Here is a 144,179-nt window from a genome sequence, read left to right on the forward strand (position 1 = left end):
AGCAAGGCCTTTACAGAATCTGTAACATGAATCATTAAGAATTTCAACTAACGTGCCATTGACTAATCTGGAGCTTTTCCTCTCTTTTTGCTTTCTTCAAAATACTCCACCTGTACTGCATTGCCTAGAAAGTATTTGACAACTCACACTGACAGTATGGGTGTCCTAAGATCAGAGTCCAAACTTCTCTTTGCCCTGTCTATCTTTTTGCATTATCTACTGTCTCTTTATTCATATCAGAATTGTAAGAAATACTCATGTTCTGATTTCATGTGTATACAGCACAGTAATTACTATGTGCTTGTGGGGATGTCTCCAAGGTACCAAAAATGCAGACATGAAATTATAATTTTTTGTTTCAAAACAGTCTAAAGCAAGGTCTCTTAGAAGTTTAGCTGGAAAAATTATAGTTCAATAGTGTAAGGAACTAATGTTCTTTTACTCTGTTCTTCAATGAACAGATTTAGTTTTATTTATGATTTCCAGTTTAGAAAAAATGTTGTTGTGTACAAAAGATATTGTTCATTTTTAAACTATTTTATGTTATTTATCTTTCAAAATTATTTTACGTTGTTTTTAAAAATTATTTTATGTTCAATTTTTAAAATATCTTAAAAACAAATTAAAAGCTCCTAAGCTACTGTTCCCTTCATCAAGGGATAGGATTTTACTTATTTTTACTCAGTCATTTACTTCCAGGTGTATGTGCAATATTCATTATGTCTCTATCTATGAGTGTATATTTTGATATCAAATTATTTGTAGAATCCCACATGTTGACTCTGGTGTTACCAGCATCACATAATGCTGAGGGAAACTGAAATTTTCCCCTGAAATGTCAATTGCTTGCTACTTTTTCAGAAATTAAATTTTCAAACTGAGATGCTATATTATGTATGACAATATCAAACCATTGGGTCTGGGCTTTTTTTGTTTGGGAGATAGACTTTCAGAATTTTCTAGGATATCCCATTCAAAAGTTACATTGAAGAAGACAGATGAATAGACTAAGTTTAAGCTTCTATTGAGTCAGGGACTACCTTTCAGATAATCCAGAGTGTTCTCAAAACCTTAAGGAAATCTAGGGGTTCATTTCGGTAGATTTTCAAACAGATCAGTTATTGCACAAATACTTAGTTGTGGCAGTTCAAAATAAAACAGATGAAGGAGCTATGGGTGGCTGTTGTCTCATAACTAACAACTTAGAAGATGAAGATTTATCCATGAAAAAGTGGTTTTAAAATATCTTCTAGTTGAGGTAAAAATCAGGCAGTTCCCAGGAGACATACTTTAAATATTTGCCTGGTTTTTGTCAGGCACCACCTGATTCTTCTTCCATACTTTTCTAAAATTGTGCTATCACACAAGAAAAAAACCAAAAAGCAGAAAATGTTAATGTGCTGAAATGTTAACAAGCAAAAACATGACTCTTTAATGTAGGAGTAGTCAGACTATTCAAATTACAGAGAAGACAAATATTAATAGCTTCCAATGCCCTGGTTGCTCTTGATTTTGAATTAAAAGGCTTTAAAGTTAGAAATACAGAAAGCATAGAACCACAGAATCCTAGAATATGCTGAGTTGGAAGGGACTCATCAGATTCATCAAGTCAAACTCCTAGCCTGGTGCAGGAAAACCCAAAAAACCACGTCATGCATCCAAGAGCATTGTCCAAATGCTTCTTGTACTCAGACAGGTTTGGTGCTATGACTACTTCCTTGGGGATCCTGATACTTGGGCGAAAAACATTTTCCTGATATCTAACATAAACCTCCCCTGATTCAGCTTCATGGCATTTACTGAAGTCCAATCACTGGTCACAAGAGTGAAGAGGTCAGTACCCTTCACTTCCCCTCATAAGCATATTGAAGATCTCAGTGAGGTCTTGCCTCAGTTTCCTCCAGGTTGAACAGACCAAGTGACCTCAGCCACTCCTCATACACCTTCCCCTCCAGACCCTTTGCCGTCTCCATTGCTCTCCTTTGGACAGTCTCTAACAGCTTCATGTCTTCCTTATATTGTGGCACACAAAACTACCCCCAGCACTCAAGGTGAGGCCACCCCAGTGCAGAGCAGAGCAGGACAATCCCCTCCCTTGCCCAGCTGGCAATGCTGATGTCCCCCAGGACAGGGTTGGCCCTCCTGGCTGCCAGGGCACTGCTGACTTATTTTAAATGTGCCATCGAAGAGGACCCTCAGGTGCCCTTCTGCAGCACTTTTCTTCAGCCTCTGGTTCCCCAGTCTATATACAGAACCAGGGTTGTCCTATCCCAGATGCAGAATCCAGCGCTTGTTCTTGTAAAAGTGCTTAAAAATGTTTTAAGAAGCTGGACAGGTCTGAAGCCAGGAAGAGCACTAAATTTTCTGCTCTAATTTTTTAACAGAGAGTCTAAACACTATCACTGGATCACCGTAAAAAGTGCCTCTTTTTCCTCTTCTAGAATGAGCTGCATTTATAAGCAAATACAGTATGGAATTCATGTCTGAAATGTTCTGAATCGTTTGACATGCTGTATATTTCTTGTAATCACATCTTAAAAAACTGGGCACCTAAAAGGATGCCGTTTTCCTCTGCTTAGCTGTTTATTACTTTTTTCTGAAACTCTGACTGGATGCCAAGAGTCTGCATCTGCTGATATATATATTCCCTTAAGAAGATCAGATTGCAAGAAGCGGGGAACAATGGCGTGCTTAGGTAATTTCTGGGCATGGACCTACTGAGCAGAGAAAATGCTCAGCTTTTATTTGAGGTCTGAACAAGTAATTTTCTGTACCTGTGCACTTAGGGATTAACACTAAAATTTCTTTTATTTTATGGTCTGAAGGCTTGAAGATACAGAGTTGGGGGAAAGTATTTTTTGCATTAGTAGGCAGCATGTACCTATATCCATATTTGTTAATTCAATATACCTGACATTAGTTTATGACTGTGAGCCTGGCTATTCTGGAATAGTTTCCTTTTTCATTGTAGTGTCATATTCTTAACTTTGCTATGAGCCTCTCATCTTTTTCCTCTTGGGCATAAGGGAGATAAAAACAGAAGGACAATATTGATGCTTATAATGAACACTATTAAGCAGCTGGACCAGACCATGAAAACAATCTTTTTCAGGAGGTGTTTCAGTAGAGAATTTTATTTTCCTCTTATCATATCCAGAAGAAAGAAATAAACTAATGCAAATCTATATAAAAAAATAATTATATTCTGTGACTATAAATATTAATTTTCTTTCACGGCCAAAAATATCTTTGAACTTGAAGTGGTCTTTAGACTACTTCTCATATAAGAAGAGGTAAATATAAAGGCCCTAAATGCTGTATCTACAGCAGAAAAACTCATTCACCTTAGACTATTCTCTTTCACTGAGAACATCCACTGTCTAAATTGCCTCATCTTATTTCTCTTAATAGCATTTTATCATGTCAAAACTGCCTTTTGGAAATTATCTCTAAGCAGTAGTAACCAATGAGCCTCCCTTGGGATTTATCTAAAAAAGGTTTGCAAATCCATATCAAAGTTAAAATGCAAATTTCTTCTCCATATTATAAGTGAGAAAATTCTCTCAACTTAAAGACACCAAGCTTACATGCCTGGAAATATTTCTTGTGTTTGTTATTTCATCACTTTTGGAAAAAGAGATGGGGAACACAGGAGCCCTATTGTGAGTCAGAACTCAGAAGGGCTAAAACTCAACTTAATCTAGATAAAGCTGTCAAAAAGTTATTTTATAAAAATGTCAGCAAGAAAATGAGTGCTAAGGAAAATCTCCGTGCTTCACAAGTTGGGGGGTAGAATCATAATAACACAGGATGAGGAAAAGTCTGAGATACTTAGGACCTTCTTTGCCTCAGTCTTTACTAGCACAACAAATTGTCCTCAGGTTGCCCAGCCTCATGAGCTGAAATACAGGGAGCAGAATGAAACCCCCACAAAACAAGAAAGAAACAATCTGAGACCTGTTACATCTCTTAGATACATGGAAGTCTATGAGGCCACCTGAGATTCACCCAGGAGTACTGAGACAGCTGATGGAAGTGCTCACTGGGCCACTTTCAATCATGTACTAGCAGTCCTGGCTGATTGAGGAGGTTCCAGCTGACTGTACATTAGAAAATATGATACTCATCTGCAAGACCGTCAGGCAGGAGGATCTGGGGAACTACATGTCTGTCAGCCTGACCTTCCCTGTCAGTGAAGATCATGGAGCAGATCATCTTGAGTACCATCACATAGGATGCACAAGACATCTGATATACTGCCTGATCTACTTCCATGAAAGTGATGGAAAAAGTGATCCACTTGGTGGATAAGGGAAAGGCTGTCCAGATTTTATTGAAGTCTTTGGCATTGTCTCCCACAGCATTCTTCTGGAGGGTCTGGCTGCTCCTGTCCAGGACAAGTGCAATCTTCATTGTGTAAAAAACTCTCTGGATGATAGGGCCCAGAAAGCAGTGATGAATGGAGTTAAATCCACTTAGTGGCTTGTCACAAGTTCCCCAGCGCTCAGTATTGGGTCAAGTTAAAATTAGATACCTCTGTTCCTGGATGAGAGGTTTAAATGCGTCCTCAGTAAGTTTGCAAATGACATCACATTCATTGGGAATCCTGACCTGCTGGAGAGTAGAAAGGCTCTGACCTGGAGAGGCTGGATTTATAGGACAGAGCCTAATGGCCAAAGGCAATTGTCTGAGGTTCAACAAGACAAAGTGTTAGATCATGCCCTTGGACAGGCTGAGGGAAGATTGTCTGGAAAGCTGCTGGCAAAGAAGGACCTTGGTGTGCTGGTCGACAGTGGCTGATCATGAGCTAATGTGGGCCCAGGTGGCCAAGTAGGCCAATGGTATCCTGGCCTTCAGAGTGGCCAGCAGGGAGAAGGCAAAGGTCATCCCCCTCATCCTGTGAGGCTACACATCAAATCCTGGGTTCAGTTTTGAGCTCCTCAATACAAACCAGACATTGAGGGGCTGGAGAATGTCCAGAAAATGTTGGAGAAACTGATGAAGGAACTGGAGCACAGATCTCATAAAGAGCACCTGACAGAGCTGGGGTTGTTTGGCCTGGAGTAAAGAAGGGTTGGGAGGACCTTGTCTCTCTACAACTGCCTGAAAAGAAGTTAAATCTTGGTGGGTGTCTGTCTCTTCTCCCAAGTAAACAAACAATAGAATGAGAAGAAAGTCCTCAAGTTGTTTCAGGGGAAGTTTAGACTGGATATTAGGAAAAAGTTCTTCACCAAAAGGGTGGTGAGGCATTGGAGAAAGCTGCTGAGGTATATGGTGAAATCACCATCACTGGAAATGTTCAAAATGTATCTAGATGTGGCACTTGGAGTCATAGTTTATTGGTGAAGGTGGCAGCAGTATTTCTTGTGTGACTAGCTGTGTGACATGATCTGTGATCTTGGAGATCTTTTCCAGCTGTAAAATCTTTTCCAATTTTATGCTTCTATGTTTAATTTAGCTATACCTAAAAATGTAGGCAGTTCTCTAGACTTCAGAGAAAGCTGTGAATATAGCATTTCAACAAATATCTTGGCTGTCTTCTCTTACAGGTTTTCAAAAACTTCTTCACAAAATTCCAAACAAATATGAAGTTTTTTGATGGCTCCTTTGTCCAGTATTATGTGCAAAATGTGTCTCAAATTCAAGTTTAATATAGAGCTCCAAAATAATATTCGACTAACTATAAAAGTTAGTTTATAGTACCATAATGTCCTGGCTCTGGCCACTCAATTTAAGATTCAGTAACAAAGGGACGCTGTGTTCTTCCAAATAATAAGTATTATCAAGATTCACATACTGAGCAATTCTATTTTTACAGGCAAAAAGACAGAGATCTTGGAGAAAATATGACATTTATGGTCTCATTAAAATGGCATTGAAAAAACATATATGTATGAAAATTAAAGAATTATGAAATGAAAATGAAATAACTTTTTCTGAGTTTTGAGGGCTTAATGTGTAAAGTTAAGAATGTAAAGGATAGAATTTTGATTTTTAAAGTCATCATAGTTACATGTGCATATTCATGTAGACATTCTGGCTTATGTTATATTTTCAGATTTAAGTGAATAATATATTTTCATTTAGGGAAATTATGTATATACTTAGATTAACAATGCACTTCATTAAATCCAAATATCAAGGTATACAATAAACAAATGCTAGTGTAATATTATATTACCTGCTAAAAAATCTCAATTTAAATGCCCAGAACTAACAAATGAGGCCAGAAAATGATTGAGTCAATTAATGTACCATGACACGTTGGGGAAAATTGAGCATTTTCATGCTATATGGATGAAAGTGCTACCTATTGTAAAGATGCTAACATAAGCATTTGTAGAACATGCCAATATGAAGATTTTATCTTGTTCCTCATTCATGTGTTGAAACCAGTGCATAAGACATTAGAATCTGCTTTGTATTCTGTTTAAAGTTCTCTTTTTCTATAGCAGTTTGTTAAAGCACCTGTGATGTTTGTTAAAGCAGTATGTTAAAGCACCTGGGCTTATCTGCACACTAAACTGAGACAATATTTTTTATCTCTAGGAAAAAGCAATTATAGAAACCAATTAGCAGAAAAAAATTTAAAATAATGGATTTCCTAAAAACTGGGATAATTCCCATTTTTCAGGAAAGTAACCTATATTTGTTTTAAAAAAATTTTATAGATGAATTAGTATTTGTAGACGACAGCAATTTGTCTTGGGGTTTTTGTGAGTAATTTGTGAAAATCCATTCAAAATCTCAAATTTTAGATTAGACAGTGAGATCTTCAGAGAATATATAGTAAACTTTTGTCAAAAGATCCTCGAGGGCACAGCTTAAGTCATGATTTAAGATAGCTTTAACAGCTTCAGTTTTAACTTGAAAATAAAAGAATTATACTTAAAGTAAGAAAAAATCTCATGTCTTTGACTTTCTCATTTAAATTAACACCTCTGAAAATTTCTGAACAAGAACATATATAAATGCCATAAGTGAGATCAAACAAAACCACTTCAACTTCTATCATGAGGTGAATAATTGCTTCAGGATGGAGGCTTATTTCTGAATTATTGTGGATTCGTTTCCTGAAATCACACTATGTTTTATTTGAAAGGTACTTGAAAATATTTAATTAATAAATTAGCTTTTCATTTGGAGTATTTGACAGTAAAAAGGTTTGTGGGAAAATTAATGTGAATTTTTAATTCATTCTTAGTCTTTTCACTGCTTGAAAGAGGCATAGAGTAACTTGTTCAATCCCATTTTAAGTGAAAGAATGAATGAATAAGACATTAAATTTCTGAAAAACAAGAAAAAAAGAGTCAGGTAAGGCCAAAAGCATGTGTGTATATATGCATGTGTAAATTATTTATATACACAAACATATGAAAACTAGGAAATAAAATTATATATATGAAATGATAAAATACTTTAAGCTTTATATGTTTATGCATATATATTAAACACAAAGAGATGCAGCCAAGTACTAATGCATTCAGCATTGCATTTTTAAACCTTTTGGCTTTAGGAAAGCTAAGAATGCTAGGAGAAGAAAGCTGTCATCATGAAAGTGAGATGAAAAGGACTTGAGAATGAGAAAATACAATGCAGAAGAAATAAAGTTCTTGAGGAGATGACAGACATAATCACTCATATGAGGAGAAGGAGGCAAAAAATCAGCATTCCTATGGAAGAATGATGGAAGGACAGAGTACAATTATCCTTTTTCTTCTATGCAAGCAGCAAAATAGTGTTAACAAAAGTCTAAGGAAGTACAAAAAAAAGTTCACAGAAAAGAGTGAAGATGAAGAGGTCCATTACTTGGCCACACTTGGACTTTGATGACTTAATATATATGTTTGCCTTGTATATTGAGGCCAAATACATGCCATCTGGAATGGAAAATATAGAATTATAGATATTTGAGAGAAAAATTAATAAATATCTCTAACTTAAAATGGCATGAGTTTCTATAAATAATCAGAATTTTAACTTTATGCTTTACAATAGATACCACATTATTTCATTTCAACCTGTTTAAAAGTCTCTTTATCTTGAATTCTTGGCTTTAAAATCCATCATGTCTCTTACAGGATGTCAAATATAGCATCCTATTACCAAAAATTCTATAGATTTCCCTCCATATAATATAGAAACAACTTTTATAACCTTGGTACAAGTTCTGAGAAATATGTGTTAATTATACCAAAGCAACATCTAAGCTAGTTGCTTTTTACACAGATTTTCACTCCATTTGTGCCTTTTCAATTGTTCAGTAATATATTCCTAGTTCTTAAGCAGAAAGGAGAAAGCAAAAGAATAAGTCAGAGGCCCATTGAATTAAATACCAGAAGGTATTATTGAGCTGTGTGGCCTGAACTGCATTTTAATTTTTTTTCCTAGTTAATCTATAAAAAGCCCAATTAGTTGTAAAGTCTCAGAGTTTTTATCACTTTTGTTTTTTCCAATAAGAAGTCATATAAGGAAACTTCAAAGATGCTAGCTTGATCTGATGAAAGTCAATTTAGTCTCCTTGCTTGAAAGGAAATCAGACTCTCAAAAGACACTCTGAGGGAATAGAGACATCAGATTTCTGGCATTAAAATAGCATTTTCCAATGCAATGAACAGTTTTCATTGAAGAAGGGAGAGGGACAAGGAGGACAATGAGACTTTCCTTGCTTCTTTCCTCAATGACAACCAGATGTATTTAAAACCCAGTTGTGTGCTCATGCATGTGAACTGTCTCTCTGACACCTGCAAAAGGTTGGGCATTAGAATTACAATGCAGTGATGAGGAAACATTTATATTCTTGGCCTCAAAATTAAGTCATATAAATTGGAAACTATCCAAAAATTACTGGAGGAGAATGCAAAACTGTCACTGATGTACAGAACAAGGTAGGAATAGTTCAAGGATGTCATGCTTTAAAAAATAAATAAAATTGTGAGGTAATTTAGAAACAAATATGATCTTGTTTGCAGAAAAATAACCTAAGGAATCTTTCACTTTTCTTGAAGAAAAACAACTCAAGAGGGAGAATATTGATGTAGAATAAATCAGGTACTAAAGCAACATAAAAGTTATAGGCCTCTTAGGAAGAAGATTTTTTTTAAAATTAACTTAGTTTTGAAATGTCTTAAGAAGCTGATGATATTGCCTATCCATAGCTTTGTCTCATAGCAACTGTTTGCTTTCTCTTTCTCTGGCATTACTTGGCCTTTTTATTGTTTCTTTTATTCTTCTAAGGTTTTGTGTTATTTCTTGTATTTTCATTTCTTCATTCTGTGCTACATTGCATCAGATATCACAAGGTATATTCTGCCTGGTGTCTTAAACTTTGGGTTCTTTCAATTTCCTTATGATCAGGATATTTCTAATTTTTTCACGTGAATTTACTTTATTCTATTATCTGTAATTATTTTTTTGTTTGTTTTTGTTCCTATAACTATATGTATGTCTTAAAATACTGTGTGGTATAAATTTTTTTAACCTGTGCATTAATCCACATTTATTTTCTCCTGTGTTTGCATAGTGCTTGTCAAAATTACTGACTCCTTAGTCATGGTATAACATAACATATAAATTATAATATTAATAATATATTATTAGTAATACAGTTATAGAGAGTATGAGAGAGTATGTTATTATCTAATTAATAATATACTAATAATAAATTGCCTATGTATCCCCAAACATATGGAAAGAGACAGAGAAATATGTATTTTCATCTTCATTTTTTAACTAATAAAAGAGCAAACTGGGAAGGACCTTTAAATATGCTTTCTCCCTGGTACCAGAAAGAACACTCAAGAAACAAATTGTGGAATCTATTATTTGTACTCATAAAGCAAAAATAAGTAGGTCTAACTGATGCAATCATTTTGCACCTTTTATAGTTTTAGCATTTAACCCATCAAATATGAGGGCTAAATTAGTTTCAATTCCATCAATGTTTTTATTAAGTCTAAAATCATATGAACAGGAAATTGCCAATATAACTGTCTCATAGATCAGTTCTTATAAGTGGATTTTTTTCCTACATTACACTGACAAGGATACCCTTTCCTAAAATTTTTTCACAGGTTTTTAAGTAGCATTATGCCACATCCCAAAAGTAATAATTCTTACTAAATCTTTGCTTCCACAATCTTTCTTCCTGTGACATGAGTGTTTAAGCTGGGTTTATCTGACTATCGTTGAAGGATGTGAGCAGACACACGCAGAGTCCATGCTGAAGATCTGTTCATTTCCTAGCAAAAGTATTGTTTAAGAAATGAAGAGGCTTTCTCTCCACCCATAATACTGCAAACATTTATCTCTCCCAGATACACTGGAAGAGACAGCTAGCTTCCAAGAGGAGCAGAATATTTCCCAGTCTTCATATTTTGGTGCCCTGAAATAGAACTGTGTGGAATCAAGTCCACTGGAGGAAATTCGGGCGTAAACTACATTAGCCTCAGACTTTTAACAAATTCGCCATAGTCTGAAAAATGACAATTATTCATAATCACGCATATATTATATGTATAAACATATACAGATATATGTAAAATATATCTATATTATATATACCTATAGTATAGCTTGTGTGCATGGGATTATACATATGTAATTTGCAATAAATCAGTCTGAAAATTCATATATTGTGTTCACTGCGAGTTTTTCTAGGCTATTACAAGTGCTGCCATACAGAAGCCTAAGGAGAAGGTTCATCTATACTTTTCCTTTTGTCAGCTTTTAATAGATCTAATTGCCTAATTATCTGCTTCAGTGCAGTCGTGGAGTGCTGTAACATTTCTCCTCTCCCCCGGGGAATGTACACATTCTCTGGGAAGTTGCCATCTGCTTCCATTTAGAATACTGGTGAAACACTCATTTAAGCACTGAGGGTTTCCAGCTTCATCTGTCAGTAGGCTTCATTCAGAAAGGATTGACTGTTTCATTATTCAGATTCCTGTTGAAGTTCCAAAGAACATCCTGGTAAGAAAAACAGTTTATCATCAGAAGTGAAAATATGTATTTGTTACTGAAAATGACCATAATGCAAACCTAACTAAACACAGAAAGCAGTTCAAGTCAGATATTTCAGAATTATAATTTTCACTTTCTTGGTCCTGGTTTGATCAGTTGATGAAACACATATTCTAAAATGTGCTCATGACCATGTACAGCAGATGTGAAAACCATGCCAAAACACTACCCCCTGGAAAGGAAGCTTTCTTGTTTATTTACAGTGGGAAGTTCAACTCCATTCAGTAGTTCACCTCAATTACTGCTTGCAAAATGTAAAGGAACTCAAGTGCCCTAACAAACCATGTGATCTGATTGGTTTTACCTGGCATTACAGAAACCAGTGATGGTGTAACCTGCTTGTGCTTCTTCCAAGAGATTTCACTCCATCCTCTTGGTCTGGGTAACTTGCAAACATGGAGCATATAAACATTTTTAAAAGATTGACAGTAGAAGTTACGAGAACTTTTTTCTCTTTCTCTCTCTCTCTTTTTTTTTTTTTTTTTCCTTGAAGATCTCTCTGGCAGTTGAAAAGAAAAAAGTGCATAAGTGCACGTAAAGTGTTCTGCATAGTGTGCAGAACATATAGCTAGTGTTTTTGCAGAAAAAAATGAAAAAACAAGCAATGTTTAGAGAAAAATCAAGTTATTTTTGACTAGGTAGTAAATCTAGTAATGAAAATTTTGTCAGAATTTATATCATATTTGTAAGCTAAAAATCAGGTCAGTTTCTGACTTTCTAGCCAATATCTTGGGCTGTTTAATCATCTTTTCCAAGATAAATGCCTACTGACAGTGTACACTCCCATTTTTAATACTTTGAAGCAGTTCTAATCCTGACCTTTATAGCTCACTGTAGCACTTCCCCTCCAGTGTCAAAACAGAACTCCAAACTTTTTCTTTTTTAAGATATGCCTTCAGTGGTACACATTCTACACGGCAAAACCACCCAGCCGTTACTGCTATGGAACAACTGAAGCAAACTTGAGAAGTGCCATATTACCTTTTTTAGCTAAGGATGTGTTTTTAAAGTAAGCTGTAAAATGTTGGCAAAAATATTTCCTTAATTTTGTTATATGCTTAGATAGAAATGTAATGGGTAAGACAGACCTTACATTTATGAAGAGTTGACCACCATGGTATATCATATGTTCTTTCAAATACCTTTAATTAAAGTGAAATTAAAAACTGCTAAAAGAAAACAAATGTAATTCCTGGAGGGCATGGTTATATAATAACTTACCCTATGAATTCCACTGCAATAGACACTTTTTCCCCCAACACTTATATGGAAGTGATTAATTGCATAATCAAGTTACTTCAGCACCAAATTCTTCTAACAGGATGCAATTTTAAGTTGTTGATTTTTCTCCAGAAGACAAAATAATATAATTGTTGAAACCACAGGGTCTGTATCTTTATCACACCACTGCGTGTCTCTCTTTGCTAACAGTAAAAGTATGAAATAATGGCTAATTTTAATCATTTTGATATTAGTATCCTACTGCTGCTATGTGATGTTCATATAATGAAAGTCAGATAGGGACTTATGAAATCTCTTTTTAAATTTGTATTTTGAAAGCAGTAGAGAATCCTCATCAAAAGTGAAGAAGCTTACATCATGAAGCAGGAGCTGATGTTGATTGCATTGTGATTATCTGTCATCTTTCCGTGAATCCTGATCACAACTTTCCGTATAATTAAAGACCATTGAGATAAAAAAGATAGAAAAGGAAATACAACAAAACAAACAAAAACAATTAATTGAATTTAGTGACAAATTAGAAAGAAAAAATTGTCCCTAATTGCTTTGAAATCAAACTTCATTGTGAAACAATTATATCCTCTTTTCATCTTCTACTCCCAAAACAGCTGAACCAAAACTATCAAAACTTTATATCAAAATATAAAGGAAGTCTAATTTAATATTTCTTTTAAAATCAATATTTTTTACATTTTTGTAGCATCTTTCTCCAGATGCTTGTGTTCTATAATTACAAATGAATGTACTCAAAGAAAAAAGAGTGTAGTAAATCTTTGTTCCACCATGAAATGAAACTGTGATTATATACATATTAATTTTTAGACATCCTCATCCATGTATACTTATTCTCATCTTGATCTCTTTATGGAACAATGATTTGTACCCTTCATTTTCTGGCTTAGATTTTCTTCAACTTTACATGCAATGGTTTACCAAAGCAACAACTAGGCTGTATGGATACATCCATTATAGCTGCATCTACTTCATACACATGTACATATATAACATATTTTATTAGATTAACTGCACTAATTTAACCTTTTCAATTTTTACAATATCACCCATAGTATTTATCATTAAAATATTGTTCAGTTGTTGTTGCTTCTTTGTAACTGATTTCTGTTTAAAAAGAGAGTTAATTTCAGAACATGCATATTTCATTTGATTCTAGAGAATATATGCATTTGTGTATTTGGTCATTACTTCACATACTTTATGTTGCATCCAACTCTATCTCTTTACACTGAGTATTTTTGATATAAAAATCATGGACTGTATTAATGCATCAATAAAGTAAAAAATAAAAAAGACATCTGACACCTAGTCAAAATATTCCAAAGCCTAAAAGACATCTTCCAGTTTGACTTAGAAATCCTCAATGGTTTAATCTCTACATTTTCAAACACTTCTGCAGTCTCAGGAACTTGGTATCTGACTTCTATCTTACTCACTTAGGCTTCAGAAGATTGACATAGTGGTACTTAAAATCCTCAAAACCCAAATTCAGTAGTGTATCACTAAATTATCTACCATCACCATCATCTATAGGATCATCTGTTTCCACAGTGAATCTTGCCATCTACATTTTGAATTTATGAACATTGTGATGGCTCTTTTTCTGTAAGAGTTAATGGATAAGATTCAGAAATGTCTTTCAGGTTAGGGTCAAGCCCTTCACCTTCCCAAACAAATTTCTTTACAAGTCAAGAAAATCATTGTCTATCACATCTTGAATCCATGAATAGGTATTTCTTTACAAACAATGTCAGAAGGTAAACAAGAGGGTTTCAGAGTTTCCAGTGCAGTCTCTGCTATGACCTGAAGTTTAAAGTAGCTCTTATGAGAGAGAAGAAACATGGTTTGCATCCAAGTTGCCTATTTTCTGGGGAAGCATGCTATCTGCTGAGACTTTGGAGCTCCTCGGAGGCATTAATGACATCTTAGGCAGTGACTAAGATGATAACTGCTGCAGTAGGGTGGGAATTGATTCAATTGTATTGACTTCATAGCTGAATGCACAAGTCTAAGTGTAACTATCTTTAGCTGCAAAGTTGGCAACACCACTCATTTAACAAATTACTCTGGTGTTGCTGCTATTTTTTGATGCATCTTTTACTTTACATCTTTCTTTTGCAAATACACATTGTGTTTTTTCTCTGTTTGAAGTTCTATTGCCATCAATTGTTTTTTAAGAGTTTGAAAGAATTGGTCAGTCAATTAAAATTAAATAATTATTCTTGAAAGGCTTTCTTTAGGTACTTTGATTTTCTGTATTAACCTTTCTGCTGTATTTCTGGGAATTGCATATAGTCAGTACTCATAAAGAATATTTGCTGTTCAGTGTTTCATATTCTATTTTTCTGCAGTCTACACACATGTAAGTGTTTGCATTTCTTTAGATTCTGAATGTCCAAGATATATTTTTAGCATCTAGTCTTTTGTTACAAATTTGCCTGTTTTTCATTTATGGTGAGATTTGATGCCATGCAGGGTTGGTATCACACCAGGGTCATAGCTGCCATTTTACCTTTCTGAGATTAAACAAGATAACCAGCAAAAAGACTTAGATAAATCATTAAGCAGTTCAACTCTTCCGTAAGAGTAATACTTGCCTTGTAATAGCAGTTCACAGTCATGACATGTAAAATAGCTGTGGAGTTTAATGGATCTCTACTGGTTGTTTTTGGAGATCATAACAATGTGAAAGCTATTTATTTCACTTGTTTTCAATATTTTGTCTGTTACATAATAGACACAAGTTTCTTATAAAGAAATAGTTTGCCTTTAAGGTACAGGATAAAATTATAACTGGTATTCCTCTAAGATTGAGTTTTGATGATCACGTGATTGACATTGTATTTTCTAAAACTTGTAGTTACTTTAAAAAGCATCCAACATGGCAAAAAAAATCAATATTTTGCAGTAAGATTTCACATTTTAGTTCAAATGTCTAATGAATTTTAATATTCCATAACTCTTTTTTTTCAGTCTTCACCAGCAAGTAGTCCAGCCCCACAGAATTAAAAGGCAGGGACTGGGACAATAAAGTACTGCCCACTGTAGACCAGGTGTGAGAATGCCTTAGGAACTGGAAACAACACAAGTCTAAGGGATCTGGTAAGATGTATCCAGGGGTCCTGAGGAAACATGCAAATGCTAAGCCACTGCCCTTCGTGTTTAGACAGTTATGACAGACTGGTGAAGTTTCCACTGGCCAGAAAAGGGGATGCGTTTTGTGGTTTTGTGCTGTGGTCATACTCTAGAGGGAAGGGATGTTGAACTGAGTGACTTCAACAGGCTTGAGAGGTGGATCTGTGTGAACCTCAGAAAGTTTCTGAAGGCAAGAAGCCAAGTCTGTGGGAAACACTAAAAGTAAAAAGGATTTTCAGGAGCTGAAAAATCAGGCCTGAAACACAAAAAGCTGAGAACTCACAATCTGCTGTAAGTGAAAAGTTTGAAACTAGAAAAGATACAGTAATACAGCAAAAAAGGACATGGGAAACAAAGGCTGAGTTTATAGGATTGGCTTAAATATATTTTACACTACAGAAAATATATGCCTGACAAGATAGCAGAAGGTCCTAAACTTAATTAGGATATTGTGTATTGTTAATAGAAAAACATACAAATGAACATTGTTCAAATCAGGTGTACGTGTGCTATAATTAATTGGTTAGAACAAATAGAACAAAGCTTTAACAATACATTATTGGCTGAAAAAGTTCTAAGATGCTATGTAACAAAGAAATTTGCAGTTGCTGCTGGCAGACCATGACCTGCTGTCATCCTTTAGCTATACAAAATCCTGTAATGAGGCTGATGCTTCATTAAAGATTGAGAAAAGTTACCCCGGCAGCCTCGTCCCATTCCTGCCTGCTCCAACATACAAGTTCTGTATCTGACTCAGAAAAATCACAAATGTGGATTCACACTGGGCAAAAAGGAGATTGAGAGCAGCCTTGAGCAGTAGAACTTGAGGATACTGGTGAACGAAAAACTGAGTTATGAGCCTGCGATGTGCACTCACAGCCCAGAAAGCCGACCACATCCTGAGTTGCATCAAAAGCAGCTTGGCCAACAGGCCGGGAGGATGTAATTCTCCCCCTCTGCTCCTCTCATGAGACCCTCACCTGGAGTTCTGCCCCCAGCTCTAGAGCCCCCAACATAAGAAACACGTGGACCTGTTGAGGTATGACCAGAGGAGGGCCATGACATGATCAGAGACTGGAGCAAGCAGATCCTCTCTGAAGAGAGGCTGACAGAGATAGAGCTGCTCAGCCTGGAGGAGAGTCCAGGGAGACCTTAGAGCAGATTTCCAGTACCTAAAAGGGGTTAGAGTAAAGGGGCCATGTTTATCATGGAGTACAATGATAGGACAAGAGGAAATGGCTTTAAACTGAAAGGGAGTAGGTTTAGATTAGGTATTAGGAAGAAACCCATTAGAGGTGGTGAGACACTGAAACATATACAGAGGTGCCTTGCACCCATGGAAGTATTCAAGGTCAAGTTGGATGGGGCTCTGACAGTATGGTCCTGTGAAAGGTGTCTCTTCCAACCTTTCTAATATTCTAAAGTGATACATTTTCCTGAGAAGTGACTTATATAGCGATTGTTGAAAAGAAGATGCAAGGCTAGATATAAAATTTGTGTGGAAAAACTCAAGATGCTTTTACATGTTATAGGTTTTATCCTTCTCCAAATCCAAACTGTCTGTAGACTTACCAATGAATTTACCAGTGTACATAAATTCTAGAGACTATGGCAGAATAGGACCTTCAGTAATCAAAAACTCTTTACGTGGCATGTCCAAGAAATAGAATTTCCCCTTTTATTTTAAATTTTATATGGTTTTTATTTTATTCACTTTAATTCTTTGTTTTACCCAATTTTATTTTGTTTTGTGTTGTTTTAATTTCAGGGATAACACACACACAAAGGGGATAACATCACATGAATCCTCCATAAAGTGCTCCTGCCATTTGCTAAAATTTTACTATGACTAATTAGAATGGCTTTATTTGAGCTATTGCAACAGAAAGTACCTTGAAACTAATTCCAAACCTGTAGGATTCAAGTTATTATGAATGCTACTGGAATGCTTTTTTTAATTATCTTTAAGAAATAATATGACACAGAATTTATCAGCGTCAATGAATTGATTGAATTTGAAACCTGCAAATTATTTAGTCCTTCTCACATACCCTTGGTCACAGCACAGTATTCCCCTTTATTTGAACCAATTCTATGTTTTACAGACCAGTATGCTGTGCTGATAAAAGGTTGTCCCACAGTCTGCAGAGAACTCTGGTTTGTTTCACACTCCTGATAGACCTACAGAGTTACCAATCTGTTCACCCTCTATGGAGTCCACAAACAGATCCACAGTGCACTCTCAGTTCTCTCATTCCAAAATGTAATCCAGATTACTCCATCTCTAGAAATAAGAAATACTGCACTGAACCTGAATATTGCAGATAACTTGCATGATCAAGTGGAAAATTTTAATTTATTTATGTCCTGTAATTAGAAGTCCTAACACCCCTGAGACCTTTTGGACTTGAAAAAATATGCCTTAAAGGAAACTAAGCAACATCCTCTTGGCATCTAAAGGTTTAAAGCAAAGATTTGCAGGTAGTAGACTTACCCATGTGAAGTTATAAGTTGAGTGAAAGCAAAAAAATTAAGTGAAAGCAGAAAAGTTTTGACCTAATTATGATGTGATCAAGAAGTCAAGTCAGATTTCTGCATTTCAGAAACGACTGTTTGCTGTCTTTGTTATTAAGACATCACTCTAAAATTATTCCACCCATTCTACATGTTTAGATTTTAGAAACATTATATTTTCATAAATATTTAATCTAAGATTTTTCTTTTTACCTATAATGCTGGACAACATTAATCTATCACTTTTTTTTTTGTTCTAGAAATACAACATGAGAAGGTACTTTAAAGTTATTTTTTCCTAAATATATAATTGGAAAATAATTATAAAACTCTCTATATAGAATCCACTCAACTGGTAGATTTACTAGACAGAAGGCATATATTTACACCAGACTCTGAACTGTGTTTTAATGAGTGTCTACTAAAGCAACTTAATGCAAAACATGCATTCTTTTAAGATTATTATGAAAAGCTCAATGTTTAGCCTAAAATTGTTGTTTTTCAATTCTGTTCTTTCACAGAAAACTTTGCAACTTTTCCCACTGCATTGAACAATCTGTCTTCACTTGTGCCTCTATAGAAATCTTTTCAGTAGTCATCTTCTCCACTTAATCTAAATTTATCCCAGTTTACCGTTGTCCTTCTTCTAATGTAATGCCAACCTTGAATGCCCACAGAATTTATTTAACCATGGCAACACAGAAACCATTTTCTTTTTTGATCCAAGACATAATTCCTCTAGACATCCACTCGCATGCATCAATAAATATCAGTATCTTCTCCCTCAAACATGTTTCAACCTCACTTTTGGAATCATAAAACTTTAAAAAAAAAAAAAAAAAAAAAAAGAAAGATCAAAATCTATAAGACTTAGACACAAAACTCTACTAGAAGATTCTAGATCCTAGAGCCAGCAGTGTGTTTGGAAAACAGAGGACAAAAATAGTAATCATCTTTGTGTTTCTAAGAAACCATAACAATCTGTAAGGAATTTTTCCCTTGAATTCAGTGTAAGTTGAAGTCATCTTTTGCAGGACTTGGTTTATAATAAGCAAAAGCAAATGTAATCATAAAATTAACTGTCAGATCAAAAACTGTGACATGAAAGAAATATAAGTTAAAATGCCACATACACAGTGGGTGTTTTATCAAGTTTTCATGGGCTATTTTGAATCTTATTGGATTGGATTTTTTTCTAATCTTGTGGATTTCTTTTTTTTACTCTCATTAGAATAAGTCAAAATTATTCCAATATGACGTCTTGTCCAGTGCTTCTGAGACTGATCTGAGGTGTTCGCAGATGCAATGCTGTTCAAACACTGTTGCTAAGTGTCAATTTGCATAAAACTGAAAGCACTTTTATACACTAAGAATGCAAATAATCTGCAACATTACAGCTCTTATTAACATGACTGCTAGTTCTTCATAGTCGATAAATGTCTTTGGTGTTCTCAAATGGCAGATTTTACACATCACAAGAATTAGAATGGGACCTAAAGATCCTCTGAAGGCATTATAGATGTATCTCCCATTTTTGTTTATTTTCAGAATAAGCTAACTACCAGAAGCTGCCCTTCTGATAGCAATGAGATATCAGATACTAATAGCAAATTTTAAAAAAAAACATAACAGTATCTTATTTCTGCGTGTTTGTGTGTGGTTATGGATACTTACTCCTCTGAATTTTGTGTTGTATTTTATGGGAAGAAAAAATAAATTAAGATGTTTTTAAAGACCAAAATGAAGAAATGTTGTTGCGCTAAGAAATAAAGTCTAAAGAAAAAAGTGTCTTAGAAGTGCAGTTTATAGTACAGTGTGGTTTTCTTTTTTTTTTTTTCCCTCTTTTGGAAACCAGTTTATTGATAATGTAACAACCAATTACCTTCTTTAAAAATGCCACATTTCTGCATGTTGTGCAAACAAGCAAAGTTTCGAGTTTAAAACTGAGTTTTGAAAGTTAGCATTTACTTCCCTGGAAAAGTAATGAATTATTTTACTTTAAACTCTATAGTAATCCTACTGCTGAAGCATTTATTTTCCATTTATCACAATTCAGATTATTGTAATCTGATTTATAGAACAGTTTTCAAAAATTAAGAAATATTTTGAAAAAACCCAAACCTCAAGAGATTGGCAGAAGCATGCACATGCAGATGTATCTCTCTCAATGATAGATAGAGACAGAAAAAAAACCCAAAACCACAACTATTTAGCTATTTATTTTGTTCTTCAAAACATCTTGGATTTCACCAAACCTTTTAATAAACAGAAGACCATATCCAGCACAAGACTTAGACACATAAATATTTTCCAGAAAAACAACAACTGTAAAACAAACAAACAAAAAACCAACCAACCAAAAAAACCAACCAACAAAAAACCAAACCAAACCAAAACCAAAACCAAAAAAATCCACCACACATACAAACCAAACCAAATCAAACAAAAAATTTAAATAATCCCCAACAAAACACAAACCACACCATCAGGCAACACCTCCCAAAACCAAGCCAAAACAGCCAAACCCAGCCATCAACCAACCAAAGTAATTGGAAACAGTAAAGAGATTATTCATACTCCTGATTTTTTTAATTTATATTTTTTAAATATCAAAGCCTTGCAGACAGAGATGATAAAAGTAAATGTGTTATTTTAAAATGTTTAGGTAAAAAATCCAGAAAACATTCAAAAACTTAAACCAAATTGAGCAATAATTGAAAGAACTGTTCATATTGTTTTGATTTAAGTCTCAGCATCTATCTTTTGCAAAAATTTCAGGTGGAGAGGTTTATGAATCAAAATAGGCAAGTTCAGCTTGTAAAAGTCTTGCAGTTCAACTGCAGAAAATGGAAATCTAAGACTGATTTATACGTTTTGTAAACTCTTGAGTCTGGTACTTCATGCTAATAAAGAAAGACGCTTTGACAGTACCTGTGAAAACTAGCCTGTAGTCCCATTCTGTAAGATAGATGCTCACAACTCATCCTTCCAGGTAGGAAATGAAGTGTGACAATAAACCTAATGCATATAGGACTGCAAGATAATGATATGGCAGGCTCCTGATGAGTAATTTAAGCAATTCCCTAAAGATATATGAGCCAACAGTGTGTGCTGCACACAGCTTATCAAGAATAGTGCAGCTAGCAAGCAGGACTAAGAAGGGATCATCTCCCTGTATTCAGCAGTGGTGGGGCCGCACCTGGAGTGCTGCATTCTGTTCTGGGCCCCCCACTTTGAAAAGGACATTGAGGTGCTGGAGTGTGTCCAGAGAAGGGCAACAAGGGCACCACATGAAGGGTCTAGGAAATGTATCATACAAGGAATGGCTGAGGAAGTTGGGTTTCTTTGGTCTTGAGAAGAGGAGGCTCAGGGGAAATCTCACTGCTCTCTACAAGTACTTGAAAGGAGCTTGTAGCAAGGTTTGTAGCTGCTCTCTTCTGCTGTGCTTGCAGTGAGAGGACCAGAAAAAATGACCTTAAGGTGAGAACGGGGAAATTCAGTTCAGATATTTGGGAAAAAGTTTTTTCACTGTTTGGGTGGTCAGGCATCGCAATAGGTTGTTCTGGGAGGTTGCCACCTCTCTGGAGTCACCCTGCCTGGAGGTGTTTTGGATCTGCTGACGGGTCTTGTGGTTTAGTGGTTTAGGGAGTACTGTACTAGTGATGAGTTGATGGTTGTAATTGATGGTCTTAAAGGTCTCTTTCAACCCAGATGACTTGATGGTTCTATAATATTTGTATATGTTGCCAGGCTAAAGGAGGAAGGAGGCATGTAGGATTTGACTGCAGAAAGAGATAAAATCTTATGCAGATCTTGACATCTACAATCCACACAGACCTTGAGATGTCCTATTAAATTTTCATTTAAACTGGAATTCAGCCATAATGCAACATAAATAGCCTGATCATTTGTTCAAGGCAGAGAATCAAGACATTAGTTGCTCATAATTCCATACTTTTATCAGTTAAAATTTATGATGTCTTTACTGAGCTTAGAAAATTTTCAGGCTTTTGTGGAATAAGGCTGTGCTTTTAATTTACTAATGTTTGTCATATGTACTAAGTGTTAGCACTGGAGAAAAGCATGAAAAAAAAATCCAGACAAGCTCTCCAAAGTAGATGAGGACTGATTAGAAAATAGAGTTTTAATATTGATCTCAATTTGATCAAACAAGCAGGCAAAGCCTTTATAGTCTTCATTTCATAAAAGTCATGTTATAAAGTGTTCCTGTTTCTGACAGTGGGCATGTGCCATAAGGGATGTTTCAGAGGTGTAATTTATATTGCAGCTCTTTCCTAGAATAGAGATTTCATGTATTATTTCTTTCCTCTGGCTTGCAGTTTGAGCATGAAGTTCATTATAAAAGAAGCATTAGTAATCATGATAGTGCAAAATTATGGTACAGATAAATGTTATTTTTAGGTACTTGCCTGCAAATCCTAATAGAAGCATGGGTAGACTAATAAAAGTATAAAATCTAAAGGAAACAATGCAGGCAGACCCATAATTACAGTTGCTGGAGGGAAATGAGAAGAGAGAATTATAAAAGCCTAGCTCTTACAAATTGTCATACATTTGTAAGGGTGTTTTAAACGGGATTTATTTCCATTTTGTTTCATCATGTGTGACAGAACCTGCTAAAAAGATGACATGCTAAGACTAAAAAGTCAGCTTCTGGTTGGGATACATTATGTGATGACTGAACTGCAGGGCACTGATGGATAGCTAATCTGAACTCCCTGCTGTAAAAGAAAATCAGTCAGCAGAGGCCATAGAGACCAAATTTATCTGGTAATTAGTTGTGTACCCAGAAACTACAAAAGACATTTAAGATCTTCCGAAGGATACTCTTCTCTTCTGCCTGTGAGCTCCCCTCTTTTCAGACCTTTGATCTATATGAAATATATTTTACAGCTTTTTGACTGCATGAAAATTGTGAAAAATGGTTTAGTGTCATGAAGTGTTGCTATAATTTGTTCATAGTGCTCTGCTTAGATAATCATGAATTTCCATTCTAACCTGTGATCATCTGGAAGCCAACAGAATCTCTTCCATATAAGAATGAATTCTTGTTCTATAAAATGCAACAAAATAAGCTGTTATTTTATTATATCTCAGCCTCTGCTCTCAAAACATCAATTCATGCAGAGGTCCAGAGAAGCTGACTTTCCATGTGGTGGATTATGGTGGTGCATTCCCCCTGCCAGGCCTCTGGGTGTAGTGGTTTGAAAGTAAAATGAGTGAGAGGCTCCAAGCCAGAAATACAATTTAATGAGAAGAAAATGGAAAAAAGGTAAAATGAAATAAATGCAATAATACAAAAAGACCACTGACAGAATCAGAATACAACCTGAGCAGGGTGATGGAAGCAGTCCAGGTGAGGTGGTCTTCTCTAAGCAGTGATCTTGCATAAAAGCTCTTGTATCTCTGAGAATCCACTGAGTAAGAGCTGCTTGTGCTGTCCCAAATCCCAGATTATATCCATATGCTTGGCTCCTCCCCCTGGGTGGAGCATCTCACAATGGGATGATGAGTCATACAGAAGGTCCTTGATGGCCCATTAAAGAGAGAGAGATCCTGGAGGGAGTTATCTATGAGTCATGGGCAAGGCATTGATGGGCCATTAACTGAAGGCACTCCAGAGGGAGAGGGGCGGGGGAAGAACCCTGCTCCAACAATTGGATTCATCAGTTCATGGAGATGGTGATAGAATACATCCTATACTACAACCTAGGACACTGGGCTAAACCCCTCTTGAACTTAACTGAAACACTGTATGTGGCCCAGAACAGCTCCCTTAATTAGCACCTGCTATTTAATGAGCAGCTTTGAAAACTTACTTTTTCTTGCCTGAGTAAAAACCCAAGTGGAGTAACATTTTTGTTATTGAACATTCAAATAAAGTTAATGAGTCAAATTGAGGCCAGATTGGAAAACTATTAAGATTAAAGTCCACTCTTGGTTGTTACAAACAGTGGTCCAAAGTGAGACCCTTTGAGTTCTCAATGCCCAGATGATAATGGGCTAAACTGTGTCTCAAACACTGATAACTGGATGGCTGTGGAGTCAACCAAGGACTATTGGTATTAACACATCATAAGAAAGAACAAAATTTGGCTGGAAAAGGGGGTCCTGGTGGACAGAGAGGCCAAGCAGCACTTTTCTGGGAAAAGCATTATTTTTGTTGTTCCTGGAGATAAGCACAACACAATACAGCACAAGCACAAGAACTAGGCCAAGAAGTGAGCATGGGCTATAGAGCTGGATAAAGACTACTAAGAACCCTGAAGTCTTCTACTGATTTTCAAAGTGACTTGAAAAACAGACTGCACATGATAGCTACTTTGCATAAATCTCAAGAAACTTATCTTCCAACTGGAGAAATCTATCCATGAAAAGAATCCCTGCCCAGGCCTAGGTGGAGCCTCCAGGACTCTGAAGCAGTTAGCTTTTTTTCTCTCTTCTCCTCTCTTCTCTTCTCTTCTCTTCTCTTCTCTTCTCTTCTCTTCTCTTCTCTTCTCTTCTCTTCTCTTCTCTCTTCTCTTCTCTTCTCTTCTCTTCTCTTCTCTTCTCTTCTCTTCTCTTCTCTCTTCTCTTCTCTTCTCTTCTCTTTTTCTCCTTCCCTTCTCTTCTATTCTCCCTCCCCTCCCCCTCCCCCCTCCCCTCCCCTCCCCTCCCCTCCCTCCCCTCCCCTCCCCTCCTCTCTTTTGTTTTTCTCTTTTCTCGCTTTTCTCTCTTTTCTCTTTCTCTCTTTTTATTTCTCTGTCTCTATGTGAGGTTGTCTGAGTGCATCTCTCCCTCCTCTTCTCTCTCTCCCTCTTTGAATTAATTTCTTCCTTTCTCTCTTCCCTTTCACTCTAGTGCTTTATCCAAAACTTGCTTCCATGTACTTACATAATAGGTCAGGGACAAAGACAACAATCACATCAATTTCCATGTCAAGTGTATAATTTACTAGTAAAAAATTTCTGGTTGTTTTTGGGCCTTCTGAATTTTGTCATTCATTTCAACCATGAGCATTTATAAATCTTGAGCGCTTCCATCCCCTTAAGGGTGGTAAGCATACATGATTCCTCAAAAAAAATGGTGTTTAGTTTGGCAGCTTACATAGACTTATAAAAGCAAGTTCAGCCATGTTGATCCTCTGCTAAACTGTACAAAACTTCACTCACCTCTGAGTCTCACAGAAAATTGCCCGGAAAATTACTGAATTTCTTTTAAAAATATCAAGATGAGAGGTCATGTTTCTGAACACTTTTGAAGCATTTGATTCTCCAAAGAATATTGGTGTGCAGCCAGTAGGGTCCTTATTTAAGCAAAAAAAAGAATTTATGAGTAGACTAAGCTTTTCTTGATTTCAGCCAAAGATAGTCAAGAGCAGGATATCCATGAAATTGTTTAGAGGTTTTTATATGTTTGCTTCACTGTCTAATTACTTTCCCTGTCAACACTACTCAACAAATTCCAGTCTGTATCTGACTTTTATTACCCAGAGAATGTTTTGTATACATTAAAGGCTTGCTCCTTGCTGCTATATCTGAGAACAGGTCTGTCCACCTCCAAGTGTCCTATTCTTTTAATGATTGCAATTGACCAGGAGTATTTTTCACCTTGGATCCTCAGTTGTTGTCTCATAGTACTTTCAAGAAAGTTGCTATCAGACTGTGCTTTTATTTTTGGGTGTTTTTATTTTACAATCTACCACTCTGTAACATTTCAACAAAACTTCCCATTGATCTTGAAGTGAATCACACATTTCAGTGACTATTTTGTGTGACTTGAGATGGAAAGAGTAAAAAATCAAACCCTCAAGGTTCTTTCAAATTCATCAAATAAGGCAAAATCTGTCCCAGACTTGGTGAAAAGGCTGGGGGCAGGAGCAAGTGGATGCAGTGTGTGACACAACCACTTCTAGTGTTCTTTGACCTAGATCAGCCAGTGAAGTTCATTGAGTTTCAGATTTTTTTAAATTTGCTGAAATTTTTGAAACTTGAAAATTAAGTCTTTATCATAACTTTATAAAAGCATACCTGTTTTATAAAGAGAAGCATAGATTTGATTTAAGTGAACTGGCAGCCAAAGTGAAATTTTGGCTTTCTTCTGTCATTTACTGAACTGTATATATTTTGTATATATTGTGTAACAGTTTTGTATATATTGTGTAACAGTTTGGCCTGAAGAACTTCACAGTCATAGAAAACCTGGTGCTGTCTTTTGAAAGAGATATGGTAACAGCCATGTTAAAAGAAAAAAAGCTTCCTCAATTAGGTCCAGTCTACCTTTGGACAAGATCATTGGGATATTATAATATTATAATATTGAAATGTTTCAAAACACATTTATTCCTGGAATCAAGAGCAGCTGCTGCTTTGCTTCAGAGCTAGATGAGTCCACAGATACTGCAGCTCTCAGTGGATTATTTATAAATAAAAAACCCCAAAACAAAACAAAATAAAAGCCTCTGGAATTTGTTTAGCTTCTCCACCCCCCACCAACCTGAATGCACATAGAGGAGACATTCAGACACAGATTATGTATTTCTTAGGGGAAAATGGCATAGTCACAGAGTAAAGGCATACAAGTGCATGTTCAAGGAGCGCGCTGGTTGCTGCACACGTGGCAGCGGCTGCAGTGGTGAAAGGAGCCTCTTCTCCAGCCAAATGCCTACTGCCTCTCGAGGCTGTTAGGCTTCATTCACACTGCCCTGTGCAATTTAAGATGCAGATTATGTTTTCTAATAAATAAGAGCTGGTGTGGGTGTGGGATAATTAAGCACCTTCTTATTTAATTAATTATAGATACATCTGATTTTTTACATACCAGGTAACCTGCTGCAGAGGCAAGTGATGATAAAGGGAATATTTCAGTAAACCTTAAATCAATAAACAAGATTAATCCAGGAACCATATTTAGTCATAGATATTTTGTTGAGTATTTTTTGATTAAATTTTCTTATATATGAAAGAACCAAAGGACTAAGTTGAAGGGGAACAAGCATAAGCAAAGACATTAAGGACACACACACAAAAAAAGAGAAATGTAACTAAGACAACATGGGATAATTTTGGAACTTTGTTTCCTAAGTGGAACAGGAGCTGTGTACATAGACATTAGCACTGTTTCTTTCTGAGGTTTCTGAAAAAAGACATTCTAAATTCCTCTTTAAATGAATGAGAATGGACTTTACAATAACAAAACTGATTGCATTATAAATTTATCTCTTATCTCAATTGCAGACAAATGTCAAATATGGCACAGATCAGCACAAAGTGGCAGGTCAAATGGTAGTCCTTGAAACTTGGTTTGTAACTTAAGTTCAATAAGGAAGAGTGTAACATCCCCAGCTTCATGTCTAAATAATTCTCAAATTCGTATCTTCCTTTTTTTAGCCAAAGCACTATGATGAACACTCTATAAAACTAAACAGAAACATTTTTTTTGTTCATTTTACTTACCTTTGTCAAAAATAAGACTATATTGCTGTAAAAATGAGGTAATAAAGCCAAAGAATTATTTCATGGAAGTATTTCTTAGATTAAGGATAAGCATTGTTCAAGCTGTTCTGCTCATAAAGTGTGTGGAGACCTTATTTAACATTTTCTTTTAGTGAAAGTACAAGCTAATTAACATATCAATATCCTACTGCAGGCTGGGATTTTCTGTGATATTTAACACAAATCTCATACTTGAACTTTTCTAATTATTTTAATCATCTTTACCTTTTGTCCCATGTCGTCTGACAGAGAGTGGAGGATGTTAAAAAGCGTCTAACACCTGGACATCATAGTGTGAATGTAAATCAGAGAAAATGCTGATTTACTGTTATTACCAGTAGCAATAGCAATTGTGAGACTGAAACAAAATGGTGGATTTAGAACTGCAGAAGTACATTAAAATTTTCTTTGGAAATTGTGCTCAGCAATACAAACAATACACTGCAAGATGCCAGGTCTACAGGATGCCAGACATAATTTAGAAGGGTAAAAGGAGCTCTCATACTCCACCACCAAATCATGAGCATTAAAGTAGTGGACCTGTAGGCCAATATCCCAAGCAATGGAAACATTCCAGAAGGCAGTCAACAAAAAGGTAGATTAAATGAACAGTCTGTTGAAATGGGGATTGAAAGGAAATGAAAATTGTCCATTATGAAAATTTGGAAAGGTTTAAAAAAGCAAGTATTCTTATAAGTATTCTGTTTGCATAGCTGCAGAATCAGTGTACCAGTTATGATAACTAATTGAGGTTATAGGAACTATCATTCATGAAGTCTAAGATGCTCTTTCTGCAGTGAGAGGATTTTTGGTGTTTTTTCAAGAGTCTCCTGATTTCACTGGAGATGCCACTGTTCATTATAGGAGTTTAAGCCAGATGATGTTCAAAGGTACCTTCCAACTCAAACTATTGTATAATTTTAAGAAGGCAAGTAAAAAGAAAATAAAAGAAGTACAAGAAAATGGTGACAATAGATTTTGAGAATCCAACTGTTGGTCATCCTGTCTTCTGGCATAATCTCAGATTAAATAAAAAAAAGGAGGAAGAAGGAACTAAATTGTGTGGCCTATTCATTTTTTTAAAAAAAAATCTTACTAATATTTTAAGTATGTGAGCCATTGTTTAGCGGTATTTTGCACTTACTGTGACTTTTTTGGACCCTGACACAATGAGGGATGCAAGATGTAGCCATCACTCTATGTAGAGAGAAAAGGCTATGACAAACCTGTTATCATCATAAATGTTTATTTTTTGTTCTCCAGACTTGAACTATAGTTTTCTCATCCATTTGCTGATGCTATTTGTTTTACTGTAGTTTATACATTTTTTGCTCCTGTATAATTTTCCATAGACATTAGTAAATCCACACAATGTAAAAATAAGTAACAACAAAAGATAAGAGGAAGGGCATTCCATGTCAACTCTTAGTATTTAAAGCAAGTTTCAGAGATATTAAAGTATTTGCAAATGGTAAATGGAATTTAAATATTAAACTTTTTCACATAAAGAGTTTATATTTGAGAATACGATTTCAAGAAAATATGTAAAAAAAGAACATTATTAAACATACTTGGTAACCAATATATATATTTGTAAAGGACTGTAGGACTAAAAAAACAATCCAAATCCTGAAGTATGCAAATCCTGAAAATCACTACCACCTGTGGCAACTCTAACTGGCCTTCTTTATAATGAAAATATTCAGTTATGAAGATGTCTGTTCTGTTAGCCTTATAACTGAATTGATTAATCTATCTCTAATTAACAGAGCATTTCTAAGATGGGATTTTAACCTAATTATTCATAAACTGATTAATTTTATATCAAGTATACCTTTATGTCAAATTGCTTACTGACAGCTCTACAAAGAAACTTCATCCTAAGTTCAGCTGTGTTCAGGGAGACATTGGCCTACATTTAGAAGACTTGCTGATGATCTGCAATGACCTTTGAATTGCCAAAATTTTTGTGTCTTGGTTTTCTGTTTCCTTGTTTGGTCATTTTCTGAATTGCACTGAATTAGATTTTATATGCCTATAGGTAAATTGTTTAATTAAGAGGGATTTAGGTTTTGTTTGTTTGTGTTTGGTTGGGGTTTTTTGTGCTTTTGTTTTTTTGTATTTTTTCATATGATATGAAGCTTCACACCACAGGCAAAGTGACCAGTAGCAAGAAATGAACCAACATTTTATTCTTTATCAATATTTGACTACTAAAGCTTGGGAAAAAGTCAGTAATTTGTTCCCATGAAAGACAGCTACAAAATATTTTACTTGCAATTACACTGGACTAAAGACTGAAGCATTTTTCTTTCCCTGGACTGCAACTTGGTGACCCTGTGCTTAGGTGGAAATTTAGCAAATAACATCACTTTTTAGCTGATTTCATTTTTAAACAACCCTCAAACACTGAAAAATTCAGTTACATTACACACCGTCTCAGGCAGTCATTGTTTTTAAATTACTATAAAATCTGTGATTAGTTAGTAACCTTTATCTTTTTATCTCTTTTAAAAAACACAAATACTACTGGCATATCTGTTTATATAGGAAAAGGTTTGCCATAAACAGGTTTCTTAAAAAACACAAAATGGGTTCTTTAATTTGCTTAAGATGCACAATAACAACAGAGAAACCTTAATTTCTTGCCTACAGAGGAGAAAAATTTCAAACCAATGTAATTATAGGAGATCCCTCTTTGAAGTACATTTTATCACTATTGAAAAATCAGCCAAATTATTAACTTATTTTTTAATTATGTTTGAGAACATTGTAGAATTTAGGGAGGGGGGTCTAAGTTTTATTATTTGCTTGTGGGATATTTTTGTTTGTTTGTTTTGTTTTTTCTACTTATTTAAAATAAACTTGTCTCACATTCTGTCAGGAGTGTTTTCGGCCCTCGATGGAGTTAATTTCTTCATAGTATAATCTACTTAAGCAGGGCTTTTGTTCTCAGAGAACTTGATAATATGAAGTAATAGTACATAGAGCTACTATGTTTAACTTAGTGGTATAGATATGGTCTATATTTTCTCACTGTCTGCTTGCCTTGTTCTCCTTTTCTCTTTAGGACCCTGGTCCCTTAATTACCTCTGGGAGTACATGTTTGTTTGTCCTTGGTTCCCCCTTGGACCCAAAAAATGTCCTTCCAAAACAAAATCATTTCAGAATGGCAGAATAACTTCTGCGTTCTGTCTCAAACATACACTATGAATGTGCTGTGCATGACTTCTTCCACCTGTCATGGTCCTCTGCAAAGGCCTGAACAGAGCTTCAGCCACATCACCATTACCCTCACGCCATGCCCTAAGGAACACGTGGTTACCCTCTCATTAAAGGCATCACTCTTCCATTATGTTAAGTGCTTTGAACTGTAAAATGCACATGAAAAACATGTTGCAGGAAGACGCAATTCAAATGCCACTGGCTCTGTGTTAGTGATCAGTCCACTTCTGCAAGAGCTGGAAGGGAAATATATCTACAGCTGGCTGGATACACAGCTTCTTCCCCCAGAGTGCTTTCCCCATGCTAGAAAATAGCCATAGGCATTAAATCATATATTTAGAATCTCTCTAACACAACCTTAAGGACTTTCCCTTCCTTCAAAACAGGAGTTGTGTCTCTATTAAAAATTTCTAAGGAGAGAAAAAGGGCTGATGCTCTCAACCTGGTGTTAATGAATGTCTTCTAACTCCCAGGAAAGGATCTTATTAGTCAAGGTATTTATACAAACGTTAGTTGAGGAGATGTCACCTTTTATTGCCTGTGTTGACTCTGTGTTGCAGCCCAGACAAAAGCGCCTGTTCTGAAGAATGCTAATTTTATGTAATATCTCATCAGTTGATGTCATTAGGACATACATTTTCAAAAGGGAAGGTGAAACATTTGCTTCACATTTGGATTCTGACCCAAAACTATTGTCATGCACACATAGTTAAAACTAAAATTTTAAAATTATTTTGCCTAGTAATTTTAAAACCTGATTTAAACTGCTCATTTCTTCCTGTTAAGGATTTCTAAGCAAATTATAAGGAGGATTCTAGCAGTAGGTAGAACAATATCTCAAAAACTTTAAATAGTTTTAATAGTTAAATGTTTTTATTCTCTCTACAAGAGATACAAGCACAACGTGGATAGCAGAAAGGAAAAAGGAAAGAAACATCTCCTGAATTGTAATTATTTTTTCACAAGCCTTAATATGGGCCAAAAAAGGAGGCTGTATCTTCCGAATCTCGTTTTAACACTATGCTTTAAATTGAGAGATGCCAAGAGTCCTGGGAGTTTTTTTCACTGAAGGTGCCATTGCTGCAAACTCTTCTGTATTGTATCTCTAGTGTGACTGTAGGTGATTAAGGTATCTTGTATTGAGCAGGTTGTTCTGAGATGTGAGTGTAGGAGAACACATACCAAGGTTAAAGTACTCACTCTGTCACTGATGCTGCTGTGGTGCACTTCAGATCAGTTCTTTCACGCTGAACAAACAATGTTTGCACCTGAAAAGCACCTGAAAGCTCACTGCTGCTTTTCCTCTCTGTGACAAGACACAGCACAATAGACTCTAATTTATGCAGGGCTCTGAGTCATTGTGCAGCTAGCCCAAACTGCATTTAACTCTGTAACACCTCATAATAAAACAGAATAATCATACCTGAAAAAAGTATGAATAAACTACTGAGAGCAGTCTCCTCCTTGTACCAGAAAAATATTATAATAATAATAATAATAATAAAAAGGCCACTCACCTTCACAAACTTGAATTTTGGAAAAGAGGTTTCTAAATGTTCCAGATGAACAAAAGGTTGTCCACTAGGAATAAAATAAAAAGCACAGCTGCAGCTTGCATGCTTATACTAATTGATACTTAATGGTGCCCAACAATTCTAACAAATGTGAAGTTAGACAAGAATAGTCTAATTAGATGACCTGTGTGGATGAACAAGGAGATCCTCATCAAACTCAAAAAGGTAGAGGGAATCATACAGGGGTAGGAGGCAAGCAGGGTGTAATAACATGGGAGGAATGTAGAAACATTGTCAGAGCACCCAGAGATGAAATTAGGAAATCTAAATGCCAAATAGAATTGAATCTGGCCTGAGATGTCAAAGTAAACAAGAGCTTGTATAAGCACATAAGTGACTAAAGATAGACTAGAGGAAATGTGAGCCCATTGCTCAACAACATGCAGACCTGGACAAGGCTCTGGTATAAAAGTTCTTCTCTGCCTCAGTTTTTGCTAGCAAGACTGTCCTTCAAGAAACCAAGATTCAACCACAGAACACCAATTCTGATTAGGACACCATGGAATTAATTTTTACCAAAAGCACAAAATGGGGCTCAAGACACGATAATTTTCTGTAAACTGCTTTCTCCCTTTTCACTTTTGTGCATCAGAAGTTTTTTGTCAGTTGTGAAGGAGGAGGCAAAAGAAAGCATAATTTTTCCACATTATTTTGTGTTTCCCAGAAACACTATTTTCCTGAATTATTTAGTTTTTGAAGCTATAACATTGCCTCTTCACTTTATGCAGATGTTCTAAATACTTATAAACTATTTTGCCCAGCACTACAATGAACATTTTGTAACTTCTCTCAAGATTTTCACTTAGTGATTCAGTAATTTTTACTTTCTTAAAGGATTGCAGGATTAATTTCACAATTAATACAGGTCAATTTTCTCTTGCTTCATAATCTGAAGTCTGCGTACATGTAATTTCACTTCAGAACAATGATTTCTTTCCTTGCTGTGCATATTTTTTCCTTCCTGCTTTTCTGTATGGGTGCTTATTTTTCTATCTTTGGGAAAATTTCAGTTAAATCTTTTTGAGAAGCATTTTATATTTGCTTGGTGTCACCACCTAACTGTTCACTGAAATAGCTGGCCTTAGTTCTACTCCAAGATTTTTTGTTTCTTCTCACACACCAGAAGGTGAACTGAGACATCTCATTTTAGGCTTTAAGGGTTTGTCACTGAGGGTCAGTCACTGCGGCATCAGAACAAACAGTAAGAAAAGGTGAGGATATTCAGGATCTGTCTGGATAGGAAGCAGTACCTATAATATCTAAAATTCTAACAACGTCCAAAATTACCTTGGGATTAAGCCCCATTCATTTTTGGACTTCAGGGCAGATGTGAGATTATGTGTTGTTTTGGATCAGATGTTGTAAAATAATTAGTCCTCTGAGAGCTTTGCGTGAAAATGATAGATATGGTAATATGGCAGACTGAATTCAAAGTTCTAAGCATAGAATTGGAGACTATAACACTGAAGCTTCAGATGAATGGCTAGAAAAAAAAGAATGGGCTACTTAAAGGTAGAAGGGTCAACAATTTCTACTGTTGTCGTCACATATGGCTACAAATGTTTTTACAAGTAGTACTTATGACCTCAATTTTTCTGGCACTAGTGGTGATGACTTGATCAGCCTTGGTTTGATTTTTTCTTTTCTTATTGCATTTTTCAAAGCTTCTCCCATCTTTTTAAGTTCTTTAAATGATACCTAATTTGTGAAAGAGAAATGTTGTTTAACATTTTGTTAACTTATTTTATTTTTATTTGATTCTTCTCCATTTCCTTTTTGGCCAATTTAATTTACTTGTTTTATCACAACCCTTCTTTATATTTCTCAAGGATTCACTAATTTGAAACACACAAAAAAGAAAAAGAATTGTGTTTTGTTGACAATCTATTTTTCATGCAAGTCCAACATTAAAGCATGAAAGAATTTATAAGAATTTATGCTGCTGTTTATCATTTGTTTCCTTCATAAATACACAGGAGGGAGAGGTTTGTTTATGATTTGGGGGAGGAGGGATGTTCTTTTGTTTGTTTGTTTGTTTCATAATACAGATCTGATTTTAAAGACAGTAAACACAAAGCACAAGTTATTTTACATGCATGACATTTTTTCAGCGTTTTTTACAATTTAAAGTCTTTTTGATGCTATTTTATAAACAAGAGTAGCTATCCTCTTGCAGTCAGTTGTAGTCTCATAGCCCTCAAGTGCCATCTAAGGTCTATTTACAATTCTTGTGTATTTTCCCTGCTGGCACGTCTTATGCATTTCCTGACTCCCCTGCATCTTCTTTTCTCTTTGTTTTGCTTTTGACTGTTCTTCACCTGTCAAGTCTCTCCTGGCAGATGAACATAGCATCCTCGTTTTTTAAATTCTGAAATCTAGTTCAAGTTCATTACTAAAATGTATAGTCCTGAGACATTTGTTTATTTAATTTAAGCCTTATGTTTACCACATTGAACACAAGCAGCTTTTATTTTCCTTTCCATTCTTTGTTCATTTGATGTCAAGTCAGTCAGGTATTTTGAATGTGATACTGATTGCACAATCAGTGCTTTTCAAAATTTTCAGCTGTCTCATACATTCAGCATAGTTATAGTTTGGTTCGCTATTTTTCTTTGAAGTTCAGAAACTGAGTTCTTTCAAAATGAAGATATAGTTTAACTTATATTTCCAATTAATTTAAAAGAAAAAAGATTTATGTATGAAAAATCTACAAATATGGTAGTATTTAATTTTGCAAAAATGAAGTCAAACTAACATTTCCAGCTACAGACTTTCTGTTCTACAGTGAATAATGATAGTATAGTGGTCTATACTTTTAATAGCAATCATATACATATATTTACAATTGAAACATTATCCTTTTAAAACAGTTTATATGAAATATTTAAAGTTTTCTAAAACTTGTATTTAAAAACTTCTAAGAAAATAATATATTCTTTCTGTCTTTAGAATTGTTGCTTTTAAATCTTAGAAATACATTCACTGGAAGCCCTCATTCTCCAGACTCTGCTTGGTAGCTCATTTTCTGAATAAAAGTGCTGTTTTTTCATGAGTTGTCCATCATCTTGACATTGCCTTTGACTTTTCTGATGTTCATTGTCTTAGTTTTGAATAGTTCCACTATTTTTATAGTAGGATGGATATAGAAATTTTCCAAAGTCTATGAGAAAAACAAATACCTTCCTACACTCACACATGGTCCATCAAATATTCAATATTCAAGTTTCTCTTATGGGCTTTCTTAAGATTTTCACTTCCTAAATATTTTTTCGGGGGATAAAAAAATCATTCTCTTGTAATGAAAAGTCAATAAAGAGTGTAATGGAAATAATTTGTTTTCACAAATACTTCTCTGCAAGGTTCATTTTATAGCACCAGATGTCCTTAATTTACCTTATAATTTCCTCCAGTCAGAATTTCAATTAACACCACCAGATACATCATTATTTATCAGTTTCCCACACCTGTATAACATTTAATTACACCTGAATTTAAATGATACAAGTGGATCATTCATATATGCAACTGTAGTCAGTGTAACTATAACCAGAGCTGCACAGAGAATACCTAAGATATTTCTGGTACCTGTTGAATTTATCAAAATTTCCTTCCAAACTTCCTAAAAGCTAGGACATGATATATTGCAATATGGATGTGATTCCCTGGCATTGAAACTATAATACATTAAAAATTAAGCAATATGAAAAATGTGTCAGATTTTGGGTTTATGACTTGTACTGCTTGTATTGGAAATGTGCTGATTTTCAAATGTGCCATGGCACTTAGGGCACTTGATATTGACTTGAAACAAGGAAAAGAAAGGAAACTCCAGGTCAGAGCCTAGATCTACACATGTACTGTATCTAATGCATGAACTCAGGCCTATCAGGGTGACATAATAAAAGAGAATTTATTGAAATTCTCTTTTTATCCTAGAAGTAGAAAAAAGGGTAATTTAAAAGAAAATATTTAAATTACATTTATTAATGGCTTAGTTAATAGTTTTATGTTATAAACTGAAACAAAGTTGTTTTTTTTTTCTTCGAACCCTAGGCAACATTACATTTGTTAAGAAAGATTTGGAAGCAACTTATTTCAGCCAGCCAAATCATGAAAGTACAGGAAAGTACTTTAACTACACGGCGCTTCTTCCATCTTTGAAGTTTTGACTTTTTTTTGGTGATAAATGAAAAAGCCAGCAGTCTTGTGGAAAATCTGATTTTGAGGTGGAATGCAGCATGTGTTTCACATGGGACCTATTAGGAGATTGGGAATCGAACTGCTAAAAGTATCTTGGGAGTTTCAATCACAAAGGACTGAAAAGAAAAAAAAAACTTTTCCTAAACACATTTTCTAGATGGCTTTTAGTTTGCAATGATATTGACTCTGAAATGCATTAATTTTTTATTTATCTACTTTAGGGAGTGAAATTCCACAGGGATTTAAGATTTGTGCTGATTCTTATGGCTTTTCTCCAGATTAAAGGCTTTTTGGAAATACAATAATTCAGAAATGAAAGATTTTCTGGCTAGATTGATGCCCACATGAGATACTGAAGTCAGTGAGAAAATGCTTACACATTGATTTCTCCAGTGAAAAGCTGTAGGCCTTACATTCCTATATTAGACTTCCTTTGCAGTTCAATTATGCAAAAATTAAAGGCTTGAGGTTTTTTCCCTTTACTTTCAGTTAATTTTTTATACAAATGTAAGTACCCAAGTGATTAAATGTATAAAAAATATGTACACATCCTATATGTTTAGAGGCACAACTGACAAAGAAGGCTAAAAGATAATTTCATCTTCATGTTTACTCAGACTTCTATGACCACAGTTTCCCCTTCAACACGAAGCAAATTTTCTATAAAAGAAAGTGCAGGTAAGAATTGTCAACTGCCTGGGGGGGAAAAAGAATCTCTTCATTAGTATTTTTGAAGTATATTGAAGCATATTTTATTAATGCGGGAAAGAATGTTAACATGGTGCCAATAGCTGACTATTTGTTCTGCATTCTTTTTTATAGCTATTCCAAACACGTTTGTTTGGACATGTTAGATATGTTATAACTACTTCAAACATTTAAAAGACTCGTCTAGAATAATATTCATGTTTGTGATTATTTCCTGTAATAAGATGAGTCAGTACAGTTTGGAATTGGTAGAGCAGAAGTAATAAAGATTATTAACTTGAAAGACTGCAAAAGAACATGGAAGTAGCAAAACCTATTTGACAGTGAGAGATTAAAGTGAGTTTCTGCACTTCTCCATGTGCTGCTAATGACAGTGAGGTCTTGTCTCTAAGATTAAATTTGTGCATACTTTCATCTTGTACTGACACGTAAAATATGCCACGTAAGGGAAGATTTGTCATAATTGTCATTCTATCTTGGAATGTCTGTTTCAAGTTTTGTATCATGTTCTGTAATACGAAACTTGTCTGTTTCAAGGTTGCATATTACATTTTAGTTACTTCTTCTGATCAGACCCTGACAAAAGAAATACTCCGATATACCTCTTATTTAAACATTAGAGATGACATGACATTATTTTTTTCTATACCTCCTTGTAATAAATTAAATGTCTTCATCTCCTTGAATTAATCTACTTTCTTGACAGAATGCTTAGAATAGACACTAAATTCCAAGCCAAAGTTGTTATATCTCAGCAGGTGAAAAGAATAATCCTTGTACATCTGCACATTATGATTTGAACTAGGTAGTAAATAAGTCATCGAAGCATACTTAGTGGAAAACTGGCAAGCAGCTTAAACTGCAAATGCCAGCTGAATGTTAGCATTATTAATAGGAAACTGACTATTTTTTCAATTGTTGGAATTGTTGGAGCAGAGTGTAGCAGTATTTCCATTGTAATGGAAATTACTGACATATTCACTATTTTAAGTAGGATGGCAGAACATATTTTGCACCTCCAAGGGCTAGTTCAGACTACCAACTCAAAGAGTCTAAATATCTTGAAGGTGAGATGCTTCATTTTGTGATTTGCTGTGAAACATGCTGCATTTCACAGTAGGGAATTATTTTCTTTTGGTTTTATCGGTGAAAAAAAGGAACAAGTAAGACTATAAAAATTCCTGCCTGCCTTCCTCTCAAAATGATTAGAAGAAAAGTAAAAAGAAAATAATATTTGCTTAAGGGACAAAATGAAATTGTGTCAAAGCCAAATACAATTTCAACAAATGTAGTCTTAAAGAAAAATGAGTAACCTTCTAAAAGTTTCTGGGTTCCTCTTTTTCTCAAGAAATGCCAAAATATATTTCAGCCATTAAGTATGATAGCAAATTACTTTGAAAGAAAATTATGTTCATTTTGCTGAGAGCAGCATTCAGAAACTTAACAAGAATCAAAAAGCATACATTAGGAAGAGTATTATAAAACGTTAACTTTTTTCCTTGAGTATGTAGAACAGTAAAATCTTGGCTTTTCTTCTTTTCCATATCTAAAGATGGCAGTGTTTCAGAATGCTTCCTACTTCTTCATTCTACATAATCTTAACATTTGTTTGAACAGTGTATTAAGCTTAATGACTGCATCTCATGGTTCAAACCAGGTATGGGCAATATGTCAGATACTGGAAAGATGACCACTTTCTACTAGCTCTAGAAAATCTCATTTAAGAAAGTTGTATAAAATAAGGATCTTGCTTTCAAAGGCCACTTGTATGTCCTCTCTTACATTGATTCTACACATTTTTGAATGGAAAAATGTTTAAGTTTAATAATTGAATCAAGACTGAGTTTGTTATGGTGAGCTCCTTGCTTGTGCCCACGAAATCCACTGACTAAGAGAGAGAGTGCCTGAAATAGAAGGAATCAATTATTGTGATGGAGGAATTGAAAAAAATGGAAACATTTATTTTTTGAGGAAGAATGACAATTATGAATGACATTGATCTAATTAAACTGTAGGTGGAAGAACTATGTTATTGTGAAGTAATATTAAAAGATCCTGAAGATCTTTTCTTCATACAGAAAATTGGGAATAAATGTTGGTGATTCTACGCTATGATGGACATGTTTGGTGTCAATGCAGAGAAAATAAAAATGCAAAGAATAGAAAGAAATAAAGCAATGATGTCTGTAGGATTATTATTCACAAGATACCTTGCCTGATTTCTTTCTACAGACTTCCTACATGGTGCTTTTCAAGGCAGCTTCCTGTACTGATTTATATCTATCTTCTATTTTCTCATTTCCAGTAAAATGATATAATTTTTTCCATTTAAATCTAAACCATGTTCTGATATTTTTGAGTGCTTGTTTCTGTAGGATTCAACTGCCATATCAGAAGTTTCTTAGGTCAGTTTTTAAAAAAAAAAACCTTTCTGTTAACTTGCATTACAGACAAAAAAGTTTTGACTCAACCAGACAGGCATGATGTACAAAGTACTGAAAGAATTGCACTGTGGGGTGTTTTCTTCTGTGTGTTTTTGGGGTTTTTTAAAATATTTTAATTTCTTTTTATTTACATAAGGTCAGACAAAATCAATCAGAGATAGTCAAATTGTCCTGTAATGTATTCTGCTGCAAATCCTTGAGGTCAAACCGGGTATTAATGAGCCTTCATTTCCTTCAGATGGCTGTACTGACAAGTTAATTTTGCCAATGCATTTGGTGAAAAATACCTCTAGTATTGTGGTTGATGGGAAAAGAGAAAAATAGAAGATGATTATTAAAGGTCAAGAATTCCAGCAGGGGCTCAAGTCTGCATTTTCTTATGAAAGCAATGTTATTTAAACCTTTGTATTATTGTATATTTTATGTCATATTTTTGTGTGATATACATAACAATTGACCACACTGTGTTGAAAGAACTGTCTAATGTCATAGAGTAACTGAATTATAGTGTCATAGAATCATTAAGATATAAGGTAAGACCCTTAACATCATAGTACAACAGTTAACCTTACTGCCACCACTAAACCTCAACCCATGTGCCACATCTACCTTTCCTTTAAATATGTCCACTTTCCTGAGCAGCTCATGCTAATGAGCTTAATAACTCTTTCTGTAAAGAGTTTTTTCCTAGTATCCAACCTAAACCTCCCCTGGTGCAACTTTAGGCCATTTCCTCCCATCCTACCACATGTTAATTTGGGGAAGAGACAAAAACTCACCTCTCTACAACCTTCTTCCAGGTAGTTATAGATAGCAGGAAAATCTCTCCTGAGCCTCCTTTTCTCCAGGTTAAACAACTCCAGTTCCCACTATTGCTCCTCGCAAGACTTGTGTTTCAGACAATTTCAGACAAGAGCTTCTTTGCTCTTCTCTGGACCTGCTCCAGCACCTTCATATGTTTTTTGAACAGAAGGACCCAAAATCAAACACAGTATTAGAGGTCCCACCTCAGCAGTGGTGAGTACAGGGGAACAATCACTACTCTGGTCCTTCTGGCCACACTTTTTGTCACACAGGCCAGGATGTCATTGACGTTCTTGGCTACTGGGCACAGGCTGACTCACATTCAGCCAGCTGTCCAACATTCCCTGGTCTTTTCCCACTAGGCCACTTTCCAACTACTCTGCCTCCAGCCTGTAGCACTGCATGCATGGGTTTGCTGTGACCTGAGTGCAGAATCTGGCACGTGGTCCTGTTGAGCAGCTTCCAGTCAGCCCCCAGCCTCTTCATATTCTTCTGTAGAGCCTTCCTACCCTCCAGCACATCAACACTCCCACACAACTTCCTTTGATCTTCAAATATACAGTGACCTCATCCAGGTCATTGATAAAGGTGTTAAAGACAATTGGCAACAATAAAAAGACCTTGAGACCATCATCGTTGACCAGCCAACTGAATCTAAGCCCATTCTCTACCACTGTCTGCATTTGGCCATTCAGCCAGTTGTTCACCCAGCAAAAAATATACCTGTGTAAACCATGAGCAGCCAGTTTCTCCAAGATAGTGTTATGGGAAGTAGTGTCAAAGGCATACCTAAAGTTCAGGCAAACAGCATACGCAGCCTTTTCCCTACCCTCTACATAGGTTATGATGTATGTGAAGGAATACAACAGAGACCTGGAAGCTATGTGCCAGATGAAACCAGAGATGAAAACAGGCTCTGGAATTATCAAGAGCTCATGCAGGGTGAGCTACTGGTAACCATGTAAACTCAGAAGGTTGGAAAAGCTAATTTTTAGGGTCAATAAGAAGAAAAGGTAAGAATCTAATACATATTGAAAGCCGTGTATACAGTAAACCAGTATTTATAAAGACAGGTTAACAATCAACTTAAGCGGGAAAAGAGGAATAAATTATCATCATTGACATTATGGCCATCCAGACAAAGAGAAAGAAGAAATTCTCACCATGGCAGTGATTGCATTACAAGGAAAGACATCAGGAGGATCACAAATTGTCATAGCCATGTGCCACAATCTTATCAGTGCACAGGAACAGTCCAAAGGTGAATACAACAGAAAGGAAACAAGAGATACTATGACAGTAAACTTTTCCCTGCAATGTTTAAAAGAGACATTTCATAGTAAATAAATAATTCAGGTTGTGAGTGTTAGCACCATCATAACTGGTTAGAGTTTTGATTAAATTGTTATTATATAAAGTAAAAATAAATTGTAAAAACCTATTGTGTAATGGTACCTTGTGGTTTATTTTATGCAAACAGAATTATATATTCAGTTTCTGATCTCAGAATTTTTTTCTTGATTTTCTGTAGTCTTTGCAGTTAGTACTACTTAACCCTGAAGAAATTACAGTAATGACTGATGAATTACAGCATGTCGAATATAACCAAAGAAAAGAGAAGGAACAAGTGGCTTAATTCTTTAAAAACTCAATTTTAAAATCAATGGCTTTGGAACTTTATATTACAGATAATTTTTCTCAGGATAAAAAATAGTACTATTCAGAAGATGATCAGGATATGATTTTCATTATAATGTCAAGAACAATTCAATAATTGTTCTTGTGAATATGAAAGGACTTAACATGGATGATTCTTTTCAAAAATCTCTGATGATGGAGAGAGATTACAGCTCACAACTTAAATGCTTAATGGGTGATATTATCAACATATAAAATAGTGTAGAATCCCTAGAAATAAGTGATTGAATAACTACGTATTCAAGTCTCCATACAAGCTCTTTCAGCTTATATAAAGTATGAACAACAGTAAAAAGAGCTTTAAAAAGACCAAACAATTATTCACCAGAGGCAATGTTGCTCTCTTTCTGAGCGTTTGTATGACTACAGGAATTTTCTGGCTTTTAATATGTTGGGAACTATGAAAATTTCTGGTGGGAGAAAATCAGAAGGATAGAATTAAGAAAACCATGGACTGAGATGAAGACAGTTTAATAAGTAATGTAAAAGCTGTGCACATAAGCAAAACAAAGCAAGGAATTAATTCACTGCTTCCCATGGGGAAGGCAGGTGTCCAACCATTTCCAGGAAAGCTCTCATCACACAGAGCAGTTACTTGGGAAGACAAATGCCACCATTCCAAACTTTTCCACCTTCTCCTAGATATATACACTGAACATGATATGTTACAGAATATCCCTGTGGCCAGTTGGGGTAAGCTCTCCTGGCTGTGTCCCATCACAACTTCTTGTGCATCCCCAGTCCTCTCACTGGTGGGCTGGGGTGAGAAGCAGAAAAGGCCTTGGTGATGTGCAAACACCATTCAGTAATAATTATCAATATTATCTTCAGCCCATATCCAAACCATAATCTACAAGCCCATAGTAGATACTGTGAAGAATATGAGACATGAACAATTTTTACTGTCTCAGATTAGGGGAAGACATTTCTTTTGAAACCCATTTACAAAAGCATAGACATAACTACATCAGACTGCTAATAATACATATAGTTAAATTAGAATAAGTAGAAGAGTAACTTTATATTAAACAATAGTTTAGTTAATAATCTTAAAGAAGTATCTGATTTTGAAATAGCTGGCCTACTTGCTGTTGTATGTGCAGTCTGAAAATCCTTGTGTGTCCCTGGTGCTGATAACTCTATTAAGCATAAAAATAGTATACATCAAATATTTACTCCTGTTCTAATAAACAATTCAAGAATTGCTCAGACTTAGCCCTAGAAATATACTTCTCAAGAAATACAGGGAACAACAACCTTGTATTTACTTTAAGTTAATTTTTAGATTGTCAGTTTTCTTCTCTATTTTAACTGCAATAACTTTTTGTTATCAGAGGACTTAGTGTCTCTTGTCTGTGTTTTAAAGACTGAATAAGTTTGCTACATTCATGGGACAGGGGAAGGATCTTGGTCATATTTCACAGCAATTTCAGCTAATATCCATGCCCAGATGCTGGGTTTCTTTACCCAGTACACAGGTCTTCTACTGTCTGGACAGTCCAGCTTGATGTTGCACAGTCATCCCAGAAGCCCTTCTGTAATCACATATTTGTTTAGGCTGTCGGTCTGCCTAATATCCATTCTCAGACTGAGTTCACCCAGCCACTGGCTCAAGAATTGCATCTTTCCAGGTACAGGTCTCCTCCCACTCTTCAATTAGTCCTTGCTGATGTTTGGTAGTGCATTAAACACTGACATCTATGCAAGATTGAATTCACTGAGGAAACACACATACTTCCAGTTAATCCTAGCTCTTGGTGTTTAGACCTCTCATACTTACACATACACCCTGGCCTCTTCAATCCTGGCATACAAGCCTGTGAGTTCTGATGTTCATGGTGTGTCCAGCTGCCTGTACTCATACCTTTGAACACATTATATATTGCATGCATATTGACAGCCCAGTCCCTCCATTTGTTAGCACCAAGGTTGTTTCACACTGGAGAAATGCTGATTTTTCTTGGATGTCAATAAAAAAGACATAAAATCTTGCAAAGCAAATAACTATTTATGAGATAAAAATTTACAGATACTTTTTACAGATAAATACTGATATTTATCATGTAGCCCAGAAAGGGTGACAGGTAAGTGTAAAATCTTACATCACTTCTGATGTTGGGAACATGGATCATAAAGCTTTGAGTGTAGATTCTGATGCTTGGAATCCCAAGATGATAAAATTTTGAGCATACCTCTGGTTAGGGCACAGCAAGCTGCACAGATTCTGTCTGTGATGTGGTTTGTTCATTAAACTCACTAGTATTCTGATGGGTCCTTGGTCACAAAACAGATCCATCAATCACAGGCATCAGTCAAATCTGGAATGTGGGCGCAATTTTAAGCATTCCCTTGGACAATACACTCTAATGTTCTTATAAAATATCGAGGTCATGAACAAATCCTTACAATATTTCAAGAGGAAAATACAATACCCTACGCATAGATTTGTGTTAAATGCACATCGTATGTACATTGAATAATTATGTAGTGATTATGCATACAAAAGTTACTTATACTATTGAGTGAGTAAACCTTGATTAAGTAGTGGTCAGATGCTATCCATCACACAGAAATATGACCCTGGATTAGCCATTGTATGGATCACTAACCACTGCCTTCTAAGATGAATACCAGACAGATCAACAAGACATCTAGCTTTCTAGCTTGAGGCCTTGCTTCCAGTTCCTACCATTCACACACTTTGCAGCTCTTACATGTAGGGTAAAATGAGATTAAAAAAAATAAAAAAAAAAATTAAGAAATAGTAATATTTCATAAGATAGGACAGACTGCTGCACTCAGGTGTAGGGCTTTGTCAGACAGGTTGATTGGCTGACTGCAGGCTTACAAAATATTAATCCTTTTAAGGCCCTTGTTCTTTATCATACTTGTTCTTCATCTGAGTATTCCACAATTTCAAATATCCAACAATAAATTTTAGAGAGTTCTAGAAATCACAATAAATATACTGAAATTCTCATGTAACTCTTGTTTCCCCCTTTGTATGACTGATGAATTTAGGCCAACCATCTTCAAGACACTGCCTGAGCCTGTCCTCTCCGTGGGTGATAGGTTCTGATCTTCTCTGGTGTCCCGGTTGCCACACAATGTTTGTGAGACTGAGTCTGTGGGCCTGTGTGCCTAATTAAGAAGTTTCATTTTTATTTGCTTTTGTGTTGTCCTGAATAGTCCTTAAGCAGATAACTGAAAGAACCAGATATTTTGACATTTCTTATATCTATTCTATTTCTGGTCAACACCAAGTGTGCAAGCAGCTGTTGACCTGCAGAACCCTGTCGCATCTCAAGATGTTTCTCTTCTTCAACAGGATTGAGAAGAAAAACACCCGATCCCTCTGTGCCCTTTGTTGTCACCTCTACAGACATGCAAGCAAGTTTGATACTCTCCAGGTTTTCCTACAGCAGTGTCAGTACCTACACAGAAGACGACCAGAGCATGATGGTCTGAGGTCTGGATAAGGATTGGCAGACTAGATTGTCCTTAGTCTGAGCCCTGGGGAAGAGGAAGCCTTTCTAGGTCAGGTCAGACAGTGAGGCCTTACATCTGATATGGGGAGGAATTTCCTTTGGTTTTCATTCATGCCACACTCATTAGCTTTTGCGTCAACAAAAATCATACTTAGCATGTTCAGTCTGTGAGGTTTACTTGCAACAGATTTGATCTTTTCCTGTTAGGCCATATGTTTTTCTAAATAAAACATTTATATTTTAACAAAATAGTTGTCTGTCCTTGAAGTCAAATCCTTGCTCCTCAGGTCTAAGGGATCTTTATAGACAGATAGTTTCTTAATTGCACAGTAACAACCATAGCAGCATTGCAAAACTCCCAAAGCAGACTGTACTCTTGATCCTGCTGGCAGAAAAATGGAGTTAGTATAGATCTGTAGCAATGTTACTTTCTCTGAAATGTTGAGCTTATATTTACAATTTTTATCATCTGGACAAATTATGTAGGAGATTTGATGTTTTACTGAGGATACACAGCACTACATTTTAATACTTTAAATTGCTTTATTTGAAGTGTTTTGGAATAGCAAACAACTAACTGTAACTGAAAAAGGGATAATGTTAATGAGATGAGGCCAAAGTACTGAAATATTAAACAAGAATGGTAAAGAAATACCCTCAAATATTTGTGATGAATAGTCACAATAGAGGCAGATCTAGTCCTGCTCTCATTTATAAGAATGAAATTATATCTTGGGCTTGGCTAATTGATGCCATACTTCATATATAATCATGGCAAAATAATCCTTCCTGTACCACAATAACTAATAATCTGTAGTGTTTTCCTCTCAATATATAGCAAATATATTGAGAAATTTTTCACTCATTTTGCACATTCAATTACTTTTTATGACTTCTGATATTTTAGTGATTCCATTGCTTATGGTATCATTTTAAGAGTTTGGGATTCATTTGAGAAAGAAAGCCCCAACCTATCTCTTCATGTAGCTGTAACCTCAGGCAAAATTAACACTGCAGAAGTATGTGAACCTTTTTTTGGTATTTTCAGTGTGTTACACAACAAGATGTGATGCTCCTGGGGCAATCTCAGGTAGATTTGTGCCTGTTACATATTTTTCTCTCCCTAAGTTTCTGCTGTATTTTTGCAATACCTAGAAATTTTGATAGTTTAAATCCTTCATTTAAATCTTTTCAGATGCTGATATATTTTCTGCAGGTGATTTCTTTGGTCATTGTTTTTATCTTCTGAAAGTTTTCTTTACTTATGTGTTTGTTTACTACATGGGATGTTGGAATTTTAGAAATGTTGAAAAGCCCCTACTGAAGCCTGTGGATGATATTAGCTGATCTCCAAACAGCTTCATATAAATGTTTCTATAGAAAGGTCTGCTTCAAGAGTCTCCCAGGCTACTTGCAGAAGCTCCTTGACCAGTGGTATTTCCTGTCAGCAGCAGATGGCTGGAAGGAAAAAGAAATCAGTACTATTTTCCATGTTTCCCATCTGGGGCATGAAGAATCACAGTGAACTACATAGTGCTACAAAAAATAAACTAAATTGTCTATATTACCCTTAGTGAATTCAGCCCCTTTCCTGTTAAACTTCAGTGTTAATCTTATGTTAGTTTGTTTGTTTTTAATAAAAGAAGACACCATATCATCTAGTCCAGTCCCTGATTCCTCACCCCTGCTGGAAATTTCATCTTTCAATGTCTTTCTTTGATGTTTCTTTTTTTTTTTTTTTTTTTTTTTTTTTTTCTGTCTTACACATTTAAATCAACCCTTCACAGGCAGGATCACCCTACTAAACTTCAGATAATTACTAGAAATGCAGATTTCAGCAGCATTAACCATGAGTACTTAAAAAAATAATTAAAGAAATATTATTTATGCTAGGACATTAAAATTTGAAGAATGTGTATTAACAAGAATTAAGTCTGAACAAGTCCTTCACTATCCAGCAAGAATTTTCTTTTCCTCTAGTATCTGTAATTCTCTGAATGACATCTGGAAACTAAAATTTTATGTCATGATTGAATAAAGCAAAATTAAATCAAAATAGTGCACTCTCATTGCAAAATGCTCATCTTGAATACTCCAGCTGTCTTATCTCACATTATAGGTGACTTGAGTTCAAAATTTTGTCTCTGATAGCAAGGGGTGTTTTCACAGTCATTTCCATAAGGATTACACAGGAAAAAAGAATATTCTGTATGTAAACTTACTAATATTGCAGTTCCAGTTAAATAATGTGAAATTTCAGTTCTCGTGTTAGAACCATCAAAAATACTTATTTAGCAGTCCATTTGCTAGAACTCATATAGGTTGAAGAGTTACTGAAAAACTGGTAAAGATGATTAAACAGACAAATACCAAAGCTTTTGCCTATGCTTAATCAATATTAAAGGCCTGGATGCCATGGATAAATTATTAATTATGATTTTTTCATTAGTAAAAATGTTTTAACTTGGTTTTTGACTAATAAAACATCCGAAAATATTCCATTAAAGGTCTGAGGAGAAGTAGAATTTTTGATTCATATTATAATCTAGTACAAATAGGAATTACTACAAAGGTGATGATATTCTCCAAGATTATTTAAAAGGTAGAAATTATGTTTAGGATGTGATGAATCAAAGAAAAATTATTGGTTGTTGTACATAGTTCATTCTAAATATTCTATTAATTTTAAATTACAGACATCTATCATGGGAAAAATACTATTATCTATTTAATTACTTCAAGATCAGAGAAGTGACAGTACATCAAAATTTAGAATTGATAGCAAGTAGCAAGGGCAATTTTGATGAAAAGCCCAAATCCTAAACACTACCTGACAGAACCAAAGATGAATTCTTAATCACTCGCACAGCAGAAAGGAAATAACGAACTGAATACTGAAGGAACCGTGTCCAGGTAAATATATCTGGCCTTGATAATGAAAAGGTAAACACAGTGGCCCAAATCCAGCTTGCTTTTTAAAATGATTAATTCTGCAGCAGTTCATTTCCCTTTCAGGTATTTTTTTTTTCTTGATATCCCTATCTAATTACTAGGTTAGAATATTTCTTAAAAATACCTGGAAAGTCTTAGGTTCCTTTGAACATTGAGAAAATTATGTTTTCTCTAAATAAAGAGAATACCATTAAGGTATCTCATTAATAGCCTATGATTAAAACCATGACTATTAGCTCTTAATGTCAGAAATACTTTTATTAAGGACCTTAGATTTTGTTCATCTGAATTCAGTATAAAAAGTCTTTATTTCAATAACTTAAAGAAAGAAAGAGTTATATCTCCTAAAATAATACAGTTTCTCTCTCTCTCTTTTTTTTTTTTTTTTTTTTTTTTTTTTTTTTTTTTTTTTTTTTTTGGTTGTTTTTTTTGGGTTTTTTTGCTTTGTTTTTGTTTCTTTGGTTTTTTTTATTGTTTTGGAGTTTTGTTGTTGTTGTGGTTGGTTTTGGTTTTTTGTGGGTTTTTGGGGGGGGGGGGGTTGGGGGTTTTTTGGGTTTTTTTTTTTTTGTTTTCCCCATGTGAAAACAATATTGGCAAAGCAAGATAATGCAAAGCTGTGTTGCAGAGGTGAGAAATATTAACACAGGCATGTAGAAGCACAGGAATTTTCTAAATTATTATTTTTATAAAAGCAAAATATCTAATTGCCCAGAAAGCTCCTAGGTCGTTTTTAATGCTTTCATCTAGCTGCAGATTGAGATATTTGGTGTTATATTGTTACTCAGTTTAGGTTTTTTTATCTAAAATTCATATAAAAAGCCAGCTTACACAAGTCAGTATGTCTCCAAGTCTGAGTTCCTCCTGCCACTTTCCCACAGTAATATTTTCATTGGTTGAAATTTCCAGTCACATGACAAGACTGATGACTTCCTGCAACTTTTTAAAGAAATATTTACCCAGAACAGCACAGATTAAGGTTCCAGTATTTTCAGGTTTATACTTAAGTCTTTAATCCTGTCAATCTGTTTTTCAATGGAATACCTTATACATTGCTGCTGAATATGGACATGTTGCAGGATGCAACTCACAATGCAACTCATGCATAAAATAAGTAATCTGGTAAACAGAACACTGGACAGTGAATCTTTAGATTACAAAAAAGTATAAAAAAAGCATATAGGTACCTCGACCATCAAAAGTGAAAGTATGAATCTCCAGATATACAGATGAAGACTTACCTGTAGCCAAAGAATAAAAACCCTTGGGTAGAAGTCAGAAGTTAGCAGTCACTGTAGTAATATTTTTCTGTCTTAGCAGGGTTGACATTTTGTCTGACTAGGGTTAAAATGCTTCTAAAAATCATGAGAATTGTATACAATAGATTCAGGGGAGGTGGAAAGAAAGGTTGGGCCTGGATGGGCCTGGGAAAGTGAACCAAAACAATGGAGGCCTTGGGAACAGAGGTTGGGCTTTGTCTTTACTAGATCATGTGGAACTGCACCTGCATAATCATCATACAATAAATTATATGATTGTTAAATGTAATGATTGTTTGGTAATTGAATATGATTATTGTTTAAGAATAATGAGAAATTATGATTGAGCGGCCTGATGAAACTACAAGGATTCATACAATAGGACAATATGAGTTTAATAATTTAATATGTAGTTATATAAAGAAAGGGTGTAAAAACATGTCCATCTCAAAGCCGTGTCAGAGTCAGATTTAGGTCTGTATCCTGTACCCCTGATTCCCAGAGCTCTTCAATAAAAAACCTACATGCAATCATTCTGTGATTATGTGTTTCAATGCTAACAATAGGATTAAATCAATTAATCTTATTAGCTCATAAGATGAAATCAATTAAATAGGAAAAACAAGATGGTAAATTAAATTTTATTATTTTATTATTAATTAATATTAATTTGTTAAATTTAAAAATAAATTTTAAAAACCAAAATTAAATAGGAAAAACAAGGTATGTTCAGGTATGTCCACCTCTGGTCATGAGGGGGACAAGCAGATAAATTGTTATGTTGGTGATGAAAAGAATGATTAACCAACAATATCCAAAGACTAAAATTTTAAGTGACATCCTAAAACCTACGGCCTCAGTATTACTCCATTTTCAGATAGCAGTAGTGAAACAGATAAACAAAACAAGCTTTTTGATATACTTCAATTTAAACAGAAAAATTCAATCTCATTTACTACATTAAATAAAGTGGCAGATGGCTGGTGTACCAAAATATTTCAAAATTTCTCCTGAGAAAGTCATTGAGACATGAATAGAATATAGCCAGTAGGACTGTCTACTTTTCAAATTGACTCAAAAACGCATCAGTTGCAGCCCAGTTTTTTTTACTAGTTCAGGGCCACAAATTTTATATTGGCAATACAGGGCATTAGATTGTTGTGAACTCAGCCAATCTGGACTTCTTTTATCTCTGTTAAAAACTGTGTTGCAAATAGGAAATTTCTACCTCAATTGTTTTTAATTTGATTGACTTTATAGGAAGGGTAGTTTTTTCTCTGCAGAATGAACTAGCCATGACTCAGGAACAAAAAAGGCAAAGAAATGAGAAGATACCACAGGTCTTAGATGGTCCCACATACTATGCTCAGTTTCTGGTCACTGCAGCAGCACAATTTAGTGAATCGGATAAAAGCAGTTTTGTTTGATAACAAACAGAACAGAAAAATTCAATATTTAGGAAACAGAGAAAAGAGAGATGACTCAAACAACTGCATTCAGCAAGGATAAAAATGGACCCAAGTGGCCCAAGTCTGATGAGGAAGAAAGCCATGACATAAATGTCAGGCTCTTCATGATTCAGGACTCATGGCTTAGAACATATTATGTCTGTGTTTCTAAGAAAAGCATTGTCTCCAGGACTTCTCTTAGCTTAGTGAAATATGCAGTGAAATGTGTAAGAAGGAGGTAATTACAAGCAATAGAGGAGTAGTCTTGTACTTAAGCAAGCTAAAGAAGACAAGGAATTTAAATCTTTATGAAGGGGTGTTTATCACCATTTGAAACATGAAAACTACTTCAAAAGCCTTCAGCAGACAACCAACAAGGCTTCAGGTTCTGTTTATCTTTGACTACCTTCCTGAAAGAAATGGGTGAAATCCCTTCCTAGGAATTTCTAGCTGAATGCTACATAATGCTCTATAACTACTATTTTAAAATTATACTACAGTCAAGCATTAAAAAACAACACACACATACATAAGAGAGCCCTCTTCCTTCAAGTATTTGAGAGGGTTCAGAAAGCAGCAGCGAGATTACAAAGCAGTACTGCTGGATAATTAAATATAGATGATATAGAAATTTCATTAAGATAGACTAAAAACTTAGAATTTTTAAATATCTAATATCTATGTACTTCATGGGTTTTAAATGTTTGAGACTTTAAAAAAACCTATAATATAGTAAATTCTTAAAATTTTCATTAATATATAATCTATAAGAATATAGCAAGATTAAATAAATAGTCCTGGGTCTTCTCTTTTTTTTCCTGAGGAATTTAACTTTAGTCAATCATCTTTATTTATTTAACCTGCAGGAAGAGATTTTCTCATTTCAAGTTGAAATCACATACTCGGGATTCAATTATTAATCTATATATATTGCTATTTACTAACATTTTAGGTAAATTAAAGATACTAATGGCATAGCCTAATTAAGAAATCCTTATTCTGTTCAGCTATGTGCTAAAAATGAACTTTTTTTTTTCAAAGCAGCAAAAATACCAGACTGTATATTATTAAAATATTCTGATATATCTTGTGTCACTGCAAGCAGAATCATGCTGCTGTCTTATTTAAAATGAGACATCAATCACACATGGAGATAATAACAACCACTTTGCTGACAGTTTTCTGACCCAGATAACCTCAAAATGAAATATTAGAATACAGAATGGAAAAAATGAGTAAGATCTGATAATTCTATATATTACCATGACAATGAATTTACTGGCTAATATATACTAATGACATGCATAAGCTTTTCTTTAATTCTTTGTATAACTAATGAAGTGCTAGAGGTTTGAGTTTTGTCTGTTTTCCAAAATATGTTTATTTCTCTTTAATTATTTCTTATGGGTTTATATTCAGTTTTTAAAATATAGTCAGGCAGGAGCTGATTAGTGCAGATGAAGAATTGTGCCTAAACTGGATGTTTAACGCTGTATTTCAGTTGTTCCTATATTAGAATGACTAAAAAAGCTGTTTATGATCTGTTAAAATCTTGGAACATTATTTTTAATTCCAGGAATATAGGAAATATATGTGTTTATAATAGATTTTAACATATCCCACTTCAAATGTCAAAGTACCACACAGAGGACTTAACATTTCTGTGTTCTACAGCCCAATGAATTCTTTTTCAAATCTGCATCCATAGAAGACATACAGGGGTCCTCCAAAACATATGTAACAAGGATCAAGGAAACAGACACACAGAATCACTTTGAGCTTGATATAGAATTTCACTCTGAGGTTTAAATCTGGGCCAGTTTCTTTACTTGCAAAAAATTTGACTTCATATTTTATCAAACAATGCAGAAAAATGAGACTGTGATATAAGAGTTTCATATAAACTTTCAAAATACATCTTACAAAGTTTAATTGAAGCAAGAAGAATATGACTTATCAAGCCTTAAATGCAATGAGAGATGTATGCCATTGTGTCACAGAGACAGCACTGAGATTACAGATAATCTAGGTATTGCCTAAAATTTACAAAAATTCTTCATTCAGGTATCAGAAAAGAAGATAATTTTGAGCACAGGGCAAAAGTAGAAAACCTAATGGAAATGTAAACATACTTATGAAAGCATGCTGTTTTACTGTATTTCAGAGAGAGCAGCATAACCTCCCTCCCACAACACCAAAATAAACGTATTACAAAACTACTGAGACTTTCAGAAGCAGATCATAATAAACCTATTTATTTAGTCATGGTGTTATAATCCTGGCGCATTACAAATATTTTGAACTCCTAAACAATCTGTCTTGGGACCATCCATATTAATATAAAAAATTTTGTTAGTATTCTTGATGGAAGAATGATAATATACTTCATTTAAAACACAAAATTTAAAAAAATGAACAAGATATGAGAGAATTGGAATATTATTCATGAAGAGATGAATAATTTTTAGGGATGGGAAAAGAAGAATGAACAGCAGAACAATGCCTAGTTCTTTTACTGATGCTAATAAGAACAGAGGACTCTTTGGACTGAAACAAAGGAGAAATAAGATGAGGATTTATGAACTGATAATAAGGTGGTTGTAAACTATGAACCTGATGAAGCTATAAAGTAAAAAATATGACGTCTGGACATAGTAAACCTACATAGATATGAGGTAATATTACTGTTAATGTGCAAAGCATTAATTGCAACTCATCTATGTAGTGTAGACTGCTGTTTAACTAACATTTAAGAAATATATATTTGACACATAACAAGTACAGAAAAAGCCTGTTAAAAAGTGCAGGGTCAAGAAATGGTTTGTTTTAGAAAAAGAAAGATAAATCTAAAAATTTTTTCATATGTAAAGTTGAAAAGAAACGTACAATTAAACTAGAGATGCAAATAGAAAGCATTAAAAGAAAATGAAGACAACAAAATAATACAAACTGACAGGGGATAAACTCAAGGTTGTTTCTAAGAGAATAAAAATAAATGAAGTACAGAATTATGAAAACAGCATCAAAAATGACTAGTGTAACAAGACAGGGAATTGGCCATACCTCTTGCCAGAATTTACATCTGCTGCCCAAGACCAGAAATTCCACAGGAGACTAGACAAGCATAGATGCTCTCTGTCTCAAATTGGACACATTTGTGTTGTGAGTCGGGTTGGACTTTGTAAAAATTGTCAGCATTTTCCTTTTAACTAAACCCCTAAAATTATGACTGATATCTATCTCCTGACCCACACAAAATAAGTTGATTCATCCTAATCCAGTTCCCAGTGTAGAGTTGCTTAGAAGAATTTAAAATAAACCCATGAACTTTATCACAGTTTTCCCCCTTTACTACCAACATACACAAAGCATTAAATGACTCAGTATCTTGCAGTTAGGAAAACACTTTTATCCTAGTAGTAGATGCAGTCTGGGTTTGAAATATATTTGCAATAATAATCTTCCACCGTGTTTTCCCTTTGCTATTTTGGTTCATGTATTTAAATAAATTAATAAAAATAATGAGGCTTTAAGTTAGCCACTCAGGCACTTTCAGTCAGGGACTGAAAATAAGTCATGACTTGTGAGAGACAGACAAGCACTGACAATGTCACAGAAATTCCCAGCAGGTCCTGTATCACCAAAGGAAATTCTAATACAGTAACTTGCTTTTTATTTATTCATGGTCTGTTTCACTGAAAAAAAAAGAAGGGGCAAACAAGACCCCACCCATTAGTCATATTATCAACTAAACTTACAGGAATTTACTTCAACAATTGGATAAGACACTGTTATATAAAGTGTACTGTAAAAATTTCAACATCCTGCATATCATCCTTACATGTGGATATGTAAGATCCCATAAGTAAGTTGTTCATCTCTTTTAAGTAGATAATTTAAATAACTTGGAAGTACCTAAAACTGATGAAATGTGTCTGGGGGCATTTTAAATTTATAGTTACTTTAAATTCTTAAAAAGTCTTGATAAACAACTATCACATTTGTGTCTTAGCTGGAATCACCGAACAGTAAGCACAAGAAGAAAGTTTTTTCTCTTCATTTTTAATACTCTCTATAACACACAATGCTATGTATTCTTGTAAAATGTGGTAGTATAATTAATGAAATTGGCAAAACTCATAGATAAAAAGAGTGGTTTTCATATTTCCTTGAAATTTTTGCAAGGAAAACAAGGCAAGAAGAACTTTTTTTTAAGTTTTCTGCCCACTAAGCTGTCTATGCTTTCCAGTTCCCTGTGAATTTTTTGCACCACCTCTTCTTCATCCACCATTATCATCAATCATGCATGAAAAATCCAATGACCTATGCAACTTTAAATGTAGCAGTGATTATTCACCTTTTTCTGTTGCGATGTACAGCATGGGTATCTGCAAGATTTATCTCCAACTTCAATTTTGGGAGGAGACTTCAAATAAATTATGTTTGAGGTTGTAGATTCTTTGCTTTCAATCATAAAAGTGAAGTAAGACTAGCAGATTCTTCCCCACTGATTTCCTACTGGAATATCTTACAGAAGAAATAAAGATAGACCTTTTCTCGATGTAAAATGAACTTCAATGAAAGTAGTTTGTCTTTTTTTTCAGATGTAGAAATGCCCTGCACCATTGTGCTTAAATGTCAATAAACTACAAAAGGATTTTTAAATATGGATATATGGGGCTTTGTCTGAAGATAACCAACTGAAATGCCTTTGGTAGATATGTCAAAGAACATTTCCATCCATACTTTGATCAAGAAGTTTTCTACAGTAGGAGTTTCATCACTGTCTCTGCATTCCATAAAATTTTCACATTTGGTATTTGGTATTTGGCCACTATGAAAATGTTTTAAATATATTCTAAAATATTACTTTATATGTCTTTGACATGAAAAAAAATCTGTATTTCGGTTTTCAGTAAAAGCCATTCACGTTCTTTGAAAATGCAAAAATGTCTTAAAAGAAACAAAACAGAATGAAAATCTGTTGAGAGTGATAGTGAATTTTCAGGCAAAAAGAGGATTCAAGGCACAATAACATCCTGCTTCAAAGGAAAGAAAAGATGGAAAAAGGTCTTCAGAATACAGCTTCAGGAATCACCCTAATGAACTCTTTCCTGAAATACAATTGTTAAAAAATTGAGAAGATGTTTAAAGATTCTTTATGTGTTTAGCAGTTTGCTGCATGATCCCAGAAAAAGAAGTCCACAAAGGTACTTTAAAATTATGTTTCTCCTCATTTTTCTGAATCACTCAGAAAGAGAGACAGTAAAAACTATATAATTCAATAAAATAGTATTTTGATTGCTTATCTAAAAGAATGGAATTAATAACATTTTTAGAATCTCCAAATAGTTTGTTTTTTTGCAAAACATGTTTTATTCCATACAAATAATTTAGTTTCTTGACAAAGAAGATTCTCTAGAATGCAGATATTAATACAGATAATAATTTGCCTTAGTTCTTAATTTAGGGTGCTGTATACATGCCATGTATATTCATGTTTGAAAAGGAGAAACTGCATAAAGGGGGAAACTGCAGACTCTAGAGGGACTACTGAAGTATAGCAAATTTAAATGGAACGGTACATGATGGAACCCATGAGAACTTGTGCTGATTTACCAAGATTCTACTGTTCATGGGCAAGTTGAAAAAGCAGGATTTATCTTGTCTGTGGTCCTGGCTATTTAATTAATTTTGTCTGTTTATGCACTTTAACATTAAATGCCTCCATAAAAGCTTGAAACTAATTTTAATGATATTAATTTTGACAATTTACTTTTAGATGGGCTAATTAAGTGAAAATAAATTTTCCTCTCCTCCCTTCAAAGGACATTGCTTGTGTGTCATTGTAAATAAATTCAGATTCAACTGGGAACTGCTAATTTTTGTCTGGATTTCTTTTTCTGTGTCATTTTGCATATTTGACCTATAGGGGAAAAAGGTAATTATATTTTCTCCATTATACGTTTGGGGTTTTTTAAAGCAAATTGTTGTTACATAGAGATTATGTGTGTTTAATGTAGTGAATGTTCACATGACAGAAAAAGGAAATAATTTTCCTCAGTATTTAAAATGGAATTCTGCTAGAAGATTCTGTGAAGTTTGAAATTTTAGAAAACTTCCACATAGTCATTGAAAGTGAGGGAGAATGAAAAAAAAAAAAAAACCCACAACAAAACCCAACCCAGCCAAACCCCCCCAAACCAACAACACAACAAAAACCACAAAACCCACACACAATTTCCAAACCAACCCTGAATTAAAACTTGGGTTATCTACTACCGTTCTCTGTGTATCCCATTCCTTCTCAGAGATTCTCACCTGCTATAACCCCTGCTATCTAATGCACCCTGATGTATCAAGGCTTTCTACTGTCCTAAGCCTTGACAAGCCACCAAGCACTGGCCAAGGGCTGTGCACAAGGTCATGTGCAAACTGCTCAGAACCACTAAGACACTTCTGGGTTTGTGCAAGTGCCGCTGCAGTGAGTCCTCAGGCTGTCCTTACCCACCTTCTGTGAGCAGGTGCCTTAGCAAGGAGTGTGACACTGAATGGCAGAGGGGAGGTCTTGGTGGTGATCGTTCCAGTGTTGTCTCAACTGCTTTATCAGACAATAATTGCACAAAATAAGTATTTGGAGACAAATTGAAAGAAGTCTGACTATTCAGATTTGCTTTGAATATGCTTTGTGTATTAGCGACATCTCAGAAATAAGAAAAAAACGATTAGACATGTCTAGAACTGAGTTCAGGTCAGTATGCTACAGCATATCAAGAAATATGTATCGGTTTTTCTGCAGACTTTCTAGTTCTTAGAAAACCCTCTGACTGAATAAGGAAAACATCAGTGGGCATTTTACTTCTGAGGCAAGTAAAAAAACCTTTCTCTTCTTTCTAGTTCAACTTCTAAGGGAACACATTGGATCTAAATCTCAAACATTTTGATAAGAAAATAACATGTTACTTTGAAACCTAACATGCCATATCAATTAGTTTCTTTACATCACATTTTGGATCTGGCCTAAAGGCAAAGCCAGAGTCCTTTTTCAAATTCTGAAGTGTCTTAAAATGGTGATCCCTTAGTTAGCTCTGTAATAAAAACTATATTCAAAAGAGTTTAACAGATCTGCTTTATCATCAAGGCTTTTAGCAACTTTGGATCTATAGCAAAGAAAAGGACTGTCTGTAGTCAGAATGTTCTATTATCTCATCAAAAGCAGTTTTTCATATTTAAAGGTACATTCCTCTGCCATTTAGCAAAATGTGTTATTTTTTTGTATTTCAAGATGTTGCAACAACTTCCTTAAACTTCTACACCACTGGTGACTTGTAAGCCTGGATATTTGCAACCTAAGATGTTTCCTTTCATGTTTGGCATATGAAAGCCCTGAGAATTCATGTTCTTTTTGGAGCTTAGCTCATCTCTCAATCTCTGAGGAAAACCCATCTGGATATATCACTGCTAAATTTACTTAGCCACTCACTTCAGATCAAACCCTGTGGCTTCCTTTAAATTCACAGACTTGGCCATCCATGTTGGAACTTTCTAAAAGCTAAATAAAATCAGCATTTTCTTTAGATCTCCAAATGCTTCTAGAAGCAAAAACATTGACAATAAGGTCAGTTTTGCTAAGCAGCTATTAGGAAATTTCTTGCCCACAGAAATGTTTTGCAATGTTTTTTACCTAATTTTGATCAAAGGCATATTGCAAAAAATGAAATTTTACATAAACTTAATAACTTACACTTCTCTACAATCCTAAATGATGATGACAGGATCTTTAGATCTTGACATGAAAATTTTCCCCTCTCCCATCCCTAACAGATCACACACACATCTAATGAAAAAAGAAGCTTAATAAAATTTCATTAAATATATGACTATATATTTTGCACCATGCTTAACATAATGAAAAAAAAAATTAAAATGGAGCACAGCAACTTATTAAACAGAGACTTCTAAACTCACTGGAACAAATGTTAATATGAATTTAATAAAACAATTTTGGTTCTTCGCCACAAAATGCTTTTTCATTAATTCTTTTTCTATCAGCTTTCAGTGCCTTTTCAAATCACATCCTGGGGAAACTTCTCTGTTCTTCTAAGGCTGAACTGTGAGTATGCCATTTACCACATGATCTTTCTCTGCTCACACTGATATGTTGTTCTTGCAAATTGTATAACTATCCTTGGTTAAGGATAATAAGCTGTTTGGACAATAAGCTGTTTTATGACAGAGATTGTCATTAGTTGACTTTTTTCATTTGCTTAGTTTTTTAACTCCTCAAGGTGGATAAGAAAATCACAGACAGAAAAAGTTTCTAATTTTTTTAAAATTTTATAAAAATAATTATTTTATAATCTGCACTGTAATATATATGAGAAGGAGTTATTAATCTCTAGGAACTCCATGGCTATTTATATCACATTTGGGTAAAATCTCTTAAATGACAGCTTTACACCACAGCATATAACCATGACTCAGAAACAAACATGTCTTAACAGAGCCAGAAATACTGTGTGTAACAGTGGTGGTGATTTTTTATTTGGCAATAATAAATACAGTGTATTCAGAAGCTTGATTAGACATAGAATACTGTCCTATAAAAGCAATACCCTCAGGGTGGACAGTGAAGGTCTGGCAAGATTTTCCTACCTTTAGTAAACCTACTAGTATACTATGAGTATACTCATAGTTCATCTTTTGTCTATTTACATTTTTGTCCGTCTTTCCAGAGGCATGCTGCCGGTAACAGATTTTTTTTTGTCATTTCAGTGCAAGATAACTGCCAAGAGAGCATGCATGTAGATGGTTAGTGTACAAATTTGAAAACCTTCTCCCTTTTCTGAAGAAGCTCTCTTTTCAGACTTCATTGCCTCATTATTTCAGGTGCATAACTTCTGGACAATAGTTGATTTGCATAAGCCAAAAAAATAAGATGTTAAAAAATAGATTTCAGACGTGAAAACATAAATGTAGCTGTTAGTGAGACAGAATATATTCTACTGGGCACATGGAAAACCCATTAAGAACAGTCGTGATGTCAAAATTCAGCTCAAGACTGCAGCCATCTTAGGTTTGCAACAGGCAAACAGTGGTAGCAGTGCCAATTGCTATGTAAAGAACAAGAACATGCATACGGATACATGCACACAGGCGTTTACCTGACATATATGATACCAGTTCAAACTCATAATAATCTATTATAGTTTCCAGAAGCACTTTTACATTTTTGTGAAAGATGTAGATCTTGAAACTCAAATTATCAAGATAATGTGCCCAAATGAAAGGAATGAGCTTGAGGAAGAATGTACATTTGGCCAGTCCTGACTAAAATTGTATAAAAGAGTCACATGTAGCCTCCATCAAAGCTAAATTTATATTTACGTTTTAACTGAATATTAAAATCACTGCTGGTATGCCACATTCCTACTCAAAGACAAATATACTTCCCTGATCCCTCTTTGAATCTCATCTGAAATCTCACTTTATTGTTAGTTTGGTTTATTAGATTGAGAAGAATAGAATTCACAGATCTTTCCCAACATAGCCACGAAATGTGATTTTTTTGTCCCACTCCTAAGAAAATGCCACAGACTTTGTACTATCCTGCCCATACTGGGTTCCATGAACTCTCTGAATTTGTCTTGTCCTGGGATATTTTAACCTGATTTTAAACACTCATCTTTTTTGTTGTTGTTGTCTTTTAAAATGTTGACATGGGGATTCAGAAGGATGCTGGATAAAGGGAAGTAACACAAGGAAAAAGGGGGTTAAACTAAATAGAATTTTTTCATTGGTTTGGGCTTGTTTTTTAGGGTTTTTATTTTCTTGTTTTTTTTTAGTTTTATTCTGTTATTGAAAAGGTTTTTCCTAAGTTCATTCAAACTGATGTTGCAACTGGAAATCACAAGTATTTTTCTTACTATTACCCGTTTTTTAATTTTGACTAAACTCTCTGCCCCTTAAGTAGACCAATAATACCTTATCTCCACAGCTAAGCTGTCACTCCTTTTATCTAGAAATAAATTGACACTTCGAATATTCCTTATGAAATTTGGCCAAAGTAATGCATACAAGATTTTCCATTTTTGTTATGGACTCCAAATAGACATCATAAACTGGATTTTCATAGTAAAAGGACTGTAATGCCATACATTATTTATGTGTAAGAAAGTACTCCAAATTATATTCGGAATAGACCCAGTAACATGTTGAAAACTCAGTATAACTGCAAAGCAAAATACTGAATCAACTGAGTCTATTTATAGACTCCTTGTATCTTGTTCTCAAAACTGACCCAACAGCCACAACTGGTAGAGGACAGTCAATTAATTACTAGATTTGTCTTCTTGCACAGAGTCCTCCCCTGACTGTGGAACAAGGTATATTAGTTCAGATTTACCCGACAGAATTATTCAAATACACATATATCTCAAACATGCATTCATTTTAAATCAGGCTGATACTGTGCTCAATCCTAAAGCATCATTATACTTATACTTTGGTTGTTATCCCCCACTGGAAAAGATACAGACACATAGCTCAATGCAGAATCATTTTCCTATCTCATTTTGGTAATTCAGTACTTTTGTGGACAGGCCACATCCTAAGCACTTGGTTTTTTCCAGATTATATAATAGCTGTGCAACTCTGCCAGTCTACCCATGACAAATTAACCACAGGCACCATTAGATCAGATATTACTTTCATTTTCCTGTATCACCTGCAGGTATATTTAAAATTACTTGAATCTATGCCAGATTTGAATAATAACTGTAAGAAACCAAGGTGATGCAAAAATATTCAGAAACACGGGTTTAATTGTAAATATATATTTTCAATAATAGAGCCTGTCCTGTAGTCACTGAAGTGGTCACTCAGGAAAACCTGTTAAATGCTACCTTCAGTATCAACAATAAATAAGAAAATTAAATTTCCCATTCTATTATGTGAGTAGAAATTTACAGCAGTCACAATTTAAAGTGAAAAGGTACAAGGTGGAAAGATTATTTTGAATCACATTTCATCTCCCATTGAAACCTGCATAGTCTGCATAACCAAAGTCACAAACCTCACTTTTTTTGCTGACTAGGTGCTCAGTTATTCAGCAGACTCAGAGATTAGTTTTCCATATTTTCTAGGGAATTCTACCCTAGGAAAGGTGGAGGTAGAAAAAAAAAAACAAAAAAAGTTATGCACTTCTACATCTTCTACATCATCTTAAAATATAATTTGCAAGAAAAAAATAAAGTGTTGCCTTTTTTTTTTAATGTGAAAAAATGAGGAAGGAGTGCAAATTTTTTGCAATGAGAGGGACAGAATGAGTTTGCAATTACCTTCTAAAAAAGTAAAAAGTAATTAGTGAATTTTGACCTGGTCAAACTACCAGAATTTTAAAGACCCTCCTTCCTTTTCATGAATCCACATTTCCTATAAAACTGCACATCTGGTTTTGAAGGCAAATTTAGTTTGTAACAAATACACAATACACACAGATCTTATTTTTGCTAGTATTCCCAGTGCGGACCTCAGGAAAACAAGAGAAACAAGAACTCAACTCCAGGTGATTTACAGCCTATATGATAGAAAATAACTTTTTGGCTTAATAACATGTATGCAACTCCCCTCCAAAATTATATCAAAGTGATATATCATTAACAGTTGACAAAAACATTGTTAATTTGATCGTTCTAATTAAGCATATATTTGCTCCATTTATTTAATAAACATTTAATGCTATTAAATTCCTCATTGACATCTAGACTCTTCTATTAAAATCTAGCAGTAAATTAGATCAAGTGAAGAATGTTGCTACAGAATAGAGGCATGAAGGCAATTCGTTTTAAAAAGAGTATTGTATATTTAAATTTCATAAAGTGGGGATCCTGAACTTTAGACAAAACCTACTAAAGCCATATCTCAAGTGCCATCTTCCATTAAAAAGGAAAAGAATTTATTGAAAATTATATCCCAAGATATGTTTACTTTTCTTGTTATTGCTGTCATTATTATTCACAGTAAAGTAGTGCCAATATACTTATGTTCACAGAATAGCCCTATTACAAAACATTTGGAAGCTCATATATTTTTGCTGTTTGACCTGAAAACTGTCAAGAAAATTTTGTTTAATCTACTCCAAAAGTTTATTTCTTGTATTTCAAAATTAAATAATGACTTATGGTATCATTCTGCTCTGGAAAACATATTTTTTCAAACTAGTATTTTAGAGCTTGCTAGTTTCTCTTCTACATTAAATGTAGCCATAGCTCAAACATATTATTTGGCTTGTAGATTTCTATTTCAATTTATAAAAATCTGTGATGTTAACATTACATGCATATTCTAATGACTGAAGTGCTCTTGATGGCTTCATCAGCAACTGAGAGCTGTTAGTTGTTGACAAGACTGCTGGAATGCTGACAGTAATGGTTTCCGGAGTGGTCCTGCACAGGATGTGAAGATAAGTCAGTTGCTATGAAGTTATTTTTAACATCTGAATATGCAAGCAATGTTTCTGGGAGGAGAAAAAACAGATTAAGAAATCAGCCCTAGGGGAAAAAAAGCTACATAAAAACATGCTTTATTAGTTTTCAAACATAAACTTTATATTGAAATCATACATTATGATATACATTACAGGAAGCTTGGGTAGTGTATAAGAAGAATGTTAGCAAGCTATTGAATGTTTTTTGTTTTAAAAATTATTCTCCATAATACAAAACATCTTTAAAAGTACCAAAATATTTTCTATGTAGGTTATTTCTGTTTTTCTTTTTTTCTTGACAGGGAAAAATTATAGTTTGAAAGGCAGCAGGGAAGTACTGTTGCATGTTTATAATTGCCCTGAGGTTTGATTCCTTTTTAATACATTCTGAAAAGTCAGAATGTTGATCTGTGCTTCAATAAACCAATCTTATCCAAGTGTATGTCTTGTCAAGGGAGCAGAAAGTCTTCTTTTTCTTTTTTCAGTCTTCAGATCAGCACAGTCTTCCAACTTTAGGTTTCTTCATTTATAAAGGCTGACAGATCAGAGACTTTAAGCAGACTAACATCTATTTGAAAAGTACAACAAATAATATTCCAAAGAAGGGTAGAAGGGTGAGAATTATGATAATTGATGAATGTCATTTCCCTCACCAGTTTAAATGTACAAACAAGGAAGTCTTGCTCACAAAAGAGCAGTGATTTCTGTTCACTGAAAACTATAGTCAGAATAGATCTTTTTTACCAATTTTAATAATAACTGCTCATGGCTATCTCATGCCATATTTCCAAAGAGCTCTATTTTATAGAGGAGTAGCCCACACTTTTCCTGTGTGTGGTTGAAGGTAGCTGGATGCTGCTTGCGTGCTCTGAGGAGAGCTAAGCAGAAGCACAATGTCTTGCAAGAGAATAGCAGATGGCAAATGCAGTCATTCAAAGGGTTCATGCAGAATCCCCCCATGCTGCTACAGCTAACTTGATAAGAAGATAATTATGTGTCCTGATTTTGGCATCTGTTTTCTTCAGCTTTGTCTGTCAGGTCACTCTAATCCAGGTCACAGCATGACCAGGTGTGGGCCATGCCTCAAGCATTAGAAGAAACATTCAGTACTTGTTCAGCAAAGCTTTAGAAAATGGAAGACACTTTGCCCTAAGCCTGGGTGCAGTAGGTGGAGGGCCTTGCCTTCCACAGTTTATGTCCTGCCAGGGTCCTGGCCTTGATTCCAGGTGCCTGAAACTGAAATACAGCTCTTGCCATGTTGCAGTCTGATCCCACCCAGCCATGGGTCTGTCTGATCATGATCCTCACCCACTGCCATCCTGGCCTGGTCTCAGCCCATCCCCTCAGCTGCCCAGTGGTTTGTGTCTGACCCCAGTTCCTCTCTCACTGGACCTGATCAAGATCCCAGCACTGGCCTCAACCTGCCTTGTCCCCAGGCAGGTGCCTTATGCCTTGGCTGGGGCTGCCTGAGGAAACCTGGTCTACTCCCTCTTCTGACCCTATTAGTCCTGTTTCCAAAAAAATCTATTTATGTATATTTGTTGTGTCAGAAACTAAGAACATGTTTCTGAGAATAAGGATGTAAAAATTCACCTGATCTACTTTAGAAAATCTAATTTATTACAGTGTGTTGGTTATGTGTGAATAACTATGTTGGGAATGATTTATAGAATTATATAGATATAGAGTACAAGAAAATTACAGACAAAAAAATTCTGAATATTCTGATTTTATTATTTATGCCTGAGAAAGCCTAAAAATAAAATAAAACTTCAGTCTTTGTTTTTGACCTTTGTTTTTTTCAGGAGAGACAAGATACAAAATATAGCACTGTTTGAAGACAGATATTCAGAGTTAAATAAAGCAACAGAAACAGAAAGACGTTTATTAATGAACAGCAAAAGACAGCAGGCTCTCTACGAGCACCAGGCTAATGGGTGCTAGGTTAAAGCTGCGTAAGAAGCCAGCTTTCAGAAAGCAGTGAATCTACAATGCTTTTCTTCAAATCATTTTTTTAAATTGTTCTGCATGTTTCCAAAAAACAACAGCCTAGAGGAATATGTTTTACATTTTGCTGATCACCTAGTAAAAGTTGGGTTTGTTTTGTTGGGGTTTCTTCACTGTAGTGTAGGCGGTCCTGAAATATAGGTGATTTTAAATTTAAAAATCCAGAGTAGTATTTCCAAGAGGCAGTGAGAAACGAAGAACTGAAGCTCAGACCTACTGATAATTTCTTCTGCCCAGAGACAGTGCCATGTTAGAACTGTGTGTTATATCTGGCCTTTATGAGAAGTTTAAGATATAAAAAAAACAAAAAAACCCCACATCTTACAATGCTGAAACATAGGACATACATTAATGTATGGAAGAGCAGAAGTATCATACACATGAAAATATTTTTATGCAATTCTTTATTTCATAGAGGTGTTTTTTCAAAGTTTTTTTTTTCCTCAAACATGATTAGTTTATTTTCTGACTCTTCAACATAAAAACCACAAGCCCCACAAACCAGGAAAGCAACCCAAAGAAGAACATGTAATTCTAAATAATGCAATGTGACAATAAAGTTGCATGGCTAAAGCCTATGAATCCTATATCACATCTGAGCACCTCCTGGGTGACAATGTGTCTTTGCTCATTATATTTTTTAAATAACATGTGACATCTTTACACTTTGCCAAAGATGCCCGTCCTCTCATTTCTCATTGAAACATACGTGGATCTTTGGAGGTGCCTTAAAGGCCAGATTATTTCCTGTGTAGAAATAAATCAAGAGTTCTTTCGGATGTGTTTTTATGCCTCATTTAATTCTGTGCTAAATGTCTGCAGATTCTCAGTCACAGTGAAAATTATGCACCAGACCTGAAAGAGAAAAGGATTCTACCTTGTACTTTTACAGCAGAGAAGTATTAACTGAAAATTTTGGGGTGCATGAACAAGTCTCTTGTTTTGATGGCCAAATAGAAGCTCTACCAAATTTAAATTCCTTTGGAAAGCAGTAAATGAGAATTAAAATGGTTTGGCATAATTACAACAAAATAACACTTAAGAAAATAATTTTAATTAATATTATTTAAACAAAATTTGAAAAAATATTAATGATTTTTGGTTAAATGTGCTATACACAAACGTGTGTCAGGATAAATAATGCGTTTTTGATAAAAAAACCTTGGAAATAGTGTTAGTAGGAACCCTTTTGATTTGAAAATGTAGCTTATAGTGTACAGTTCTTGCTATCGTTGTCATTATGGTATACAACTGGCAGACAGCACAGAAATTAATTATAAATATCATCAGGAAAAAGGTTGCTTACACTTTTGAAGAAGAGTGTCTCAATCTTGTTAAAGATGATTTAATGAGCTTTTTGAAGATCCATAAAATTGGTGTGTGGCTCAAACCTGTTCTGCCTCCTGAAATTTTACTGTGCCAGCCAGGTTATGGTTAAATAGCCTGATGCTGATTATTGATTATGACATAGAGGGCATTCTGAATTTGGGATTGAATTTATAAGGCACTATAAGATTGTTTATTGTGTTAACGGCTAATGATGATATTCCGCTGTTTAAGTGAAGAAAGAGTATTTACACTGAATTTATGTTAAGTATATCTATGAGATTATATTTTTCATTTATTAACTCAGTACAGTTGGTGTTTGAACTATATTTTGACACAGGTTTTGAGATTTTATATCTCCTTTGCATGCTACAGCTTCATTTTCAATGTTCAGTATTAGTCACACATTTACCAAAACCTGGAATTTTCTTGGAAGCTTTACAGATTACTTGATCTTTTAATAATTTAATATTTTTCAGGACAGAGCTTAGCATTGCTTTTGCTTCATGTCTCATGACCTTTTCAAAGATCTTTCCTTCTCTCTGCCTGCCTTTTTATTATTTCATGTGAACCAAATACAACCAAATATGAACAAATACTTGAAACTCGTTATAAGCTATAATTCACTATCTGGGTGAATATTTATATTAAAAATGTATATAATGAAGCATTTTTCAGAGTTACGCCTAGACTTTTAAAAACTATGGGGAGTTCTTTAAACAAGTGAAAAATTAATCCAGGCAAAAAAAAAATCCTTCAGGCTAAGTGAAGGAGCCATGCCACAATTAGCTTTTGTTTCTGTGCTGCTGCTTTACTCCCTGAGTCACACTGAAGTGACTGGACTTTGAACTTTACTGTTTCAAAATTGTCTCAGTTTTGTCAATTGGCTTTGTCTGTAGCAGCACTAAATGTTTTCTTTTTTCTTTTTTTTTTTTGGTCACAAGGAAGGTAGACAAGTATTTTATTTGTGGACTCCACCCATACTGCCAATGAAGGGGGGTTGTTTTCATTCTGGTTCTTATTCTTTTTCTATCTTGTTTTTTCTTTCCCTCACCTGTACCTCCTGCGTATACAAAACACAGTAATGAATGTGGTGTTGATAATTCTTCTCCCACTTTTTAATATCTGTTTTTCTTCTGACTGAGTAGTTTTGACTGTCTTCCAAGGACTGCAGCAAGAACCAAAGGATAACCATTCCAGAAATGTAGAAAAATCCTCAAATAAACGTTTAAAGAATGCCTTTTAACATTGAATTATCCAGGAATATAAAGTCATAAGTACTTTCTAGATTAGTTTGTAGTTTAACTGTAGTCCATAAAACCTGGTTAGGGGTGAAAAGTTATATATGTCAAGATAATCAGACTTTTTCCAACTATAAAAATAACTTTCAGGAAATGTTAGTCTGTGTCTTTTTTTTTCTTTTTTTTTTTTTTAATTTCAGTTTTAGATACCTTACAAAAAACTTTGGCTTGAGCTTCAAAATCTTGCTTTCGTTTGATGCTTATTGAAATGATGACATTAGTAAGACTGATGTGCTTACTCCTGAGACTTAATCTCATAAGATTTTAATGGCAGCTTGGCATATAAATCCTACTGCCAAACATTGTAAATCATAGTTATACCCTAATGAACCATGGTGAAGGACAGTTCTTGTCCATGGTTAATTCAGATTTCTTCTTCCAATATTTTCAAACTGAGACTCATTATGTCATAATTGAGTGTTATGCTTATAGTGTTTCAGGGAAAAACACTTTGGTAAAGTATCTCAATTAACCAATGAGTACCATGGAACATGTAGTATGTCACCTTTTCAATATGTCAGAGGAAGGAAAGTACTCTAGGAATGATCTTTCCCTCATGATGATAAGAAATCTTCTGTTCTTAATGACATATTGTCTCATTTTTACAGGAAGTGAAAGCACATGGCATTGAGAGAAAGACAAACGTCTGTCAAAGTAATCTAATTTTCAGTTTTACCCCATTGTTCAAAACAGTACCATTGTGCAGCTTCAGGATCATGTCTCTCCTACTGCTATGAAATCTCTTGGACCTGTTTTAGCTGAACAGTTTAATGATTTTATTTTGTTTGGTATTGCCAGCTCACCATGTGACACTTATTTCCACTACTTTAGTCTCTCATTACTGTATTTTCCCAGAGTCAAAGCATACCTTGTGATACGGTTTCAAAAGAATTTACCAGGCATGAAAGTGCCCCGCTATATCTACAAACTTTGGATCCCTCCATTGTCCTCTCTCTGGTACTCTATTTTCGATCTCTTTTCAAGTCTTGAAGTTCTGGAAAAGCTTCCTGTTCCTGAGAGACTTGAGTTCATTAGAACACTTACTGATTAATTGGCAAACAGAGTTGGTGAGAGCAAGTGGAACTGGCAGCAAGTTCAGGATCAGAAGATCACATATTTAATGTATATAAAAGTATAGAAGTATAAAAGTATAGAAGTACAGTTTTTTCATCTCTCTAATTTGAGACTGAAATTTCAATATTCAATTTTATATTATGGAAAATGAAAACCTGTGAAGTTATTTAGTTTACCAGAGAGAAATTATGAGGGTTTCTGTATGCCATTTTACATACACACACAAAGGGATGCATTACTTTTTTTTCTATCCAATTTTTAATATTCTTGATGTTTTTCCTTTGGCTCTTTTTTTTTTTTTTTTTTCTTCTGAGATAATCTGTGATTTTCAATTACAGGCTGTCTACTCCCTCATTCCAGATCATTATTCTGTGAAGCACAATAGTTGTGCAATATGGCCATCATTAACCATAAAATTCTTGGTTGTTATTTCTGGTCCTTAGTGCCTGTTTCAAATAAACAATCATTTTTAGTATTCATAGGGTTTCATTTCTCCCATATCTTCCAGTATTATCACAAATATTATTAAAATTTAAACACATTAGGTATAAGCAGAATTTTTTAAATGTGGGGGACAAAAAGAACTGGATTTAAAAAATACATATTTTCTTTAAATTTAAGCAGTATGTTCCTGCTGTTTTTAACATTCAAGCCTTCTTTCCTCTTCCAATATTTTGTTTTATTAGAGCCAGAACATACAGAATGATTTGCAGGTCATGAGTTCCTGATACCTCAAATTTGGTTTCCAGTTTTACTATTATAGTAAAATTAGGTACCATATTTGCTTATCTTATGCCAATTGTTCTCTCAAGAGTTCAGGGCTTTCTTACCAACATAACTTGTTGATTATTTTGTAGCTACATATTAGACATGTAAACTACTTGTGATGTCTCTTTTGCAATTTTCATTCATATTTATAGTTTTGCTTTGGTTTTTTGGTGGTTTTTTTTTGGTTTTTTTTTTTTTTTTACTAAATTAAATTAAATTATATTAAAAGTAGTTTCTTTGTAAAAACAAATAAGGATGCTTATAATAGTATAGTTATATAAAGGTTTCCTGTGGTCAGAGGACATCTCAAATACTCATAACGATCATTGAATCCAAGTCCCTCCTCCCAGCAGGATAATGATAACTTTCAGAATAAATACTATACATTGATGTAGTATTGGAATTTAGTTGTGGTAGTTCAGTTAGCAAGAAATGTGAATGCCATGAAGGTGATCTGAGTGTAGAAGTCAGTTGTTAACTCTTATGAAGATCTGAAGCATCTTATTTTTAAATGGTGGGCTTGTGGTGGGCTTGATCTTGTCTGGACACCAGATATCCATCCACAAGTGCTCTATCACTTCTCCTCAGCTGGACAGGGGAAGAAAAATACAATGAAAGGCTCAAGGGATCAAGACAGTACAGGGGCATCTCCCTCACAAATTACCATCATGGGCAAAACAGACTCAAAGAAATGAATTTAATCTAGTGGCAATCAAATCAAACTAAGGCAATAAGAAATAAAATAAATAACATAAAATTTTTCCCCTGCCCTTCTTTCTCGGATCCACTTCACACTCAGTTTTCTATATCTCCTCCCCTGCAGTGGCACATGGCAACAGGAAATGTGGGTTATGGTCTCATTTTGCTTCTGCTGGTCCACCCTTCTGAGGAGGAAGGCTCCTCACACTCTTTCCCTGTTCCATTGTAGGGTTTGTCCCATAAGAGAGAGTCCTCCATTAATTTCTCCTGTGTGAATCCTTCATGTATGCTGCAGTTCTTCACAGAGTGCAGATGTGCAGCTCTGTGCAGCAAGAGTGCTGCAGTGTAGGGTCCTGTCAGCACGCTTTTCCAGCACAGGCTTCCCATATTTTCACAGGCCTCTTTTGGTGCATCCATGTGTTCCACTGGGGGCTTTTCCAGGGGCTGCAGCTGGATCTTTGAACACCCATGAACCTCCATGGGCTGCAAAGGCACAGCTGGCTCACCATGGTCTTCACCACAGGCTGCAGAGGAATCTCTTCTCTGGTGCCTATAGCACCTTCTACACCTCCTTTCTCACTGACCTTGGAATCTGCAGGATTGCTTCTGTTACACTGTCTAACTCCTCTCTTCAGCTGTGTTTGCTGTTGCACAGGTTCTTTTCCACTTCCTAAATAAAATCATGCCAGAGGTCCAACCATCCTCTCTGATGGGCTCATCCTTGGGCTGCACTGATTCCATCTCTGAGTCAGCTGGTATTATCTCTGTCAATCACAGGGGAAGCTTCCAGCAGCTTCTCCCTAAAGCCACCCCTGTATCCACCCAATTACCAAAAATTGACATGAAAACTCACCACAACCCTATAGACAGAACAGTTGATACCTTTTGTTATGCTGAAACTATGAAAGTCAGATTTCTCTCCACTTTTGATGAGCTAAAATGACAGCTTTGCATTGTTTTATTCTGTTTACCTGAAGAATGCAAGGCAGAAGGATGAGTACTTCATGCAAAAAAACCAGGCAAATATAAACTAGGTTGAAACAGAGCATATGAGTCTAATGATTGTTTCAGAGAGATATAACAAGGAACGATGACAGAAATACCAAGAAAGAAATAAAGCCATGCCTGGAAATAGTGTTTAACTATGTGTCTAGCAAAGAGAATATGGGGTACCCAATCACTCAGCCAATTTAAAATTGGATTGGTTAAACTGCTTGACAATATAAAGCATCCAACAATTCTTCACTGGTGAGTGAGGGAGTAAATGGCCTACCAGAATCTGATGATTTTTTCCAAATCACTGGTTTACACTGAAGAGTGATCTCCTATCGAAGCTGTCACCATGGTCATTAACAGATTGAATTTCCAACCAAACATGCATGCTAGATAAAGAAAAGGAAACTATTTTCATTCATAATAAATAATTCAGATGACTCCACATATAAATAAATCAAACCTAGATTTTGTGTAAAAATTTTTTCTGGATGAGGAAAGTTTTAATAAAAACAGATCAGAATTTGAACATAACAGTACATTTTAACGTATTTCATGGTCAAAATATGATGACATTACACACATTAAGTGAAAATCAAACACATAGAAGAGTTACAAGGCATGATCAAATCTGCTCTATATTTTAGAGGAAGCCAAATTATTCAAGCTAAACCATATCTGTTTTTATTTTCTGTCTGTGTATAAAGAAATGTTGCAGGTTTTTTCTAGATTCAGAGATAAAAATAGAGAATAAGACAAAATGTGCACAAGCTGCAGTACACCTGATGAACTTTCTAAATATGGGGAAGGGAAGAAAGGAAAAACAAAGTTGTCTAGCTGGGCAAATCCAGCCAGGAAATACGAAAATTTAGCATATCTTAAAAGGGAGCATTAAATATTCTTTTAATTTCTTCCCATCTGAGGATTTTCCCAGACTAAAGCTTGATTGCAAGACATTAAAGCCTTGGAAAAGGCTTATTTTTATCAGAAGCATTTTTGGATAGATCATCTGAGTTATGCTACAGTATTTTATTTCATTTATTGAAATTCTTTGAATTCAGACTTGCCTTTGAATCCAGCTGAGAAAAGTCTTGTTACTATTTCTCTGTTAGTTGGCCAAAACACATGAAAATAATGCTTAGAAAGAAATTTCAGAGGATCAGAAATCAAAGGACACTTTCCAAAATCCTTTGCTTTTATTTCTGCTGACTTTTCAGCTCCCATTCTACACATAACTGAGAAAGAAATTATAAGTTGCCATGATACTGGAGCAAAAGTTTTAAGCTCAACTTTTTTGTGGGAAGAGGAATCATTCTATACTTGACTGTAAAACTACCTCTTTCTATATGAAGGTGAGATTTTAAAAAGTCAAAAAAATAGGACAATATACAGTGATGAAGAAGGGTAATATCTACCTTCATGGCATTGACAATTACTTGAAAAGTGGATGAAGTTAGGCATTCAAAAACATATTGAATAACCAGAGTCACTGAAGCAAGGTTTCTGTAATTCAATTTGCTGTGTAACTGAAATTTAGAGTAGATAGAATATCACAGTTAAACTACATTCACACAGTATGAAATATAAAATACACTCCAGTCCTTTACCACAATGCTAAGACCTTTTCTACTTGTGACACTGTAAAGCACTGGAGAGGGGGATCAGGAGAGATAAAAGCAATGCTACAAAATGGATAAGAAAATGTTTAATAAGTATCTAAACACTGTCTCTAGAGTATTTTGTGATCTGATTAGTGCACTTCTTAATAAGAAATGTAAGGAAATCACTATATATTTTGTTGTAATTAAGACAGAAGAAAATTCATCACAACCCTATAACATACTATTAAATAATTGACTTATTCCATTTAGTAGACAAAAGCAAAGCAAAATCCAAATACTAGGAATTAGAGAATTCTGACTTAATATAAGCTTCAGATTTTTAACACTGTGTTAATCATGAATAGCTAAATCAAAAACTATGTTCCCATCCCCAAAAAGAGCCAAAAGCCTTACTGTAATCCCCATTTCATCTTAGTGTTGAAACTACCAAAAAAGCTCTACAACAGAGTTAATATAACAGCTCAGCAAGACCAGTATGATTCCTCTGACCTTAAAATGCCTGAGGTAACAAAAACCCCAGTGCACAGTGACCTAATCACTTCTAATCACTAGTGCCTAATCTGTTGTATCTGAATTTACCACTGTCCCTACTAAACTTCCAACCCCTTTCACATGCTGATTTACAAATGTAAATCTCTCAATCTGTACTTGTATCTTTAACAAGTCTGCCAGATGTTGTGATAATTCAGTTGAATAAATTAGGTCAACTTTATATTTTTGCACTGAATGACTCTTGGGTATATATGCAAGCAACATTTTCTTAACAAAAAATAAACTATGAAATAATGAGAACTTTAAAGAACAGAGAACATGCAACATCTTTGGAGATGAAAAAAACTCTGATAACTCTTTTTAGAGAAATTAAAAATAAAGCATTCACATCTCTCACATCTGTTAAGAAAATATCCATTTAAACTTAATTTCTCCCTTCCTTTTGTCTGAATATGATGTTTATATTTAAGCCCTAAGGAAGATGCAGTGCACATAACCCAAGTTCTTTTCATATCAAAGCCAAGCATGGGGAAGGATGATTCGAGGATGAAGACATACAGATAATGCATTACTATTGTCTGCAAGTTTCCAAAGATAGTGATATTTATTAACTTTCTGAATTACTGTGCATTAAAGTAGCCATTTTAGAATTTTTTAACAACTTTAAGAGTAGTTACTGAGATAAAACGCAATTTCAATCAAAATATACAATTAACTAGCCCATGAAGTGCCTCACTGATAAGGCTGATTCATTTAAATCACTCAAAGTCATAACTACTTGTTCATGTACCTCAGCTGAGCTTAGCCTGAACTCTAAATTGACAGAACTTGCTCTGATCCAAATTCTCAATAGCCTTCTGAGCAGGGTGTTGTGTCTAGGTTAACATTCCCTTCTGAGAATTCCATTTCAGGTGCCTATAAACTGTGCTGACCTGACAACCGAGGTATGCTCTTAAACACACAGTGGTCATGTCTCTGGTAGTTTGTAATTATTTTTTTGGTACCTCTCTGTTCATCTTCTTCTTGGTCATTTCTCAAACCCCTATCCTTACAGAATGTCCAAGAAAAAATGCTACCTTTTTATCCATGTGAACTTTATTGTGACCATACTAATGATACTACCCTCTCTTAACCAAAGCATTCCTACAAGTAGTTCCTTAATTGTTGAGGTTTCAGAACAGACTATTCTGAGTAACTGTCATTCAAGTTAAAAAAAAAAAAAAGTTTGTTTGGAGTTTCACTCTTTTTGAATTTTGTCTCAAAAGATATCATGTGTACAACTTCAACTCTTATAAGTAGAAAAAGAGCTACCTAAATAAGATATTAACCAGAGCCCATTCAAAGTGAGGCAGGTATTTCTTTTTTTAAAAAAAACAAAAAGTAAAACTTTAGCCATGTTACACAGTGTCTTAGAAAACTGTTGTCTTGGTGACTGTTTATCAACAAGAAAATCTTCTAAGAACTGAAGACTTCCACAGGAATGGAAAGGAAAAAAAAAATGAAAAAATAATAATAAAAAAATCATAAAACTTCCAACCAACATACCAACCAACGAAAAAACAAAACCAAAAGCAGGGACCTGCTGGAAGATGCTGGTGGTTTTATAAAGTTCCAATGTATGGTCCACTCTAAAAATATCTAGACATATACTTCAATGTCAGACTAGCAGAGGAATGTTAGCCTTATGGTGCAATCCCAGCTGACTACTGGACAATGCGAGTCAAAGGGAAATAAATGTTGAACATGAGAGCTCAGTGAAACAGTTCAAGATTAAAAGAAGAGGTGACAAGAAGAAAAGGGGAAAGAAAATAATTAATTTGGAGCAGAGGAATAAGACAGGATAGTGATTAAAACCAGAATGGAGACACACTGAGTCTTTGTTGTGAATAGTGAGGGAGGAGAGTTACATTACTGGATGGCAAAATATCTTTTACAGTATATTCAGGAGAAAAAGCACTGCTAGAAGAGTAGAAGAGTAACACAATGGATTCCCACTGAGTGTGGCCAGAGTTGCCTAATAGCCCAGATGAAGTGTGGCTAAAGAACAGTAGGGATGGGGATAGCCATCAACCATCAAAAGATGATATTCATGAACAAAAGGGCTTTAAGTTCCAGAACAGTAGAGAGCTGTGTAAGACTGCAAAACTTGATACCCTGAGGTTAAAACAAGGGTTTACAAAGAAAGACCATGATCTTTAGCTTAGTCAAATTTCACATTCAAATGGCCTACTCAAATGTATCAACGGACTGCGGTTTGACACTTGAGAGCTCACCAAAAGTTTTGTGTGCACAAAAAACAAATTCCTAATTAATTTCTTCCAAAAGAATTGATCATAGCTTTCTCAGAATTTTCAATTTCTTTTCTTCTTTTCTTTGATTCATTGTCTACCTCACAAAAACTGAATCTTACTCTGTAGTTGGGAAATCCTTAATGAGGAAATACATATTAAATGAGGTTTTATGTGATTTACAATATGTTACTGATGTGCATTACTTTTCTTTTTCATTGCCCCTCTTCTACATGGGTTCTAAATACTATGGAAAAAGCTAGTCTTTAGTTTTATCTTTTTTAGTTAAGTTTAAAAAAAAGGTATCGTTCTTGGCCTCTGCAGTCACCCTACAAGTGTTTATTAATGCCCTTTACAAAAACAACTAATTTTCAACTATTTTAAATATTCATAGTATGGTAAAAAGAAGCATACAGTAGTGTATATTTCTTAAGTTGTACCCAATTGTGGGTTAATTTATTTCACACAAGAAGAAAAGTGGCAGTAGAAGCTTGATCTCCTGAAAAAGTGCCTCCTCAGAGTGAGGCATGTACTGTGATAGCAGAGTCTGATTACCCACAGCCAGCCATAGTATCCTTTTCCTTGATGTTTCTTTTTGACTAGGAATGTTCAATTAAGCAGTGCTCAAATTGCTGTCTTGCTTTTATGGATCCATTCTCAGCACATGCTGTATAAAGGGTCTATTTCTAAATTAACAGACAGGGATTTAAACACCACTTCAAAATGCTTCCAGAAATGTTTTTGGCCTTTATCAACAGTGCTTTTCCAGCTAAATTACTACAAGGTCCTACCCTCAAGTTCAGTGAATGATCCAAAGCCCCCTTTATTTAATAGCAAACACCATCATGTCTATCTGGAGATTTTGGATTCTGACATGCTCCATGCCTGAAGACCCTGTACTTTGCCTTTTTTCTAGTGCTGTACCTCAGTCAGTTTCAAAATGCTGTGAATATTTTCCAGGGCAAATACATGCCCTTTGAAGAATTCTGGGCTAGACTCCAGGAACAGTAGAGGTAAAAAAAAAAAAAAAAATTAAAAACAAAAGAAAAAATCTTATCCTGATATCCTCTGAATTTATATAGACACTTGAAATTTTATAGTCATCAAATTCAACTGATAATACAGTAATACAGTCCTCTAAGACATGTCTGTAATCAATGATGGATAATAAACAGTTTCCTAGAGCCCAAACAGAGAAAATTGAAGTAAAGAGGTGAATATTGCAATAAACTAAAATTCAGGCAAAGAAACAGATGTTCCTCTTTATTAGACAGTTAATAATATGTGTATATTACAGTTTCATCAGAATCAATTTGACTTATGCATATGTTAAAATTAGATTTATAAAGATGCATTTATCGATTGCTGATTCACACTGTGTAAGTTCAAGCATTATCAGTACAGGTGACATTAAAAATATGCACCAGGTCGATGAAATACCCAAACCAAAATAAATGTGTGTGTATTTAGTAAAAGTGTTTAATAAAGTGCATATTTTGTTCCAGAAAAATAAACTAATAATATATATCCTTGGGAGGCAAAATGAAGCAAAAAAAGTAGCTTAGCAATTTATAGGTATTCAACACCAGTATATATTTGTATGCATACATATATTTGGTATTTCTGAAATGAACTCACTTGCTAATCCTTCAACATATTCATGTCATTTTTTAATAAAGTGCAATATCAATTTTTTTCTCCTCTTTATTTTCTTGATTGCACTCTCTTCAATGACTTGAGTTTTTTTTTTTTCTCTTTTAAAATTCATTACAAACATTTCAAAAATATTTGCTAAATACATAAGTTGTACAGTTTTGAAAATATGACCTTGTTTGTTTACCCTGACAGCTTAAAAATCAAAAGATAAAAGCCAAACACAAACAAGAAAGCAATTTACCAAAACCCAATACTTAAAAAAAAAAAAAAAAAAAAAGAAAAATGATGAAAAATTATAAAGATTTTTTATAGGCAGAGCTCATTATTTAATTTTAAGCATTCTGAATAACAATTTCAATGTTTGTCTTAAAATTACTATAATCACTGTAAAATTAGTTTGACACATTAAATTAATACAAAATATTTAGAAGAAGTTTTTGCTATGACTGAGGGGAAAAAAACCCACTAAATACAAACTACACATTTATAAAATGCTAGTTCTATATTTTAACTGCAAAATTGCATAATCTAGGAGTTGACTCTAGCATTTTAATAATACTTGAAGAAGCAGAATTAGGAAAACATGCTCATTTTCCAGTGCATCATCTTGCTGACCATAGGATCATAAGCCTTTCCTTAAGGTCAAATAATAATACTGTTTCTGTTGTAATATGTTCAATCACTCCTGAATTATTCTGGTGACTCTCAGTGGAGTTTGTTCCAAAAGTTTTATTAAAATCCTAATTCACTTTTGGTCAAAGTACACATAACTTTCATTCATTTAATACAAAATATTCAAACACCTACATTTGGAGTATTTGTGTGTGCATTATGACATGCCAGGTTAATCTATGTTGGTTTGCTTGCATTCATTTTAATAGTAAGTTTGCCTAGATGCTGCATTATTTTGTCAGTCAGAGTGGAGATTAGCACCAGATGGATTTTTCCTACTCTTATCAAGCTGGGGAAAATGAAAAAAAACCAAACCAAACCAAACCAAACCAAACACCACCACCAAAAAAAAAAAAAAAAAGGAAAGAAAGAAAGAAAAAAAAAAAAAAAAAAAAAAAAAAAAAAAAAAAAAAAAAAAAAAAAAGGATTATGTTGGTAAGTGTTAATATATGTGTGCTTTCCCATTTCAGAAGTAGAAAAACATTTGATGTCACTGACATTATACAGCACTGGTGTAAGAATAGAGCTATGACTACCTGAAGAAATATGAGAGACATCTGGAATCTTTGGATAGTAATAGGAAATGTACCACAGCTTCACTCATGCACTGGTATAATCTCCACTTCCAAATACTTCACTTACACATTAATCTTCTCTCATTAGGTTGAAACTGAAAATAAAAAATCATTGAGAATGTATCTGATCACCAGCAAATACAGAGCTTCGTTTCTGAAACATCGTTATCCTTAAAAACTGCTGTTATTAACATTTTATGTTTACAAAACAGGTAGAAAATAATTTCAAAACCATTAAAATACAAAGAAATGGAACAATATTTTTGGAAAACTTTTGAGAAGGTAGTTGAGATAAATAGTGCCCAAAAGTTAAACCCAAAATTCCATATCATAATATGTCAAATACTTGGGGCAAATAAAATCAGCCCATGTTGCTAGTAGGAAACTTTTCTCTCATATGACCTGTTTAAAAGATTATTACAGATTTTACTATTTTATTTTGCCTTGAGGTAGATGACATATAGCTGGAAAAGGTAGGATACCCTATTATTTCATTTCTATGTGATTCTCATAGAGAGAAACATATATGCCCTCTGCAATTTCTCCATTATTCTCTTTCTTATTTCACAGAAGTCTGTCATAAGGTAGTAACTCATATCAGCCTAATTATACTATTTTTTTAAATTGGCATTTTACAGATGTATTTCCAAAGCTTTGGCAGTTCAATGGGACCCATTAACTAGCTTCAGAAATTGTGCATACTTCACATAATTGTTCTCCAGGACACTACCAATTTAAAAAAAGAGTCCTTTGAAGTGGTGAGTAAGAAGCTGCTTGAAAACAGAAAAGCTGAACTTAAGCTCTCAAAACGTATAAAAAGTAAGTATAAGCAGAAGAAAGTTGGTCTTATCTTTTAGAAACTGATACTATTTTTCAAAAATATCTCATTTTACCCTTCAGATTACATGACATCAGAGATGTTGAGTTTCACGTGCAAAAGGAATAGTTTCTGCTTTTATTTCTCTTCATCTGATGAACACCCTGATAGGCACTTTCTCCTACTGTCTGCATAATGAGAGTGTATTTTCATCTTCTATATCTTCATTTACCTCGCATATTCTACCTGGATTCACTAAACCTCAATATAGTTGCATGTCAAGTGCATAGAGTTACATCAGAGGAAAATCTTTGGAAAGTACAGTCCCTGTTTGTTCAACCTATTAAGGCTATTTCTACACTACTAAATGAAATCAGACTAGAAAACACCCCACAGTACTGCTAAATTTGCATATACAGTCTTGTCCTAAATTTTGCTTCAAACATCAGGGTGCACTCCTCAAATAATGGTCAGATTTGAATGTCTTAGAAATACCTGATTCTTCAAACTTATTATCAGAAACATTATACACAACCTGTAATGACTTTCTTTTTGTTCAGACATGGTGAAATCTTCTGAATACATAACAACATGTACACTCAAACTGTTGGCAGGACTGTTCTAGCATTGCAGTCATTGAGAGATCTTCATCCTAAAACTGAAAGAGACTCATGTCTGATCCTCGCAAAATTTAGTGCTTTCAGGAGCCTCATCACATTATAACAACCAAAATAGTAAATGTAGAAAATTATACACAAGTACCAAAAATGGCATGCACAATGGAAAAATAATGCATGTGTAGATAAAAGAAATGCTTAGATGATGTTAGTTGACCTGAGAAAATATTTAATTTGTAAATGTGATTTACCATTTGGAATGGTTCCTTAACAGATAGCTAAGAGAGAAACAAATGGCCAAAATAGACTTCATAGCCTTTTGACAACTGATTAGGGATCCAGAGCACAAATTGTGGGGTTTATTTGTCCCTTTAGTTGCAGAGAATGAGAAGGAAAGAAACAAGAAGACACAGCTTATCTGGCTATGTGACTGTTATCACTGGCAGAATTTGGGGGTTTTTGATCCTAGCTCAGTTTACATGACATTAGGTCTGCGGTCAATACAGAGGGTACACTGCTCTCAAAGGAGGAAAAGGATTTTTTTGTTCAAGTTACCAGGATCATTGAAAGACCTTTAAACTAGACTCAGTGGGGAAAGGCAAAAGATTATTTCAGAAGTTACTGAAAAACACTTGAGAGACAATGCAGCTGTTGGTAGCAGTCAGCATAGGTACATGAGGAGAATCTCCTGCTTAACTACATCATTTTCTATAAGGACAAGAACACTCATCTAATGGACCAAACTAAGCTGGTAGATATGGGATTTTTTTTTACTTTTGACATTGCCTCTTACATTACCCTTCTAGACAAAATGGCCAGCATAGAGCTAGAGAAGTCCATGAAATTTTAGGTGAACACTGGCTGACAAGAGAGGCAAAAAGTGTTTCAGTTAATGAAGTTACATCAGTCTCATGACCAGTCAGTCCCTAATCGGGTTTCCCAAGCTCAGTTTTAGGTCCAGTGTTCATCAATGTTGTTATAAATGATTTTCACACAGGACTTGAATGTACATTAAGTTTGCCAGTTTGCCAATAATACCAAACTGGAAGGAGCTGTGCAATTTCTCGAGGGGAAAGAGTCCTTACAGAGAGATCTGGATAAACTAGAGAGCTGGACAATCACCAGCTGTCATTTGTGGTTGTGGGTTGGAGGCAGGCACACGATGCAGTACACATCCGCAAACAGCCGCTTTTGTTGTTTGGATCCTTCTTATATAGGGATTTCAAAACTCCTGGGTCCAGACAACTGATTGGTCTGAGTCTTAACACCAACCCCTGGCCAGTGATATGTCTGCCCTCTGGACTGACCACAACTAGCTGAGGTCCCTGTATGAGTTCCAGGGTTCACCTAGGGTCTTGTTTCTAGAACAAGCCCGGTTAGCCAAATTGGATTTGTTATGACCAGATTTATTTCATCCAGCTACAGACCAGCTGTGGTTTGACTACCAACCATATGAAATTCAATGAGAGCAAATGCTAGATTCTCTGCCTGGGATGGAGTTATCCTGGTGATATGTACAAACTGAGGAATGTGAGGCTTCAAGATGGCCCCACATAAAAGGGATCTAGCATGTTTGAGTTGATGGCAAGTTGAATGTGAGTGAGAAATGCCCTGGCAGCCAGGAGGGCCAAGGAAATAGGCACAGCATTACCAGCTGGGCAAGAGAGGGGATTGTTCCACCCCACTCTGCACTGGGGCAGCCTCACCTTAAGTCCTGTGCACATTTTGGGTGGCATAATATAAGAATGACACTGAAGTATTAGAGCATGTCTAGAGGAGGGTGATCAAGACCATGAAGGGCCTCAAGAATGAAATTTATGAGGAGCATTTGAAGTCATTTCTCTGGTTCCAGCCAGGACAGTGTTAATTTTTGCAGTGTCTGAGTGGGAACATGGCTGGGGTCAACAACCCAGAGGTTATTCTGTCATGGCAGGCAGTGGTGGTCAGTGCTGTGATGTCCCCAGAGAAGTGTCCTGAAAAAGACACACCTGGTCACAGAGGCACGTCTGCAACCACCCAGTGATTTCATCTCATTTGTGAGCTGAGCCTTTAGGGCGATGTAAAACGAGAGATGGGGTCTTTCTCTGGAGGTTTCTCAGAGCCTTTATTCTGCTGCTTCCTCAAAAACATCTCAGGGCAAAGAATCAGCAAGAGCAGGGAGTCATAAAGGTAAGCCAGGAGGCGGGGTTACACAACTTGGCCAATCAGGTGGAGGATTGAGAAATGAACCAATCAGGGGAAGGATTGAAAATGGACCAATCAGGTAGGGTAAAAAGGAGAAATGAACCAGTCAGAGGAAGGATCAAAAACAGGCCAATCAAGTAGGGTAAAAAGGAGGAAGTAGGGAAAGAACCAATGAGATATAACTGATTGACATATCAGCCACAAAGCCTTATGGAAGGAACACATTTGCTCACCCTGACGGTGATAGCAGTCTTCCAAGGTTTCTTCCTTAGGGGAACTACTACAGTCTTGAATCCTAAGGGTTGCTCTCTCTCCAAGGAAAGCGTCCTCATTACTGACTGGCCTACCAGCACTGACATTATTCTCTACCACCTCAGGTCATTGATGAGAGTGGGGCAAGGGCAAGGTGTGGAGGAAGGGAGTCTCTCCCAACAAGAGTTCCTCCCTTCCTTCCTCCCTCCCTCCCTCCCCTCCTTCCTTCCTTCCTCCTATCTTCCTTTCCTCTCTTTCTCTCTCTCTCTTTCTCTCTCTTCCTCTCTCTTCCTCTTTCTTCCTGTCTCTTCCTCTTTATTTCATTTCTTTCTCCCTCTCTTCATTTTCACCTTATCCCTTTTTGCAAAACCCACTGTCATGTCCTTACATAGTAAATCAGGGACTAACATACCAATTTTCATGCCACGTGTATAATTTACTAAGAAAACTGTGAGGTTTTGTGGACCCTATGATTTATATCTGTCAACTACAGCCATTTATGAATCTTGGGTTTTCCACAAGTACATCCTCCTTTCCCCTTATGGGTGGCACACTACATCATTTAGTACACTTGTATTTAAAACAGCTTAATGATATTTAACCATAACTTTTTTTTTTCAGTGTTTTAATCAATCTTAATTTCAAGTTGATGACTACATCTTTAGAACTCTAGAATAAATTAAGAAATTAAGTAGAATTTTTTCCAGAAATTATTGTACCTATCTTTACCTCATGATACCAGCAGATTATTTGTTCTCATACACTTCAAACAAAAAAGGTTAAATATTTAAGAATTACAGTCTATATGAACATGCATAATAGAAGCTGAGAATGAAATCTTATGTGTCATTCCAGTGGTTTGTCTTTTAGCCCTATGTTTTATGAATTTTTAATGAAAATAGTGTAGAAAAGGGTAGAAGTCGTAGTTTATTACTGTATCATTTTGCTTTTTGCTTGGCCATGTATTGCAGCAGACTGCTGGAAGCCAGAGATTTCTTGCTGCACAGAAGAGAATTTCTGGGTCATGGAAAAGATGACACTGACTTCATGCCAGTTAATACACATGAAAAGGAAAAGTGCTGAGTGCAAAATTAACAACTAGAAGGTGTTATTGGAATAAGTAGAAAAAAACCCTGTCTGCTGTTTCAGAATATTGCTTTTAACTTATATAGCAGTTAAAGATAGAGGTAGAATCATTTAGGCTGGAAGAAAAGTCAGGTGGCCTACAGTTCATCAAGAACAGTTGTGAAATCAGTTTAGGTTGCTCAGGGGGTTATCCAGTTGGCTTAATTAGATCTGGAAAAACCTCCAGGAGTGGGAACTGCACAGACTGTCTCAGCAGCCTCTTCCAGTAGTGGGGGAAAAAATTCAGCTTAGGATCATTGCTCATCCACCCACCAAGCACTGTTCTTATCAAGTTTCATCTTCCACCAGTCCTCCACCCCCTTAAAACTGGTCCTTCTGCAGGCCAATCAATTTCACTATATTCTGCTCGCAGGACAGGTGCTACCATCTCAGCCAGCTCAGTGGCTTCACAAAGATTTTACTGCAGTTTATACATATATTTTCTCTATTGGGAGACCAAAACTGGAAACAGTGTTCTAGATGTGGTCTAATAAATCCTGAATAATGGAGGATAATCACTTTTCTCAGCCTATGAGCTGAGCTTCAATCTTTAATTCTCTGTAAGACCTGGCTATGTATCAGGCTTCTTGCTTTCAGGATTTTAATAGGTAATGTCAAAGAGAGATGCAAAATTTAATAATAAAAGGAATCTTGTATTTCCACACTGAAAATATATAGAGTTCACTGTTGTTATTTAATTTATTCCTGTAACCATGCATGACATTTTTCAGTACACTACTGATTTAATTTAATACTTTAAATTGCTCTGTACCTTCAGCTATCCTCATTTTTTCTACTCTTTTTTTTTCCCTCCTTCTGGGAGTTTCCTGTTCCCATTTTTTACATCACATCTTTTCTTCTATTTATCTCCTGATGGTGATATTTTAGCATATTATTATTAGCATATTATAGGATTCCATGCTTGAATATTTGGAAAAAAAAACCTTTTATAAACATTGGCATGAATATTTAATGTATTTTTTATCAGCATTCATTTATTTTTTGTGTGTGGGAATGCACAGAGATACAGAAAAAATATTAATTAAAATAACAAGTAAGCAAAAAAAAAAAAAATCCAGCTAGAGTGGAAAAAAATAGAACTTTTGTTTACATTAGTGGGGATGCTTGCAGATTTTCAGATGTTAACCCCTGTTAGATGAATTTTGTATTCAGGGGTGCCAGGGGGAGCTCTTCTGCAGCAGCTGTGCAGGCAGAGCATCTTCTGACTCCTGCCATCAGGAGCAGATGGATCTCTGAGGAAAAGTTCACTTCAAACATGTTATATTTTTTTAAATCCTGACCCATCTTAATTGCTTGCCCAGAGGGTACTTGCTTGAAATGTTGTCAGCTCCCAGTATGCAATCGTAATTTTTTGCAGATATTTTGAAATTTCTGTTTGTTTTTGTATCATTTTTTCTATTCAAAGAGGCCAGCTTCTGGAAATACGTGTTTACAAAAGAAAGAAAGACTTTTTGCCCATATTTACAATATGGTTTTTATTTGCAATAAATCATTTGAAGAAAGAGCCACTCTTTCCTGCAAGAAAAATAATCATGTAAAAATATATAGGTAAAAGAAAAGGATCATTTCTAATATGTCATGTTCCAACATGAATTTTAGTTAGTAGATTTTGGAATTTCCACTGATTTTTTAAAAATGTTATTTATGTGAGAAATGTTTATTTTAAACAAAGAGGGTAAAATTAATTTCCAAAGTAATTAAACCTTTAAATAAGATTGAAATATTAAAAATCCTGAAGGCATGGAAGAGCACAGGAAATACGAGAAAAAAGTAGATGCTTTTCCTGTTGGTGTTACAGTGCTCTATTTCCATCCAATAAAAAGATGCAAGTACCTGACATAGGCACTTTATATCATCCTTATATCCTTATTCAGCTGGACATAACACTCAACATTAGTGTTATTAGGCTTAAAATATGTTGCTATCCCCACTATATGAGGTGCTCAAATATTGACAATAAAATTGAAACAGATTTCCTTACCTAGTGAGTCAAAAGCAAGCTAACAGATAATGTGATACTAATACATAGTAAAAGATGTTAAGAAACATGGATGGTCCTCCTGAAATGCCTGTAAGAAACTTGGAATATGAATAGCAGAAATGAAACTGAGTTGCATGATGTCATTGCACAGGTGGATAATGCTAAAGTGGATGCCTATTTGTTTATTAGTATCAAATTTTATTCTGATGATGCCAGATGGAAAATATGAGAAATAAAATGTAATCCTCTTTAGAGGAACAAGAACAATAATTCAGCAAAGGTAAAAGCCTCTATAATCTGTAAATTTAAACAGAATATAAAAATGCAGACTACTGAAAAAAGAATGTAGTTGTAAAACTGTGTCAGAAAATGCACAAAAAATATTATTTCAAGTGGATCCTACAGTGAGGAATAAGAAACCATCAACCTGCACATTATATTCCACTTGGTGGTGAAGGTGTCCAGGAGCTGACAAGTCACTGTGATACCACAGCAACACTATGATCAGAATGAAGCCAACAATCTTAGAATCCAGAGAAGGGCAAGGGTGAATATAGAAAAAGGAAAGTATCTGTGTAATAATTGGAAACATATTATTATTATTTCTTATTCTGTAACAATTTGGTATGGACTAGAAGGCTAAAACTCTGAAGATTTCAACCTAAAGAATTACAACTATTTCTTGGCTTTGTCTAAAATACTGGGCATTTCCAAATTAGCTGGGCATGTGTTTGAGGAATAACCTACATACAAATGCCTCTGAGGTACCCACCATAAATTAAAACAGCCAAGGGTAACCAACAGAGAAAAGCCTAATTTTTTTTTTTTTTTTTTTTAATGCTGAAGTACCTTACTTTCACTTTTGCTCATCTCCATCAGCCATCCAAACTGAATATCCTGAGAAGTCTTGGCTTCTTTCTATGAAGAAAAGCTTGTATGCCTCAAGGTCAGAACATAGGGAGCTTATTTTTTAGGACTACACCTATGTAGGAATAAGGTGCAAATTTTTTAGTATCTGGTGAAAGAAATGAGACAAACATCCTCAACTAGGTCACATTTCTCATTTTTTACACTTGTGGGGTTACAGGAACTCCCACAGTTGCCTTTTAGCTGAGCTTCCATCTTCCATATCTGATCACTGTCTCTATGTCTTGGTACATTCTTAGTGAATTGAGACTACTGAAAGAGCTGTGTGATGCTGGAACAAGGAATGGTATTTATAGAGCTTTGGGGAGCAGAACAGTTCTGAGAATGCTTAGAAATGGCAGAAGAACCCTGAGCTATTCTGCTGAGGAAAGGATTACATTTCTAAACTGCTAGTGAGTTCCATCAGATGATAGCAGATTCCAAGAAGACCTCAAAAGGTGTATTTCAGATAGAGGCATTCTAAATTTCTATCCCAACTATGTAGCTATGCTGCCACAAATCAATCATAAAACAAGTAAAACTTTCTAGAACTAGAAGAAGCAACTGAATTACTTAAAATGAAAGTTTAATAAGTTCCCAGGCACACATCCCACATAAAAAATTTTAGCTTGAATATTTAGATACGGATATAAAATCTTCAAAACAAGAAGTTAGATGTATGAAAATATATCCAAGTATAAAAAGTCACAAGAAATATTTTAGGAGTAGAAAATTGTAAATTACAAAATCATTTCATCTGCATCTAAAATATCTGTAGTCAGAAGTAGGGGGTTTGTGTTTCTCAGTGAAACGACAAAAAATCACCATAGAAAGCACGTGCAGCAAAGTCAGCTATAAAATGACCTTTTGAATTTCAAGTGCAATTTGAATTGTAACCCATCTTCCTATCTAACTATAAAGGCACCACTATTTTTAATATATTTCTAGAAGCAGCTAAATCTTCTTAGATAGTTCAGGGTATCTGTATTTAATGGATAAGACTGATGTTCAAAAAGAATTCCAGATGAAAATCTGTTGCCCTTACTATCCTCTCTATTCTATATAAAGAATAGGAAAATTTACTTGGGATGACTCTTGCACTGACCATAGTTTTTGGAAAATTCTATTGCAAGTTTAGTAGATACCCACCCCAGTTGATTAAAAAAGGCACAGATATATCTCCAGTGATGACTGAATCCATCTTCAATTTAACGTTGCAGAGTTTCTCAAATGGCTGGCACATTTATTGCTTCATGCATCCCAGAAAACTGACACTATTCAACATTATATGGTTAATTTAAAAAGATGTTATAACATCCTTTGAAAGAATAGAGACTGAAAAATCCAGTCTGACATCTGTAATACATTCTCCTGATAATTTCTGGAATGTTCAGATTTTTTTCTGTTATCTACTACAGAATCACAGAATGGTTTGCTTACCACATTCATAATATTTTAAAATCCATTTATGTAACATATTTTTGCATTTATTTTGCAATATATGAGATTACACCATCATTTTTGATAAAACACTGTTAAGAGTCTGGAGCAAGTATTTATACTGAGGTTTTCAGAAACTCAGTTTATTTAAAATTATAAGGGACCCGAGACATCAGATTAATGTTTCCTATAAATTTGTACTATATTTTAAAATTATCTGTTTGCTTACTTTGTCTTATTCAAATACTGATTTATTTGAATTTCAGATTAGTGGACATACTAAAGCTAGTTATTCAGCTGGCAGATTGGCATATGAAAATCTACTTTACATATGAATAAATATAATTACCAATTTTCATCCAAATCTAAATTTATTATCTAAATTCTAACCAGCTTTTTTGTATATGTGATTACTTTTGATTTCTGATATCATTATAATTTAATTTCTCCTTTTTCCCATCCAAAAATAGTCTATAGTCATTCTAAGACTTAGAAGTAATGTAAATATTTTAGAGTTGCAATACATACGCACAAGTACAGGCTGGGGGCGGACCTGCTGGGAAACAGCTTTGGGGAGAAGCACCTTGGTGTTCTGGTAGAAAACAAACTGACCATGAGCCCAGCAGTGTGCCTGTGTGGCCAGGAAGGTCAATGGTGTCCTGGGGTCCATTGAGAAGAGCATTGCCAACAAGTAAGCAGAGGTGATCCTGCCCCCCTGCTCAGCCCTAGTGAGGCACACCTGGAGTGCTGTGTCCAGCCCTGGGCTCCTCAGGAAAAGAGAGACATGAAGATCTTGGAGCAGGTCCAGAGGAGGGTGACAAAGGTGGTTAAGGAATGGAAGCATTTCTCTTACAAGGACAGGCTGAGGGAACTGGGCCTGTTCATCCTAGAGGAGATGACTGAGAGGGGACCACACCAATGTCTGTAAGTTCCTGAAGGGAAGGTGTCAAGAGAATGGAGCAAGGCTCCTCTTGGTGGTGTCAACCAATGGGACAAGAGGCAATGGGCAGAAATTGATGCACAGGAAGTTCCACCTGAACACGAGGAAGATCTTTTCTACTGTGCAGTGACCATGCACTGGAAAAGATTATCTAGAGAAGGTGTGGTGTCTCCCTCACTGGACATATTTAAGAACCATCTGAGTGCAATCCTGTGCCGTGTCTTCTGGGATTCCTGTGCTTCAGAAGGGAGGTTGGAACAGATGATCCACTGTGGATACTTCCTACCTTACCCATTCTGTAATTCTGTGATTCTTTGGTATGACCACATTACAAACAGTGCCACAAAATAAAGACCATGAATTATCAGTTTGAGCTATAAAGCTAGTTTAGAGATCACTATGTTGGAATATTCATGAGCTCAAAGCAAATAGAATGCTGTTGAACATAAATTTGAGATTTTTTTTTCTTTGTGAGGAGATATAGTCAGGAGGCTTCTGCTTTCGGGTCCTCATACTATTCAATTGATAAAATATGTTCATGATAGCAAACTGATCAAGATTTTAGAAAGTCAGACAAGTTTACTGGCAACTGTGCCATAGTGGTAAAAGTATCAATACTTTGTCCTTGTTTTTCATAGTACTAAGCCAAGAAATATTTGGCTGCCGTGGTGAAAATGACCAATTGCAACTGTGATAAAAGTGGATGATTGTTTTTAAAAATATATATGCACATTTAATTTATAGGTTAGTGTTTTTTCTTTAAGATGCTAAATAAACTCTCCTAGCAACTGTCTATATGGGCTGTTTATATCTTTTTGTTTTAAATAAAATTCAAGTCTTCAATAACTTTACTGAGAAATCAGGGCAGGAGCAGTATATCTATTTTCATTTGATTTCAAGACCCTAAATAATACAAGTGATAAATGGGACAATATGCATTCATTGTGGGCAGCAGACTGACATATAGAATACATTATTGTACCTTGGAGAGATGGTTTCTGTGTGCTAATGATATTTCAATTTCTTTGATGTAAGATAGACGCAGTTTAAGTTGCACTCCAGAACTTGTACCTCTCTTGAGACCCATTTTAAATTATGAACTGCTTTGCCATCAATATCTGAAAAATGAGGACAAGATTCAAGCTCTTATGGCACATTATTTTTGGACTTCTACACTGGAGCTATCCTTGTCATAAATACCTGTATGTAACTAACTTCTAAAAACATGTAGTGTTCATTGCTTTTGGAGACCTCATACTCCTACTTGAAACTATGGCATAATTACATGTTTTCTGCCTGACAGTTATAAGGCCATTTTGTTATTGTTAATAAATATTTTACTATTGATACATCCTTAGGAAAGCAACAGGCAAGCCCTATTGCACTCCAGTCATTGCTATGCAAAGTAATTGCAATTATTTCTAATGCAGCTGATTCCTACGCTAAGCTGATTCCTTATATCTGCTTATATTAGCAGCAGTCCTGTGAATGCTGATGTGGGGCACCCAGTCCAGCCAAATTCCAGGTGGCTCTGCTGCCCAAGTGTAGCTCATGTGTGCTCACACTATAGGATGGCCACAGGACAGGCAAATGCTGTCTGTTTCTTGTCTCTTCAACTGGGTCCTTCTCTCTGGCTATAGAATTCCTGCTTCCTGCCAATTTAAACCCTTCTGTAGGTGGGCCTTCTTGTCCTCCATTCCAGGTTATTTTAGTGTCACAAATTACTACTGCTGGGAATTTGCCCTTTGAATTTTCCCATCAAGCACTAAACTGTGGAGTCTCTTGTGCCCTTAAAGGAATTTCTAACTCCCTTGCCATGGAAAAGTGAAGATTACTCCTCCCAGTTACAACAAAGGCTTCACCCCCATGGCTCCTTGCAAACATTGTGCAATCTTCTCCCTGGGTTTCAAAAGTCCATCACCCCCTCCATGGCATCCCCTTTCCCTGTTTCCCCGTTGGTTATGGGGCCTGGTGTCCTGTCCCTCTATTCCCTATGATCACTTGCCCCTTGCCCTGCCCTCTGTACCACCCACGAACCTTTAGGCACTGTATAACTGAGAGAAACCACATGTTCTCTCTCTTTGCCTCTGGATTTGCCTTTGGCACACTGGAATAAACTCTTGCTGGAAATGGATCTGGGGCTGGGAGCCTTCTGCTTCTCTGCTGAGCTAGCCTGGTAACGTGTGTGGTTGTGTGAGCTTGAATTGCTGCCTGAATTCTTCTCAAGCAGGTTTTACTACTGGAGAGGCTGACTGGGTTCTAGAAAGGCCATAACTGCACTCTGAATAAGACACACTGTTACACTAAACAATCAGTCTAGCTGAAATAAATCATAAATCAATCTGTTGTCACAGGATGTCATATCGCAAATTTTGTCTATGCCTAGAGACAAAACTGTCAGTCCATTTAAAGAATAAACCTTGCCAATTTTAAACATTAAAGTGCTGTTTGCAACATCTAAATTCTAAGAAGATAGCTCTGTTACATCATAACACAGTCCTTTTTTTATGTTTAAAGTCATATGATGTCATATGATGACAGGAGGTCAGCAAATTTACAGCACCTATGCAGTGCATATGCCATATGCCTTTTACATTGTAAAGGGTTGAGAAGAGGTTTTCTGATTACACAATTCAGGCATTGACCAGAAAGGGAGAAATAACAAACTGCCCAATGGTATGACACCATTGCAAAATAAGGAAGAAATCCTGAGAGTCCTGGAATTCCAGCTCTGACACAGTGGTTGGTATGTTCCAATCCTTTTAAGATAAAGCCCAGATTTCTTTTCTGTGGTTAGTTAATAATATTATGATGCAAATGAAGCAAATAAATTATGAGATTCCAATACATCAGCAAAATAGTTCAAATTTTTTCTTTGAAAGGTGGTGCAAGCTACCCTGAGGTTCATCCCTGATCAAGAGGTATCTTTAGATTTGACATTGATTTTATATCCCCTTGGCTTTTTAAACTTATTCCCTATTCTTCTGCTTCATCTCTATTCAGGCTGATGCAGACTATGTCATTTCTAACTGTGATATACTCCTCCCTGAGATCATTGAGATCCCCTGTGATACTGTTCCTGCCCTTTAGCCCTGCATCTCATTCCCTGACAGCTCACCAAACCTGCAGGTATTCACAATAAAAAGGATTCTTCATGAAAATAAGGGAGGAACTGTCACATCAAGCACAACACCAACATCCTACTGACAGCACCAATAATACAATATATAAATGGTAGGTACATAGAATCCCAATAATATTTTAATATATATTTCTGTTAAAAGAAGCTACTTCTGAAAAATGAGTAATTTTTGTTCTGGTGACAAGCGTATCTTTCTGAATTTTCATGAACTTTTTTTTCCATTCTTCTGAGAACAAGTCTAAAATACAAAACAACCAACCAAAAATACAAAACACGCAAAAATATACTACAGGAACATTTTGTCAGCCTATTTCAGTGAATTGAATTCTAATAGTCAGTGCAAAGTACGAAGTCCCAGAATTGAGTTTTTCTTCTTCTCCTTTCTATATGTGTTTGAGAACCTCAATAACCTGTCAAGCATTCCAAATAGATTGGAAGTTACAATTTAAAGGTGCTGAATTCATCAAAAGTTGGTGTTTTGGTTTTTTTTAATTATGTAAAATAGTCAATGAAATATAATTCTGGTGACTGTGAAAAGACTCCATGAGTTAGCTTTGCACTCCAGATCTCAGGAAAGCTTTTTATATATCAGGGGTAATCACTGGTTAGCACATAGAACTTATTGCCAAGAGAGACCAGGTGTTGTAGCTGTAGGGGGAAATAAAAACCCAAAACAGTGTCTCTGATGAAGACTTACTGGATCATAATATAATGATAGTAAATGAAGACCTAACTGACATTTTATACTCCTCCAAATTTCTGGAGTCTCAGATGTTCTGTATAAGTTTATCACTATTCATAGTTTAGCAAATCCAAAAGATGATAGCACAATTCAGCTCATGTCTGAAGTGCTACAGAAGCACTCATGAAAAAAATTTCTTTCTTTCTCACTTAAGGAGGAGCTGATTCTTGAAGGGTCTGTTATGTGGTATGTCTAAAAAGAATTATGTAAAATATGATTTAAAAACATAATTATGCTTGTATATAAATATAGCACATTTCTGCATGTAGCCATTTAACCCCTGTTTGCAGATTTGATGACTGACAAATTGGGGTATTTTAACAGTTCTGATACATTTCATAACGTGATTTGAACAGGAAAGAAACTAGCATACTTACTCTTCTCCTCTTATCTCCATATTTTATTCTAATATTTGGTGTGAAGGGTGGAAGGTAGACTTGTAAGCTGTAGGAAGTGGTGATACTTTCCTAACTGCCTTCTGTTTTTATACTTCCAATTTAATTGGACTCGAATTATTTCTTCTTTAGGTATTGATTTATTGATACTTGTTCAATGTTACTTAATTCCTCATTCCTTCATGCTTCAGTATTATTTTGAAATATCTATATAGTTAAAACTATATTAGTATTCATGGTTATCATATTTTTCATGAGAACTTGATCTTTTGATTGATTGCTAAATGTAATTGGAAATTCATTACTGCTAGCTAAAGACCTGGAGTACCTTGAAAGATAATATCCTAAGTGTACACTAATACAACAAATTCGTTTGTAATAACTATCATTCTCATAAGACTACATTTTCTGTTGTGTAGAAAAGCCAAGGGTAGACAGAAGGAGCATACAAACAGTTGTGTTTTCCTTTGGCAGAGTTTTAAGGATTATCCAGCATCTTTTCCGGCATGCTAGAAAGTGCAGAGGATGTCTCTTGCTTACTTTGTCTGTCTTTGGTGAAGGACATCCAATCTAGTAAGCCATTTAGATAAATGCACATAAGGCATTCCCAAGGGAGTATCTCTCTTCTGAAGGAAGACTGTGCATGGTCATATGATTTTTGTACAAGGACACCCTGTGGCCAACATATCACCACAAAGAGTGCATGCCAGGTAATAACAGGGCCTGTCAGAAAGCAAAATTCCATTAATAAATACAATCTCAGCAGTAGCTCAGTAGACCTAGCATATAATCCCACACTCCAATTACTGAAGCAGAATAAAAAACCCTGTAAATGCAGGCATCTGCAGAGCAGAGGAAATGGGAGCTGAGCAGAACTCAAGCACAGAAGTGATGATTGTTCAAGCCCAGAAAGGATTGCAACCCAGAGTGTACCAGAAATCACACTAAAGCTCAGTGATGTTTCCCTGTGGAATCTTGACAATTCGAGCTTCCCTGAAGCTCAAAATTGCACACTTATGGTCTCAAAATACATGCAGCATGCTATTAACTCTGTTGTCATATTTAAATCTGTTCACTCAGATAGTAATTTAGACACTGGAAATGTTTTATTTCAGGGTCTGGATGTGTACTACTACACATGTAGTGCACATCAACAGCTTTCTACACAAATGTAGATCCAAAAAAAACAAAAACCCACCTTCATAGAAAGTCTGAGAACATGCAGAGCTCACTGTGAGCTTGGCTCCTGTCTCTGCCACTGCTGTGACTGGTGCTATTTCCTTGCACAGTACAACACCCCTCTGCCTTCCATGCTGTGTGGGTTCTGGACTGAGTTCATGCTCATGCTATGTGAGTATCACATCGTTTCCACTGTGTGCAACCTGCAAGTATTACAGAAGGTAGAGCCAGACTAGTGAGTGCATGTCAACAGCTTCAGATCCTCCTGGCATCTCCTGGCTGCCAGCCTCACCTCCATACTGCTCCAACTGTGCCCACATCTTGAGAGCACAAGTGATGATTCAACTTGCACCAGACTGAATAATTGAAACAAGGCCTGAGATGACAAAAACTTTCATCCCAAGCTTTAAAGGAAGCTAACAAACAGGAAAGTCACATAAGCTCTGTTCTTAAAAGAATTTCACTGAAGTAATGAAATAAATGCTTATATATCATTATCGAGTTGCAGTTCCGTGGTTAATAAGATTTTCCAGCCACCCATAAGCGATGGACTACTGAGAAATGTAATTTAAGTACAAATGCAAGACTAGAAATTATCAAACTACTACAATTTTACCAATAATAATATTAAATTCCTGTTTTTATATATAAGGTTGTTTTTTTGGTGTTTTTTGATTTTTTTTGGTTTTTTTTTGGTTTTTTTTTTTTTTTGGTTGATTTGTTGGTTTTGGTTTGGTTTTTTTTTTTACATAATAATTTTTTAGCATAAGAAAACTGGTTTTGGTAATGTATCCTGCCCAAGGTCTCTCTGGAAAATTGTTAACTGCTTTGAGAGGCCAAGGATGATGATGGTCTTCTACTCCTAAGCTGCTATTACACAGCTTTTGGGTTCCTTTGAAATAATAGTCAACACCTTATCCCTGAATACCCATTACTTTGAAATAGCATCCTCCCAAAGGGATATAAACCACCAAGTTTCAAAACATTTTTGCAAAAAAAAAATTGAACAATTCCTTTATCCTCAAAATTCCTTTAGTCCTTCGATTACAGAGCAGAATATATCTGCCAGAGGCATATATCAAGATATCTCAGAACAGACAGCCTGATAATCATCCTGGAAATCTGTGTTAGGCTTCAGCTCACAGGGAAATGTAGATTTTTAATATCTCCTCAAACAGTCAAACATGTGCTATATAGTTGCAGATGGAAGGATCTTTTCTGAGGCTAACACCAGGAGAGCACTTGAGATTTTCTCTCCAGAGATATCTTGTTACCTTAAATAATTTGGTTCACATTCACCAAATAGGGAAGTACCTACTGAGTTAGTGATAAGCAGCATAAATCTTGAAAGATGTCACAGGTGCAAAAGTAGTAGATTTAGGTACCTAATGAAGCAGAAAGACAAATTATTTTACATAATCTGGGATGAAGGGACAAGGTTCATGCTGCTGTCTTTCAACGTCTGTCAAATATCAGCCATTTGACTACAGAACAGCACTGAATAACACAAATCACTTAGCACTAAGTCACTTTCTTTACATTTGCAAGCCTGGGGTGACAGGATTAAATAAATATGATATATTTTCTATGACTTTTTCTCATAAAAATGATTACATTATTGTAATTTTTATTCATGCTCTGGGGTTATTCTATTTGCTTACCAGGACTAGAAACATATCCCTTTCTTTCCTGTTTTCCTGTGTAGCAAACAGCCCAAGCTCAGACTGCTGCTCAGTCAGACTGTACTGACTCTATTGGGCTACTATTGATAGTAGTTAAATGTTTTTTTCCCCCAAAGAATTTCTTGCTTAAGTAATTTTTCCCTATTTTTGCAAACAGCAGGTAGGAGAAACTAGGATTCAAAGCATCATATCAAGGATTTTTAGTTATAATTTAAATGTTTTCTGTGTGACTTATTTCTGGGTGGTAAACATGTGATTTAAATCAATAAAATTCAATTTATATCTGAACGATGTGACTCATCTTTTCTTTGAAAATCCTTGATTTTCCATCATATCAAACTACCCACGCTTAAGAAAAATTCATTAATAAGTTTCATTCTAATAAATATTATTCTTCAAGAAATAAGCTACAAAAGGCTTTCTGACTGTGCTTTTACTTTCCAATTCTGTCCCACATCCCATCGGGGGGAACAAGCAAGTGCCTGCATGATGCTGAGTTACCTACTTAGGTTTAAACCATGCCAGTTTTGGGGTTGGTTTTTAAATTTTCCTAACTCTAAGATTTCACTGATTTATATTGCAATGAACTTCTATTCAGAAAAAATAAAATTTGTTAGGCAATAAGTTTTAAAAAGAGATCCATAGTTTTAATTCTGTTGTTTTTTTTCAGAAAATCAAGTTTTACTGAAAGACACAAACAGTTTTTTTAAAATCATCCATGGGTATAAATATCCTGGCACACCTGTTGCAAAATGCTACTACATTGAATGGATAATCTGAGCTGATTTTGTTCTGTAAGAACCTAGTTATGTAGGTTTTTGTTTCCACTGGCTCAGTTCGGAAATATATCTGGATTTTTTCCTTACAGGAAATTAGAGAATCAAAGACCAAGAAGTTCCTGAAAACAGACCTCAAATTGATCTTTCAATTCTCCATCCCATAAACATAGTCAGTATTTACAAATGTGCTTTGAGCATTGTCATGTCTTTGGGAGGAAGTACAGATGTGGAGGGGAGCAAATCACAACCTACTGTAGCCAATAGCACAGAAACTCACGGAAGGCAATTTCTACTAATGGCTCAAGTCAACAGACTGATAAAGATTTTCCTTTGCTGTTGCATTACATTCTTTGTCAGAGAGTAGCCAGCAGCCCTGCTTCTGCTTACTGTCATTCCTGACACATCATTTCCTCTTGCTTATGACAGCAAGGTGGCCACACACCTCCATCCACACCACTGCTTCATTCAAATTTCACTTATTTGTACAGTGCCTAGGGCAGTGGAGCCCCACTCTCAATCACATGTAAATTTAAAAAGTCATATTCCCTCATATTTGTCACTGTGTCAAGTACTCCGAGACACTGGATAGAGTTTTAAAATCATTATTTCCTGTTTGTGTTATGGCAGCAGCAAAGATACAAATAATGCAGTAGGAAGTGTTAACATTCTGAAAATATCATGCAATGCTGGAATTGATAGTTTTTGGAGGATTCAGAATAAGTGGAAGAAAAATACATAAAGCAAAAGGATAATGAGGTTATGCAGTGAGAAAATATTGTTATTGGTGACAAATTATGACTTGCTAGGTATAGCAGCCATTATTAGAAAATGTTCATGGGCATTTTAAGCTCTTGTGCCTTGTATTTGCAGAAAACAATTTGGAATGTTGTATTTTGATTATGATAATCAAATTTCCCACTGAGTTCATTAGTTACAAAGTCAGATCAACACAGAACAAAAGAAGTACATAGAAACACACAGGCAGGAATTTCTTGAGCACACAGCAGAGCCTGCATTACAACTTTTTTATGAAATAAGCATGTACGGTTTTTCAGAAATAAGCACCTCAAATTTTTTAAATTTTACCATCTTCTTTTCAAGGAAAAATGGAAAAAGGGGAAACATTTGATCAATATTTTCATTTGTTTTCTCAAGAGTTGAACAAATAAAGTTGAAAAGGTACGGCTGGATTGGATTTTACATATCAGCTATTCTGTCAGGTTTACTATTCCTTTTTCTTAAAAACAATACATTATTTTTAATATTTAGTTTTAATTTATAATTATTCCCTAAGGAACTGAAAGAGATGGTTGTGCCTGTTGTATATAGCCTCCATATAAATTGGTAACGTAGTACTCATTCAACAATTTGTTTACCTGCAGCTATTTGATATACCAACCATCTCCCAATTTTTAAAACAAATTAATTTGTCTGACTTTATTTTTCTCTGCTTATGCATTTTCACTTCATGTAAACAAAGAAATTTATAATGAATAATTTTAATTAATGGGATTTATATCTAATTTAGAATTTATTCCACTTTTTTAAAAAGTTTCTAGAGATAATGTTTAAAGCAGATTTTAGTGGCAAATCAATGAATTCCTGATGCAAACTAGTTTGAGACACTGTATTACACTTCTGGAAGTAAGTTATTATTCTTACATTATTTACAAGATAAACTATTTATGGACTTCCATTACTCTGAGCAGTCTGGTCTGGAAATTTTTGTTGTGCTCTTTATTAACACATTAGAACAATCAAATGTTCTAATGGAATTGATGCACACACAGTACTTTATTAATTTTTTTTTAGTAGAATCCTTGCCAGCTGGAAAATTCTCAATGAACCCGTATTTTATCAGGCACTGAACACAGCTGACAAATTCCTTTCCAAGTAACTCACTTCACAAAACAGTGTTCTAAGTGGAGTGCTGCCCTCATCAAACTTGAAAAGCATAAATTCAGTGAGATTGTTTTAACTTTATTAAATTATTCCAGATGGTTAAACTGAGATTATCCTGTTTCATTCTTGAAATCTCCTGGTACCTGTGGTACCAGTTATGCTACAAAGTAATTTAATTTATCAGAAAATGTTGTAACACAAGCATTGCCAACATTTGTGACCGTTGTAAAAAATATAATTCATTTTTTTCAAACTACAGTGCAAGGGGGATGAAGTTTTCCAATATGCAGACAAACAAAATTCTTGCTTATAAAAAGCTGATGCTTTGTAAGAATGGGTTACCACAGTAAGAAAGAATTTGTTTTTTCATATAACAACTGGAATAGATGACCTTGGAAATGTTTTATCCCTGATGAATATAAAAATTCATTCTCTAAATCAGAATCACTGATTTTATATATTTTTCTCCCATCTATTTTAAGTTAATTGTGTGAGGGACAAGCCAAACAGCAAAACAAGTAAATGACAATATTATTTTCCTTGAGTCATTCATTGTCTCCTGTATTTTAGTTTTCCTTAAATTTTAACATAAATTCCTATGTTTACAAATTATTTTGAGATCCCCATAAGAAAGTACTCTATTTCTTAACATTATTTGACATTATTTACAGCACCAGAGCCATACAAGTGCTATTCCATTGTTGGTTTCTTGTCAACAGACTGAACTCTACCAAATAATTTTAGACTATATCACAGCACCGGTTTATAAGTAGAAATCTTCACTGGAGTCAATTTCTGATATAAAAATGATTATATTATTTGGATATTGTCACTAGAGGCAAGTGAAGTTTTTCTGCGACTTTATAGAACAGATACGGATCCGGACGTCATTATTAAATGGAGACTAGAGTGAGTATAAAGGTTAACAGGGCTAATGTAAACCTTCAAATGGTGCAGTCCCAATTACTTAACAAACTTGTGCTAATCTGCTGCAACTGATTTTTATTTGGATAGGACAAGTGGCAATGAGTGCAAATTGTACTGCACCATTTCACAGTGCTAAAAGTGGGAGTTTTTTAGTGAGAACAATTAATCAGTGGAAGAACTTCCCCAGGGATATGGGGAAGTCACCATCTGTTGAACCACTCTTCATGAGGTGAATGAACAGGGTGTCGAATACTCTCATCCAGACTCCCTTTCCCTTGACACGATGGACCAGTTGATCATTCAAGAACTATTTTATGATTCTATGTTCTAATACAAACTAATTGTGCTTCATATCTGCTGATTGTAATTCTGAAAGGTAGAATTTTTATTGCACTTATTATTAGCATGGTAAAACATAGATCTACTTTGATGAAACTCTCAGACAGTAAAATTATTGTCCATATGTTTTCAAATTGAGAAGAAAATATTTTATGACAGTTACCTTAATGAATTTAGATTTGGCCTTCTGTGTTTGTGGGTTTGGTCCTATCCTGTAGACATTTTTCAAGATCAGAAATTCCCTAAAACCACTGGAAGTGTCTAAATAGTGGGCAGTCCCAGTTCAGTTCAGTCTGCCATGTCTTATTTTCATTTTCCGATGACAAACACCACCCTGATGCCATCCGAGAAACATATTTTCTCCAGAGAAGCATCTGGTTCTTTGGCAGACTCTTCAGGCAGCTGCACTGACATCTTCTGCACTGCCTGAACATCTCTCATATCATTCTGTTGATCATTAGTCTGGGTTACTGTGCCCTTCTTTTAAAAACTTCATTTGTTCAATATATTAATTTATTAATTGGCTAATTACTGTACACGGGATGACATCTTTATAATCACTCAAGGAAAAAGTCTGATAACACTTTTCTGCAGGGTGTCCAGTTTGATTCTTGTGTCAATCGACAAAAGAATGAAAGTCTCAATAAATTCTTTAAGAGGGGTGAATTTTAAGAGAAGTTAAAACACCACTTTTTCTGGTATATGTACTTTTTTTAATAACAGTCTTAGTAATTCCATTACTAACAAACACGATGCTTTTTCACCTTCAAAAGATAACTCAAATGTAAGTACCTATGATAGGAAATCTATCTCCTTAAATACTTTAAGGATAACATTACAACAAAATATGATTATCACTATCGGTGTTTTTGATTACAGCACTGAATGCCCATAGTACTGACAGCAACCAAGAAATGAAAACAAATAAAACTAAACAACAACAACAAAACCCCACAACAACAACAAAAACAAGCAAACAACCACCCCCCAAAAAAACCCCCAAAAAACAAGACAAAACAAAACAGACTAGAAGAAATCAGAAAAAGCAGTACTACCATAAAGAAAACGTATAGCTTTAAATGAAATATCCACCACACTTTGTGTCCTGTAGCAGCAAAAAAGTAGATGCCTGGAATATAAGAAAGATGCAAGCACTCCACATATCTCTCCCAGGCACATCATAAGTTTCTCAGGAATTTCTGAAATTTAACAATATTTCTAAGTTGTGAGCAATTCTTAACAAATTTTTCCTTCTCAGATAATTTGAACTCTCTTTTGTACTTGAAAATCAGTGATTTGCCAGTATGACCCAATTCATTACAGATACAGCAAAGATTGTGTAAAACATTTTTTGATGTGATTTTATAATTAAGGAATACAAAATGGAAAAAATAATAGCTTCTCAAATATGTGGGCATTTGGGAAGTTTGAGATGAAATGAAAATAACAGGAAATCTTTCTGTAGAAACCTGTTCATGCAATAATCCACTGCAAAGATCGTCATAATTTATGTCCAAAACCCACTGTTACTACAAATATTTGCAGACTTGAAATTTACTCCTATCTATACAAGAATGAGTTAAAGTTGAGTACAATCATACTTTGGAATTCATGATTAATCATAGAACTATAGAATCATGGACTATTTTTGAACTGGAAGGCACCACAAGGATCACCATAATCCGTCTCCTGGTCCTGCACAGCACCACCCCCGAGAGTCACACCATGTGCCCAAGAGCATTGTCCAGATGCTTCTTGAGCTCTGTCAGGCTGGTGCTGTGACCACTTCCCTGGGAAGCTGTTCCAGTGCCCAACCACCCTCTGGGTGAAAATCCTTTTCTAATATCCAACCTAAACCTCTCTTGACACAGTTTCTTGTCAGGTCACCAGACAGAAGAGGTCAGTGTCTGCCCCTCCACTTCCCCCACAAGGAAACTGCAGACCCCAATGAGGTGTTCCCTCAGTCTCCTCTTCTTCTGTCTGAAAACCCAAGTGACCTCAGTCTTTATGCAATTTCCCCTCATGGCCCTTCACCATCTCACAGGCTCTCACCTTGGGTTGCTCTCTAATAGCTTTATACCATATTATACTGTGGTGCCCAAACTGCACACAGGACTCCAGGTGGACCAATTCACCAATGCAGTGTGGAGGGGGAAATCTGAAAATATTTAGGTTTAAGAAATAATGGAAAGAAGCCTAAACTGGAAGCTACCTATATTCCTTAAGGTTGGTTTATTGGGGTTTTTTGGGGGGTTTTTTTGGCGGTGGGGTAGGGGGGGGCGCGGTATTTGTTTGTGTTTCTCGATTTTGTTTGGGTTTTTTTTATGGTTTTGTTGTGGGGTTTTTGGTGGTTTTTGTTGTTGCTTTGGTTTTTTGTTTGTTTGGGGGGGTTTTGTGTGGTTTTGTTGCGGGGGTAAAACACCTTAGTGTGTTTGATGTAACACTGATGCACGATCTAGTCTTGAAGAGAAACAGGTTCCTCTTTATTTTTTATTTAGTAAAAAATAAAAATTATATTTTAAAATACTTTTGGTTATTACTTTGTGCCTGGTCTGTATTTTTTTTAAACGCTTTTAGAGGCACCTCCCTTTTGCCTGTAAACACACATATTTTGGGGGCAGACATTAAGGATTTATGACTTGATATTTTTTAATAAGTAGTATTATATAACAGTGTAATAAATGAATTTTCAACAGTAGACATTGGGTCATATGTGCAAAAAGAAATAGAACATTAAACATTTCTGAAATATGCTGATCATATTATTGTGAATAAAAATAATTGGACGAGATAAATAAGTGAATTTAGAAAAGTTTTTTCACAATAAAATAATTTGTTTTGTTCTCCTCTACTGTTGTCACTGTCCAATTTTCCTTTTCTACAAGCTTCTCTTACCCAGCAACTATTCCTTTGTCACTTCTAATATCTTTTTCATAATTTTCATTATTAATGTTTCTTCAAAATTTATTCCAACCCCCAACTAAACCTGAAGTACATCTCTTAAGCTGTAAGTTATTATGTCTACGTGTTGTAAACAATAAATATTATTCACTGCTACTTCCCTCAAATATGTTATTTCTACGATTTCTGAACATAGTCATCTTCCTTTTCATAAATTTAGAAAGCAGTACATGAATTTGTAATTCCTAGAGGTGCAAAATCCCATAAGAGGTAATGAATGTTATGAACAAATAACATTTTCAAGTTGAGGCCCATAATGTGTGTATAAGAACAATTTAATGTAATTTACTATCACTTTTCCTCATTATTTTTTGCAAATTACTTTCCACTGATTACCTATTAGAGATAATATATCAAACTCTTACTTTCTCTCTGTTCCTTGTGCTGTGGTTAATATGGAGAACATTGTACTTCCACTGATCTTTGGATGGTTTCAGCAGTAGCTTTGCACTGCTGAATTGATGTATTTTAGAAGCAATTACAGGAAAGCTAGTAATAACGTCTTGTTCAGAAAATGGTACAACATTTATCCTGCAGCTGAATTTTAGGAAGAAGATGGCAATTTTATAAAAGGAGACTAATAATACCTGATGTTAAAAGAAAATAAATTGGAAAATTTCCACTTAAAGGTAAACCTTTTAATCCTAGCTTTACTTGCTTTGTTCTGAACTACTTTAGTTCTTTAGCTGCAAAGAATCTAACACAAAATTCTTTGCTTGTTCAAACTTTATTTTTATGATGTATTCTTTATTCCAACTGCTATCATTGCTTCTATGTCTTTATACTAGAATCATAGAATAGTTTGGCCTGGAAGGGACGTTAAAGATCATATAGTTCCAAGCCCTGTACCATGGGCAGGGATACCATTACTAGATAAGTTTACTCAGGACACCATCCAACCTGGACTTAAATAATTCCTGTGATGAGCAGCCACAAGCTCTCTGGGCAGCTTGTCTAAGTGTCAACAACCCCAGCAGCAACAGCCACAGCAGTAACAACAGCAGAAATAAACAAATTGTTGTTCCAAATTGTTTTAACACAACAACATCTGGAACCAAATTAATTAGGAAGCTAGTTGCTCTCTCAAGTCTAGTGCTCTTTCAGCTGGGAAAAATGCAAACCTTTAATGATCTACCTACTGTGAACCCTGTCTTACAAAATGATGTCCTGTCATTTGTTTGTGCTAATGTTATAGAAAGAGAACAGAATTTAAACTCGCCTCACTAGCAATTGCTGGAGGTCATTTGTTGGACTCCATAATCTTAAGGGTCTTTTCCAATCTAGTTGATTCTGTAATTCTGTGATTCTTAATTAAGAAATGACAACCAACAGAGAGATCAAGCAAAAGCATGAAGGGAAAGAACATTTAAAGGAATAAATAAAATTATCAGGCTTTTTTTGCACAACCCTTTTAAGTATATTCTGCAGCAGCAAGCTACACTTTTACTATAAATGGCTGGGGAGCTGTTGATGATGGAGTAAATAGACAATTTAATAAAGTAGGTTGTCTTTTCCCTTGTAAAATGGTTCTACAGTTGAAAAACATTTATGAACATGGTGATAACCTGTTTATAGCTCTCATGTATTTCCCTTCAAGTTATAAAGATCAAACATACAAGAATGGTCTATCCTACTAAATCTTCTATTCAAGAATTCTGTTTAGATTGCACATTCATCCATCTTTGAAAGAACGTTGAAATCATAACCTGTTCTTAAAAGCATTCTTTTTAAAAAAAGTGCTAAAAAACTGCAGAAAGTGATAAAAAAGTGTTAATTTATTTCCTCCTGAGAGGAAAATCATATTAATAGAGCATCAAATGTATCTCAAATGTCACTGAATTAAACTTATTACTGCCAACTATGGACATTATATTAACTGGATTTTAAACTGTTAACTGTTAACTGTTTTTTAAAGGAAAGAAATAATGGAGAGAGACAGTAATGCATGTCATTAATTTCACTCTACTACTAGTAAAAAAATGCTGGTGAAACACAGTTATTCTAAGGTATATGGCATCATTATTCTATCAGAAGAATTAACCTACAGTGATTACTAAAAAAATTTCCATTTATACCCAAAGAATTATTATAAAGATGTAATGAGGTTGATTTTCACCAAAATTTGAATATATTTCTAGCCTAACACTAAGATTCCTTTATTAAAAAAAGAAAAAAAAATATGCTTCTTACTATCACAATAACAATACTGAACAAGATTTTGGTAGAAATGTAAAGAATTACACACTGATTTTTAATTTGAATCAACAAAATGAAGGGTGACATATACTTGACTAGCATATGAGCAAGTGCTATTGAATTACTATGGTTTAATAAATTATCATGCATCAGCTAAGCTCTGGTAGCTGCCTGCCTCAATTACACTTCTTCACTTCTGAAGTAATTTTGTTTATCTAAAAGCACCATTATGTTGAGTCAGTGAGTAACACTACTGGAATGTGTTAAAGAAATCATGTTTTGCCACATGATCAAACAGTCAGTAAGTTGTAAATGGCACAAGAAATCATTCTTGAGTAATAATATTCAGAAGACAGATATAAAAACTTCTATGCAACTAAATATTTAGTAAAATTATAGAAAAATATTTGTACTTTATTATATTTACAAAATACAGGACAGAATTTTTTTGAGATAAAAGCTTTGAATGCATCCAAGTCATGAACTTCCCATGTGAGTAATTATGCTTTTAAAATTAACAGAGCTGGAAAAGTTAAAAGTGATCACTGAAATGATCATTAAATCAGGATGTTCATTATATATATTTTACCAACAACAATAACAACTGACAATTTTTTACAGTGGAGTAACTTTGTCTAATCATCATGAAATAGGTTCATTTCTTTCAATATTCTTTTAAATGCATATCCTTTAAAAAGGGGTATGGTTTACAATCTTTCTGTCCTCCTTCTACCACTGGAGGAAAAATACAATAATGTGAGGTGTACCCACTATCCTGTCTTTCATGCAGGGAGAAAATCTTTTGCTGAGCAGTGATTTATTAAGTGTAGGCTTTCCAAAACCACAATGACATTTTACTTCAAGTATGATTTATGAGCACCAACACTTTTGGAAACCTTCGTAAGTTTCATAGTTTGTACATTTCTACAACATCTGTGTAATGCCCCCAATTTTTAAAATTAGTATGCCAGTAGGGTATTATAGAAAACTTAAAGTAAGCCCCTTTCACTTTAAAATTATTAAAATTATCTTATTTTTTTATTTTTTAATGGTTTGATACTTAGCTGAAAACCTAAAATGTTGAAGGAAACATTTTCTGGACTGTATTGGAGGAACAGATTAAAACTGGGGTGTAGCAGTCCGCTGTTTCTGCCACAGTGGAGGCTCTGGTATCCAGACATACAGCACGACTTCCACTTTGCTTTCATGAGTGGGTCGGGTCTTGTAACAGACGCATTGTACCAATGTGGCAGACGGTTACAAAAGACGTTTATTAAGTAAAGTTTTCAGGTTTTATACTTTCGGGTCTTCTACTACGTCAGACAGGATATAGCCCTACTTTCCGGGTTAGTAGTTGGAGTGGAAAAGTACTGGCACATGTTAGTAGGGGGTCTACATTCCTTTCAGGGGTAGCTCATCTCGAGAGGGGGATGGGACTTTGCTCTTTCCCTCACCGTTACAGCCCGAAATCTTCCGCGCCGCCTGTCCCTATCTAACCACATCTCCCCCCCCCTCTCTCACAAAAGAACGAGGTAGTTATACGCATATATATATATATATAGATATAGGCACTAAATGAGGTAGAAGGTTAGGACTTAATAAGGGAAAAAGGAGTTTGGAAACCTGAGTAAATTTTTGCCAGGCAAGTTTGGAAATCTTGTGACTGGCAATTTTAAATTCACAGCATCTCATGTTGGCCTATGAACAGAATGTTAGTCTGATCTAGGCGAGCTTTGACAAATGAGACTATCTTGTTCAGCAGGCATGGTCCGAAGGTAACAGCTAGAAGTAGCATTGCCAATGGGCCTACCAAGGTGGAAATTAAAGTGGTTAACCATGGGGATTGGTTAAACCAGGATTCGAACCAGCCTTGCTGAGCTTCCCTATCTTTCTGTCTCTGAGCCAGTCTGTTTCGGAGTTCGGCCATGGAGTCCCTGACGACTCCGGTGTGGTCTGCATAGAAGCAGCATTCCTCTTTCAAGGCTGCACACAGACCTCCCTGCTGCATGAACAGGAGATCCAGTCCACGCCGGTTCTGTAGAACCACTTCTGAAAGCGAAGAGACTGACTTCTCCAAGTAGGAAATGGACTTCTCGATCCTCTGCAGGTCCTCATCTATAGTTATTTGCAGCTGAGACAGACCCTGGTGTTGTGTTGCCAGGGCTGAGACACCTGTCGCTGTGCCGGCTGCTCCTAAGGCGAGTAGCATTGCGATGGTAACACCTGTCAATATCTCTCTTTTGTGGAGCCTGTTGGATTCTTCGAGAAGGCTGTACATTTCTTCCTCTGAGTGGTACAGGACTCTAGGAACAATCAGAACTTGGACACAGAAATCGTTAGAATCATCAAACTTGGGAAGAAATACACACGGACTTACTCCAGACCTCTGACAAACCCACATTGCCGATGTAGCAGGTATTACCCACTTGTTATTCTTTCTGTTAGGCTTTACAACTCTGGTGCAGACATTCCCTTTTCGCTCAGCCAGGGTTGCATTACCAAAGCATTTGCCTCGGCCTGAGACCTGGCTTAGGGTGATGCCTCTGCGAGGTGTGTCCCATCTACATTGCTGGGGTGCATCAGCGGCGGAGTAACTGAATGGGGTGTTTAAAGCAACTCCTTCATAAAAAGGTGGTTGGACATCATAACAAAGCCAACAGGAATTAGTTAGGTTAGGGTTAGATTCATTCAGGGATAGGAAGGTAGCTTCTAACATACGAAAGATTGGATCGGGATCTGACCTAGCTAATTTGTCCATCTGAAAGGCTTTTGCATCACTAGTTGGGGTTCTGCTGACACCTGTAGGTGCAGCCCTAGGGTAGGTCATATTTCTCTTTGTCTGTGTGCTTTTAATTATCTTGTTGGGCCCCACAGCTCTGGGTTCTGAGGGTTGAGACTTGGTAATTTGCACGTTCACCCACTTTTTTGACCCTTGAAGGACCACTGTCCAGGTTTTGCCCACCGTCCAGCTAGGATGAGTGGGTTGCAAAACTGTCATGTTATAGTATATGCATTTTCGGATTTTTGGGATCTTGTAGCTATATCGATAGGAATTCCCGTGTACAGAGAGAGGTGTTTTACAACCTGCGGGTGCCCAGGTGAACTGCAGGAATTTGTCAGGTTCTTGTGGGTCCCACCCAGGCCCTGACGGCCTGGCGTCTGTTACAATGGTCTCACATCCCCAATGTCCGCAATATCCCCAGCCGGGGTTATTACAATAGCTTTTTCCTGCGTTTGAAGCTGGGCACCAATAGGATAGGTATGTGTGTGATGAAAATGGAGAATGAGGGTCTACCTTTGGTTGTCCTGGAAACAAATCGATAATACGAAGCACGAAGGATGGACTGTTTGGTGTGGTGATGTCTCTGAGCACCTTACCACTGGTAAGATGTCTCATGACCCACCTGAATGGCTGGTGTGGGTAGAAATCTGAGCTGGCTTGTCCTCTGGCGACAAACCCCAGCAACAAAATCACACAGGCATATCGTTGGTGCTTGGATCTCGCCCGCGCGGGTTTCTCTGGTGCTTTCTGACGGCTTGGTGGTGTGTCTCGTTCCTCTGGGAGAGGCATGTACGCGTTACGTGGTCGCCCCACCAGCATGTCCTGTAAACAGAAACTCACAGTTCTCATTAGTCTCATCCTGCTCACTGTGGAGATCAGGTTTGATTGATTTAATAGGACACCACCTGATTTTCCCCTCCCTTTTGACAGCTGCATACCCTCGCCCTGTAAGCATTAATCTCCAGCCCCGTTCCCATTCACCCAGCTCATTTTTAATTACAACCTGCGGGCCCTCCTCTAGTGCTCTGGAGGCCCAGTGTTTTGAATGGGATTATTTGCTTCACTTCCTCTGGGGAATTGATTTAATGCTATCAGTGCGGTTGCCAGTATGCGTGCCTGTTCTCCTGAGGGAATGGAATTGTTAAAGCCTTCTGCTTTTGCCAACACCTCTATCTTAGTTTTCAGGGTTTGATTTGCCCGCTCGACTATAGCCTGCCCAGTACTGTTATATGGGATACCTTGCACTAATGTGATCCTCCATTTGGAGGCGAATTCCTGCACTGGTTTAGAAATAAAATTGGAACCATTATCTGTTTTGATCTGCTTGGGGATACCAAGCCACGCCATAGCTGTCAGCCAGTGCTGGATTGTGGCTTTGGAGTTAGTCTTGGGATGCTGGGTGGCTACAATCGTTCCACTGAATGTGTCCACTGTTACTGCAAGCCATGCTCGAGGCTTCAGCAGCTGACACAAGGTGAAGTCCGACTGCCAGATTTCTGAGGGCTTAAGACCTCTTGGGTTGACTCCACTAGTCCACAGGGGTGACTTCTGGCAGTGAGGGCAGGTAGCCACTACATGTTTGGCATCCGCTGTTGTGATTCCACATCTCTTCGCCAGTGCTTTGGGTCCAATGTGGAGGGATTCGTGCAGTTGACGGGCCTCCTGCAGTGTCCAGACCCCTTTCGCTGCAGCATCTGCTTTGTCGTTGCCAATCTGAAAGTACCCTTTGATTGGGTTGTGGCTATTGACGTGAATGATTGATACAGTGCCCTTTCGTGAAGAGAGTGCCTCTTCTAGCATTAGGGCAGCTGCTGATGTTGACACACCTGGTCCTGCCATGGCTAGGCAGAGCCTTGCCACGAATATAGAGTCTGTTACAATGTTAAGGTGTTCCTCTTGGAAAAGTCCACAGGCCAGGGCTACTGCTGTAGCTTCCAGCTGCTGCACTGACAGTGTGGGGTCACATGCTTTGATGCAATGCCACTGCTCTCCTACCTGCCACACTGCTGTCGCCGTAGAAGTAGTGGAGGAAGCGTCTGTGAAAGCTGTTGGTCCTGGCTGTGGTCTGTCCATAACCTTTGGTGTCAGGTCTATGTCGACTATGGTCAGCAGCTGAGTCCAGGGTGGTCTGGTGGAGTAGGAGATTTCTCCTCCAAATCCGACGAGAGCAAGGGCTAGATGCTCCGAGATTGTGGTTGATTCTATGGTCGGTTGCTTGCGAAAAGGAAGGTGGATTCTCGCTGGCTCAGCCCCTAGGTGTTTCAAGGCGAGTTTCCTGCCTTTCATGATGAGGTTAGCGATGCATTCTACTGCTGGGGAAAATGCACGAGCAGGCCTTCCAAGGACCACCCATTGAATCGGTCGGGCCTTTTCAGAAGGTCCTTGGGCCAATGCTCCCACTCCCCCCTTTTGTGTAAAATGCACATATAAGTCCAGGGGCATCGCTGGGTTCCATCTGGCAAGTGTGCCAGTGGACATCTGCTGTTCGATGAAGTCGAGGGAGCTCGCTGCTTGCGGTGTCAGCTCCTTGGGTTCCCAGGGGTGCTTTCCTTTCAGGAGGTCGTACAGAGGGTCCATGATCTCAGGAGGAACCAGGACGATGTTGCGAAGCCACTGCAGCGATCCTACCAGGCGTTGCACGTCGTGGAGCGTCTTAACATCTCGGTGGACTTTCACCTTAGGAGGTGTCACGTAGGAGCTTGTGATTCCCACTCCTAGGAAGGTGACACAGGGTCCTTTCTTGATCTTCGCGCTCGCAATCTCGAAGCCGTTGGCCTGGAGGGTCTCTGTGATCCTGGATACCAGATGATCCACTTGGCTCGCTGATGGTGCTGAGACCAGAATGTCGTCCATGTACTGGATGATGGTGGCAGCAGGATAGGAGTGTCGGACTGGCATCAGTGCTTTGTCCACGGTGATCTGGCAGATGGTTGGGCTGTCGACCATACCTTGAGGTAGCACTTTCCACTGGAAACGCAGGCTGGGCCGGTTGCCATTCGGGAAAACCACGGAGAAGGCAAATCGTTCCCTGTCCTCAGGATGCAAAGGTATTGAAAAGAAACAGTCTTTAATGTCCAATACTGCACATGGCTGTCCTTCAGGAATAGCTGAGTTCATGGGCAACAGTGTCTGAACTGGGCCTATGGGTCGGATTGTTTTATTCACTTCTCTCAGGTCATGGACTAAGCGATAGCCCTCTCCTGACCTTTTGGGAACAGGGAAAACGGGCGTGTTCCATGGACTCACAGTGACTTCTATATGATCCTTTTGCAGTTCCCTCTCAACCAGTTCTATTAAAGCTGCCAAGCGAGGCTCGCATAGGGGCCACTGCTCAACCCATACAGGGTCTGATGATTTCCAAGTCAATTTGATCGGCAGCAAAGGGTGTAAGGCAGTGGCCCTCATTATAAATTTGTAATCCTGACTCCGAGCATAGCCAGGACATCCCTTCCTATTAAGGGTGGAGAATCCTGTAAAATGTAAGGGTAAATGGCAACTGTTTGTTCTGGCCCCTTTTTTGTGTGGAGTGTTATCGCCACCAATTGGGTGCTTTTCCATGCCCTGGATTGTCCCCCCACCCCGTTCACAGGAGGGACTTCTTTAATTTGCCAATGTCTGGGCCAGTGTGATTGAGGAAAAATGGTGCAGTCTGATCCAGTGTCTGCCAAAAACTGAAGCCCTAAAACGTGAGGGTCCTGGCTGCCATAGAGCTGACATGTCCCCCACACCCTCAAGGGCTCCCTCCCCACTTTCATGACCAAGGCCACCCAGGGGTTCCGCTCTGGTTTGTCCCCTGTTGACCCTGTGACACTGGAGCAGTTTGTGGTGGTGAGAGGTGCATGTTGGCTGCTGGTGGTGGTGCATTGTTCTGCCACTGAATGACTGGTGGGGATGAGATAGTGACTGGTTCCTGTATATATATGGGGTATGAAGGTCCCCTGCCCCACTGGGTATTGGGAAGGCTGGGCCATCTCGCAGTGGGAGGAGGCTGAGTATGGCCCGCACGCCCCCTCCCCCTTCCGTTTCCCTGAGGCCTGGATCTGCACTCCTTGGCCAGGTGTCCCCTTTTTCCACAATTCCAGCAGGTGGGTCTCTGGCGCTGCTGGGTCGGGGGTGCTGCCACTGGCCGCTGTGCTGGCTGGGGACAGCTTGCTGCTACATGACCTGTTTGGCCACATTTCAGGCAAGCCATTGCATTTGTTAGGGTATGAACCGCTGCCTGCATGGGTATTAGGTGTTCTTCCTTTACCACATGTTTGATCATGTCAGCTAAGCTGGCTCCTGCAGGCAGAGACCCTAAAATTTCCTTGGTTACAGTATTACACTGTTGCTTTAGGCAGTCTGTCACCACCGGTCCCCTTGCAGCTGCAGGCAGGGTGGATGAATCAATTGCAGCCTGTAATCGGTCCACAAAATGTGTAAAACTCTCACTTTCCCCCTGTTTGATCGTTGACCATGGCGTGAGTTTGTCCACAACCCGGGAGGCTGCCCTTATTGCCTCCCTAGCTGCCCTGGTTGTTGCTTTCACCTCCTCTGCTGTGAGGTGTGCAGCTTGGTTTTGGGGCGTGGCCACATCGTCATGTTTGCCAAGCAGCCTGGACAGAGTAGAGCCATGTAGAGGCTGTCCCTGCCCTGAGGCTTGAGCTAGGGCAGCTGCGCATGAATTGGACCACTCCTGCTGAAATACAATCAATCCTGCTCCATCAAAAAACATACGGGTTATTTGTGAGATATCAAACGGCAGCATATCATCATTGCTAAAAAGACCATCGATCAGTGTGGACACCAGGGCTGAATTAATTCCTTTTTCCTGCACCGCTTTCACCACAATCTGCACTTCTTTCGTACTAAGCGGGGTGTAAGTCCGCCTCTGATTCTGCCGGGTGCCAGAAACCCGTACCGGGAACGCATGTATTGCAGCCGCAGGTTCCCACTCTGCACAGGCTAATTTTATCTTCCCCCAATCGGTTAATTTGCCCTGAATTTGTTCCCTTACATTGTTAAAAGCTTTGCTCGGTTTCGCTGAAAACTTTATAAAATCTGTTATCTCCGTTTCCGAATCGGACTCGGAGCTCTCTGTAGAGCTCGCCGTGGAGCTGTAACTCCCTTCCGTATCGGAAGTGAACTGGTGGTAAGCTTCCGGTTTGCTATGCTTTTTCCCCGGACTCCGCCCCCGTTCCGCCTTTCACGGGTGGGCTCGGATGTCCCCTCTACTTTGATTCCATTCCGCCTCCCGCGCCCGGCCCCCCCCTTCCGACCGGGGGTGACGCCGGCGCCTTTCGCGGGGGTAGTCCCACGTTCCCCCTTTTTGCTCGCCCCCGCGCTTGGTAGATGACATTGGTAAAGGACCTTGTCCGCGTGTTCGCCCCCCCCCGCTCTCCCGCGCATGCGCCATGTAGGTCGGTGGTTCCGGAATTCCTCCGACCCCCCACGCATGCTCGGTCGCGGGGTTTTGCACTTCCGGGTTCGCATCGCCACGTGGCGCCCTCCCCCGCGCGCGCTCCACGTGGCCGGCGCCATCTTGGCCACATGGCGGGGGGGGTAGCGGCGATTGGTCGCCCCGCCCCCGCGCCGGACCGTCGGCACCATATTGGCCATATGGCGGGGGGTGTATGCCCTCCGCGGCGATAGCCAATCTCTCGGCGTCTCTCGCCTGCCGCGCGAGTTCTTCCCAGACGAACCGCGCACGCTCCTCCGCCCGCCCGCACCGCGTCTCCGCGCCCGGAGAGACTGCCGCTTCGGACCGCGCCGGACCGCCGCCGCTCTGCGCGGGCGGCGCCGCCGCCGGTCCTAGCGCAATGTCGCCGCTCGGACCCTGGTCGCGGCAAGGCAAAGCGGTCGGGGAAACCGCGGTTTTTTCGGGGGTGTTCGGATCTGGGGGCTCTCGCGGGGGGACCCGGGGTTTTTCCGCGTGCTCCGCGGCTTTTATGCATGTATTTGTGGAGGGGGATGACGCGTCTGACTCCCGCTTTTCCCCTGGGGTTTTTGCCGCACTGCGCCCCCCCCCCCCGTCTCTTCCGGGGCTTCTCCGGAGGGTCCTGCGCCCCCTCGGTCCCCTCTCCCCGGCTGCTTAGCCGTGAATAAACACGTTTTTGCAGCGTTCCAAGCCTCCTGTTCTTCCATTGCTTTTCGCAACACTTTTTCAACTTTTCCCCATGCTTTTAAAACTTTTCCGCTGCCGGTGGCTTTTGTATCTTCCGCCAGGGCAACTGTATATTTCTCCCACCCCTCTGAATTTAATATGTCTATAGGGCGTGAAATCGCGCCTAGATCCGATAACCTTGCAATAGCAAGAAGTAAATCTTTTTTGTCCCACGCAATTCCCGAGTGGGTTGCTATTCTACTCACGACCAACGTCACGGGCTCCATGTTGTCCGCGGGGTCCTTGGGGCGTCCCCCTTTTCCTTCTCCTCCGCAGAAGTTCGGACCGGCCGACTCCTACTCGCTGTGCCTTTTCCAAAGCGTGGCTCCCGTCCTCCGAGGTAATCGTTCCCGGGTTTACGGCACCACTTGTAGCAGTCCGCTGTTTCTGCCACAGTGGAGGCTCTGGTATCCAGACATACAGCACGACTTCCACTTTGCTTTCATGAGTGGGTCGGGTCTTGTAACAGACGCATTGTACCAATGTGGCAGACGGTTACAAAAGACGTTTATTAAGTAAAGTTTTCAGGTTTTATACTTTCGGGTCTTCTACTACGTCAGACAGGATATAGCCCTACTTTCCGGGTTAGTAGTTGGAGTGGAAAAGTACTGGCACATGTTAGTAGGGGGTCTACATTCCTTTCAGGGGTAGCTCATCTCGAGAGGGGGATGGGGCTTGCTCTTTCCCTCACCGTTACAGCCCGAAATCTTCCGCGCCGCCTGTCCCTATCTAACCACACTGGGGACAGATAAGGCTGAGGTACTGGATGTGCTCTTTGCCTCAGCTAAGGGATGCAAAGGAAAAACTTCCTCCTACAAGATGTCCTTGGCCCTTTTGTAAAAGGCAGGATTCAAGGAAGAGATCTGCTAGCAGTGAGTGAGGTATGAGTCAAAGATCACTTCAGGGCGCTTGAGCCCTGTAAGTCTATGGGATAGACACCTTATATCCAAGGGTGATAAGAGCTGGCCTGTGTCATTGCAGGACAACTCTAATATTTTAAAAAGTCACTTAAAGAGAATGCAAAGATTTCACCCATCTACTAAAAACCTTGGAGATAATTTAGAGAACTACAGGCTGGTAAGCCTCACTACAGTCCCTGAATAAATCAAGGAATGGATCCTTTTGAAATTTCGGGGCACTTGGAAAAGAAAAATCTGGTTAGGAAAAGCCACCATGAACTTATAAAGAACAAATAACTCCTGACCAACTCCATTGCTTTCTATGGTATGCCTGGGTTTCTAGATAAGAGGAGGGCACTGGATACAATTATTTTAGTCTTTAAGATGCCTGTTGTCCCTCTGTCCCACCAGTATCCTTGTGTCCAAATAGGGATGCTTTCTGGCTACATGGACAACCAGTTAGGAAAAGGAAAAAAAAAATTTGAACTATTGGACTTAGGGTAATGCTTAATGGATGATACTCTGCCTAGATGCTGGTTACAAGAGCAGTGCCACAGAGGTCTGTCCTGAGACTGATCCCATTTAATGTCTGTATAAAAGACTGAGCAACCTTATCAAGTTTGCAGATGGCATCAAACTGGTGGTGGACTAGTCACTCTGCTCGAGGATAAAAGTGCCATCAAGGAGATCTAGACAGGCTGGACGAGGAGATGGCTCAACAGGAGCCTTGGGTTGTCCTCAATGGGACATCTTGTGCCTGCAAAAAAGAATCCCTGATTCTTTCTTGCATTATGGGATAGGGTCTGATGGCCTGGAAAGCAGCTCTATTCAAAAGGCCCTGGACATTCTGCCAGACAGCAAGCTGGTCATCACCCAGCAGTGTGCAATGGCAGCAAAGAGAGCCAAGAGCCTCCTGTGCTGTGTTAACAGAAGTGCAGCCAGTACATCAAGGGAAATTATTGTTTTTCTTTAGTCAGCTCTCATTAGACTGCATCTAGAATCCTATATCCAATTTTTCATTGCAAACAGAAAGAAATCAATAATCAAGGGAAAGTGGAAAGTTACTGAGCTGACCAAGGCATTTTTCTTGTGAGGAGAGGCTGATTCAGTGTGGAGAAGGGATGACTATGAGGAAGCCTCATAGAAGCCATTAAACATCTATAGAGAGCTCATGAAAATAGGAAAGTATCTTTGCAGGGACAGAGAGGATATGTTCAGGCTATATATGAGAAGAACAGTTCAGACCATGTATAAGAACTTCTAAGTAATGACAAAAGGCAAGTAATGAGCACAGTCATGAATTAGTACAACTTGTCTAGAGAGTCTGTGCAGCCTCCAGCCCAGGACATCCTTGTTTGACTTTATGGCTGACCCTGCTTTGAGCTAGAGGTTGGATTAACAGACTGTCATGGTCTGTCACTCTTGTATGTTTCCCTATATTTCCATAAATAAGATTAAAGAAATGCTGTAATACTCATTTTACTGTCAGGAATGAAAACTGTCCTTCATTTCTAGTACTACATAATAGCACAGTTAAGTAGGAAACCGTAGGTGCCCTGAAAAAGCCTCACACAGAACTCCCTTGTGTAAACCCAGACTAGTGCCTTCAATCCCAGCCTGAGTCATTTTGTAGGAAAAATGTACAATTTCCTTATATATTGCTTTTTAACCTTATTTCCATGGGCTACAGTACAGTAGTAGCAAAGTATAATTTCAAATACTTTACCAGTAATTTCTACCTTCTTCAGTGGATAGGACAAACTCGCACTTCAAATTCAGAGCAGCTTCATAAGTAGTGCAGAAGAGAGATAAGGTTTAGCTAATTCAAATAGCTTATGCTATTTGAATAGCTACCTTCAATTTTCTTCTCATAATTACCTCTCTTAGCTTGCAATCAGGTATACAATGAAAAAAGCGGAATTAATGACATTGCTCTTTTGCACATTTAAAAATCTTCCATCAAATATACATTATAATTTTCTAATGACCAAGTAAGAAATTCAGTGTTTAATCTCTACTATCATTCTTTATTTATCATATCCAGCTGTTAATGCTTTGAAAGATTCTTGGAGAATTTGAATCATATTTTGCTTTGAATATAGAATGGCTTATATTTCAATCAGAAGTAAACCAAAGGAAAATAATTGGAATAAATATCTCAAAATTCTATGGCAGTAAGGAACTCAGTATACAGTACTCACATGGGGGTCCAAATAGTGGATAGAGTTTAAGAAAAAATGCAGTAAGCATTGGCTTGCTTGTACTGTGCCTGTGACAGCATGGTTCTGCTCTACATCTGCCACACTTGGATGTGTCAAAGACAGTAATTTGAGATTGGCTTTGAGCACACATGAAAAAACTAAGGTCTCAGTGAGATATATTTGAAGTTTTTAAATGGGGTTCAATAGTACAGATAAGGATAGTAAATTTAGAATTCATTCACTCATTTATATCATTTTTTTAATCACAATGAAGTTTTTTTGTCTAGCTCTCCATGAGGTTTGGAATGACACTGAAGAGGGCCAAACACTTTCAAGAAAATGGGTCTTTCATTTCCTAGTGTAAGAAAGGAGTCACTGATAATTAGTCTAGTATATATGCGAAGAGAAACAAAGGATGACATTTGCATTTATTATCTTAATCTCTCTTCACTGTAATTTGCTCTCTTCAAGGAAAAAATGCCTAAAGCAAAGGAAAAAAAAAAAACAACCCAGCAACTTTTATGCTTATATTCCAATACTCATAGTGTTAAATAATTTAAAATCCTTTTAAATCTGACCGACAATGTCCTCAGCATTCAGAGATTGTTCACATGCAAAGGAAAAATCATCAAGTTTCTTCAGAACTTTAGAGAAGTTTCTTTCTATCAACAAGTGATGTTACCACCCAGAAAAGCCTTAAATAGGAACATGCTCAAAGTCACAGTAAAAGATGTAGGGATAGGCTGTTGACCCTTTTGGAGGCAGAGTAAAGAGGACTTTGACTAGAGAAGTATGGGCAACATCTTCACTCCTGGATCACAAATTCAGGGATTATTTCAATCTGGTCATCATGTGTCATTATAAAAATCTGATTCCTGTTGTACCTGTTTCACAGGTACATACATTCACAGGTCAGCATCACAGCTGATTTTTGGTTAAAAGCAGTGATTACTTTTTGGGTTTTCCCCCTTTACTTTATCTTCTTTGCATGCAAACTCTCTTTACATGTACATTACATGGTCACTTAAAGAAGGGATGATCCTGACCCTTTTATACTCTTTTTTTTTTTTTTTTTTTGCCTGCTTATATTTTTTTTTTTTATAGAATAAAATGTAAAGTTACTACCAAAAAAATCTTGTATTATCTGTTTTCATTTTTGCAGATTGCTCTGTTTAAATATTGAAAAATGTACTACTCACTCTACACCTTATTCTATAACTAGGCAGGGCTTGAGGGTAAACAACTCAGTGGAGAAAGAAAAGACATTCTTGTGTAACAGTTGTTGCAATGATAATCTCCTTCTACTCTTTCAAATTGTTGAATCTTTAAAAGATATTTTTAGACAAGATGGCAATTTTGTCTGAAGTAGATTGAGATCTTATATGTTCTTTTCATATGGCAGAATCAAGAACTGGGGAGATTCCAATACAGAGCAGTAGCCAAACAGCTAAACAAGTTTTATTTTTGATCACTCCAAGTAGAAACATAAGAGCCAAGGACTAAAATATATCACAGAGGAAATAAATCGTTGTTAACATGAGGTAAAGGTGCAATGTAATATTTGGGCTGAACAGCCACTTTCCAAGATGGACAAGATCTTAGTGAGTGTCTTAAAATAGACCATTTACCTGAATTCCCAGAGTAGGAATATCATTATCGAAAAAAGATTTATTGCTAATCGATGCTTTCAAATCTCTAGTAGGAAGTTAAATTAATTATTTCAATTAATTTGAGCTAATTAAATTGAATTTATTTATTTTGAAATATGTAATTATATTGGGATCTGACACATCTCATGAAACACTATCTAGTAAAAATATAAAAAAGAATAGAATTTTTTTAAATGGAAAGTTAAAACCGTTATTGGTTTAATGCAGCAGACATTCTAACAGAGCTGTATATTTGAAATGGTGGCCAGCTTCTAGCTTATAGCTCCCCTGGTTTGGATATCAACTACAAATACATACTTTGACAGGTGAGCCCACCTTTCCTTGTACCAGGCTGTTCTTTTCTATGATTGCACATTCAGTCATACAGATGGAAAAGCAAAATTTCGTAAGCCAGGGTCAAATAATGAAAGTAGTATCATTTTGTTCCTCTCGATTTCATTAGAAAATCAACAAAAACTTCAAAATGAACACAGGGGGAAAAAACGAACAAACTCTGTACTCTGTAGTAATGAATACAGAAAGTAAGTTATTTTGACTTCTGTTACTAAAGTAGAGTGGTACTTCCATTATGTTTCTTTCACTGTCTTGGCTTTATGCCCTAATATCCTCAGATATTTCTGTTCTCCGTTTCCTTCTTTCCAGCCTGAAGGTCAATTCTGCTTGTCAAACCTACCAAGTATCCCTCTTCGTTGCTTATACAGCCTCACCCCACAGCGAGCTATTGTATGTTCCCTGCAATGGTAGAAAGATCCACAGTAGAACTACAGCACTTAGTAATAAAAGTTGGAAGCATTTGGATAGTTCAAACATAGTTGTCTTGTATAACCTGGACTAAGAGACCAGGGAATGAGAGCCAGAATGTGCAGCATGTTGAGCTCAGTCAGTGGAAAGCATTGCAGCCTCACAGCCACCACTGAAATGTTTGGGTTCATTGAAAGATATTTTCCCTTTCCTAAAGATTTTCATTCTTCCCTTACACCAAAGATTTGGCATATAACTGTATAAATATGAACTGTAGTTCTCATCCACAGGATTTTATATCCAATCTATGATTGCACACTTGATTGCAAAAATGGTGCAAATCTAATTTTTTTAAAATTAGAGGTAAGGGATTACAATACCTTTTCTAGACTGGAAATAAGCATGGTTAAAGTAGTTGTATAAATTCTAACCCTATATAAGCCTGAGCTGTGCTTTACTTACATTCTGAAGACATGGTAATAAAATAATCTAATAAAATTTATTTTCTCAAATCGATTAGACAGAAGAAAGTTAAACAATAGTAAATATTTTCAGAGTAATTTCAGATGATAAGAAAATGCATGCCAGAGTCCAGCTTTGAAGGTTATATATGTTTGATGACAATATTCTATACCACAGCTAAGAGAATGTTTTGAGAAATTCTAAACCAAACACAAAATAAGACATTAGTCTTATTTGATGTTTGCTTCACTGGGAAGTAGACAAGTTGGATGCAACAAGTGTGTTTGTGTTCCTAATTCTATAAGGGAGAACATAATCTCTATTTTGTCAGAATTCAGTTTAATATTTGAAGACTGCCTAAGTATTCTCAAGAAAATGCCAAATATACAGCCAATTCTATCAAGTTTGTAGACAAAAAAAAATTGCTATCTCCAGCCAATCTGCAAAGATAGATCTATGAGTCTTAAAAAATATAGCTTGTGTTCATTAAGGCAAGGGTTTGCCTTTAGCATCAGAGTAGGGCAGGATCCCACATATTTTTTGACAAGAGGTGTGCAGTGGAGCTGTAATACCTCTTTTTCATAGAATTAAAGAATGGTTGAGGTTGGAAGACACTTCAAGAGGGCATCTTGTTCAGTCTCTTTGCTCAAGCAGGAACATCCAGAGCAGGTTGCCCATCAAAATGGCTTTAGAGTAACTTCAAGGAGATACTACAGCCTCACTGAGCAACCTGCTTGGTCACTCTGGAGATCTTTCAATTTTTGTGATCAAAAGGAACCTCTTCTGTTTCAATTTGTGCATTTTGCCTGTCATTGGACACCACGGAGAAGAGCCTTGCTCTGTTGTCTTTGTAGAATCCCTGAAGGAATTTATATATTTTGAGAAGCTCCCCAGAGACTTCTCCAGGCTGAAAAGTCCCAGTTCTCTCAGCCTTTCAACATTTGAGACATTCTCTTAGTCCCTTCATCATCTTAGAAGGATTAAGTGCTTAGGATTTTTGCTTGATTCTCTTTGTAACCCATGAGAAGGATAGATACACAAAGACATCCAAATGAGTAGAAATTTTATTTTGCCTCTGACTCTCAGAAGTCTACTGAAACCCCGACTTGTTATATTAGATATAGCTTAAAATTTTCTATGGCAATTAATACTGCTGATAAAGATTTGACTGGGAATTCAAAAAAAAAATGCATATGAATATGATCAGTATGTACAAGCAAGGCAGCAGACTGGAATGTTTCAATGTTTCCAGGCACTTCTGTCTCTGTGTTTGCAAATTATTTACAGCACTATGATGATAAAAAACTGTGTAGGCTATAATTTTGTTCACTAGAAAAATTTCCACAGGTGTGAAGTTTTATTTGTGAGCTTCTAGACAGAGTGGGCTGTTTTATTGAAATCCACACCCATGATATGTAAAGAAACAAGCTCCAAAATAATGTTCATAATTTATTTACCTAAAAATAAATTGATCATTAAGCTATTATCCATCTTATTTGAGAAGTCATGGCAGTGTGATGAAGTTCTGGCAGGCTGGAGAAGGAGAAATATAACACTCATTTTTAAAAAGGGATAAAGGAAAACACAGAGAGCTACAGGTCAGTCAGCCTGGCTTCTATGTTCAGCATGATCATCGAGCAGATCCTCCTGGATCCTCCACATGAAAGTGCATAGAAAATTAGGAGGTGATTGGTGACAACCATCATGGCTTCAATAAGAGAATATCATGCCTGAAAAATTTGGCAACTTTCTCTGATGGTAGATCCTTTCAGTGATAGTAGATAAGGGAAGAGCAACAGACATCATCTACCTGGTCTTGTGAAAAGACACCTTACCACATGACATTCTTGTCTTTAAGCTGGTGACACATGGGTTTGACAAACAGATCACTTGCTGGTAAAACGAATTGTCTGGATGGTGCCACTCAGTGGCTCAGTGCCCAAATGGAGACCAGTGATAAACAGTATTCCTCAGGACCTGGTGCTGTTTAAAACCTTTGTTGGTGATACGGACAATGGGATTGACTGCACCTCCAGCAAAAAACAGTGTGGCCAGCAGGTTAGCAGTGGTGATTCTTCTCCTCTACTCTGCTTTTATGAGACTCTCCCTGGAATCTCTGGGAGCCTCTAAGATGTGAAGGAATTGGATGTTTTGGAGCTAGTCCTGAGGAGAAATGAGAAGATGATCAAAAGTTTGGAGTATCTCTTCTATGAAAATATGCTGAAAGATTTGTGATTGTTTAATCTGAAGTAAGGGAAGACTTTATAACAACTTTCCAGTAAATAAAAGACACCTACAAGAGAGCTGGAGAGGGTCTTTTACAAGGACAAGTAAGGATAGGACAAAGTGGCTTAAAACTGAGGGTAGGTTTAGATTAGATATTAGAAAAACTCCTTTACTATAATGTAGCAACACTGGAACAAGTTGCCCAGAGAAGTTGTGGATGCCCCACCCCTGAATGTGTCAAGACCAGGTTAGATGGGCCTTTAAGCAACCTAATCTAGTGGAAGTCCAAGGGCACGGGGGTGCAACAAATGTCCCTTCCAACCCCAAACATTCTATGATGTTACCCATGATATTCTATCCTCTATTTCTTTATAGCATTTGGTTTAATAAATGATGTTTAAATGAATACGGAGTCTGAATACCTGTCTTAATGGGGTCATGATGAACACTAGTACATTGCAATAGTTTTAAGCCTGATCCCTGGATTTGGTCAGCTGCATTCTTGATTGGTCTACAGTAATGTACATCCATTGTATTGTAGCAGTAAGATGCAACAGAACAGAAAAAGTTAATGCATAAGATACTGTTTGATGACTCCACATCAAATATGTATTTTTGGATGTTTTCTTATTTTTTTCCCATTACAAGTCAAAAGAAAGTACTTCATATTGAATTTTTCATATTTTTTCATCATAGTTCTACAGTTAAATTGGGGTGGTGTGTTCTATTCATGTTTCTGTTTATGATTTGTTTAATAAGATTTTATATAATGGTTCATTCTGTAACCCCTTATGTTTCCCCTTGTATGGTTTCTCCTGTCTTCAGTTATGTGTCAGTCATTGGTTATATAACCTTCTGGTCCTGTCTGTCACTCTGGGGCCTCTCCCTGCGTCCAGAAATTTCCAGGGAAGGCGTCGAGTGATTGGGCAGGATCCAGGCTTCCCCCTCCTATTGTGTCTTGTATGGTTGTTGCACGTGTCTATTATGTTAAGAGCCACACCCTCACTGTACCCCATTGGTCCCTGGTTGAACCCTCCCCTGTGTCACACCCCCTGTTAAAAGTTGCTGCACAGAGGGGCTCTTGGTCTCTCTGAGGCTGGTGTCCCGAGGTGAGGACTCCACATCCGGAGCCTCCAATAAACTCGCTTGGATCCACCACTGGAGAGTCCCTCCTTTCATTTCCTCTGCCACAGCCACGCTGCACTCCTGATAAGCCAAGAACGACTGTGTTGCTGTGGTGCCAGGGCTTGTCGGACAGGCGACACAGGCACCGCCGCATTAAATGACAATTTGATCAACTATATGATGGTTATTTATAGATATGAATGGCTATTAAGGACTCATTTATAAGTTGTGAATGATAACAGCCCAGTGAGAATTAGCCTACAATCATGCCTATGAATATGTATGCATTATTGTAATATTCATCCTTTACTAGGCTTGAGAGGGGGAATGGTAGAAATAAAGTACACAGTAAGTGCTAAATTCATAAAAGGTTATTTTTGCAATTTCTATGTAAATAGACTTCTCTCTGTGGAGAAAATGTGTGAAACAAGGATGGACAAGGGAATGCAAACTACCTGTTCATGGCCAATATCCTGGGGTCAAAGGCCTTTAAAAGTAATTACCTTCACAGTTTCAGGGCAGCAGTCAGCTCTTGGCTATGTTAATGGAAATATTCCCACAGAATGGAAATTTGGGTGGTAGGATCTGCTCAAAATTGAAGTGAACTTAACGCTGATAAGTCAGCATTTCAATAAACTTCACAGATTCAATTTGGATTTTTAGTTCTTGTCACTATTTTTTAAGAAAAGGGTGGATGATGCATACCTTCAAATTTATTTATTTATTTAAGAGGCTCTGAATGTATATGTGTGAATAAAGGGAATGCAACCCTGCAAGAGAAAAGTTGTCTCTGGAAGGGGAGTTATTTCTTTTTGTATTAGCCATCTCTAGATGATATGAACACTAGAAGGTATTAAATTAAAATTATTAAAAGGGGCTAATGTAATTCAAACTGTTGCATTTAGGAACTAAATATTGTTTATATTCTTCCCTGTCTGACATTCAACATTAAAGCTTTAAGAATCTTGAAATTTATCAGAAATACTATCGCTTTCAGTTTCTACGTGCTGAAAATTTGGGGATTACAGGTTCTCAGATTTTGACTCTGACACTGTAGCTTGAATTAGGTCTCTTCATTTTCCAAGCTAGAATTGCAACTCGATGGTTTTTGTGTTTAAATAACCCATTGTTAGTTTCTTTGTTCTTTTAAAATCCTATTGCTCCTTGGAAGCATCAGTTCTTCCATAGGGCAGCTCTATATAACTTTTCACAAAAAAACGGTTTTTGGTCTATATGGCTTCAGTCAATCTTTCCTGGACTTTCTACACTTAGCTTTATTCTGAAAATATCTGGCTTTAAAGGGATGCACTAAGCTGTGTCATTGCTGTGGGATAATCTATTTAAGACTATTTTATAAATGTGGCCATATCACAGTACCATGTAAGACTCTTATGACAGATAAAACTGAGATTATGAATCAGCTACCAAATTCCAGTATATCTAAATCTATCCAAATGTCATAGGGTTGCTCAGATATATTGCTGAAAGATGGTACTGTCTGCTAACTATTTCTATTCTGTACTAAGATGAAAGCAAGGCTATGTTTACTTGGCTTTGAGAGAATTCTCTGGTTTCAGTAAGTAAAGAGTACATTTCATGAACATAGGAGAAATATTTTAAGTCTGAAGGGTTGGAAGAGCTGTATTCAGTATTTTAACAACTTTCTGACAATATCTTTTATTCACAGGAAATTATCTTTAAGAATGTATGAAGACACCAAATGACTGAAAAAGTAAGATGACATTCAAAAGGAGTTGATGGAATGAAGCTGGTAACTGTATGATGAGCAGGTCATCACTGATCCTAGAGTAGCGAATGAGAAAACCATAAATTTTTCAAAAGAAGTCACATAAATATATAAAAGCCAGACATGTAAGATACCTCAAACATTACCCATAAACTCTGATGAATGTCTCTTTATTGTAAAGGACATGAGAGTTAAAGTATTTGATTGGAACTAGAAAAGAGGAGGAAGAATATTAATCAAAGTAATTGCTTTAACTGCACCACTGTGATAAGTTTATAGTGGTGGGTCTGGAGTCAAGCTGATGTCAGAAATTCTTGTCTTTTGCCCAGGCTGCTGGGCAGCAGCTTTATTGAGGGGGCCAGCAGCCCAAACCCCACTCTCTTTCACAAGTTCTTAAATAATGGCCGAGTCAGCTTATCATGGAATGAATTATTTATTGATAGACATAAAACTAACAGACATAAGACTTAAACTAATACTACACAGGATTAAAGACAAAAATAAAACTACTAGTAGGTCTATACAGCACGAGGTTAAATTTTAATTTTACAGCTAGCAAAGAAATTATGTAATTTAGGATTCAATGTATCTTACCACCCAAGTCTTGGTGGGTCACACAGTGAGATCCTTTCCCTCAATCCCCAGGAAAGTAACCACAAAATCTGTGTCCAAACTCTGAGGAGAAGTCTCAAATGCTTCAGGGCGTAAGAGGCTTCTGCCTCTGTGATAAATAACTCTTGTGTTTTCTATAGTTTGTAAAACACTGTCTCTCAGTCAAGAACATTTTTTTCATCTCTTCCCACATCTGTTCTTCAGACTAAGATGTTGATTTGTAGCTGACCCCTGAGCCCTTTTGGTGCCAGAGATGACCACTTACTGGGCCTTCCAGCCTGGGTTATCTCTTTATGCACCAACTATCTGTGGTTGAGAGGAGGGAGGCAGGGGTTGGTAGATGTCCTCCCACACATGGATAGTGATGGATAAAATTCCCAGTTGAAAATGGCAAGGCCAGTCATAAATTGTGCTAGGAAAAAAACTTGCAAAATACAAAGCAGTGTCTGGATAAAATCTGTTTAATTTACACTCGCAATTGTTTTGTTTTAATGTAGAGATTATCGAGAAATTATTCCAGAAAAAAAATTTCCATTGCCCAGCAATGGAATGGAGAGGAAATTAAGAGTACATTGAATTAGTGAGAATGTCACTCTTTTTCCCCTACCTTATTCTGAAAATGAAGGGTGCTGTACACTGTCATGTAAAAGAGGCCTAACCTGACCAGCCATTGGTTTGAGTCAAAGTAAGTCTCCATTTTCATATTCATATAATAATCTTTTCCCTACAGTTTACCAATGTTTTGGCTACCTACTTATCATTTATTATGTCCTGCTACTTTCCCACCGTCAGCCTAATAAATTGGGAAAGGGAAAATAATTGATAAATACTAATACATTTTATTTTTGCTAGTAACCTTGCCATTCCAAATTATCACAGCTGACATATTAATTCAAGGGAATAAACCAAAACCAAATACAACGTACGTCCCTCTACCAGTTTGCAGGATAGATACAGAATGCATCTCTAAGACCACATGGATTTTTTTCTTCATTTGTTGCATGCCATGACTCAAAAATCTGTAAATATGTCTGAAAAATGTTTAGATAATATGCACAGATGAAATAGCAGGTGACACCCAAACCACAGCTAATAGCTGTAAAACTTCAAGTGTATTAAAATGGCTCTCAGTACAGATAAATATGAATTATATTGAAAACAAAACCATAAAATATCAGAGCAAAAGCAGGGAAAAATACTTTGTTAATTTAAGTCCACTTAATAGTTCAAATTCCTTTCTAGGCAGAAACAGATTGCACTAATACAGTGAACAAAAGTACTATTACTAACCTTGTCACTACCATTTATCATTTTCAACCATCTGCAAACCACTTAGCCATCTGCCTCTTCAGGTCCATGGATTTAAAAAATGGAAACACAATAATACAAACATTTCCAAAGTTAAATATCTTGAGGAAAAATTATTTATTACATATAGAGTGTCTGTTTGGTTTAATTTGTTTTTGTTTTGTTTAGTTTTGTTTTGACTTTAAAGAATCTTTCTAGAAGACATGCAGTACAACTACTGGAAAAATTCTGTTAGCCCTACTACAACAGAAGCAGTGCCTCGGGCTCAGCCTGAACTTAGGGTTAGGGTCTGGGTTCTCAAAAACAGTGTTACTTTTGCAAAACAGAGCTGACAGGGCACTACAAAAGGGAACAGCAGGCTTCCAAAGAGCACTGGCCATGTGAAGTTCTGCCCTGGAACCATGGCTGGGGCTTTGACTAAAGCACAAGGGATGGATTGAATTAGGGTTTAGAGAAAAAGAAAGCCTCTCTTTATTTTCTTGCAAGTTTTCTTGAGTAACTTTTGGACTTGTCCTTATTAATGCTATTGATCTACTATTTGCAATTCTGTGACTTATTTTATTTATTGGGATAGCATTTTGCAGCACTGCAACACTTCTGCTTTAGAGTGCCTATACTGTTAGTGTCATATGGCTTTTCATCATTCTCATGCATTCATACATTAATATTTTGTTGTTTAATTGTGATGCATGGGAAGTACCTATCTGTAGTTTTTGAGTCACCTTGTCCCTGTTTCCTCTACATGTCATGTTTGTGTTCTTTGGCTTATTTTAAAAAAACTAAAACACAATTCTCAAATGAGAAAATAGTAGTTTCGATACTTGACAAATGTTATCTAATAATATTGTAAACAGAAGCATAAGAGCTGATCAGTATTAATTCTGATTAACATACTTCAATCAATGCTAACAAAATCATAAAGAGTTACAACTAATAGGACATCTATGGTGCTCTATATGGAAAGTCTACTGAATTTGAGATAAAGCACAACATCTACAAAAGCCCATCATCTTCATAATCTTTTCTGTTGTCACTGCAGTGATGAGAGCTTGATGTGGTGAATGCTTATGTGGGACCCTGTTTCTCCTATCCCAGAAAGGGCAGAGTTATCCTGGGAAGAGCTACCCAATTTCTTTTTCCTCTTTCTCCCTGTCTCTTTCCCCTTCTCTCTTATTTCTGTGGGCTTAGGGGGTTTTTTTGGTGTTGGAGTAACTTTCATCATCAAGTTGATGTATGCTGTCACTTCAGTCTCCATTAACAGACTTCTGCATGAGACTCCTTTGTGTAGGAGAGGAGAAATGCTCTTCAACAGCATTTTCCTATGGGCAACAGTTAGGTGTTTTCTACTTGTTAGCAGAAAAGTTAGTGTCAGGGTTGACAGAAAGAATAGAGTGAGTGGGAGTGGAGGTGAAATTGTGTTATTACAGGAATGCTTTGAAAGCTAGACATTTTTGTATTATTTCTCTAATAATAAAGAAGCAGACTTTTTTCATTCATTTTCCCCCTATTTTCAGCCAACTAAAGAGCTTAATGTTTTTTTCAAGTTTTGTGTAATTTTTTACACTCTTTAGATAACTGCTTTTTAAACTCAGAGTCTGTTGTCTGGGAAAGAAGTAGTATTACTTTCACTGCAATGTCTCTTAACATCTTCATCTTTCTGAGCTACAATGGCCTAAACAAATATCTATTAAAAGTAAATAAAAATATAGTGTTGGTTTTATGAGTGCATATATAATTTTCTATGCAAATTACTAATGAAGAATCACAGAATCATAGAAGGAATCTTTAAGATCAAACTTCTCATGGATAGGGACATCTGTCACTATCTATGGGCTCTCATAGCTCCATCCAGCCTGATCTTGAAGCCTTCCAAGGATGGGGTATCCACAGCTTCTGTGGACAACCAGTTCCAGTGCCTCAATACCCTCAACAATAAAGTTTCTTTTCCTAATATCTACTATAAACTTACCCTCTTTTAGTTTGAAGCCATTCCCTTTCATCTTACATGTCCTTGTAAATAGTCTCCATCTTGCTGTAGGCTCCCTTAAGGTACTGGAAAGCTCCAATTAGATCAACCCTGAAGCATTCTATTTTCCAGAGACTGAACAAATCTAATTCCCTCAGCCTTTTCTTGTATGAGAGTTGCTCCAGCCTTCTAATCATCTTGGTGGCATCCTCTGGACTTGTTCTAACAGGTCCATGTCTTTCTTGTACTGAGGACCCCAGAGTACTTGAGGTGAAGTAGCCCATGTACTTGAAGTGAAGACTACACCACAGAATGGGCTAGAGGGGCAGATTCACCTTTCTCCACCTCCATGCTGCTTTTGATGCAGCCCAAGACATGTTTGGCTTTCTAGGCCGCAAGTGCACATTGCTGTCTCGTGTCCAGGCTCTCATCCAGCAGCACTCACAAGTCCTTTTTGAAAGGCTGTTTTGATCCCTCAGTCTGGATGGATACTCAGGGTTTCCCCAATTCACACAGAGCACCTTGTACTTGGTTTCCTTAAACTTAATGAGATTCTCATGGGCTCACTTCTCAAGCTTGTGCAGATCCCTTTGGATGGCTTCCATCCTTCAACTGTGCTAACAACTTTGTGTCATTGACACTCAGCTTAGTTGGTGTCTTCTGCGAATTTGCTGAGGGTGCACTTGATCCCTTTGTCCATGCAACTAATGAAGATATTAAATAGCACTGGTCCCAGTACAGACCCCTGAGGGACAACAGTTGTCACTTGATGTCCACTAGGACTCAGAGCTATTGACCACTACCCTCTGGGTGCAACTGTGCAATCAATTTCTTATCCATCTAACACACTCCTCATTGAATCCATCTTTCTCCAGTTTAGAGAGAAGAATGTTGTGGGAAGTCCTTTAAAAGGCTTTACAGAAGTCCAGAAAACTGATATCTGTGGTGCTTCCCTTGTCCACTGATGCAATCACTCCATCATAGAAAGCCATTAGGTTGGTCAATCAGGACTTGCCCTTGGTGAATCCTAGCTTACTGTCTCAAGTCACTTTCCTGTCTTCCATGTGCCTTAGCATAGCTTCTAGCCAAACAAAAGGAAATTGTTATTAAAATGTTATGTCTTAGGATTTTTTCCATATTTACAGAAACTCTGATTTTCAATAGTGATGACAAGTTCTAGTCTCTCATTTCTTTTACTGTTATAAGCTTGAAATTAGAGTACACATCCTTAAACACCTTGAGAAATGCCATCATGATAAATTTCTGAAATTTCTCAATAATGTATTCTCACCTAGAAAGTTTTATTGCACTTGTATTTGAGAAAAAGCCCACTACTTGGAGAAGTGGGCTATCAGCATAGAGTGTAAGGCTCTTATTGCTTATCTTCATGGACATCATGTTTTCCCTTTTCCTTCTGTAATTAGAATCTTACAGCTGTTCACCAAAAAGAAACAAAGCTGTAAATTGAAGACTGCAATAACTGAAACTTATAACATCCTGTTTTTTTCTGTGTATATCAACAATGACTCAAGCTCTTGAATTGTATTTCAAGGTGACAAGATTGACTCTTCCACACAGTAGTATAGATCCTCACTGAAAAAACTTAACCAAAGTCAAGACAATTACACCTTTTTAAATCAAGAGGAATTTATAATCAAAATTAAGTTCTCCTGCATACAAAATAAAGATTAACAACTGTAAAGAGTGTTTGACAGCATGCAGAATAGTGACATACTGACAAATTTATCAGACCTTTATCAGAAATTTATCAGGGCTTTTGAGCTTTGAATAACAAAATTTAGCACAAGGCAAAAAAATCTTGATTCTACAAATACTCTATGGAAAAGTTTCATCAAAAGTAATTTGGATTATGCAAATGAATACGAGAAATCTGAATAAGGGATCCTCAGTATTTTGAATGCCCATTTTGAATTTAGCTCCATTGCAGGAGAATATACTACAGGTCTTCTGGTACAGCATAATATAATCTATACAGTGTTTACATTAATCTTCTTCATTATTCATCTTCAAAAGTTGATGAGAACCTTACACTTCAGAAAGACCTGTGTTATTTTAATTATCTAACAGGACTACTTTCCAGGATAACTGTATCCCTGTCTCTTAGAAAAATCAGGCATTTCACTTTTAGTATAATAATTTCCTACAATTTTCCTAAAATTTTTTGAAGCTGACATCCATCTGGCATTTTCAATTTTTTGTCATTGTTTTTTCTCCTTTAATTTCTTTTACCAACATTTAATAATATATTTAGTTAGCTATTTTGTTAAATAATAAATTCTTTTAAAAGTAGTTTGCTCTATTTAGTTGTTAAAATATTTTTTGTCTCACCACAAATGTGTGTTTTTAGTAAAGTATGTAGTAATTAGTAGAGCTATTACTAGTTGGTTTATTCATTACAGGTGAGCAGATGAAAGTAAGATTCCAAGAGCATTGTACATTATTTTACAAAGCAAGGTAAGGCCAATCACCGGTTATGTTGTGGCAAGGTAAATTATTTTTCTTTTAATTTATTTATTAAAACACTCAAAGTAGGTTTTCCCATAAAACATGCAGTAAAAAGTGTAGTTAAAGAAGCATATATGCTTTCAAAAAATGCAGAATCATTTTGTTATGGCAGAGAAAATAATTTTAGTTATTTTACTAACATGGCAATTTGGAACAAGTTTCTGATGTCCGGGGTTTGATGCCCTCAATCATACAGATCCATTAATTTCCTGAACAACTTATACGGAGATTATTTATAAAGGACAATGATATTTAATAGATTTTTATGCCTTAGTCTTACATGCAGCTTTTGTGAGCTTTACAGCTTTTCCATTCATGAAGTCATTTATTCAAACAAGACTTGAGTACTTGGAGTACATCAAAAAATCACTTTTTCTTGTTCAGTCTTAAGTCACTAGAAAGCTGCACTGTTTTATCTCATTCCAATTCACATTCCAATTTCACTGTGTGCAATAAAGTTTTTCACTCTCGAGAGATAACTTTTTTTTTTAAAAAAAAGTAAAAAATAAGTTTACATAACTGTATTAGCAACCTGTCACATTTATTACCAAAGCAATTTGTGTGACATGTGGGGGTTTGTTGGATATTTAACATATTAATTTTTAACATATTTAGTTAGCAAATTAAATATTACACAGTACTTGACCAAAACAAATTTTTGTTTGGATTTTTAATTCTCTAGGACTGCAGATTAGTTCAGTAAAGCACAGAACCTTATGGATAAATCTCAGAATTTGCAGAGGGAACCTTAATTCTTTGTAATATTAGGAGATCGTTTATGGTGAAAGACAAATCTGTTCATATGAAATTGTCACCTATATTGTAGAACACAAAATTGTTACTTCAGATTATGCACAACCAGGGTCTCTCTCCTTCTGAATTCACCAATAGAAAGTAAAATTAAGAGAAATTAACTCACTTAATCTTTTTTTAATACTTTCAGTGACTTCATAACTTGCTTATGAAGGCCAGGAAAAAAACCCAGAATTTAAAACAAGAAAAAATAAGCTTAAAATTATAATAGAAATTTTAAAAGGTTCTTTTTTAAGCTATGTTCTTTTAAAAATCTTTCCATGTCTCTATAGACGCTAGATAATCTAGCACCGTAGTGCTTTGATAGCTATTCCATATAAAATTGTGTGCTCTGCTTTACATACTTACTGATTCTAGCATCCCTTTACATAAAAATGACTCGTAACTTCCCTACTTGTTAAGGAAATACAGAGACAATAATAGTAGTAACAATAAAAGTAATAATGAGATAACATTTCAGGGACTCATCATTACAACTGAGCATTCTAAAATTCTCCAGACAAAATACCCAAGTCTTCAAACTACTTACTTTACTTAGCACTCTAACCATTCCTGACAACAGTCAGTCAGTTTGGTGTGAAAAATAGAGGAGGAAAAAAAGGAACGTTGCTGTTCTCTATTATTTTCCTGATCCACTGCTCAAATTTTTGGGGAATGGGAGAAGGAGGAAGGGAAATTTCCAGATTTATTTCTGACATTTGTTTAATGTGACACCATAGGCATTTTAATACATACAGAACAGAAAAAAAAATAACCATTTTGAATTTCTTTGAAGAAACAAGTATTTGGATCCTTTGCTACAGAGGGAATGCTTAGAACCCTGCTATTTTCTAATCAATATAATTTATAATAAATGAAGAAATATTGCCTAGATATCTCAAGGCAAATCTTTACTGTATTTCAAGGACTCCTGCTTAATACATTCCTGGGTTTCACAAATGTCCAAAACTTTTGCAGTAAACCTAATCACTTTATTCTCTTTCACTGTTTTCAGTCAAAAGGATGAAATTGATCTGAAATTATACATTCCTTCTTCACAGTCACAGAAAGCAAAGGTGTTCCTGATATCTTAAATTATGAAATTGTGTAGATACCTCTCTGCAAGAGATGACAAATCATGTGATCAGCAAAGTCACCAGCTGCTTGTAATTCATTTTCCTCTGATTATTTTTTCTCTGATATATTTTTCTCCTGATCAGTGCTAAATAATTTGCTTTAAAGGTCCATATTTATTGAAATAAAATGTATTTCTTGATATATTCAGTAAAAATGAATTCTCTATGTGTAATTTTAACCACTATTTTGTAAAGCAACCCTTCTGCTATGACGACATGATTTATATTATAAAATTTTATTTTTCAGAGCCCTGTCAAGAGAGATATTTTTCTTATGGTCCTTTTACTGTAATAAGTAAATTAATTTTGCTCTTGGACATAATTTAGTGAACATCTTTTCTTATCCCCTAACACCCAACTTTTTGCCTCAAGTACCTTCCCTGTTCAATGAATTCCATTCTTTGTTTTTCCCTCTGTTGTCTCTAGTTGGCTAGTTTTCCAGATGTGATCCAGAAATTAATGCAGAATGAGCCAAATCAACGAGGAAGTCCAGTTCTGTTAACTAGGGTGAGACATTTCTTCATGCAGCAAGAAATTTTTTCTTCATGAATTTTTGCAGCAGACATCTCTTTTTTTTAATTTTCTTTCTTAACACAGACAAAAAAAATGCATCTGTCTATGGCCTCTATACTTTTTAATTTTTCCTCTAATCTTACAGAACACTGTGGGTGGTCAGCACCATTCTTCAGTTGAAAGAAGTCAAGAGGAACAGAGATACTGTCATAGAAGTTCAGAGCTTGCAGGATCACACCTTGAAGCAAAACAAAAGATCTGTCTTCTCAGAAAAGATTACTCAGTGAAAGAAGATTAAATAAAAAAAAACAAAGCAAACCTCACAAACCTCCATAGCCTTCTGTCTCATACGCTAATGTTGTGGTAATGGTTTACATGAATCTTTTAATCTTTTCTAAGCAAAAAATAAAGTATACTTTCACTATTGTTTTGCTTTTCTGGAAGCAGACTTTGTTGGTTTTAAAATGTTGCAATCCTCCCGGTGTTAAATAAAAATCTTAACATAGAATATTGGATAAAGTCAATGTACTCTTTGACCTGTGTGTCCTTTGATCAGTTCACTACTGAGAGACCATTAGCAAAAGGCAATGCAGACACTTCCATAATTCTGTGTACCACATCAGTCTTTTTTGTAGAGATATGGAATCTTTCCAGGAAAGGCTTTGTCATCGTGCCATCTGCTGTGTGGGCCATGGGATTTAACTGCGAGAGCTGGTAAATGTATTCCATACACATTGCAAGTAAGGCATGCGTGGGATTTCCCCACTGAGGAATACCAGTGACTCAGGATTTCTACCTGATGACTTTTCATCTGTTCTTCAATGATGACTTTGGCGTGGGGAAAATCAAACACTGAAACAGCCATCCAAACCAATTAAACTGTTTTATAAAGTGATGTGTATATATAGGCTCCTAGTTTAAGAGCAGTTAGAGAAATCTCTTTTTTCATTTTTTTTTTCCCAATGGAGAAAAGGAACTCAGCTGAAAGATAGTCCAAATAGAAAACAGGAAAAAGTAACATGTCCAGTCAATAATATGTGGGGGATTTTGTTTCGTACACCTATAAATACTCCATGGGGTAGTTTATCTGTGACTAATTTCTTTCTAATTTGATATGATGTAATTACTTCTGGCAAAAATCTTACAGTTTAAATACATTTTCTCAACACTCTTTGCAAATTTATAGACTGTAAAATGTGATAAAGTAATTTTGGCTGATTTATCTTCCTGATGACAGCAGCAAAGAACTTTATTTCCCACCTGCACTCACATCAAACATGTACAATTCTGTGTTGCCCTAAATGTAATCCCCAAGTTAAATAAGATGTTATTATAAGACATTGACTACATATAGTGCCAAACTTAAGTAAGACAAGAACATCTTCCTCAGACTGATTTTACTCCGTCAGTTGAACATTGACACTTCCTGTCTTAAGAGAATTGTAGAGACAAAGACTTACAGAATGGTCCTGATTAGAAGGAACTTAAAAGATCACGTAGCTCCATTCTCTCTCCCATGGGCAGTGACACCTTTCACTAGAACAGGTTGCTCAGAGCTCCAGTCAACCCATTCCTGAACACTACAGGGATAAGGCATCCATAAATTTTCAGGGCAACTTGTTCCTGTGAAGAACAGGTCCTTTGATTTTTTCTACTCACAACAACATGTTTGGAGATCGCAAACCACTTTCATGTAGGCATTAGATTAAGTGTAGAGAATTAATAACCTTATTTAAAGAGAAAAATAATCAAAAAAACACTTTGTTTTGAGACAAAACTCCTATAAAATAACTCGAAGTGCCTCAAATATAACTGACACATTTTTCATACTCTGAGGCTTTCTGTTGTTACTAGAAAAGTAAGACTCGATGTTCAACAGCTCAAAGAAACAGAAAAAAATACATCTCTTCATTCATCTTACAAGCACTGTACAAAATTCCCTAGAGGTGGTTTTCTTCTGCCATTTTTGCTGTACACCAGGATTTATTCATATACTGGTCTAATATATTGCGTGAATGTATTATCTTACCAGAATTATTTATTCCATCTAGAAAATATGAGGAAGAATTTCAGAATTTATTAAAAATTCTTGTATCACAGTGAGGGAATTTAGTTCCCTACTGTGATACATAGTGTTTAATAACCTGGTTTTTTTATCTAAAAACTCTTAAAATGAATTTTAATTGGTTTTGAGGTTTGTTATTTTTTCCTAAAAGAATATTTTCAATTATTTAGGAAAGCATTCCATGTATACTGTGTGGAAGCCTCTCTAAGACTATGTCAGACTTATATATATGATTTTATATAATGTTATGCAGTTTTCACATGCTACCAACTCAAGAGCAAAATAAGAAGCTGGGTGATGGAAACAGAGGTTGACTATAGTCACAACAGTAAAATGATGATTAAAACGTCAGTCTGACATGGTTCGGTTTTGTCTCCTTTTTGTCTTGGTTTTTTTTCTTTTTTATTTTATACTTCAGCTTTTTTATTTCGCCTAATTCTGCAGATTCCCTTAAACCTTAATGTTGCATGCCTCAAATAAACAAGCAAGTATGCTGCCTAGATGGTATAACACTGAAGGCTATTATTTTGAGAGGCTGTAAAAAACAACTCTAAATATTTTTATCATTTCCAAGAATATTTACCATTGACAGTTTGGAATAAAGAGGTGAGGAGGAATCAAATGTCTTTGATTTAGTTTTTATTTCTCATTATTCAACACTTAATAATTCATAATACACTAAACCATTTTTTTCTGATTCAAGTCTGTTTTCTTTGTTACCTATTTTTTGCATTTGGGGGATGATCTCTCCCTGTCCTTACCACAACCCACAAGCTTTTTGTTATATCTTCTCTACCCTGCCCAGGTGAGGAGTGGGGTAATAGAGTGGCTTTGATGGGCACTGACATCCATCCACGGTCAACCCACCACACAGGATTTTCTTCTACATGCCACAGGATGGTGTGCCCTCATTTTAGCAGCAACAAAGGTAGCACACTGTGGTGGTGACCTCTCCAGTTACTTTCAAAGAAACTCTAGCTTCTTCTAAATTTTCTCTACTTTGTTTTTCACTCTTTTACTATTAAATAAAAATAGATCATCTTTTTGGCATCAACATTTAATCTCATTTGTTGTTTGGTTTTTTTTTCTCATTTATTGGGAATATTTTTTATCTTCATGGTTCTTTCATTTTATTCACAGAGTATTCTTAGTTTTCTTTGATCTTCTGTGTTTAAACTGGCTTGCAACAGATGGCTGCAACATTTGTTAACCTTCCCTCAACTGGGACCTCCCCAGCTAGACAGCTGGCAAATTATTGAAAGTGGCTCACTGAGCACTTCTGCCAGCTCTCTCAGTACATCTAGGTGAATTTCATTCAGCCCCACAGCCTTGTGTGTGTCTAAGGGGTGTAGCAGATCAGTGATCATTTCCCATTAGATTATGGGGGCATCATTGTGCTTTCAATCTCTACCTTCCTGGTCAGGAGGACAGGCACTCCTGTAAGAGATTGAGTCAAAGATGACATCAAATACCTCAGCATTTTCCTCAGCTTTTGTCACTGGGTTTCCCTGTACATCTAATAAAGAATAGAGATTCTCCTGAGCTCTCTTTGTGTTGTTAATCTGGTTTTTTTTTGTTTTGTTTTGTTTTGTTTTTTAAGAGTAGTCTGATTAAATTCTAATTCTTTGACCTTTCTAATTTTCTCCGTGAATAATCTTATGACATCTTTCAATTCCTGCTCAGTTGCATTTCCTTGGGTTCTTCCCAGGAAATAGTCAAACAAAGTAGATAGCAACTTAAATGCCTTTAGCCCTTAATTTACTCTGTTTCCCTTTGCTCCACTTTTTCAAGGTGGAAAGAGAGGGGCCCATTTACAGATAAGTAACTTAAAATGGCATGACAAGGGAAACAACTACTCCCTTGTCATATTAATAATGAAGTGTGAATAAGAAAGTCTGAACAGAGCTCATCTGATCCAGTCTAAAAGATGTTTCCTCATTTCTAGTAAACAAACTATGTGACTGCACTCAGCAACCTTTCCCCTGACTTATTCTCTACCTGAATGACCTATCATTCTCCTGTGACTTCTACAGAAACATTAAAAAAATAGTTGGAAGGATCATTTTGGAGTCACCTAGACTAACTCATATAAACTAGGGCCAGTTAAACCAAGTTGATTATGGATGTGTCCAGATGGTTTCTGAATTATCTCCAGAGATGGATGAAGATTCTACAACCTCTGTGGGCAGCCTTTAAGTGTATCTAACCACCCCTGTATTAAAAATGTTGCCCAAATAATGACTTTTTAAAGAAAAACTGAGTATATTTGTAGTGGATGAAGGAAGAGTACTGATGTTATTTATCTTAACTTTAGTAAGTCTTTAAAGTGTCCCAAAATACCCCTGTATCCAAGTTAAGACATTATAGTTTGAATGAGTGGATAACTACATGAATTAAAAAAAAATATTTGAGAGGTCAAAGATGACCCCTAACCAAGGGGTCTGGTTGTGTTATTCATATGTCCATTCTGTTCAACATCCACATCAGTGATCCAGAGGAGCTGACAGACTGAATTCTCAGTAAATATGCAAATAAAAATATGTGAGTGAAAGAATAGCCAATACTGCTGAGGGCAGTGCTGCCATCTAAAAGGACCTGATACACAATTGCAGGAACTTTATGGAATTAATCAAGAACAAATAGCATACCTTGCACCTGGAAAAAGCATTATTCTGGCTACAGGACAACCTGGAGCTAGAAGCAGGGGAAGAAAGTTATCCTGAAAAAAAAACAAAAAAACCCTCTGGGAGTTGCAGCAAGGAGCAAGCTGATCATGAGCAATCAGTGTGCTTCACAGCAGAGGGCCAAAGGAATCCTGGCCAGAATTAATAGTAGTAGAGGCAGTGGAATGAGGGATTCCCTTTTTACTAAACAACTCTTAGATGTCACCTAGAATGCTGCAGCCAGTTTAGAGACTTCCAAGGCAAGAAAGATGTTGATAAATTGGCTTAAATTGGATAAACCAAGAAGTTTGGGGGCTGCAAAATTTGTTTTGTGAGGATTCAGATACTGGAGTATATTTAGGCTAAAAAAAGAAAACTTTGCAGAGAGGACCTAATGATAGTCATCCAAACACCTGCAAAAATAGCCTCAAGAAGACAGAGTCAAAATTTTTGCAGCAATGCATGTCAGGAAGACAAGAAAAAAACAGCCAAAAGTCATGAACAACTCCACTTTTACAGACAAAAAACTTTTCCCAGATGAGGACAGTTATGAAGTGAAAGAGGTTAAAAGAAAAGTTGTGCAGTTTCCATTCATTGATGGAATGAAGGATTATCTATTGATAACTGTATGGTTACCTGAGAAACTTTGGATAAAGCTTCTGAGGTTCCTTCCAACCCAAATTACTCTATAATAATATAATCCTCTCTCCTATGATGGAGAACAATCTATTTCAATAGTCTGAATTTTTTTCCTACCCCATTGCAATATTCCTGGCTATGATAACTGCAGCTTTCCATTATTGCACAATAGTTAAGAAAGAGTGTTAACTGGAAGTTTTAATAATTGACTAGAAAGAAATACTGAGAGTTTTATATGTGTATTTTAGTTCCGAGAATTTATAATTTTGTTTCTATATCTAGCATGAGTTATATAGACTCATCTTCTCAAGAGAGAACATTTTAACAAAACCTCTTTCTTCACCCCAGAATTTGTTGCTCTGTCCAAACACAAATATTTCACAAAGGCATTTAAAATGCCGGCACAATGCTGCCAGAAACCTGTTAGCTTTATTTAGTACTTAAAGAGTTCAGCACCCAGACTCTAGAAGTCAAGGTCTGGACAGCAAGCATTCTCAGGAGAGTAATACACAGATTGTGATTCTAGATGGACACATGTCTTCTCTTAAACTCTTAAAAAGCCTCTGAAATTTCAAAACCTGCCACAGAATGGAATTGTTTTCTTACTGACTTTCATGGACCTTTTCATGACTAGGAAGCAGAACTGACAATCTGCTCTCTTTTATGATCCACATTACTGTATGGCTTACAACTGCTATATGGACATACTAGAATTCTTTCATACTGCTCATGTTGCACAACAGCATTGAATCATACAATAATTTAGCTGGGAAAGACCCTTAAGTTCATCAAGCCGAACAAGAGATGTATTTCCTTATCTGTTCACTCTCTAGTGTCTCAGTTAGCGAAATTTGGCTGCTTGTGCTCTTTTTTTAATCTTTCTTTTTGGTTTTTCACCTTTTGTCCTTACTAAGAAAGCAGCAGTTAAAAGCACTGGAAAGAAGAAAATGCTTTACCATTAAGCACCATATTCATATATAAAAAATAAGGGAATTTTGGTGGATTTTTTTTTTTTTTCCTTATAGCCTAGCCCTGATATGTTAAAAAGTGGGGAAAAAATAAAGGAAGGCACATTACTTGCTGTTGCATCATATTTCTGTACTGCATAAGGGCAGGGTTCATATCTCTTGTATCCTCCTAAAACCCAAGTTTAGTTGGGAAAATAAAGCTAGTTACACCAGGGTCATGACATCCCATACAGGCAGGTATCCAGGTCTTACCCTTAGAGGTAACAAAAACTTTGATAAAGGACAGAGTGTCATGTAGCTGGGTATTTTATTGTTGTATAATGAAACTATTAACATTTTTAGAATGGAAGAATAGAATTCAAGCATGAAGACCAGAATTATGTTACTACACTAAAAAGATAATTAAAAGTTTTTAAAATCGTTTTTAAATATGAGGCTACTAATTATTCAGATTTCTGTAGATGTGTATTAATGTTATGGCATTTGTTACTGTACCTTTTTCTATTATTTTAACATGAAATGTATGTTACTTTAGGTATTGGTTACTCTTATTACTGTTATGGATCAATACATGGCAAATATATTTTTGAATCACTAAATGTTTTATTGCTTGTAAAATTAACTTAGCCACATATCTAAAAATATGAGTATGTATAAAATTTACATATTTTATATATGTAATATATATGCATATATTAGGCTATATGCAATATATTTATCTTATATATTGCATATGTTTCTTATGCTGTGTAGAGTAGTATACTAGTTATAAATTATACATTTATATAGCATATATTCTGTATTGTATATATTTTGGCTTTTCATTAAAAAGAATAAAGACAATCTTACCACAGCTGGCTTGATTTTCAATTAGATGTGTGCATGTATATATCTGGTTTATTATTTATTATCTAGTATATATGCTCTGTGTACACATAGATATAGATCCAGCATATATAAATATATAATCATCAGTGTCTTCTGGATCTTTAGGAATTGTATAAGACATTCATCCTAACTGGCTCCTCAACTATCAGCTCTTTATTTCTTTAATTACTTTTGTCAGTTTACATTATTCTCTGGATCCCATGGCTGTGGTGAGGACAGTTGCCTGTTCTCATCAATTTTACTTGTGCTATTTAATCTCCTTCTCAGAGAGAAATTGAGAATTTATTTTAGCTCATTCACATGTGGTATCAATTTCTTTATAGACAGGAAAGCTCTGTACACCAGGCCAATTATATTAATTTTGCTTTTTACTAATGACAAAATTCCCCATCACTTTATTTTAAATTATAGATATGGCTGAGGTGGCACAACTAGCCTTTTTTAGATATGGTAAGAGATAATCTATATCACATTGACATGGCTTCAGCATACAGAGTAGATATATAATTCTATACTTAGAAATGTGAACATGCAACTAGAGCATAAAATTCTGGACACTAGTTAATGGGGTTTCTACCTTTATATGCATTTATAGATCCTTTGCTGGAATTTACCTTCTCTTCAGCCTGTTTTGCTGCTAGGGCATTTTCTACAAGTGTGTTCTCAATATACTTCAGACAAATTGTGTTTTTACCTGATCAGCTTAATCTGGATGCTTTAGCATGAATTTGTATGCAACAAAGTATGAAACACTGAAAAATATTCATACTTCATAATTGATAATTACCGTGATATATGTCTTAAACAACTATTTTTCATAAAAGGATGGCACCTGCATTTCAAAACTATTACTACACTTACTTCTAGTTCAGCAAATTAGGATATTATCTTTTCTTAGTTTCAGAAACAAGAAGATAATTAATGGGAACACAGCTACTTAACTGAATATTTTTTGTGCAAACGTTAATTTAATATAGGTTCTGCATGATATATGACATTAAAAATATTCAAAATTATCATCCTGAGCTATTAGTTATTGTACTTATTTTACTACATAAAGAAACTAAAAGATGAATAATTTTTGATTGTTCCTAACTGTTACTTAGGACATCAGTACATAGTAGATGATGAAGAAAATGATCAGGCAGTGGGAGACAGTCAGAAACTCAGTGCAGAAATGTCAGGGCTTAATTTGTTAAAAATCTGAGATCACAGAAATATTTTTGAAAATAAATATACAGAACAGGAATCTTAAAACTTAATTACATTCCTAAAAATTTTATCATGCTTGCCTCATATGAACACTCTCTTGTTTAAGAATAAATTGTTTCATAAGAAAAGATGGAAAAGGAGGTGAATATGTTAATTTGTTAACCAGTAATACAGATTACAGGAAAACCAACCTAGTGCATCTTCCTCCATCATGTTTAACAGAACTTTTGGCAACCAAATCAAAATTAAATCACAGAAACACATACAAATGAAAGGAAAGTGGGAGATCCTGAGAGATGCTATGTAGATTTTCTGATGTACCATGAAAGCTAGTAAGACTACATGCAGCACATGTAAGAGGAGCTCTGGAACTTGGTGGCTGAATTTACCATTGCTTAAGTAGTCCAGGCTCTTCATGTACCTATATCAATCCTCACTGCAAATCTGAAATTATATTTTCATAAATCCATCTAAAAAAGCCTGTGGGGCGTTAATATAATGAATTATATAAGGCATATTTTTTCTCCAATTCTGATCATCCTATAAATAAAGATGTTGCAACACATATGGAATAAATAGCTTAATGACTTGCCTACAGGCCCACTTTACAGGCCCCCCATAAGCTCTCCATAGGAAGCTTTAGGATTTGTAGCCCTTAAGCCACTTCCTTGACAAGAACAGCTTGTTCTACTTTTGTCAAAGAATTTCTCCAGATTAAGATTTCTTCGTATGAATGGCAGTTCTGTTTCACAAACCAAAGCAAAATATGAGAATTTAAGCTCAATTTCATCAGCTCAGAAAAAAGAATCTTCTGAGAGTTCTACCAGAACTGCTATTTTGGTGAGCATTGTTGAAACTGTGTGGTTTCCAGATTCCTGGAACAAACCAGATCCTAGTGGGATCTAATGGCACGTACTGGACAAGATGGGTCTTGACATGAGGATAATGTAGAAATAAAAGGGCTCAGTGTTACAGAATCTTAAAGAAGATTTTAAACCTCAGTCCATAATATTGCACAAGTTGTCTTAATCTTGAAAAGACTCACAGAGTTCCATGACAATGTCTATTCATGCACATTTTCTCTGTGTACTCTGTTTGCTTGAATAATGCAGCAAACAGAGTTATCTTCTATTCAACTACCTTCACAAGAAAAACAAAAGCCAGTGGGTACACAGTGCTAACAACCTCCA

Source organism: Sylvia atricapilla, chromosome 1 (genome assembly GCF_009819655.1).
Source record: "Sylvia atricapilla isolate bSylAtr1 chromosome 1, bSylAtr1.pri, whole genome shotgun sequence".
NCBI lineage: Eukaryota > Metazoa > Chordata > Aves > Passeriformes > Sylviidae > Sylvia > Sylvia atricapilla.